The following is a 144,179-nucleotide window of genomic DNA, read 5'->3' as shown; positions in this document are numbered from 1 at the left end:
GGGGATGGCCAACACATGGCGACTCACTGTTGCCAGCATTCTCATCCAGAAGAGAACAGCTGTCAGTATGCCAGGGGACAGTGATGTGTGGATCCAGAGTGGTGATTCCACCCAAGTTAAGGGAGAGAGTGCTAAAGGAGCTACATGAAGGTCATCTGGGGGGAGTGAAAATGAAAAGCCTTGCTAAGGCTTATGTGTGGTGGCCGGGAATCGATCAACAAATCGAAGACCTAACTAAGAGCTGCTTAGGATGCCAGAAGGTCCAAAATGCACCACCACATGCCCCTCTACACCCATGGGAGTGGCCCTCCTCTCCATGGCAACGGGTGCATATTGATTTTGCTGGTCTATTCATGGACTCAATGTTCTTAATAGCAGTGGATGCTCATTCAAAGTGGCCTGAGGTGATAAAGATGTCTTCAACCACTACAGAGAAAATGATTGCAGTCCTACGGACCATAATTGCCAGAAACAGTTTGCCAGAGCAGATCTGCTCTGATAATGGACCACAGTTTGTGTCCGACGAGTTCCAAAAATTCATGAAAAGGAATGGGGTAAGGCATTACACATCCGCCCCGTATCATCCAGCCACCAATGGATTGGCTGAGAGGTTCGTACAAACCTTTAAGAAGGCGATAAAGGCCATGTGCGACGAGGAAATTTCACTACAGCATAAGATGGACAATTTCTTATTAGCCTACCGAAACGCGACACATGCAGTTACCAACCAGACCCCGGCCATGATGTTCTTTAACCAAAGGTTCAGATCTCGTCTGGACTTGCTCAGACCAAATGTGCGAAGAAATGTTGAGGACAAACAATTCCAGCACATCAACGAGAAGCCGACAAGGAGCTTCAATGTAGGGCAACCAGTCTTGGCCCGTGACTATCGAACAGAGAAGTGGCAACCCGGAACGATATGTACAAGGCAGGGGCCATTAATGTACACAGTGGATGTCGGGGAGAACATTGTGAGACGCCACGTCGATCAGATCTTAGCGTCACAGGAAGGCGTCAACCCCATGTCTCGAGTACCTGGGGATGAACCCGACATACCGGTAGCATCTACTTCAGACCCAATAGCAGTGGAACCCGATGAACTGCCCGATGAAAAGGGGTCAGAATCGCCTCTGCACCAAGAACAAGAACCTCCGAAAAGGCGCTATCCCGAAAGGGTCAGGAAGCCGCCCCAAAGACTGAATCTATAAATGGACTTTTGTTATTGAATGTGCATGTAAAAATGTCATTGTTATTTGAATATTAAGGGGGTATTATTAATCTAAAAAGGGAGGAATTGTAGTGTATGTGCTTTACGTCAGAAATACTTTTTACAGCTCCTGTATACTGTAGTACCGGCAGTAACCACACCGGTATATAAGCTGTGCGCATGCCTCTGTACCCCAGTCTAGAAATTACCCTCCTCCAGTAAAGACCTGTTATTTGTTTATGTACAGCATCCGTGTAATTATTTATCCACAACCACGGATCTAACAACTAACAGCTGCAGCTCCACCATTAAAAAAGAGTTTTGAGCAATCTTCATTTGCAGGTAGCAGAACTTTGTTGTCTCAGGTCTGGAGGAACTTTTAACAGGCCTACTCATTGTTCTGGAAGTTTGGAGCCTGACACCCATCTCCAGTGTGACCTCCTGGGAAACCCCTCTCCCCACCTTGACTGAGCGCTTCCTCAACTGAGGCATATACCAGAAGCATGGGAACCATTTATTTCCTTTCCTCCTGGACATCAGATTCAGACGAAGACCAGCCGTGGCAGCAGCAGAACCATGAACAACAGCACCACCAACAGTAGCAGCATCAACAGGAGCGCCAAGCTGCTGCTCACCCACCTGAAGCTGCACAGGCCAGAAGGCACCAGCGCGCGACCGCATTGCTGCCTGGGATGCAAGGGAGGCACTTGGCCAGATTTGCTTAGCCTGCACAAGCAAACACTTTTGCCTCGCAGCTTCTTATCAGATAGTTAACAGGCAGTTAAGAGGATTATCCCCATTTTTCCACCAGAGGCGCGGGCTTCCCGATGCCGGGAAACCCCGCCAGGGTCACCGAGGAAGCAGTGGGCCTGTGGGGGTTGGAGGGGTCCAAAAGTGCACTGCAGAGGTAAGTGATAGGTGCAAGTGTGGAAAGGTAAGTTTGTGAGGTGAGTGAAAAGTGATAGAAAATGTTTACTAACCTTTGTTTCTTCCTGCAGGCTTCAACAGTTGGGGAACCGGAGACTCTCGCATCTCACCAGCAGAGATGACTGATTTCTGCTCACAAAAGAAGTTTGATGAGTCTTGAATGCAAGAACTCATCAAACAACATAGAATGTCAGTGTTTGGCAGCTTCACAGAGCTGTCAAACGATGACAATTCATCTGTCAAAAATTTTTGACAGATGAAACGTCATACGCTGACGTTCTCTGTAATTGACTTCCCCTTAATTGGCCTGCTAAGCCCGCTGGGTGGGCTTAACAAGGTCAATCAAGGGAAAATAGCCTGGGTTGGCCACAAGTCGATGGAGGCGGGACTAAAACCCGACACGCAGCAGTCCCGCCTCCAACGCGCCCCCATTGAAAAAATCACCCCCACAGATACCAGTGGGGGTGGTGGAACAGAAAACCATGGCATGTTTTAAAAAGGACTCGGTTAAATCCTATTAGGAAAAGGGATATACGGCTCATGATTCTAGAAACAGGGTAAGGAAACTGATGGAAGGTTTGGAAGGGTAGGTTCGTTGCACCAATGGTCTTCTCGTGCCTAAAACATTACTTTGTTACTATGCAACAAAAGCTGGTGTTGTGTTTCTAATATCTGGGGAATATACATGCAGACTGGTGAGAACAAACTCACTTCAGTGACTTCAATGGGTTGGTTGAGTGGGATGACAACATGGCCAGCTCTGCCTGCAGTGCCAAGCCTGGATTCTGTTTTAGTTGCTCTTGGAAGTGGCCCTGCCTCGGGAAGAGCAAGCGGAAACCACCTCCTTTTCTGGAGATTTACGTGTGAGCAGCAAGCAGAACAAACCTATTTACTGCCAATTAACTGGAAACAATCTTCAGAGGTAGCAGCTCCAACTTGTTTACTTGACTATGCTGCCATCAATGTTGAAGCAACCATCGTCATATGGGGAAACAGCAGGTGTGTAGGATTAATTGGATAACTTTCAAAGAGCCAGTATAGGCACGATGAGCCGAATGGCCTCCTTCTGCGCTGTATCATTTTATGATTCTATGCTCACTATTGAGGTTGGTGGGCAAGGTAAAGTAAGCACACCATCATTAGCACTCAATCCATCTTCTGCTCCACTTGAACCATACCACAAAAAATGTACCATTAAACCCAACTTTTTAAATTGATTCAGCAAATGAAAGAAAGAAGGGGAGATTTGGTAAAGCTGCTCAAAACGATGAGGGGTTTTGATAGAGCAGATAGAGGAAAAACTGTTCCACTGGCTGGAGGGTTGGTAACCAGAGGACACAGATTTAGGAGAAATGGCAAAGAAAAGCCAGTTCTGTTTTTGTTTTTGTTCTGGTTCTTGGGATGTAACTGATGTTGACGAAGTCTCATTTATTGCCTGTCCCTAGTTGAACTGCTGTAGTCCTTGTGCTGATGGTTCCCCCACAATGGGTAGGATTTTGAGCTGGCGGCGATGCCGAAATGTTATGTGTGTGAATCAGGACGGCTGTCATTTGGAAATGATGAATACAACAATACTGTTTTGACCTGCGACAACAGAGTAGATTCTCTCAACATTTCTTTAAGATTAAGTTATGATGAAGGAGATTGTGCAGAATACTAATGAGGAGGCTGTCTGAAACCTTGGCTCATTTAACACTCAGTTTGAACAGACTGCGGATTTTCAGAATTAGCCATTCGCAGCAATATAAACTGGAAGATCGGAGTTCTGTAACTCAAATCATTTCTGAGCTAATGGGTTCGATTTTGCCAGGCCCGAGGAGGCGGGATTGGAGGCGTGTGAGGTGTTAAAATCGCAAAAACAGGCGGGCGGGCCTGATCCCGCCTCCATCCCGCCTCCAAGAGGCGGGATAGACCCTTAAGGCCCTTAACAACTAGTTAAGTGCCTCTATAATCCCATTTTGAGAGGTCTTTCTGATTTTAACACTTTTCCCACGCGCTTCACGCCTACTCTGAAACACGCCAGTGAAACCTGGTGGCAGCGCAAGTGGACTGCTTACTAACAGCTGCAGCTCCTCCATTAAAAAGGAGTTTTCAGCAATCTTCATTTGCAGGTGGCAGAACTTTGTTGCCTCAGGTCTGGGGGACCTTTTAACAGGCCTACTCATTGTTCTGGAAGTTTGGAGCCTGACACCCATCTCCAGTGTGACCTCCTGGGAAACCCCTCTCCCCACCTTGACTGAGCGCTTCCTCAACTGAGGCATATGCCAGAAGCATGGGAACCATTTATTTCCTTTCCTCCTGGACATCAGATTCAGACGAAGACCAGCCGTGGCAGCAGCAGAACCATGAACAACAGCACCACCAATAGCAGCAGCATCAACAGGAGTGCCAAGCTGCTGCTCATCTACCTGAAGCTGCACAGGCCAGGAGGCACCAGCACACGACCACATTGCTGCCCGGGATGCAAGGGAGGCACTTGGCCAGATTTGCTTAGCCTGCACAAGCAAACACTTTTGCCTCGCAGCTTCTTATCAGACCATCAAGAGCTGCGGATTCCTATCACTCTGACCACCATACTGACAATTGCAAGTCACCCTAAGCCCTCAATGAATGTGGAAGTCCTATTTGCGAAATAACAGACGCCACAACTGCAACAGTTTCCCATCAGTATCTTTTATGACAATATGCAACTGATGGCATGTTAAAAATAAACACAAAATTACATCCAAGTGACTACCCTTGTGATTACTTGTGCATTATCTTCCTCTTACGCATGCTCCTATGTGGTGCTTCCCCTGTGGCTTCAGCAGATGTGGAGGCCCCTTGCTCACTTTGTTGCTGCTCCTGCCTCAACACCTTTGGTGGGCGTCCTCTGGGGTTGCAAGCCTGTGAGGGCTTGTCAACAGTCTGCTGCTCCAGCAGCTGTGCAGGGGTTGAGACGCCGATCTCAGTTGGGTGGGGACTCTGGTGGGGCTCTGACCGAGGGCTCTGCAGTGGCATGGAAGTGCGAGTGCTTGGAGAGGAGCCCCCACTTCCTTGATGTCTGCCACCATCTTCCCTCTCATGGGTCAGGTCCCCCTCAGCGCTTGCAAGTGGCTTGAGAGCACCTTGCTGCACATCAGGGGGGCCATGGGGACCCATATCTGCACTGGCAGTCCTACTCAGAAGGACTTCCATGAAGCTCTGGTTTCACTGTTCAATAGCTGACCATCGCTCCTCCAGAGATGTCAGTCTATTCGGAACACTCACCATGTTTTCCTCGCTCCGGCGACTTACTGCCTCTATGGCCGTAGCCAGCCTTTTCACGGAGGTTGCCATCCTTTCCGTGGTACTGCCTTCATGCGCCAACGCCTCTACAAAAGCTCTGCTCATGTTAGCGATGGACTCCTCCATTCGCTCCGCACTCGCAGTGACCCTGGAGACAAAACCTGCCAGAGACCCCTGCACCTCTTCCTGGAGTTCCAGCACCACTGTCCTTCTGGATGGACCCAGAGGCAGAGGGTCGACATACAGCTGAGCTGAGCTGGGAGCATCCTGCGCCCTCCAACGAGGACTCTCCACTGCTGTCCCTGTCTCCACCATCTGCTGATGCTCACTTGTGAGCTGTGATACACCAGGTGACAACCCTACTCTATGTCCCGAAGGTCCCACCGTGTCTGCGCTGGTGCAGGGTGTGCTTAATTCTGCTGATGGAGCGCCCTCAGAGGTTGCAGCTTCCTCTGAGGAGCCTGGAAGCTCAGGCTCTTTCTCCTGGACAGTAGGGACGGGGGCTCTCGATGGTCCTGTGGGGGATTAAAGGAAAGAGTCAGAGATGTGAGGCCAAGGTTACATGCACATTGAATATTGCAGATGATCAAAAGTCAATCTGTTAGAGCATCAGAATCATTATCAGTGACTTATGCAATGTCAATGAGAGAGATGATAAACTATTCTGTCACCAGCTTGGTCTGATGCACCCATCTGTCCGTCTCCCACTTGCGCATCCTCCTCCACTCCCACGATCTCCAGGGTTGCCTCCTCCCAGGGGGAGAGCTGGGCTACTGAGGGTGGCCCTCCTCCTGTCCTCGCTCTTTCCCTCTTATTGTGAGCTCTCTTTTCCTGCAATGAGGGAGACAAGTGGAGTTTGAGTGAGAATGAAGGAGTGAGTGTAGAGAATCCATATCATTGGTGGTTAGAAGGAGACAAAGATGGAGTGAGGTGGCAAGACCAAGGGCCCTCCCTGTGTGTTGTAAGTTGTTTTCATAGCATCAGAATGATAGGGAGTGTGAGGGCTGCATAGTTGAATAGTTAGGTGAATGTGACCATAGAGAGAGAGGGAATGGGTAAGGGTGCAGGGATGTCAGTGTCAAGTGGGATGTGGAGGAAGAGGTTGTCAAAGCTGAGTGCTGGTGAGGAGAGGCAATGGGGATCAGATTGAGGGTGATGGGAAAGTCATACTCACTTTTCCAGTGCACAGAAGGCCATGAAACCTCTTCCTGCACTGCAGCCAGGTTCTGCGGCATATAAACATTGAATTGACCTCTTGGGCCACTTGCATCCACACAGCTTTAGTCTGCTGAGGAGGCTTTTTCCTCCCCAAGGAAGGGAAGAGCACCTCCTTATTGGATCTGGCTCCCTCCACCAGAGCTTGCAGGGCGGCTTCATCAAAGCGTGGAGCAGACTTTGGCCTGCTGCTGGACATCGTGGCTGAAATAAGGGCTTACAGCAATGGTCATGAAGTTTGTAGTCTCCAGAAGAAGCAAGGCTGCTTGCAGGCCTTAAATCCAGCAACATTGATGATGTCATCGGAGGCGACTTTCTGGATGGAAAGACTATTGGGCCAGGGCTTCCCACACGCTGGGAATCAATTGGCCAATTAGGTGAAAATCGCATTTTTCCCCCACATCAAAGTGGAGTCAGGTGGATAACACGAAAAGCAGCTGACACGCCCCCAGCCCACCCCAATGACAAAATCGAGCCCAATGTGTTAAATTTAACACAGCTTTCAAGCATACTAACAAACACAACAATGAACTACTTAAACTACTTTGATATGACAGGCCTTAGGATAGAGATATTTGAAACATTCCCTGTGTTGCCTGTACACCAGTGGACACAAGCCTGCCCATAGAGGTATCCATCTTGGAACGTAAAGCTACAATTGGGAGTTGCTTGACTGGCATCGGGTTGCTTTTGTCTATCTCATGGAAAAATTGCCACACATAGCCAGGCTTGGTTGGCAGTAGCTCTGCAGCCTGCTGTTTCTGACCTGCTAAACTGTTGACTTAGAGCAGTTCCTTCCAGAGACAAATTTGCTTTGCTCTCCACCAACAAATCAGCAATGTTGCCCTGCTGAACAGTCATATTTAGGGGCCGATTTTCCGAATTTGCACTCCCCGTGTGGCGCCTCCCCCACTGGGACGTAAATCAGGAGGTTATGGGTGTGTGCCCCGGGATTTTCCATCCAGTCCTTTTACTGGGGCAACAAATTCTGGGGAGAGTGCCCTTAATCTCATGATATGTGCTGCTGGAAGATGAGGCTCAGTGGCACCAGTGTGCGTTTGGAAAATCGTCCCTTTGAAGCTACCGCCACATAGCTGGTACAGTTTTGACATGGTAACGTGTTACTTTGGATGCCCTTGTCAAGTCAGTAATCTGTTCTTGTAAAAGAATGGGCTCGGACTGCACTTCAAGGTGAATGTTCCCCACCTGACTTTGCACAGACTCGAGGTTTTGCTGTTTCCCAGGTTTCCCTGGCCCCACTTATGAACTTGATAGGAACTGGCTTGGAGTCATCTTGTATAAGATTGCATGATATGGAGGACTTAAAAAGGGAAGAGAGTGTTAAAACTGGGGACAAGGAATTCACACCAGTTTTAGAGGGTCCAAAGCGTGGACCGTTTAAGGTCAAATGTGAACCTAAATCCAAATTTACCCAAAAGCCAGTCACTTGAACATGTTGTATGTTTTACACTACAGTAATTGGTTTAAGTTGTGTGGATATGGTGATAGGGTGAGATGAACTAGGGTGGGAGGAGGATCGTGTGGAGCATAAGCAATGGTGTTTTTTTAATTCATTCCTGGGATGTGGGCGTCGCTGGCAAGGCCAGCATTTATTGCCCATCCCAAGTTGCCCTTGAGAAGGTGATGGTGAGTCACCTTCTTGAACCATTGTAGTCCGTGTGGTGAAGGTACTCCCACAGGTATGGACCAGTTAGGCTGAATGACGTGTTTCTGTGCTGTACATTCTATGTATTCAGCTCTGCCCTGCCTCCATGTAACTGCACAGACTGCCTCTATGCTAGTATTCAAGCCATTTCCTAATAATGCACTGATATTAATTCACCTCCCGCATCACACAAGCCTTCCACTTGCTGCTCAATATTGACGATTGGTAACCATACTGTGGTGTACTTTGTGGTGTCAGTATTACTGCACAGTTTCTGACATCTGAGATCAGACAGTGGCAATAGTAGAACAAGTTGGCATTCCAACGTTCTAACCGCTTCCCCCAAGCTCCTGAGTCTGTTCAGTCCCCATTTAAACCTCAATTCCATTCACCTCAATTATTTGAAAGGCTCAAATAAAGGTTTCAACTGTAAGTCAGGTACCTGTGGTGCAAATGTCGAGTACCTTCCCCAACACCAGCCCTTTCCCACCAAGTACTGAGCCCTATGTAGAGTTATATAAGGGATGAAGAAAGTAAATGCAAAGTAAACATTCTGATCCACCAGTACAAGTGGGCACAGCTTGTGAAGGATAAATGTCAACAGCAACAATAGCTTCCATATATAATGCCTTTACCCTTCGGTGTTTGGTCAGAAGGAGATAAACAGCTGAATCAAGTTGTAGGAAGACTGGTTGAGGCCAAGGCGCTGTCACATTTAAGAAATGCCTTGGTACTGTAACGGGAAGAAGGTATTCAGGTAGGCTGAAGGGCTTCTTCATCCAAACCTATCTTGTAACCTAAGATAACAGTGTTGCCTCACAGCGCCAGAGACCCGGGTTCGAATTCGGCCTCGGGCGACTGTCTGTGTGGAGTTTGCACATTCTCCCTGTGTTTGCGTGGGTTTTCTCCGGGTGCTCCGGTTTCCTCCCACAGTCCAAAGATGTGCGAGTTAGGTTGATTGGCTATGATAAAAATTGACCCTTAGTGTTAGGGGGATTAAATACGTGGGGTTATGGGGATAGGGTGGGATATGTGTTGGTGCAGGGGTTACGGGGATCGGGTGGGATATGTATCGGTGCAGGCTCGATGGGCCGAAATGGCCTCTATCTGCACTGTGAGGTTTCTGTGATTCTGTGATAACACATAACCCATTTAGCATGCAGGGTCCATAGTCTAGTTTCTCATCCTGTCAGCAGTCTATTCCCAGTCCCCTGAGTCGCAACTTGCCAACAGTTACATTTCTCTGTTTGTCTTCAACGCCTGCTGTGCATCCAAGTACGGTGCGTAAATCGAGGAATAAATACGATTCAACTGTGTGAGCTTGCCAACTAATTGTACTTTGTGCCAGGTTCTACCTTCTGGCTACATTACATTAGCTCTGCAATTACTGTAGAACTTAAATTAAAATTACAGTTTGAATGTTGATCTCATAGAAGATTTTTGGCATTTCAAAGCTAAATTCTCGCTGCCTTTGTAAATTCTTTTGTAAAGTTATATATTATTTTCAAAACTAGTCTAGGTAGTTGGGATACGATAGTATAGTGGTTATGTTACTGGACTAATAGTTCAGAGACCCTGGATTAATGATCCGGGGAATATGAATTCAAATCCCACCATGGTAGTTGGGGAATTTAAATTCAGTTAATTAAATAAATCTGGAATTAAAAAGCTAGTATCAGTAATGCTGAAACTTCCAGATTGTCATAATTAACCCCATCTGGTTCACTAATGTCCTTTAGGGAAGGAAATATGCTGTCCTTACCTGGTCTGGTCTATATGTGACTCCAGACCCACAGCAATGTGGTTGACTCTTAACTGCCCTCTGTGGTTCAAGAAAGTGGCCCACCACCTTCTCAAGGGCAAATAAATGCTGGCCTTGCCACATCCCATGAACAAATTTTTAAAAAGCCATTGTACTGCAGTTGTATGTAAATCCCCAAAACCAGTATAAAAGAATTGGAAAAATAAATCTTCCGGTTCGGTGATGCTAGGATGTATTGAAGTACCTTGTTTCCACCGGTCTGATTAATTTCAGGTCAGTTTCATGACCAGTTCAGTCTTGCCATGACTTTGGGGGTCTCTGTGCTACAATGTCCACATGTTGGGAAGATTAGCACTCGAACTTTTGAGGCTGGCGATAGCAATTGTAGCGTGAAAATAATCATGTTAAAAAGCTGCACTTTATCAGTTTATTTGAAGAAAGATTAAAAATAAATAAACTGAATGTAATTTTTTCAAATTGTACTAGTTATTAATCATTACCAATAATTCTTCTTCATTCATACAAATAGGAATGACCTCACCCCACAGGGGAGTAAAATCACCTAGGGACTGATTATAGTTGCCAACTACCCATCAGTTTTGGACTGGATGGTTCAGTGTTTCAGTGGGCTTCTGGAAGTTTCCAAATTGAAAATTAACTTCCACCAGCAGCGCAAACACTGGAAGCCAGCCCATGATCTTACCGCTCCCTGCTGGCTGGTTGCAGTCCTTGGCAAATGGTTCCTTTAAGAAATCTGTGCCTTACTCTGCCATCTTGGTCAGGTGATCTTCTCTCACCATATCATACGGCCTTATTCTGAGTCACACCTTTAATTCTTCTCCTATTACATCACATTAGAACTGACTGATTCGAACTCAGCAGAATTTTTTTAATTGCTGTTTATCCATATTGTCTTCATTGTAAACCTGTGGAGAGTTCTAATTTTTTCACAATTTACTTTTTGAAAAGTTTATTTAATTATCAGGACGTTTTACTGATTTGATATTTTGTGCAGCATTTTAAGCCCTCCAATGCCTACATTGGTCAGTTTGCTTCTGATGGGCTCATTTTTTTTGGTTAATGTCAGTTCTTATTTTCAGAATTAGCATCAAACAAAGATGTTCCACAGCGACTGAAACCCAGAACATCTGTTAACAATATTGTCTTTTGATGTTGCAAGACTTTCAGAATTGTGATTCTTGTTTAAATTCATCAAAAAGACTCAACACTTATATTTGTTGGAAGCCCATCATAGTGTCAAGGAAACCCATGTTTTATTCCTCCAAATGTGGAGACCTGAGCTTCTGATCTTGCTGAAAAACATACCTCCAGCTCCAGGTTAGACAGGGAATCAGGTTTAAGCAGGAAAGCTCCCAGGAACATTCATTACTGACGCATATAGTCAATGGAAAAACACTGGAATCCTCCAAGGCTCACACAATGTCCTACAAAATTAGTTACAGCAGCAGATCCATTGCCACCTGAGATTGGTTCTAATTGAGTGACTGGAGCCTCACAGTCTTCAATTGGCACCACCGATTGCAATTAAAGAAAGTAAAACCTTGGATTTATATCATGCCTTTCATGACCTCAGGACATCTCAAAACACTTCAAGCCAATGAAGTACTTTTGAAATGTAGTCACTGTTGTAATGTAGGGAATAGCGGCAGCAAATTTGCACGCAGCAAGGCCCACAAATAGCAATGTGATATATGATCGGATAATCTGTTTTAGTTGTGTCGGTTGAGGGATAAATATTGTCCAGGACACCGCGAGACACCCCTGCTCTTCTCCAAATAGTGCCACAGGATATTCTACATCCACCTGAGATGGCAGACGGGGCCTTGGTTTAGCATTTCATCTGAAAGACAGCACTTCTGACAGTGCAGCATTCCTTAGCACTGCACTCAGTGTCACCTAGATTAAGTGCTTAAGTCACTTGACTTGAACCCACAACTTTCTGACTCAGAGGTGAGGGTGCTACCACTGAGCAAAGACTGACACCCTTGGGATTGGCACTGATTGTGATTCCAGTTGACAGCAGTGTTGCACCAGGGGTTCAGCTGCTAATCCATTCAATTGGCATCTATATCACAAAGTAAAAGAGCAAGACAGCTGTCTGAGCAACTTTATGGAATATCCTTCAGCACAATATCAGCTCTCATAAGGAGTCTTAAGGGATATGCCTGGTTTTATTAAAATGATGGCCTTTGCATTACTCAAATTGTGCTGCTGATCTTTAAGCCACTGGTCCCAACATCAGCTCTAGTTGACATCAGGATCACTTTGGCATGGAATAAAGAGGCTGGCTCTGTGTACGTGACCAACTTGCATGGACCTGCCTGCTCTGCCTCAACACCAGGCAAAAATGACACATATGCCGTTAGAACCTCACAGACATCTCTACTCACCACTTGCATGTAGGCAAGGGCTATTCAAGCTTTATTCCTTCATTGGTTTCTTAGGTGTGTATTGCAGTGCTTCCCTGACCACATACAAAGGTTAAATCACTGTTTCCATTCATTTGCATATTTCTTAAGCTTTGGATGCCAATAGTTCCTGATGATTTAGGAACTATCATCAATGAGGTAACAGCACCAAGAACAACTCTTCCCAAACTACCAGCCACATGAAATTCAAGCAGGACAAACAAGCCAGCAATAAATAGAAGGGCAAATACAAACTGAGTAACCTGATGGATGGATTATCAGGGCTTGCAGGCCACATGTAGCCCATGACCATAGTTTGGTCACCCTGGGAGTAGACTAATGTAATGGACACAATCAACAGAGGAAGGATTCAGTTTCTTGAGTAGAAACTTGAGGGCTAATTTTCTGGAGGGCGCTCCTGGATGAAAATTGTGTGCCTGCGATTTCCCAATAGGCGCTCCCAGTGGGCAAGTTCCTCACCTGGAGCACACGTCGGAAAATAGACACTTTAATGCCATATCACTACAATGAGGTAGGCCTCATGGCAATCTTTCAGAACAAGTGATAACTGTGAGCTTTTGCTGCAAAAGCCAGGACAACAGGTCTATTGATCGTAATAGCCCTTCAATCTCCTGAAAGACAGAAAGAAAGACCTGCATTTATATAGCGCCTTTCACCACCTCAGGACCTCTCAAAGCATTTTGCATAAGAACATAAGACGTAGGAGCAGGAGTAGGTCTTTCGGCCCCTCAAGCCTGCTCCGCCATTCAATAAGATCATGGCTGATCTGATCTTGGCCTCAACTCCACTTCCCTGCCCGCTCCCCATAACCCTTGACTCCCTTATCGTTCAAAAATCTGTCTATCTCCACCTTAAATATATTCAGTGGCCCAGCCTCCACAGCTCTCTGGGGAAGAGAATTCCAAAGATTCACGACCCTCTGAGAGAAGAAATTCCTCCTCATTTCCGATTTAAAAGGGTGCCCCCTTATTCTGAAATTATGCCCCCTAGTTCTAGATTCCCCCACGAGGGGAAACATCCTCTCTGCATCGACCCTGTCAAGCCCCTTCAGAATCTTATATGTTTCAATAAGATCCCCTCTCATTCTTCTAAACTCCAATGAGTATAGGCCCAACCCACTCAACCTTTCTTCATAAGATAACCCCCTCATCTCCGGAATCAACCTTGTGAACCTTCTCTGAACTGCCTCCAATGTAAGTATATCCTTCCTTAAATAAGGAGAACAAAACTGTATGCAATACTCCAGATGTGGTCTCACCAATACCTTGTACAGTTGTAACAGGACTTCCCTACTTTTATACTCCATTCCCTTTGCAATAAAGGCCAACACTCCATTTGCCTTCCTAATTACTTGCTGTACCTGCATGCTAACTTTTTGTGATTCATGCAGCAAATGAAGTACTTTCGAAGTGTAGTCACTGTTATAATGTAGGAAACACAGCAGTTAATTTGTGCACAGCAAGGTCCCACAAAGAGCAAAGCGATAATGACCAGATAATCTGTTTTTAAGTGTTTGTTGAGGGATAAGTAATGGCCAGGGCACCAGGGAGAACTCCCCTGCTCCTCGGATAGTGCAATGGGATGTTTCACGTCCACCTGAGAGGGCAAACGGGGCTTCAGTTTAACGTCTCATCTGAAAGACAGCACCTCCAACAATGACGCACTCCTTCAGTACTGCACTGGAGTGTCTGCCTAGATTATGTTGTCAAAGTCCTTGGAGTGGGACTTGAACTCACATCCTTCTGACTCAGAGGTGAGAGCGCTACCCACTGATGCAAACATGAACAGGAACCGGAAGATTCTGTGAGCATTCCTACACCCTGCCCTACACCCTCCCACTTCCCCAAGGACCCCTGGTCTGGTGACCAGAATATAAAATCATAAATTGAAACTCTCCAAAGAGTAGTGTATCCATGTTTGCTACCCAGGCTGTGGTACCTGCCCCACAGTGTAAACGAGGCAGATTCCACAGCCCCAAGAATCCAGGGTGTGACAGCACCACTTTGTGATAGAAATACAAGTCAGATGATTTCTGTTGATGGCAAATTAGAGTTTCTGCTGAAGGCTGCAAAGAGAGATTCAGTTCTCTGTGGATTCCAGAAGATTTCTCTCTCTATTAATAAGAGGTGATGGAGGCCGGGGGATTTCCTCAGAACTGCCCCCCGCTCCGCTGCCTTAATTTCGACAGAATATGGAGCGGGAGCAGCTCCGAGGAAATTCCCGGCCTATGCTTTTATGTTGCTTGAATTGGAATCTCACAGCTGGTTTCAGCAGGTCTGGTCTGTGCTTGTCTGTCTCTCCCCTATTGTTATTCAGTGCACGCTCCTGCCTCGCTGGATTGAGACTAATTTCCATAACCTAGATACCTCGAGATCGCAACAAGACATGAAAAGGCACGCAAAACCTCATCATCCTTCTGCTTATTGTTTTTTTTAATCATTCTGGCAACTAAAGGAATTCATTACGTTACAGAATGTAATTTATAGATGCACAAAGGCTCATAAATGTCAGAGACGATGAAAGACATTGGCTGTTCTTTTCCTCTCGTGGGGCTGCCTTGTGTTTCGTGGGGAAGTTGGGAAGTGACTGTTTTCACAGAAATTGTTTCTAAATTGTTTCTGCCGCAGGATGGGTTTGTCCTCTTCGGATCCTGTTTGCTTCATTCCTTGACAAATTGCGCTTCTCATGTACTGACTCCTGCTATGTTCTGCCATTGACCTGCAACAAGAAATTCTGACAAAGGACGAGGAATGAGATTGTGAGGCACACACTCCATTTTAAGAACTTTAATTTTCTGCATTAATTAGTGGAGCTGAAGAATGAACAAGAGTTATCCGAATTCAGCTTTTTATATAAAAGGCTGTAGGGTAGAGTTTCTGCTACGGGCGCAATTGTAAAACCTTTCATGAACCAGGACAATCGGGCAGCGTAATAGAACGTAATCTTTTCTGTTTCTTCTTTCCATTAAAAAGTATTTCTTGCTGTATTTAAGAGTGGTAACCTGCTGCAGTTTTATTAATACAGCTTTAATAAGGGTGTCCTATCCTCTGCCTGTGAGTCACCTGATTTAAAATCACTGAAAAACCATACTGAATCATTTAATAGTTTCATTGATGTAGATAGATGAAGAACAGATGGTGGGTGGAGAAAGCATAGGAGATCCAGCAGATAGTCGACAACCACGACATGCGTGGATTCTTTAGCGCAGTCAAGAGCACCTACAGCCCAAGCACCCAAGGTCCTACCCCACTGCGGGTATGGAGAGGTACTCATTAAGGACAGGGAGGCAGTCAGTGCCCGCTGGAAGGAGCACATCGAAGATCTCCTTAACCGAGACTCTGTCTTCAACACGGGTGTCCTCAACTCCATCCCACAGCATGCTACCCGCCACCATCTCAGCACAACCCCAGCCCGGCATGAGGTTGAAAAGGCCATCCGACAACTGAAGAACAACAAGGCCTCAGGAGCAAATGGAATCCCTGCCGAGGCACTAAAGCAGGGCGGAGAAGCACTGTTGGCGTGAATTCATGAACTCATTTCTCTTATCTGGAAGGAGGAGGGCATGCCAGCGGATCTCAGAGATGCCGTAATTGTGACCATCTTCAATAAGGGTGACAAGTCCAATTGTAGTAATTACAGAGGAGTTTCCCTGCTGTCTGCCACAGGGAAAGTCATCGCAAGAATCCTCCTCAATCGCCTTCTCCCAGTAGCTGAAGAGCTCCTCCCAGAGTCGCAATGCGGATTCCACCCACTAAGGGGCACAATGGACATGATCTTCACTGCGTGTCAATTACAAGGGAACTGCAGGGAACAGCACCAATCGCTGTACATGGCCTTCTTTGACCTCACAAAGGCCTTCAACACTGTCAACCATGAGGGATTATGCAGTGTCCTCTTCAAATTCGGCTGCCCTCAAAAGTTTGTCATCATCCTCCGCCTGCTTCACGACAACATGCAAGCTGTGATCCTGACCAACGGTTCCACCGCAGACTCAATTCACGTACGAACTGGGGTCAAGCAAGGCTGTGTCATCGCACCAACGATCTTCTCGATCTTCCTTGTGCAATGCTCCATCTCACCCTCAGTGAGCTCCCCACTGGAGTGGAGCTAATTTACTGAACAAACGGGAAACTGTTCAACCTCCGTCGCCTCCAGTCCAGATCCAAGATCGTCCCATCCTCTGTCATCGAATTACAGTATGCAGACAACGCTTGTGCCTGCGCACATTCGGAGGTTGAACTCCAAACCATTGTCAGCACCTTCACCGAAGCGCACGAGAGCATGGGCCTTACACTAAACATTTGTAAGACAAAGGTCCTCTACCAACCTGCCCCCGCCACACAGTACTGCTCCCCGATTATCAAAATCCATGACGAGGCCTTGGACAACGTGGACTACTTTCCATACCTTGGGAGCCTATTGTCAACAAGGGCAGACGTCAACGATGAAGTCCAACACCGCCTTCAGTGTGCCAGTGCAGCCTTCGGTCACCTGAGGAAGAGAGTGTTTGAAGACCAGGACCTCAAACCCGGCACCAAGCTCATGGTCTGCAGAGCAGTAGTGATACCCGCCCTCCTGTATGCCTCAGAGACATGGACCATGTACAGCAGGCACCTCAGTACACCGGAGAGGTACCAGCAACGCTGCCTCCGCAAGATCCTGCAAATCCATTGGCAGGATAGGTGCACCAATGTCAGTGTTCTCACTCAGGCCAACATCCTCAGCATCGAAGCTTTGACCACGCTCGATCAGCTCCGACGAACGGGCCACATCGTCCGCATGCCCGATACAAGACTCCTAAAACAAGCGCTCTACTCAGAGCTCCGACATGGCAAGAGAGCCCCAGGTGGGCAGAGGAACCACTTCAAGGACACCCTCATCGCCTCCCTGAAAAAGTGCAACATCCCCACCGACACCTGGGAATGCCTAGCCCAAGACTGCACAAAGTGGAGGAGAAGCATCCGGGAAGGCGCCGAACACCTCGAGTCTCATCGCCGGGAGCAAGCGGAAGCCAAGCGCAAGCAGTGCAAGAAGTGCACGTCAACCCAAGCACCCCACCCACCCGCCCCTTCAACCACCGTCTGGGCCACCTGTGACATAGGCCATGCATTGGACTCATCAGTCACCTGAGAACTCGTTTTTAATATGGAAGCAAGTCATCCTCGGTTCCAAGGGACTGCCTAAGAAGAAGAAGTGTTTCATTGATGTACACTAATCAGTTTCTCAATAAATTAAATATTTTTTGATATGAAAAATCTTTTAACGTGTGCCTACTGGTGCCAGTTCGCCTAAGAAAATGAACACAATGTGAAGAGCCTTCCCAAACCAGTACAATTGGCAGAATTTCGCAGTTTTGACCTGGGGGCATGGCCAGTTTTGTGGGTGGGGCCTCATTCAGGTGAATTGAATCTTGAACCAGTGTAAAAGATCGTGGAAAAGACGAGTGTAAGTGGCTGTGGATGTAAGTCACCTATGTTTTAAATTCCCCAGTCTAGAATGGACTGGAATCTGGACGCTAAACTAGCATAAAAAAGCGGAAATATCCCCCCTATAAATATTTTTCCTCCCTTCCTCTCTTACGTGGAGCATTTGAGGTATAGACGTACATTGAAGATAATGGGCTGTAATTTGCGGCCCCTACCGGTGCATATGAAGTGCGCACGCGTCCATAGGGGCCTCGCAATTTTTGTTTTAGGCATGCGAAGCGCATGTGCTAAAACCTGGAACTTGCGATCTGTCAAGAATCTGCTTGATAGATGATCCGCATCCCGGGAAAAGGGCATCCGCCTGCGGAGAGTTGGGCTACTTTTACCCAGCGAATGCCCGTGAAATTCTTATGCCTGGTAAAAGGAGGCGTAAGGCCTGCTTTTACCAGCATGAGACTTTTAAAGAACAGAAAAATAATTTTTTTTCAATAATTTATATATTAAACAACCTGTGAAATAAGGTATGTTTATTTTTGGCCCCTTTAAAATAGGTAAATTTATTTTTCAAAAAATTACATTTTTGTTTTAAATATTTAATTAAATGCCATTTTGATTAATTTTAAATATGTGATTTTTAAAAATTTATTTGAAGTGTATGTGTATTTTTGGGGGTATTCCCATTCATACTTATGGAGGTTCCATACATACGGAATCTCCATAAGTATGAATGGGGATTCCCTTCTTTGATTGGTTGGGCTGGCCCACATGATCCCAGGGGCACTCGCGAACCGCCTGCGCCCCCGGGATACGTGGGCCGCTACGCATGCCTACACGTAGAGGCCCAGGAGCGCAAGTGTCCGAACCTCTGGGACCATCAGGTAAGTTCGTAGATTTTTTGCTGGTCCACCCGTGGGAGGCCTCCGACTGCAAATTCAGGTCCAATATGTGCAGGTGCGTATGCTCAGGTGAAAACTGCCTGTCTGTGCATATGCTCCATGACCCACCACCTGTAGGGGCAAAATGGCAACGCACACAGACACCCATTTCCTCTCTACAAATCAGAGCAATTAATTATTTTTAAAAATAATTGACTTTTCCTTGCCACTGCAGGAATTCAGCTTAAACCCATCAGAATGGATAAGTAATTGGTTGATGTGCAGAAAACTATGGGCACTCATTGGAGGAATTATGTCAGGGGTGGGAGAAAGTAGTGAGTGGGGTACCTTATAATCAATGACTCTGATTCGGAAAGGCGTTGCAAATTAGTCAAGTTTGCAGATGATACTGAGCCAGGAAGGATGGTGAAATCAAAGGAGACAGCTCAGAAATTGTAGAATGAGTTGGACAAAATATATATATGCGGTAGAACAATGGCAGATTAAATCTAATACAGACGGTACAGTACTGCACAGAGGAAGGAAAAATAGGCAATCAATGGTGTTAACGTTACTATGGATGAAGTTGAAAGAGATCCAGGAATCTTAGTAGACTCGACACTCAACATGTCCAACCAATTCAGAGCAGCAAACAACAGAGCCAATAGAGTGTTGAACTACATAGAGAAAACAGTAGAATGCAGGTGAAAAATGATCACACTGTACAATGCCCTGGTCAAACTACACCTCAAGTATTGTGGCCAGTTCTGGTCACTGAGAAACAATTGCTGAAGGCAGTGCAGATCCCGGGTGGTAGAGGTCCGAGTTATGAGCAAAGACTGGTGAAACCTATCTTTTCAGCCTGGAAAGGAGGCACCTGAGAGATGATCCTACAGAGGTATACAAGATAGTTAAAGGTACAGATATTGTGGGAATAGACGTAAAGGGCACATATTCGAACTGGCAAAAGGTAAATTTAAGACTGATATCAGGAAGTAAAGAGTGATCAACACATGGAATAGACAATTAGATAGAGTACTGCGGGTGAAAACTTGGAACCATTCAAGAAACAAGAAGGTTCTACAATGAGGGGATTACAAGATCTTTCTAGATGGATGAATTAAGATGGGCTGAATGGTCTTCCTCATCCGTAAGTATCTTGTGGTCATACATTTTCAGGTTAATTGACTGTTATCAATGTAAATGAGATGAATTGAAAGGAAGAAGCATTAGTTAAGAAAGTAATAAAAACAGAAAATGCTGGAGATACTCAGCAGGTCAGGCAGCATCTGTGAAGAGAGAAACAGAGTTAACGTTTCAGGTCGATGACCTTTCGTCAGAACTGGAAAAAAGCAGGAAATGGAACAGATTTTTAAGCAAGTGTAGGAGCTGGGGAAGGGGGGAGGGGATGAAAGAGCAAAAGGGAAGGTCTGTGATAGGATAGAAGGCAGGAGAGGTTAAGGGACTTTGGGCCAGAAATTGGTGAACGGGGCTTGCCGCGCGTGCAAGCCCCGTATATGCACTTACCCCGCGCTACTGCCGATCAGCTCCAGGGACGCCTGGACTTGGTGTTTGAAAAAGAAGAATCCCGGGCAGCGTATGACGTCACGCCGCCCAGGAGTGCAGCCAGCGCGAAGCCAGGAGCGTGCAGTGTAAGTGAGACACGCCCCTTGAGGTCTCAGTTTCACTGGACACGCCCCCAATGTTTCTGTCAAGCTGCTAAGCATTTTTACATGCAAAGCAGCAGTTTAAATAGGTTTTTGGAAGTTTTTTGAAGATTTTGGTAACTTTTATAAACTTTTTAAAATGTTTACATTATTTTGAGTAATCTGAAGTAGTTTTAAAGAGAATTAAAGCAATTTAAAGACTTTTAAAAGCCCTAAAAGAATTTTTTTAATTCCATTTATTTATTTAGCAATGTCGTCGTCATACGTGTCTTCACACTGTTCCCTTTGGGGAACTGTATGAAGTGGTGGAAGGATTTATGGCCATGATTAACGCTCATTCCGTGACCGTAACCATCTTTGAACCAGCCATTAGGGCGGTTAGTCCTATGGCGGGAGGGTTTTACGGGCTCCCACAAGCTATACAAGGAGGGGGGGCCACCCACACCCACGGACGCAAATATTCCACTGGATGTCAACCCAGAATTTAGAGCCGGAGCTCCGACTCCACTTGCCGGGACTGTCTGGAGCGGGGTTCGAAACCCTACCCTGATCTGGCCCAGCGGCGGGGATCCTACCGCTATGACAAAGGCCCAATCTGATTAGCAACGTGAAATGGCAGCATAGGGCTCCAGTCACGGGGAGGGAAAAGGCGCAGGAAACGTATGGGTGTCACCTTTTGTGCGGAGTGGGCCTTTTGCGTAGCAGTAAGCATCCCCGCCGCTGGGCCAGAAGGAGTAGGGTTTTGAACCCCACTCCAGACAGTCCCGGCAAGTGGAGTCAGAGCTCCAACTTTAAATTCTGGGTGGACATCCAGCGGGATACTTGCGTCCGTGGGTGTTGGTGGCCCCCCCCCCCCTCAGATGGGTTGTGGGAGCCCGTAAAACCCTCCCGCCATAGGACTAACCACCCTAATGGCTGGTTCAAAGATGGTTACGGTCACGGAATGAGCGTTAATCACGGCCATAAATCCTTCCACCACTTCATACAGTTCCCCAAAGGGAACAGTGTGAGGATACGTACGATGATGACCTCTTGCGCAATGCACCTCCTTGGATCCTCAGTCGCAGATGCGAGGGGGCAAGTCGTGCAATTGTTAAATTTTTCATTTTATTGACATGTAAAATGTTGGCCCAGTAATTCCCTTCCAAATGCGCGAGTACGGTCGGGGTACTTACGCATCTGGCCGGATGAAATGCCGGTTTTCAGCATGCACAGTGCATGTGGGGAAAACAGGCATTTCCTGTCCTCTGAATGAAGGGGTTCAGAGGCAGAACGCGTGCGACTGCACAGGCAGCGCGTGCGCAGTATAATTCGCCGCTTTCATTAATGCTTTCAGTGAGGTCCAGTCATTACAACTTACACATGAAAAAAGCATGGGTACAGTTGCTCCAGAGGCTGCGGATGAAGATATTTATTATCGTGGAGCTTCTGAAAGTATGTATGTCTGTATATATTCCTTTGCGTGTTATGTATATATTCCTTTACTTATGTGTATGAATGTATTATTTAATTATGACTTTCAGAGAAAGTAACTTATTGGAAAATCATAATTAAAAACATACATTCATACACATTAGTAAAGGAATATAAAACATACATACATATACGTAAAGGAATATATGTGGACATACATACATAACTCATTCTCACATTCCATTCACACAGCCACAATTGCTCCTTCTACCTACCGTTCTGAAAACACTTAAAAAAAAAAATTTAAACTTTAAAACTTACTTAAAATTTCTTAAAATAACTTCCCTCCCTTTCCCAAACAAAAATATTGCATTTCAGAAGCTCCACGATAAAATATATCTTCCTCCGCAGCCAATGAACAACTTTACACTTGCTTTTTTCAAGTGTAACTTCTAAGGACTTACCCTCACTGAATCCATCATTGAAATCCACAAAGTTCACTGCGCAAGCGCTGCCTGTGCAGTCGCACGCGCTGTGAATAGACCTCGGGTCTGGAAATGCCGGCGTTTCCCGCATGCGCTGTTCCTGCTGAACGCCGGCATTTCCAACGGCCAGATGCGTGAGTACCCCGACCGTACTCATGCTTCTGGCCGCGAATTTCTGGCCCATTAAGAGATATTCAAGGCAAAAGGAGATGGTAATGAGACAGGTTAAGAAAAAAAGGATGGCTCTAGATGAAGTGTAAATTGCGCTGGCAGAATGAAAGACAGCTGCCACGGGATTGGGGTAATATACTGGCATGGGTGGAAGATTGGCTATCTAACAGAAAACAGAGAGTGGGGATTAATGGTTCATTCTCGGGTTGGCAATCAGTAACTAGTGGTGTTCCGCAGGGGTCAGTGCTGGGACCCCAACTCTTTATAATCTATATTAACGATTTGGAGGAGGGGACCAAGTGCAACGTATCCAAGTTTGCCGATGATACAAAGATGGGAGGGAAAGCAGTGAGTGAGGAGGACATAAAAAACCTGCAAAAGGACATAGACATGCTAAGTGAGTGGGCAGAAATTTGGCAGATGGAATATAATGTTGGAAAGTGTGAGGTTATGCACTTTGGCAGAAAAAATCAAAGAGCAGGTTATTATCTAAATGGAAAGAAACTGCAAAGTGCTACAGTACAAAGGGATCTGGGGGTCCTGGTGCATGAAACACAGAAGGTTAGTATGCATGTACAGCAGGTGATCAGGAAGGCCAATGGAATCTTGGCTTTTATTGCAAGGGGGATGGAGTATAAAAGCAGGGATGTCTTGCTTCAGTTACACAGGGTACTGGTGAGGCCACACCTGGAATACTGCGTACAGTTTTGGTTTCCATATTTAAGAAAAGATATACTTGCTCTCGAGGCAGTTCAGAGAAGGTTCACTCGGTTGATTCCGGAGGTGAGGGGGTTGACTTATGAGGAAAGGTTGAGTAGGTTGGGCCTCTACTCATTGGAATGCAGAAGAATGAGAAGCGATCTTATCGAAACATATAAGATTGTGAGGGGGCTTGATCTGGTGGATGCGGGGAGTATGTTTCCACTGATGGGTGAGACTAGAACTAGGGCGCATAATCTTAGAATAAGGGGCTGCCATTTCAAAACTGAGATGAGGAGAAACTTCTTCACTCAGAGGGTAGTAAATCTATGGAATTTGCTACCTCAGAGAGCTGTGGAAGCTGCGACATTAAATAAATTTAAAACGGAGATAGACAGTTTCCTAGCTGATAAGGGAATTAGGGGTTACGGGGAGCGGGCAGGGAAGTGGACGTGAGTCTAGGTTTGGATCAGCCATGATCCTATTGAATGGCGGAGCAGGCCCGAGGGGCCGTATGGCCTACTCCTGCTCCTACTTCTTATGTTCTTATGTTCTTATGCCAGCGCAATTTACACTTCATCTAGAGCCATCCTTTGTTTCTTAACTTGTCCCATTAGCATCTCCTTTTTCCTTGAATATCTCTTAATATCTCTTAACCTCTCCTGCCTTCTATCCTATCACAGACCTTTCCTTTTTTTCTTTCATCCCCTCCCCCTTTACCAGCCCCTGCACTTGCTTAAAGATCTGTTCCATTTCCTGCTTTTTTCCAGTTCTGACGAAAGGTCATCGACCTGAAACGTTAACTCTGTTTCTCTCTTCACAGATGCTGCCTGACCTGCTGAGTATCTCCAGCATTTTCTGTTTTTATTTCAGATTTCCAGCATCTGCAGTATTTTCTTTTTGTATTAGTTAAGAAAGTAACTGCGGTCAGTAATTTGGTCAAATGTCCATCAACTCTGATGGTCTGAGTTTAATTGAATTGCGAGGACTGTCATGTCTCATTCATTTGGAATGAGACTTACTCAACTGGGTATAAATATATCACAGAATCACAGAAACCCCACAGTGCAGATAGAGGCCATTTCGGCCCATCGAGCCTGCACCGACACATAGCCCACCCGATCCCCGTAACCCCTACACCAACACATATCCCACCCTATCCCCGTAACCCCACGTATTTAATCCCCCTAACACTAAGGGTCAATTTATCATAGCCAAGCAACCTAACCCGCACATCTTTGGACTGTGGGAGGAAACCGGAGCACCCGGAGGAAACCCACGCAAACACGGGGAGAATGTGCAAACTCCACACAGACAGTCACCCGAGGCCGGATTCGAACCCGGGTCCCTGGCGCTGTGAGGCAACAGTGCTAACCACTCTTAAAATAAACACTGTTCTATTCATTAAAATAGAATAAAATCTGTCTCACTCCTTTTAATCACAAATCTCAGTCCCAACATTTTCCCAATGTTAACTTTGTGGATTTGATGAATTTGCACTCTCGGTGCAGAGTTTCAGCCCTCTGGAAGTTTATATGGGGAATTAATTAAAATTAATCAATGGAAAATCCTGCAGGGCATGTTGACCTCCACATCCAAATTCCCAATATGTGTTCCAGTCATGGAAAATATGTTGATAGGGTGAGATGAAGTAAGATGGGAGGAGGTTTGTATGGAGCATAAACACCAGCACAGACCTGTTGGGCCGAATGGCCTGTTCCTGTGCTGTAAAATGCCACATTGGGAGTGGATTTGTAAAATCGACTCTTGTAGCTCTGTTGATCCATGACTGTGCAATCAATTCAGTGCTGCCTGTTAATGATTAAGGAGTGATTGAAGTTCAACCATCTCAATCTACTTTCATTTTGCAGACTCCAGCTTTGAAAATCTCAAGTTGACGAAGTGGAAAATATAAATCCCATGTGTAATGGCAGTTAGCGCTTCAACCATTACATAAAGGCTGCATTCTTAGGGAATGATGGGGTGGCCTAAAGTTACATTGGTTCATCTGATTTGAGGTTCATAATATTGTACCTGGAATTAAACAAATGGTCCACTTTCAGTCCATGAATAGAAGTTCATGTACTGAGGCCACTTTTAAACATTCACATTAGTTCTACTTTTAAGCCCAGACAATGATAGGCGTTTGGTGCGAATAATTCACTGGGCTGGATTTTGATTCTGGAGGTGTGTAGGAGGCGGGACTATAACTTTCGGGGTTGCAGTCCCGCCTCCATCGAGTTGTGGCCAACCCACGCGACTTTCACTTGACTGACCTTGTTGAGCCCTCCCAGCGGTCTCAGCAGGCCAATTAAGGGCCACCCGGCAACAGGTGACATCACAGATTGACATTTCATCTGTCAAGAACTTTTGACAGATGAAATATCAGCGTATGACAGCTCTTTGAAGCTGTCAAACACTGACAATCTGTACACTAAGTTAGTACACTAAGCTCCTCTCAGGCTGATTTAGAGATCTCTCCAGGCCCACAGCCCCGAGACCGGAGAAGCAGCGGACCTGCGCGGGAGCAGCCTGAGGCGGGAGAGCTTAAAGGCTTGAGAGGGAGCAGTCAGAGGCACCGAGGCCCACAGCCCCGAGACCGGAGAAGCAGCGGACCTGCGCGGGAGCAGCCCGAGGCGGGAGAGCTTAAAGGCTTGAGAGGGAGCAGTCAGAGGCACCGACGCCCACAGCCCCGAGACCGGAGAAGCAGCGGACCTGCGCAGGAGCAGCCCGAGGCGGGAGAGCTTAAAGGCTTGAGAGGGAGCAGTCAGAGGCACCGAGGCCCACAGCCCCGAGACCGGAGAAGCAGCGGACCTGCGCGGGAGCAGCCCGAGGCGGGAGAGCTTAAAGGCTTGAGAGGGAGCAGTCAGAGGCACCGAGGCCCACAGCCCCGAGACCGGAGAAGCAGCGGACCTGTGCGGGAGCAGCCCGAGGCGGGAGAGCTTAAAGGCTTGAGAGGGAGCAGTCAGAGGCACCGACGCCCACAACCCCGAGACCGGAGAAGCAGCGGACCTGCGCGGGAGCAGCCTGAGGCGGGAGAGCTTAAAGGCTTGAGAGGGAGCAGTCAGAGGCACCGAGGCCCACAGCCCCGAGACCGGAGAAGCAGCGGACCTGCGCGGGAGCAGCCCGAGGCGGGAGAGCTTAAAGGCTTGAGAGGGAGCAGTCAGAGGCATACCAATCCAGGTTCCAGGAGAGAGGTAAAAAGTAATCCAAGTGTGACGTCACCAGGGAGCAGGTAAGTGATTGGTTGGTGAGTATTTCTCTCTTTTCAATACAAGCTTGAATTCTGTGGTGTTACATTTCTGTGGTGTAGTGGGGATAGTTGGGAAATAAAGCGCCCTAGAGTATACCTGTAACTGGGGTATTGAATAAATTTTTTAATTAATTAAAGGAGTAAGTCATGGCAGGAGAGCTCAGACCCGTGTTCTGCTCCTCTTGCTCCATGTGGGAAGTCAGGGATGCTGCCAGTGTCCCTGACGACCATGTGTGCGGGAAATGCATCCAGCTGCAGCTACTTGTAGACCGCATTGCGGCGCTCGAGCTGCGGGTGGATGAATTTTGGAGCATGTGCGATGCTGAGAGGGTCGTGGATAGCACGTTTAGCGAGTTGTTCACGCCTCAGGGTAGGGCAGCACAGGGGGTGACCATCAGGCGGAGCAACAAAGGCAGGCAGGTAGTGCAGGGAACCCCTGCGGACATCCCCCTTTCAAACAAGTATACCGCTTTGGATACTGTTGAGGGGGATGACTCACCAGGGGAAGGCAGCAGCAGCCAACTTCCTGGCACTGGGGGTGCTCCTGCTGCCCAGGAAGGGGGGAAAAAGAGTGGGAGAGCAATAGTGGTAGGGGATTCTATAGTAAGGGGAACAGATAGGCGTTTCTGTGGCCGTAGACGTGAATCCAGGATAGTTTGTTGCCTCCCTGGTGCCAGGGTCAAGGATGTCACTGAGCGGCTGCAGGGCATTCTGGAGGGGGAGGGTGAACAGACAGTGGTCGTGGTCCACATTGGTACCAACGACATAGGTAAAAAGAGGGATGAGGTCCTGCAGCAAGAATTTAGGGAGCTAGGTGAAGGATTAAAGAACAGGACCTCAAGGGTTGTAATCTCTGGATTACTCCCGGTGCCACGTGCTAGTGAGTATAGGAATAGGAAGATAGAACAGATGAATGTGTGGCTAAAGGGATGGTGCAGGGGGGAGGGCTTTAGTTTCCTGGATCACTGGGTCTGCTTCTGGGAAAGGTGGGACTTGTACAAGTCGGACGGTTTACACCTGAACCAGAGGGGAACCAATATCCTTGCGGGGAGATTTGCTAGCACTGCTGGGGGGGGTTTAAACTAACTTGGCAGGGGGATGGGGTACAGAGTGGAGCTATAGTAGGGGGTGATTTACAGCCAAATACAGAGGGAAAAACAAGTCAGCTGGGAAGGCAGAGCAAATATGTGAAGGCAAAAGAGAATATGGCAGGGCTGGAAGGTATTTATTTTAATGCAAGGAGCCTTGCAAGTAAGGTGGATGAACTGAAGTTGTTGTTGAACACATGGGAGTACGATATTGTTGCTATCACGGAGACATGGTTGAGGGAGGGTCAGGACTGGCAGCTCAATATTCCGGGGTATAGAATCTTCAGGCGAGACAGAGGGGGGTGTAAAAGGGGAGGGGGTGTTGCAATATTAATTAAGGAGTCAATTACTGCTGTAAGGAGGGATGATATATTAGCGGGTTCCTCTAATGAGGCCATATGGGTAGAACTTAAAAACAAAAGGGGGGCAAGCACTTTGCTGGGAGTGTACTATAGGCCCCCAAACAGTCAGGGGGAGATAGAGGAACAGATATGTCGGCAAATCTCAGAAAAGTGCGAAAATAATAGGGTAATAATAGTGGGGGATTTCAACTTCCCCAATATAAATTGGGATAGTCAGAGTGTGAAAGGCTTAGAGGGTGCAGAATTCTTAAAGTGCATCCAGGAGAGCTTTTTGAGCCAACATGTAGAAAGTCCTAGAAGAGAGGGGGCGGTACTGGACCTAATTCTGGGGAATGTAGCCGGGCAAGTGGTGGAAGTGTCAGTAGGAGAGCATTTTGGCGACAGTGACCATAATTCGGTGAGATTTAAGGTGGTCATGGAAAAAGACAAAGACGGCCCGGAAATAAGGGTTCTAAATTGGGGGAGGGCCGATTTTAATATGATAAGGCAGGATCTGGCCAAAGTGGACTGGGAGCAGCTACTTATAGGAAAATCCGCATCAAAACAGTGGGAGACTTTCAGAAGGGAAATAGAGAGAGTACACCGCCAACATGTTCCTGTAAAGGTCAAGGGTGGGACCAACAAGCAAAGGGAACCTTGGATGACAAGGGATATACAAAAATGCATTAGAAATAAAAGGGGGGCTTTTGGCAGTTACAAAAGACTAAAGACGGAAGAAGCCCTAGAGGAGTATAAAAAATGCAGGGGCATACTTAAAAAAGAAATTAGGAGGGCGAGGAGGGGCCATGAAATAACACTGGCGAGCAAAATAAAGGAAAATCCTAAGATGTTTTATAAGTATATTAAGGGCAAGAGGATAACCAGGGAAAGGGTAGGGCCCATTAGGGACCAAAGTGGCAATCTGTGTGTAGAGCCAGATGATGTAGGCGGGGTTTTAAATGAATTTTTTGCATCTGTGTTCACTATGGAGAAAGACGATGCAGACATAGAAATCGGGCAAGGGGGCTGTGACATACTTGAACATATTAGCATCGAGAGGGAGGAGGTGCTAGCGGTTTTAGCAGGCCAAAAAGTGGATAAATCCCCAGGCCCAGACGAGATGTATCCCAGGCTGCTGTGGGAGGCAAAGGAGGAGATTGCAGGGGCTCTGACACAAATTTTCAGAACCTCTCTGGCCACAGGGGATGTACCAGAGGACTGGAGAACAGCTAACGTAGTACCATTATTCAAGAAGGGTAGCAGGGATAAACCAGGGAATTACAGGCCAGTGAGCCTAACATCTGTGGTAGGGAAATTATTGGAAAAAATTCTGAGGGACAAAATTAGTCTCCACTTGGAGAGGCAAGGATTAATCGGGGATAGTCAGCATGGCTTTGTCAAGGGTAAATCATGTCTGACAAATCTGATTGAATTTTTCGAGGGGGTGACTAGGGGGGTGGATGAGGGAAATGCTGTGGATGTGGTTTACATGGACTTCAGTAAAGCTTTTGACAAAGTCCCGCATAGGAGACTGGTCAAGAAGGTAAGAGCCCATGGGATCCAGGGTGCCTTGGCGCGTTGGATCCTAAACTGGCTGAGTGGCAGGAGGCAGAGGGTGATGGTCGAAGGTTGCTTTTGTGACTGGAAGCCTGTGTCCAGTGGGGTACCTCAGGGATCGGTGCTGGGTCCCTTGTTGTTTGTGATCTACATAAATGACTTGGATGAGAATGTAAAAGGTATGATCAGTAAGTTCGCAGATGACACGAAAATTGGTGGGGTGGTAAATTGCGAGGAGGAAAGCCTCAGGCTACAGGACGATATAAACGGGCTGGTCAGATGGGCGGAAAAGTGGCAAATGGAATTTAACCCTGAAAAGTGCGAGGTGATGCATTTTGGACGGACAAATAAGGCAAGGGAATACACAATGAGTGGTAGGACCCTAGGAAGTACAGAGGGTCAGAGGGACCTTGGTGTACATGTACATAGATCCCTGAAGGCAGCGGAACAGGTAGATAGGGTGGTTAAAAAGGCATATGGGATACTTGCCTTCATTAGCCGAGGCATGGAATATAAGAGCAGGGAGGTTATGATGGAGCTGTACAAAACGCTGGTGAGGCCACAGCTGGAGTACTGTGTGCAGTTCTGGTCGCCTCACTATAGGAAGGATGTGATTGCTTTGGAGAGGGTGCAGAGAAGATTCACCAGGATGTTACCTGGGATGGAGCGCCTCAGCTATGAAGACAGGCTGGACAGGCTGGGGTTGTTTTCCTTGGAGCAAAGAAGGCTGAGGGGGGACCTGATTGAGGTGTACAAAATGATGAGGGGCATAGATAGGGTAGATAAAGAGGAACTTTTCCCCTTAGTAGGGGGGTCAATAACAAGGGGGCATAGATTCAGGGTAAGGGGCAGGAGATTTAGAGGGGATTTGAGGAGGAACTTTTTCACCCAGAGGGTGGTTGGTATGTGGAACTCAATGCCTGAAAGGGTGGTAGAGGCAGGAACCCTCACAACATTCAAGAAGCATTTGGATGAGCACTTGAAATGCCATTGCATACAAGGCTATGGACCAAATGCTGGAAAATGGGATTAGACTGGACAGGGATGGATGGGCGGCGCGGACACGATGGGCCGAAGGGCCTCTTTCTGTGCTGTAAAACTCTATGGGCTAGATTTTCAGTTGCTTGCGCCAGCAGTTAGCGCCTTAAGAGAAGTGATTTTCGGGCGCTATGCGTGTAGCGCCTGGGCGCAGCGCAGTTTGCGCCCCGCCCCAAATTAAGTTGCCCGTTAGCGCCGGCGCAAAGTTTAGCGGCCGCCCGGATGCGCGCGCAGAAAATGACGTCACATCCTCGTGTAACGCCCTTTGGCCGCCCCGAATCCAAACTTCAGTCGGACCGCCCCATTGTGCGCCTGGCGTCCAGAGCGTTTGTAAAATGGAACGCAACACACCCTGGGGAGCGCAAATTAAAGGGCACTCGTACAAAAGGCACTCTGCATGTGTTGTGTGGAAGTAAGCTGTGTGTTGTTCTGAACGGACTATTTATGTTTCCGGGCACCAATAATTCCTCCTCCTCCTCCTCCTCCTCCTCCTCCTCCTCCTCCTCCTCCTCCTCCTCCTCCTCCTCCTCCTCCCCCTCATCCTCATCCCAGACTTTGCATTTGAAAAAAATACATGCACCCTTCCCCTTTAAGAGCTCACTGGCACCAGAGTGTCTGCCGTGCGCTGCGCCCGAGCTCGGGTGTTGCGCTCTCCACCGCCGGCTTAGCGCCTAAAGATACTAGTGGAACGCCTCTTTTAGCGCTCCACCAACCTCTTAGGGCGAAGCCACTGAATTTCCGGCAACGGGGCGCTACTTTGGGGCGGGCGATAACTTCGGGCGGGCACTAAGCTTAGCGCCCCAAAACTGTCTATACTGAAAATCTAGCCCTATGACTCTATGACTAACAGAAAGCTGAATGCTGCAACTTTTGACAGCTCGCGGCCATTCTGCTTTCTGTGCCAGTGAGATGAGGGACTCCCAAGACCTGAAGGAAGGAAGGCTGTAAAGGTAAGTAAAACTTCTTTAAACACTTTACACACACCAAACACACTTACCTCTTCACTCATGCACCCATCACTCACCTGAACACCGGACATCTCAAACCCTCCAAGTCCGACAGCCCGCCTCGCTAACTTGGCATGGTTTGGAGCCGTCGGGAATCCCACACTTCAGGGATAAAAATAGGGATTGGGCTAAAAACTGCCTGTTAACTACCTGTTAACAGGCAGTTAATTGGCACTAATCCCCTTCCCACCTCGGAGAGGCGGATCCCAGCACAGGTCGGGTATCCGCCTCCTTTGAAACTGGCATGGAGGCGGGTTGGGGGTGGGATGGGTTCGTGTCCCCTGATTTCGAGATTTTAACCCCCCACACGCCTCCAATCCCGCCTCCACGGCCCAGTGAAAATCCTGCCCACTATGTCTATCGAGACCAGCCTGAGCAGTTCTGCATGATTCCAGTAACTACATGCACCTCTGAAATGGTTCAAAGGGTGAAACAGAGGCTGTGACATTTTGAGAGTAGGGTGCTCCTATTGAAGTTTCAGTATGGCTGCCTGTATTGCTGTCATCGTGATGTGTCTTACAAAATATATTGCCATATTTGGATACAGAAAAGGATCGAAAGAGATAATTAATCCTTCCAACAACATCAGTAATCATATCTGATTCCCCAACTTTTATTTTTGGCATAGTTTTAATGAAAGCTAAGATTAAAAATTCAAAAACTGAATTGTACAAGTTGCAGCAAAAAATGATTGGAAGGTGCAGATTTTTCATATAAATACATAGAAGTGAAAACACTGAATCATAGAATCATAGAAATTTACAGCACAGGAGAAGGCCATTCGGCCCATCGTGTCTGCGCTGGTCAAAAAAGAGCTATCCACCCTAATCCCACTTTCCATCTCTTGGTCCATAGCCTTGCAGGTTACGGCACTTCAAGTGCATATCCAAGTACTGTTTAAATGTGGTGAGTGTTTGTGCCTCGACCACCCTTTCAGGCAGCGAGTTCCAGAACCCCACCACCCTCTCGGTGAAAAAAGTTCTCCCCAACTCCCTGCTAATCCTTCTACCAATTACTTTAAAGCTATGCCCCTGTTAAGTGACCTCTCTGCTAAGGGAAATAGGTGCTTCCTATCCACTCTATCTAGGCTCCTCATAATTTTATACACTTCAATTAAGTCTCCCCTCAGCCTCCTCTGTTCCAAGGAAAACAAACCCAGCCTATCCAATCTTTCTTCATTGCTAAAATTCTCCAGTCCTGGCAACATCCTCATAAATCTTCCCTGCAGTGCAATCATATCTTTTCTGTAATGTGGTGATGAGAATTATACACAGTATTCTAGCTGTGGCCTAACTAATGTTTTTTACAGTTCTAGCATAACCTCTCTGCTCTTATATTCTATGCCTCGACTAATAATAGAAAGTATCCCATATGCCTTCTTAACCACCTTATCTACCTGTCCTGCTACCTTCAGGGATCTACGGACCTGCACTCCAAGGATCCTCTGTTCCTCTACATTTCTCAATATCCTACCATTTATTGTGTATTCCCTTGTCTTGTTAACCCTCCCCAAATGCATTACCTCACACTTCTCCAGGTTGAATTCCATTTGCCACTTTTCTGCCCACCTGACCAGTCCATTGATATCTTCCTGCAGTCTACAGCTTTCTTCCTCACTATCAACCACACGGCCAATGTTTGTATCATCTACAAACTTCTTAATCGTGCCCCCTACATTGAATTCTAAATCATTGATGTATACCACAAAAAGCAAGGGACCTAGTACTGAGCCCTGTGGAACCCCACTGGAAACAGACTTCCAGTCACAAAATCACCCATCGACCATTTCCCTTTGCTTCCTGCCACTGAGCCAATTTTGGATCCAACTTGCCACTTTCCCTTGGATCCCATGGGCTATACTTTTCTTCACCAGTCTGCCATGTGGGACCTTGTTAAAGGCCTTGCTAAAATCCATGTAGACCACATCAAATGCACTACCCCCATCGACCCCCCTCATTACCTCCTCAAAAAATTCAATCAAGTTAATCAGACATGAGTTTACCTTCACAAATCCATGCTGACTGTCCTTGATTAATCTGTGACTTTCTAAATAATGGTTTATACTGTCCCTCAGAATTTTTTCCAATAATTTTCCCACCATCGAGGTTAGACTGACTGGCCTATAATTTCTTGGTCTATCCCTTTCTCACTTTTTAAACAATGGCACAACGTTAACAGTCCTCCAGTCCTCTGGCACCATGCCTGTAGCCAGAGAGGGTTAGAAAATGATGGTCAGAGCCTCTGTTATTTCCTCCCTTGCCTCTCTTAACAGTCGGGGATACATTTCATCCAGGCCTAGCAACTTATCAACTTTCAAAGATGCTAAACCTCTTAATACTTCCTCTCTCTCTATGTTTATCCCATCTAATAATTCACACTCCTCCTTCTTAACTACAATGTCTGTAGAGTCCCTCTCTTTTGTGAAGGCAGACACAAAGTATTCATTAAGAACCATACCCACATCTTCCGCCTCCACACATAGGTTACCTTTTTGGTCTCTAATAGGCCCTACTCTTTCATTAGTTATTCTCTTACTCTTTATGTATTTATGAAACATCTTTAGGTTTTCCTTGATTTTACTTGCCAATATTTTTTCATGCCCTCTCTTTGCTTTCCTAATTTCATTTCTAATTTCAACCTTGCACTTTCTATACTCCTCTAGACTTTCTGTAGCATTGAGCTCCCGGTATCTGACATAGAAACATAGAAACATAGAAGATAGGAGCAGGAGTAGGCCATTCGGCCCCTCGAGCCTGCTCCACCAGTCAATGAGATCATGGCTGATCATTCAAGTTCAGTACCCTGTCGCTGCCGTCTTCCCATATCCCTTGATCCTTTTAGCCCGAAGAAATATATCTAACTCCTTCTTGAATATATTTAATGAATTGGCCTCAACTGCCTTCAGTGGTAGAGAATGCCACAGGTTCACCACTGTCTGTGTGATGAAATTCCTCCTCATCTCTGTCCTAAATGGCTTACCCCTTATCCTTAGACTGTGACCCCTGGTTCTGGACTCCCCGGCCATTGGGAACATCCTTCCTGCATCTAGTCTGTCTAGTCCTGCCAGAATTTTATAAGTTTCAATGAGATCCCCTCTCATTCTTCTAAACTCCAGCGAGTACAAGCCCAATCGACCCAATCTCTCCTCATACATCATTCCTGCCATCCCAGGTATCAGTCTGGTGAATCTTCGCTGCACTCCCTCCATGGCAAGAACATCCTTCCTCAGATAAGGTGACCAAAATTGTACACAATACTCAAGATGTGGTCTCACCAAGGCCCTGTACAACTGCAGCAAGACATCCTTGTTCCTGTACTCGAACCCTCTCCCTACGAAGGCCAACATACTATTTGCCTTCTTAACCACCTGCTGCACCTGCATGCTTACCTTCAGCGACTGGTGCACAAGGACACCCAGGTCTCGTTGCACTTCCCCTTCTCCCAATCTATTGCCATTCAGATAATAATCTGCCTTCCTGTTTTTGCCACCAAAGTGGATAACCTCGCATTTATCCACATTATACTGCATCTGCCCTGCATCTGCCCAATTACCCAACCTGTCCAAATCATACTGGAGTTTCTCAGCGTCCTCCTCACAGCACACACGCCCACCCAGCTTTGTGTCGTCTGCAAACTTGGAGATATTAGAAACATAGAAACATAGAAGATACGAGCAGGAGTAGGCCATTCGGCCCCTCGAGCCTGCTCAGCCATTCAATGCGATCATGGCTGATCATCCAAGTTCAGTACCCGGTCCCTGCTTTCTCCCCATACCACTTGATCCCTTTAGCCTTAAGAAATATATCGAACTCCTTCTTGAATATATTTAATGAATTGGCCTCTACTGCCTTCTGTGGTAGAGAATTCCACAGGTTCACCACTCTCTGGGTGAAGAAATTCCTCCTAATTTCTCTCCTAAATGGCTTACCCCTTATCCTTAGACTGTGACCCCTGGTTCTGGACTCCCCGGCCATTGGGAACATCCTTCCTGCATCTAGTCTGTCTAGTCCTGCCAGAATTTTATAAGTTTCAATGAGATCCCCTCTCATTCTTCTAAACTCCAGCGAGTATAAGCCCAATCGACCCAATCTCTCCTCATACATCATTCTTGCCATCCCAGGTATCAGTCTGGTGAATCTTCGCTGCACTCCCTCCATGGCAAGAACATCCTTCCTCAGATAAGGTGACCAAAACTGCACACAATACTCAAGATGTGGTCTCACCAAGGCCCTGTACAACTGCAGCAAGACATCCTTGTTCCTGTACTCGAACCCTCTCCCTACGAAGGCCAACATACCATTTGCCTTCTTATCCGCCTGCTGCACCTGCATGCTTACCTTCAGCGACTGGTGCACAAGGACACCCAGGTCTCGTTGCACTTCCCCTTCTCCCAATCTATTGCCATTCAGATAATAATAATAATCTGTCTTCCTGTTTTTGCCACTAAAGTGGATAACCTCGCATTTATCCACATTATACTGCATCTGCCCAATTACCCAACCTGTCCAAATCATACTGGAGTTTCTCAGCGTCCTCCTCACAGCACACACGCCCACCCAGCTTTGTGTCGTCTGCAAACTTGGAGATATTAGAAACATAGAAACATAGAAGATACGAGCAGGAGTAGGCCATTCGGCCCCTCGAGCCTGCTCAGCCATTCAATGCGATCATGGCTGATCATCCAAGTTCAGTACCCGGTCCCTGCTTTCTCCCCATACCACTTGATCCCTTTAGCCTTAAGAAATATATCGAACTCCTTCTTGAATATATTTAATGAATTGGCCTCTACTGCCTTCTGTGGTAGAGAATTCCACAGCTTCACCAATCTCTGGGTGAAGAAATTCCTCCTCATTTCAGTCATAAAAGGCCTATCCCTTATGCTTAGACTGTGACCCCTGGTTCTGGATTCCCCGACCATCGGGAACATCCTCCCTGCATCTAGTCTGTCCAGTCCTGCCAGAATTTTATAAGTTTCAATGAGATCCCCTCTCATTCATCTAAACTCCAGCGAGTACAAGCCCAATCGACCCAATCTCTCCTCATATGTCATTCCTGCCATCCCAGGTATCAGCCTGGTGAATCTTCGCTGAACTCCTTCCATGGCAAGAATACCCTTCCTCAGATAAGGCGACCAAAACTGCACACAATACTCAAGCTGTGGTCTCACCAAGGCCCTGTACAACTGCAGCAAGACATCCTTGTTCCTGTACTCAAACCCTCTCGCTATGAAGGCCAACATACCATTTGCCTTCTTAACCGGCTGTTGCACCTGCATGCTTACCTTCAGCGACTGGTGCACAAGGACACCCAGGTCTCGTTGCACTTCCCCTTCTCCCAATCTATTGCCATTCAGATAATAATCTGCCTTCCTGTTTTTGACACCAAAGTGGATAGCCTCACATTTATCCATGTTATATTGCATCTGCCATGCTTCTGCCCAATCACCCAACATGTCCAAATCATCCTGTACTTTCTCGGCATCCTCCTCACAGCACACACACCCACCCAGCTTTGTGTCGTCTGCAAATTTGGAGATATTACATCTAGTTCGCTTGTCTAGATCATTAATATATATTGTGAATAGCTGGGGTCCAAGAACCGATCCCTGCGGTACCCCACTAGTCACTGCCTGCCACTCAGAAAAAGACCCGTTTATTCCAACACTTTGCTTTCTATCTGCCAACCAGTTCTCTATCCAAGTCAATACCTTGCCCCCCAATCCCATGTGCCTTAACTTTAAATGCTAATCTCTTATGTGGGACCTTATCGAAAGCCTTCTGAAAGTCCAAATACACCACAACCACTGGTTCTCCCTTATCTATTTTACCAGTTACATCCTCAAAAAATTCCAGTAGATTAGTCAAGCATGATTTACCTTTTGTAAATCCATGTTGACATTGTATGATCCTCTCATTGTTTTCCAAGTGCTCTGCTATTACATCTTTTATAATGGACTCTAGCATTTTCCCCACTACCGATGTCAGGCTTACCAGTCTATAATTCCCCATTTTCTCTCTACCGCCTTTTTTGAATAGTGGGGTAACATTAGCTACCCTCCAATCCATGGGAACTGTTCCAGAGTCTATAGAATTTTGGAAGATGACCAGCAATGTATCTACTATTTCTAGGGCCACTTCCTTAAGTACCCTAGGATGTAGATTATCAGGCCCTGGGGATTTATCGGCCTTCAATCTCGTCAATTTCCCTAACACCATTTCCCTACAAATACTGATTTCTTTCAGTTCCACCCTCTCATTAGACCCTATGTTCCCCGACATCTCTGGGAGGTTATTTGTGTCCTTCTTTGTGAAGACAAAACCAAAGTATGTATTTAATTGGTCTGCCATTTCTTTGTTCCCCATTATACATTTTCCTGATTCTGACTGCAAGGGACCTACACTTGACTTCACCAATCTTTTCCTCTTCACATATCTATAGAAGCTTTTACAGTCAGTTTTTATGTTCCCTGAAAGCTTACTCTCACACTCTGTTTTCCCCTTCTTAATTAATCCCTTTGTCCTCCTTTGTTGAATCCTAAAATGCTCCCAATCCTCAGGTTTGCTGCTTTTTCTGGCCAATTTATATGTCCTCTCCTTGGATCTTATGCTATCCCTAATTTCCCTAGTTAGCCACGGTTGATTCACCTTTTTTGTTTTATTTTTATGCCAAACAGGGATGAACAAATTTTTTAGTTCATCCATGTGATCTTTAAATGTTTGCCATTGCCTATCCACCGTCAACCCTTTAAGTAACATTCCCCAATCCATCCTACCCAACCCGCGCCTCATACCATCGTAGTTTCCTTTATTTAATTCAGGACCCTAGTCTCTGAGGCAAATACTTCAGTCTCCATCTTAATGAAGAATTCTATCATATTATAATCGCCCTGCCCCAAGGGGCCTCGCACAACAAGATTGCTCATTATTCCTTTCTCATTACATAATACCCAGTCTAAGATGGCCTGATCTCTAGTAGGTTCCTCAATATATTGGTCCAGGAAACCATCCCGTATACACTCCAGGAATTCCTCCTCCACAGTATTGTTACTAATTTGGTTAGCCCAATCTATATGTAGATAAAAGTCACCCAAGATATCTGCTGTGCCCTTATTGCAGGCGTCTCTAAGGTCCCATTTAATGCCATCCCCAACCTTCGCATTATTGTTTGGGGGTCTGTATACAACTCCCACTAATGTTTTCTGTCCCTTGGTATTTCTCAGCTCTACCCATACAGATTCTACATCATCAGAGCTAATACCCTTCCTTACAATTGTGTTAGTCTCCTCTTTAACCAGCAATGCTACCCCACCTCCTTTTCCTTTTTGCCTGTCTTTCCTGAATATTGAATACCCCTGGATGTTGAGCTCCCAGCCCTGGTCACCCTGGAGCCATGTTTCCGTAATCCCAATCATATCATATCCGATTACATCTATTTCCACAGCTAATTCATCCACCTTATTCCGAGTGCTCCTCGTATTAAGACACAAAGGCCTAGAAATTCGGTGGGGTTAGCGCCCAATTAGAGGCGTTAGAGGGCCTTGCGCCGGAATTATAGCCGCGATCGAAATTGCGTTGGGCCCTACCATCGGCGTTAGCCAGTAGCGCTGCGCCGGCACCGATGACGTCATCGGTGTGCGCAGCATCCCGGTTGCCGTGGTAACGCGGCCGGACGCCCAAATTCAGTTGCGGCCGCCTCGCCCATGGCAGTCGCAACCAACGATTGTTCAACGGGATGTTGCAGCACGTAGCGCCGGCGCATTAAGGTGGAGCGGCGGCCGGCCGCTTTCCCGGTGGCCGCCTGCCCGCACCTCCCTCCCCGGACTCCTCCACCACCCCCCCGCGGCACTGATGTGTGTGGCCCGCGAGCCCAGCACTTCTCCGAGGTGCCGGGCTCATTTGTCGGGCGAATTGACCGGTCAGCGGTCGACTGCAGGCAGCTCCTCCTTAACAGAAGGAGGAGGCCTGCAGTACCCCAGCCTGCCGCACCGCATCGGGTGCCGCAGCGGGGGATTAGCGCCGCAAACCTGCATTCAGCGCCCATAGCGAGGCGCTGAAACCCTTCATTAGCACCCGCAGCCATCTGGGCGCGGGGCAGCTGAATTTTTGGCGGGCGCAGCGGCAATTATCGCGGGCGCAAAATTTCGGGCGCAAAAGCCCTGGCGGAGGCAAACCTAATTTCTAGGCCAAAGCCTTCAGGCTTGTTTTTTTAACACTCTTAGACATTTTAGAATTATTATTTACTGTGGCCATGTTTGATTTAAACCCTTGATTACTCTGACTGCCACTTTTGCTTTTCTCCTTCCTGTCTTTTGCTTCTATCCTTGTTTCCCATTCTCTGTCTCCCACCACAGGTTCCCAACCCCCTGCCATTTCAGTTTAAACCCTCCCCCACAGCACTAGCAAACATTCCCCCGAGGATATCAGTCCCAGTCTTGCCCAGATGCAAACTGTCCATTTTGTACTGGTCCCACCTCCCCCAGAACGGGTTCCAATGTCCCAGGAATTTGAATCCCTCCCCCTTGCACTATTCCTCTAGCCACATATTCATCTGAAATATCCTTCTATTTCTACACTGACTAACACGTGGCACTGGTAGCAATCCTGAGATTACTACCTTTGAGGTCCTATTTTTTAATTTACCTCCTAACTCCCTATATTCAGCTTTTAGGACCTCATCCCATTTTTTACCTATATCGTTGGTACCTATATGCACCACGACAACTGGCTGTTCACCCTCCCCTTCCAAAATGCTCTGTAGCCGCACCGAGACATCCTTGACCCTTGCACCAGGGAGGCAACATACCACCCTGGAGTCTCGTTTGTGGCCACAGAAACGCCTATCTATTCCCCTTACAATAGAATCCCCTATTACTATAACTCTCCCACTCTTTTTCCTTCCGTCCTGTGCAGCAGAACAACCCATGGTGCCAGGAAGTTGGCTGCTGCTGCCTTCCTCTGATAAGCCATCTCCCTCAGCAATATCCAAAGCGGTATATCTGTTTGTAGGGGGATGGCCACAGGGGACCCCTGCACTCCCTGCCTGCGCCTACTACTCTGCCTGGTGATCACCCATTCTCTTCCTGCCTGTGCAGCCTTTACCTGCGGTGTGACCAACACCCTAAACTTGCTTTCCATGATGTCCTCAGCATCGTGAATGCTCCAGTATGTATCCATTTGCAGCTCCAGCGCCGCAATGCTGTCTGCCAGTAGCTGCAGCTGGATACACTTCCCACACACATGGTCGCCAGGGACACAGGAATTGTCCCTGATTTCCCACATAGTGCAGGAGGAGCATATCACGGCACCGAGCTGTGCTGCCATGACTTACTCTTTAATTAATTCAAATTAAATTAAATCAAACCAATCCCACCAATTACACTACAATTAAATGATATACTCAAGGGCCCTTGTTTAACAGCAGTCCCCGCTGCACAACAGAGACCCTAGAAACTATAAACCACGAAATTTAAGTTTGGAAAAAACGAGAAAGAGAGAAATGACAAATGCTTCCCTTTTTTCCCTTATCCTACTCTGTAGGCCCCTTGACTTCCAGGAGTCTCTAGATTTGGGAGTCCCACCCTTTTCCTTTGTGGGAACATATTTGCTCTGGACCCTCGCTATCTCCTCCTTGAATGCCTCCCTCTGCTCTAACACTGATTTACCTTCAAGTAGCTGTTTCCAGTCCATTTTTGCTAAATCACAAGTAAAATTGGCCTTTCCCCAATCAAGAACTTTTATACCTGGTCTATCTTTATCCTTTCCCACAACTAAGCTAAGTCTAACTGAATTGTGATCACTACCACCAAAATGGTCTCCTACTGATACCCCTTCCACCTGCCCAGCTTCATTCCCTAAAATAAATCCAGAACTGCCCCCTCTCTTGTTGGGCTTGTTACGTACTGGCTGAAACAGTTCTCCTGAATGCATTTTAAGAATTCTGTGCCCTCTATTCCTTTTACACTAATTCCATCCCAGTTAATATTAGGGTTGTTGGAATCCCCTACTATTACTGCCCTATTGTTTTTGCACTTCTCAGATATTTGCCTACTTATTTGCTCTTCTATCTCTCTCTGACTGTTTGGGGGTCTATAGTACACTCCCAGCATTGTGATTGCCCCTTTTTTGTTCTTCAGTTCAAACAGGCCATTCGGCCCAACCACTCGTTGTCAGTGTTTACCCGACAAGCAAGGAAATAGTCCTAATCACATTTATCGACCCTGTTTCCATATCTTTTTATCCATTTTCTCCTTCATCCACCTATCCAATCTAATTTTGAATGTTGATATAGTTTCGGCCTTAACCAATAACTCTGGAAACTAATTTCATAGCCTCACAATGCTGAATGTAAAAATAAAATCTCCTGCCCTATGCTCTAAAACTCAGCCGTGGTTCAATTGGTAGCCCTCTTATAATTTGAGTCAGAAGGTTGTGGGTTCAATTCCGACTCCAGCGTCTTGAGCGCATAATCTAAGCTGAGACTTCAGTGCAGTACTGAGGGAATTCTGCATTGTCGGAGGTGCCGTCTTTCAGATAAGACGTTAAACTAAGGCAGGTGGATGTAAAAGATCACACAGCACTATTATGAAGAAGAGCAGGAAAGTTCACCTTGGTGTTCTGGCCAATATTTATTCCTCAACCAACACCACTAAAACAGATTATCTGGTCATTATCACATTGCTGTTTGTGGGACCTTGCTGTGTGCAAATTGTCTGCCATGTTTCCTACATTACAGCAGTGACTAAGCTTCAAAAGTACTTCATTGGCTGTAAAGCATATTGGATGTCCTGAAGTCATGAAAGGTGCTATATAAATGCAAGTTTTTCTTTTTATTTTCTCTCATATCTATGACTCCACATTCTTGACCCCTCAACTACTGAAAAAAGTCTGCTTCTACCTACCCTGTTCCATTCTTTCATAATTTTACAAAACTTCAATTATATCTGCATTGTTCAAAAGAAAAAAAGACGCAACTTTTCAAGTCTTTCTGCCTATTGTATTTCTTCACACCAGGCAGCAGTCTCGTGAATCTGTGTTGTACCCGCTCTAAAGCTTCAATGCCCTTCCAATACTGAGGTCTTATTAAGGTAACTTGTTTTACAAATTGTAGCTCCCCAAAATGGCAAATCTATCCCCATGATATTTGATTGTCTATCAGTGCCTGGTCACTCTTTCTTTTTTTGCGGTGTTTTAATTGTTGGCTTGTAGATCTTTATGCAGGAATTTCCATTTCCTGCATCATCAAGCACTTCCAGGTCCTATGTGATGCAGAGTAACGCTCCCTCTGCACTGCTCCAGCAATCTCCCACAGAGATGATAGTTCTTATTTCACTTAGCACTCTGTGGCATCTCTCAGTAAAATGGTCATTTTAATTCCGAATTCAAATAATGCCCATTAGGATGACATTGGATATATGGCACAGAAACAGGCCATTCAGTCCAACCAGTCCATGCCGGCGTTTATGCTCCACACAAGCCTCCTCCCATCTGTCCTCATCTAAATCTATCAGCATAACCCTCTATTCACTTCTCCCTCATATACTTATCTAGCCGCCCCTTAAATGCATGTTAAATACTATTGCTTCAACCATTCCCTGGGGTAGTGAGTTCCACATTCTCACCACTCTTTGGGTAAAGAAGTTTTTTAATTAATTTCCTATTGGATTTCTTGGTGACTATCTTATATTGATGGCCTCTAGTTATGCTCTTCCCCACAAGTAGAAACATTCTCTTTTTATGCATTCTATCAAAACCTTTCATAATTTTAAAGACCTCTATTAGGTCACCCCTCAGCCTTCTTTTTTCAAGAGAAAAGAGACTCAGCCTGTTCATCCTTTCCGAATATATATACCATCACATTTCTGGTATCATCCTCATAAATCTTCTCTGCACCCTCTCCAGTGCCTCTATATAAGAACATAAGAAATAGTAGCAGGAGTAGGCCAATCGGCCCCTCGAGCCTGCTCCGCCATTCAATAAGATCATGGCTGATCTGATCCTAACCGCCAATCTACTATCACAGAACCATCTCCTGAATCTAACAGAATTAGACACACGAAATAGGAGCAGGATCAGGTTACACGGCCCCTGGGCCCGCTCCGCTACCCACAGGGCCATGCCCGATCCGAACCTAGACTCATGTCCAAATTCCTGCCCGCTCCCCGTAACCCTTAATTCCCTTTACTTCTAGGAAACTGTCTATTTCTGTTTTAAATTTATGTAATGATGTAGCTTCTACAGCTTTTTGGGGCAGCATATTCCATGGACCTACCACCCTCTGAGTGAAGTAGTTCCTCCTCATCTCAGTTTTGAAAGAGCAGCCCCTTATTCTAAGACTATGCCCCCTAGTTCTAGTTTCACCCATCATCGGGAACATCCTCCCCGCATCCACCCGATCCAACCCCTTCACAATCTTATATGTTTCAATAAGATCGCCTCTCATTCTTCTGAACTCCAATGAGTAGAGTCCCAATCTACTCAACCTCTCTTCATATGTCCATCCCCTCATCACCGGGATTAACCGAGTGAACCTTCTTTGTACTGACTCGAGAGCAAGTATGTCTTTTCTTAAGTATGGACACCAAAACTGTATGCAGTATTCCAGGTGCGGTCTCACCAATACCTTGTACAACTGAAGCAATACCTCCCTATTTTTATATTCTATCCCCCTAGCAATGAAAGCCAACATTCCATTGGCCTTCTTAATCACTTGCTGCACCTGCATACTAACCTTTTGAGTTTCGTGCACCAGGACCCCCAGATCCCTTTGTACTTCAGTACTTTCCAGTTTCTTGCCATTAAGATAATAACTTGCTCTACGATTTTTCCTGCCAAAGTGCATAACCTCACACTTTCCAGTATTGTATTCCATCTGCCAAATCTCTGCCCACTTACTTAGCCTGTCTATGTCCCCTTGCAGGTTTTTTATGTCCTCCTCACTCACTACTTTCCCTCCCATCTTAGTATCATCTGCAAACTTTGATATGTTACACTCGGTCCCCTCCTCCAAATCGTTAATATAGATTGTAAAGAGTTGGGGACCCAGCACTGACCCCTGTGGAACACCACCAGTTACTGATTGCCAGTCTGAGAATGAACCATTTATCCCAACTCTCTGCCTTCTGTTAGATAGCCAATCCTCTATCCATGCCAGAATATTAACCCCAATCCCGTGATTTTTTATCTTAAGCAATAATCTTTTGTGTGGCACCTTGTCAAATGCCTTTTGGAAGTCTAAATACACTACGTCCACTGGTTCCCCTTTATCCACCCTATATGTTACTTCCTCAAAGAATAACCTTTTTATAACATGATGACCAGAACAGTATGCAGTACTCTAGGTGTTAGCTGTGGCTCAGTTGGTAGCACTCTCGCCTCTGTTTCAGAGGCATGTGGGTACATAGTCCCACTCAAGAGACATGAGCACAAAAATCTAGGCTGATATTTCAGTGCAGCACTGAGAGAATACTGCACTGTCGAAGATGCTGGCCTAGAATTTCGGTGGGCTGTGCCGCCAGTTAGTGCCTAAAGAGGGCACTCAGTGGCTTTAGCACCACTGGCCACGCCTCCCGCGATATTTAGCGGGGCGCTAATGGCGGCGTTAGCCTGTAGCACTGCGCCACCACCGATGACGTAATCGGTGTGCGCAGCGCCCCGCTACCGCCCCGATCACGATATTTGGTCGCGCCCGCCTCTGTAACACCGGTCGCAAATCATGCCCAGTTCACGGGGCCTACCTGTGGCGGTAGTGGCGCAAATTAAGGTGGAGGTGTGGAGCGGCCATTTTTTTTGGTGGCCGCCTGCCAGCACCTCCGTCCCCGGCCTCCTGATCCCCCCCCCCCCCGGGCAGTGACGGCTGTGTCCCGAGAGCCCGGCACTTCTCCTCAGTGCCGGGCTCTTTTGCCGGCACTCGCGATCGGTCATCGCGCTGGTGCAGGCCCCTCCCCCTTAAGAAGGGGAGGAAGGCCTGCAGTACCGCAGCGAGCTGTGCCGCAGCGTGTGGTGCTGCGGCACGTTGCGCTGCGATATTCAGTTTGAGCGCCCCAAGAGGGACGTGGGGCGCCTCGAGCAGCGCCCTGCGTCCCTGTTGGGGCGCTCAAACTGAATTTATGGCGGGCGCAACGGCTCCGTTCGCAGCGGTAATTCCGGCGCCCAGGGAAGCTTGGCACCCCATTTGGGGCTCCACCGAATTTCTAGGCCGCTGTCTTTTGGATGAGACGTTAAACCAAGGACCCGTCTGCTCCCTCCGGTGGATGTAAAAGGTCCAATGGCACTATTTTGAAGAAGAGCAGGGGAGTTGTACCCTGGCCAATATTTATCCCTCAACCAACATTAAAAAAAACATATTGTCTGGTCATTATCACATTGCTGTTTGTGGGAGCTTGCTGAGCGCAAATTCGCTGCCACATTTCCTACATTACAACAGTGACTACACTTCAAAAGTACTTCATTGGCTTTAAAGCGCTTTGGTATGTCCAGTGGATGTGAAAGGCGCTATATAAATGCAAGTCTTTCTTTTTCTAAGTGTGGTCTAACCAAGGTTTAGCATAACGTCCCTACTTTTCAATTCTAGCCCTCTAGAAGTAAACCCTAGTGCTTGGTTTGCTTTTTTATGGCCTTGCTAACCTGTGTCGTAACTTTTAGTGATTTGTGTATTTGTACTCCAAGATCCCTTTGTTGCTCTACCCCACCTAGACTGGCACCCTCCAAGTAAAAAGTGACCTCCATATTCTTCCTACCAAAATGTAATGCCTCACATTTATCTGTGTTGAACTTCATTTGCCAATTATATACCCATTCTGCAAGATTATTAATGTCCTCCTGTAATTGGTTGCAGTCCTCCTCAGTATTGACTATCCCCCCCAATTTGGTGTCATCCGCAAATTTAGAAATTGTATTTTTGATTCCAAAGTCTAAATCGTTAATGTAAATTGTGAACAACAATGGCCCCAGCACTGATCCTTTTGGAACACCACTACCCACCTTCTGCCATTGTGAATAGCTACCCTTTACCCCCTACTCTCTGCTTTCTGCCTTGAAACCAGCTAGCTATCCATTCTGCTACTTGTCCCCTGACTCCACATTCTCTGATCTTGTTCATCAGCCTATTATGGGGTACCTTATTGAAGGCCTTTGGAAAATCTAGATAAATTGCATCTACTGCATTACCATTGTCCACTTTCTCTGTTACCTCTTCAAAAATTTCAATGATGTTGGTCAAGCACGACTTTCTCTTTTGAAATCCATGGCGACTATTCCTTATTATATTTTGGGTTCTAAATGTTCTTCTATTTTCTCCTTTAGTAGGAATTCCATTATTTTTCTGACCACCAATGTTAAGCTGACTGGTCTGTAATTCCCTGGACATGTTCCAGCCCCCTTCTTGAATATCAGTATTATGTTAGCTATCTGCCAGTCCTCTGGCACTACACCTTTTTTCTAACAAATTATTAAATATGTTTAGAAATGCCTCTGCTATCTCTTCCCTAGATTCTTTTAAAATGCATGGATGCAATCCGTCTGGACCAGGGGTTTTATCCTCTTTGAGTCTGATTAGTTTATTTAATATATCCCCTCTTTTTATTTTAAATGCACTTATCTCATTACTAATCTCATCATCCAATGTCATGTCCACCTGTTGTATTTCCCTTGTAAATACTGAAGCAAAATAATTATTTAATATTTCTGTCATCTCTCCTCGTTACCTATGGTATTATCCTGTCTATCCCTTAATGGCCCTATTCCCATCCAAACCTTCCTTTTTTTATTGATGTGCCTGTAAAATATTTTACTACTTTATTTTATTTTCCTTGATAATTTAATTTCATAGTTGCTCTTTGCCTTCCTAATTGTTTTTTGACTTCTCTCCTAATCTCTTCATATTCTCCCTTATCATGCACTCTGCTGCTGTCCATGTACTTAATGTATACCTTTTTCCTTACTCTCAATTGTTCCCTTATGGCTTTATTCATCCATGGAGTCTCATTAGTGTTTAGTTTGTTCTTTCCTTTTAGCGGAATATATTGTTCCTGCACTCTGTTGAGCACTGATTTAAATGTTTCCCATTGCTGTTCTACATCGTTCTTTGCCAATATTGTTGCCCATTTTTTCCCCCAAGTTCTATTCTCAGCCCCTCAAAATCAGCTTTTCTCCAATCTATTAATCTGCTTTTCGTCATACTTATGTCCTTCTCAATTATCATCTTAAAGGGTATTATATTATGGTCACTATTGCCTAGATGCTCCCCTACTCTTACTTCTTTTATCTGCTCTAGTTCATTCCCCAGATCCTAGATCCAATAGTGAATCCTCTCTGGTTGGGCTTTTTACATACTGGGTTAGAAAGGAGTCCCTTATCCCCTTTACCTACCTCTTCTGTCCGATTAATATTGGAGAAGTTAAAATCCCCCATGATTATTATTCTGTGTTTTTTAGTCATTTCCCTAATTTGTCTACGTATTTCTTCCTCCACCTCCCTTCTAGTATTAGGTGGTTTGTAGACTACGCCTATTAGTGTGAATGATCATTTATTATCTTTTATCTCTATCCATATGGATTCTATTTTTGTCTTGCTGATAGCTGCGTCACTTTTTTCTACTGCCATTTTATTATCCCTAATAAGTACAACTACTCCACCTCTCCTTTTTCCCTCTCTATCTTTTCTAAATATTTTATACCCTGCAATATTTAATTCCCAGTCCTGATTTTTCTGTAGCCATGTCTCAGTAATCCCTACTATGTCTGGTTCCTTGTAACGCATGATTGCCTCCAGCTCCCCTGTTTTATTACGGACACTGTGTGCTGTACAGACAGTTTAACTAATTTTTAATAGGATTTCCTCTCACGTTATGCTTCAACATCTTTTTAGACTCCTGTTCTATAACTCTATTTATTCCCTTGCCATTAATGTCCTCCCTTTATTCTTTCCTATGCTCTCTTTTCCTGTTTTGTTTATATTTAGGCTGGTTACATTTCTTGTAGATCCCTCCCCCCATCTTACTAGTTTAAGCCTTTGCCACCTCCCTATTTACCCTTTCCACTTGGACATGGGTCCCATCCTAGTTCAGGTGGAGCCCATTCTACTGGTACAGCTCCTTCCTGTCCCAGAACTAGTGCCAGTGTCCCATGAAAAGGAACCCCTCTTTCCCACACCAGCCCATTAGCCACGTGTTAATTCCCCTGATCTGTCTGCTTCTAAACCAATTTGCATGTGGCTCGGGCAATAATCCAGAGATTATTACCCTCGAGGTCATGCTTTTTAATTTAGAGCCTAGCTCCTGATACTCTTTCAGCAGGACCTCCTCCCTGTTCCCACCTATATCATTTGTTCCAACATGGACCATGACAACTGGATTTACCCCCTCCCTTTCCAAGTTCCTCTCCAGCTGCCGTGAGATATCGCTTACCCTGGCACCGGATAGGCAACACACCCTTTGGGATTCTCGTTCTTGGCTGCAGAGGACGCTATCTATCCCCCTAATTATAGTCCTCTATCACTACTACATTTCTATTCTGCTCTTCCTCACCTTGGACAGCCTTCTGAGCCACGGTGCCTTGGTCTGTATTAGCCTACAGTCCCAGAAACTGCATTAAACTAAATTCACATAATGCCATTATAGTCAACAGGGGAGAATTTTATCCCATCAATCTGGCGTGGATTTGAACCTATTAACCCGCTGTCTAACCCACTGCATCACTGAATACACTACTAGTCTCTTTGCTAAAATTAGATATTACCTAAAGATTAGCCTTGCGTCAGCTGAAAAATAAACTGTGGGTAACACCTATAATAAAACCAGTAGAGTACTTCCCATTCCTTAATCGCTTAATCATGAGCATAAGGTCCTCATGGCCCTGAAATTGTGGTCGGTGTCGTAGCTAAGGAGTACACCACCGACCTCCAAAAGAAATCCGTACTTACCTGGTGCGAGATCCCCTTCGAAAACTTGCGTTGTTTCGTTGCAGATTTGTGCGCAGTGTTGTGGCCCACGGATCCCAGGGCGCACCATGTGCATAAGCATACCTGGGATCACATGGGGCAGTGCACCAATCTGGAAACAGTAATCTCCGATGCCTATTCATGATTTTTTAGTCTCACTCACCCCAATTATATTAATTAATAAATCAGTCCCTCAGTCACCCCAATTATTATATTAATAAATAAATCAGTCCCTCACTCACCCCAATTATATTAATAAATAAATCAGTCCCTCACTCACCCGAGTTTAATGCTTAATTTTAGCGGAGGCGATGCAAATACCCTGCTTATGTGTCTCGGTTTCTTGTGTGCAAAAGTTTCACCGCAGGGAAATTGCATTTCATTAATAGTTTGTTAAATTGGTTTGAATCATGAAAGCCTCAGGGAAGAGTCAACTATGTCATTGGCATTTCAAACAGTTAGCTGAAAACATTAGACACTTGCAAGGGGGAGAAATTCAGTATCGCCCTATTTGGGGCGCAATTGTCGGCTGGGCACAAAGTTTAGCGCCTGGTACTAATTATCGCCTCCGACTGCAAACTTGGCTTCTATCGTCCCTGGAGGTGATTGGAGCGTTAAATCAAGCTCTACACACCTCATTTAAGGCGCTAATGCCGAGGAGCGAGGCGCTACCTCAGAGCGCTGGTGAAGCTCATGTGAGGTCAGTCAGCAATGGAACACAGACACAATGGCGCCGGCCAGTTCTTAAAGGGGAGGGCCGATCTTGCTCTCCATCCACATCCTGCTCATTGCAACCTTGAATCTTGGCCTGGAGAGACCTGTACATCAAATCTGCTGGAAAGAACAATGGAGAGGACCAGGGAAAGAGCTCAGAGTACTGCTCCCAAATTCTCTTCTAAATTGATGCAGGGTAGGTCAAATCAAAATAAACCTGCAAAGTGCTGCTCAGTACCCAAAACTACTTCACACAGCGTTGAATCTCTCCAGAAGTCTCTCTCTCTCTCTCTCTCTCAGAATGCGTGGTGCAAAAATGTCACCGACAAAAAAAGGCAGGAAGCGGTCATCTTTAAATAGCACTCCCAAAGTCCCTTCCCAACTGCAAAACGCTTCCCTCAACCTGTCATTGCTAGCGGCAGGCAGTAAGGCGGGGGGCGCCACTCAATATCCAGTCCAGGGCGTTGCACGCTCGACTGATGTCATGATCTGCAGGCACAGGAGATCGTGGTGGCAGTGTTTAGTGCCGCCGCAGAATGCCTGGTCAATTTTGCGAGCGGTGCAAACATTGCTGTGCCCGGGCGCTAGTTGCTTTGCGCCCCATTCGGAAGGCGCAAAGCAACTGAATTTCTGCCCTACATTCTTTTCCTTTTGTTTCTGTGGGTGAAAGGGGCATCTTTTAGTTAGGTGGATATAGATATTTATTTTGAAGATTTTTTTTATCAATAACTGGTGTATATTTCAAGCTTCTGCATATCTTCCCCCCCCCCCTTACACTGTGCAAACAGGCTCTTGCACCCGTTTGCACCAGCCGTAAAATTTTCCTGCGTAATTGCTGGGCAGTTTGTGGGCAATTAGCCCAAATCTGCACCAGCAATAAGGATTTGACACTCGCAGTGGATGATCTGTCAAGTTGGAACCTGACAGATCGCATTTCGGGATTTAGCACATGCACAATCACGAACTTGTGGTCAATTTCAAAGACGGCATGACGGCGTACTGTGAGAATACACTGTCATACCAACTGCAAACTCTGCTCCAATATATTTTCCTGATTTCTAATGCAAAAATGACCAAATTAATTGTCTCTTCCTACGTATAAATTGTTTAAAGTGTTGGCATTCTTTTCTGCTTCTTCACATATTTCAGCATATTTCATTTTCCTGATCAAACGGTCACCAGTTAAAATCTCCACCTTACTCACCCACCTGAGGCAGAATAGTAGCATTTTATACAAACAAGAATCCCAAAAAGTGCAGTCTCAAATTAAGTGAAGAACAAAAGTGCTTCATTATTTCAACATTTTGGTTCTAGATTTCCTTTGCAAATGGTAGCCCATTACTGAACCGTGAACGTGCATGCTGATATCAGACTGTGGCAGCTTATTAATCATTGTCCAAAAGTATCCTGGTCTAACATTAAGCAATTAAACAGCTGGTACTTTAATAAAATAAAATATAGCACTGGCTAGAAAAGTCTTATTAAAACAGAGAAGTGAATGCCAAGAAATTGAAAGTAGCATAAGATTGGTGCCACAGGTTGGCGAATCAGTAACAAGGGGGCTCAGACTGAGGATTCCTAGATGAAAAAAGGGGAAAGTATGAAGAGTTTTTTTTTAACACAGAGGGTTATTAGAATATGGAATGCTATGATGGCAGAAGTTATAATTACATTGAAAGGGAAATTGGATAAGTATTTACACAGAAGAATATGGCCCCCATGGATATTCACCCTCGGTGTGTTTAAGTCATAGCCCCAGGCGAAGGAGCAGGGAAATGGGTCGAGAGTAGGTAGCTCCAGCTAAAGAGCTGGCACTGGCGCAATGGGTCAAATCTCCTTCTGTGGTATGGTTTTAATGAGAGGTGCAAGAGTGTAAAACAACAAAAGTGAGGCAGAGAATGCAGCTTGGTAAAATAAAGAAAAAAAGCAAAAGAACTAGCAAGGTGAGAAAAGGATACAGGTAGAATTTTTAAATTTACCTCAGAACAATGTGGAGAAAGTAGAACTAAAAGGGATTTAGTGCAGGGGTATGTTCTCCCAACTCTGGTAAATTGATTGCACTGGTCTAATCGTAATGCCTGTGGTTTTACACCAACCTATCATAGCTGATAGGTGGGTGTAAAATAAAAGAAAGAAACAAAGACTTGCATTTATATAGCGCCTTTCACGACCATCGGACGTCTCAAAGCGCTTTACAGCCAATTAAGCACTTTTGAAGTGTAGTCACTGTTGTAATGTAGGAAACACAGCAGCCAATTTGCACACAGCAAGCTCCCACAAACAGCAATGTGATAATGACCAGATAATCTGCTTTTGTTATGTTGATTGAGGGATAAATGCTGGCCAGGACCCCTCCCCTGCTCTTCTTCGAAATAGTGCCATGGGATCTTTTATGTCCAGCTGAGAGAGCAGACGGGGCCTCAGTTTAACGTCTCATCCAAAAGACAGCACCTCCAACAGTGCAGCACTCCCTCAGCACTTCACTGGAGTGTCAGCCTAGCTTTATGTGCTCAAGTCCCTGGAGTGGGACTTGAACCCACAACCTTCTGACTCAGAGGTGAGTGTGCCACACACTGAACCACAGAAATACTGGACCACCTCTTGCAAAGGAAATCTAGAACCAAACAATCATAGCAGATAGGTGGGAATTTCCATGGGGTTTTTCCTGTTCAACACCAGTGCAGCAGAAACCCCGAAAAAGTGCATGAATGCCATTTACACAGTGTTTCTGGGGCATCCACAACTCTTCTGCCGAAGTTATGGCGGCCGAACGGGCTGTTTAAGTCATATACCCAGGCAAACAGTGGCCGCCTGCGAATGGGTTCGGGACGCTACGTGATTGGCCGTGAAACAGCTGCATCCTCAAAATAATTTTATGATGGAGACTTTTTGAAGAACTGCATTCTAAAAGCTACAGAAACTGGGGTAGAATTTTACCTGGGGCTTGTTTTCGGGCCCAGACTCAGTGCAGCGAAGACAGTGCATGCCTGAACCAAGAGGCCTGAGGCTGAATCAAAATTGGGCCTTGGGCCTTCTTAGCATTTTTTGTGCGAGCTGCCGGCACCTGTGCCGAAGTTTGTGCCTTGTTGGTCATGAATGCCTCGCGGACATAGGCCCAAAGGTGAGACCAGGGTGGGGGGATGGAGTGAGCTTCAGTGGGGGGATCGATTGTGCCAAATGTGGAGTCGGGGAGTACTCCTGCTCCTCCTGGCTCCACAGGAGCACTTTTTTAAAGGTTGGCAGCCGCGAGGGCTTCGGAAGAATCCTGCCCCCTCATCAGAAACAGATTTTGCAGAGGAATCCTTCAAAAGGTGTTAGGCCTCTAATTAACACCTGCAAGGGGCCTACTGCCTGTTTAAAGTGGCCGCCTAGTGACGAATTTAGCAGTGCGCCCAATGTCTGCAGATTCGTCGCAGGCTGTCCCGCTTGAATAGGACAGCATTGCACCCATTTTATGCCCGAAAATTGGGCACAACGCATACCAATTTTTACCCCTTAGTGTGCCCAGTTAACCTGCTGAATGTGACCCATGCCAAGTCTCAGAATATTGGATCAGACCCACCATATAAAGAGTTTGATAACCTTGAACTAGCAATTTATTGCAAAGAATACACTTCTAACTAGGAATTCATTGTATGGAATACAGTTCAAACTAGAAATTCATTGTACAGAATACAGTTTAAACTATGGATTCATTGAACAGGAGTCACTTCAAACTAGGGATTCATTGCACAGAACAAAGTTCAAACTAGGAATTAATTGAACAGAATTTGCTTTACTGATTTAACAGGAGGGTGGGAATGGTGTGAGCAGCCATTTAAGTTTTATCTTGGCGTCGTATTGCTGATTTATACAGTATCCCAGATTAAAATCAGCAGTGGGAGTTTGGATTGAAATTGAGAGACGTCAGACCAGTCTCAGTGTCAGCTGCCCACATCCAAAAGCATCAGTACCAGGACTGTGTCTGGTCTAGTACTAATTTCTAAGTTCTAAAGGGATTTTATAAGTGAAGGATAATAATCAAGGACAATATATTGTACATTCCCTATAAAATATATTTTTGAAGCTGACAAATGATTGCATCAATACCGGGCACTAATGAAAAGTGCTTTTTTTTCAAATGTAACCCTACTAGGCTGTTTGTACTAGGAGTATTCAAGGTGGAGATGATCTACTGTATTCATAAGTATTCATAGACCAAATCAGATGGTGCACTGTGTTCAGTGTGCATGGCTTTTTTAGCATAGTTAAATAATGAATCTGTCATACCACCTTTAATGGGGTCCTCCCCTCTTCCCATCCCTTACGTTTTGTGAATTATTTATTTCCAGTCTCTGGATGGGTCACTAACGAAAGCTGAAAAAAAGCTTTTTCTAAATTGAGTGCATGGGTGGGAGGCTCTGAATCCACCAACACTGTTGTTTTGTGTTTAACGTTGCAGAAACTTCTGTAATTTTGTTGCTCCAGTTATACCCAATGGACCATTTTATATTGTACTTTCCGAGTGCATCATGGGACTCTTACCAAGTTGGACACCGAATCCTGGAACAGTAACTATCAGAGAACTCCTATCTCATTAACTGTGTTTCAACTTTTAACAGTTTAAGTTGCCCTACATAGCATTCAAAGCACTGAAGCGCAGCCAAAAGGCTGGAATTCATTTGAAAGAGAAAGCTGTACTATCTCAAGCTCTTGTACATATTTCAAGGCAAAGTAGGAAAGTAAATGGATGTTGCTTATTCACTTATTGAGGTTGCTGGCAAAAGTGCTCTGTGTTACTACTGAAATCCATTCCGGTTTGCTTTATTTCTAGTGTCTCTGAATTGTGCTTGTTGACTAGCAAAGTAATAAAAGAAAGAAAAACTTGCCTTTACATAGCACTTTTCACAACCTCAGGATGTCCCAAAGCGCTTCACAACCAATGAAGTACTTTTTGAAGTGTAGGCTCTTTTGTAATGTGACAGCCAATTTGCGCACAGCAAGGGCCCACAAACAGCAATGAGATAATGACCAGATCATCTGTTTTCGTGATGTTGGTTGAGGGATAAATATTGGCCAGGACACCAGGGAGAACTCCCCTGCTCTTCTTCAAATAGTGCCATGGGATCGTTTACATCCACTTGAGAGAGCAGATGGGGCCTCGGTTTAGCATTTCATCTGAAAGTACTGAGATGCAGTGTTTGCTAAAATTCCCAAGCATTTTGGACTACTTTAATGGTATTAAAGACTGTACAGGATATATTTACAATTGGCAAAATTTGAGTACAAACACTTTTTAAAAATTCTTTTTATGGGATGTGGGCATCGCTGACAAGACCAGCATTTATTGCCCATTCCTAGTTGCCCTTGAGCAGGTGGTGGTGAGCCGCCTTCTTGAACCGCTGCAGTCTGTGTGGTGAAGGTACTCCCACAGTGCTGTTAGGTAGGGAGTTCCAGGATTTTGGCCCAGCGACGATGAAGGATCGGCAATATACTTCTAAGTCAGGATGGTGTGTGACTTGGAGGGTGGTGGTGTTCCCATGCGCCTGCTGCCCTTGTCCTTCTAGGTGGAAGAGGTCATGGGTTTGGGAGGTGCTGCCGAAGAAGCCTTGGCGAGTTGCTGCAGTGCATATTGTAGGTGGTACACACTGCAGCCACAGTACGCCGGTGGTGGAGGGAGTGAATGTTTAAGGTGGTGGATGGGGTGCCATTCAAACAGGCTGCTTTGTCCTGGATGGTGTCGAGCTTCTTGAGTGTTGTTGGAGCTGCACTCATCCAGGCAAGTGGAGAGTATTCCATCACACTCCTTATTTGTGCCTTGTAGATGGTGGAAAGGCTTTGGGGAGTCAGGAGGTGAGACACTTGCCGCAGAATACCCAGCCTCTGACCTGCTCTTGTTGTCACAGTATTTATGTGGCTGCTCCAGTTAAGTTTCTGGTCAATGGTGACCCCCAGGATGTTGATGGTGGGGGATTCGGTGATGATAATACCGTTGAATGTCAAGGGGGGGTGGTTAGACTCTCGCTTGTTGGAGATAGTTATTGCCTGGCACTTGTGTGGCAAGAATGTTACCTGCCACTTATCAGTCCAAGCCTGAACGTCATCCAGGTCTTGTTGCATGCGGGAATGGACTGCTTCATTATCTGAGGAGTTGTGAATGGCGCTGAACATTGTGCAGTCATCAGCAAACATTCCCATTTCTGACCTTATGTTGGAGGGAAGGTCATTGGGCCTAGGACACTGCCCTGAGGAGCTCCTGCAGCGATGTCCTGGGGTTGTGATGATTGACCTTCAACCACCAAAACCATCTTCCTTTGTGCTAGGTATGACTCCAGCCAGTGGAGTGTTTTCCCCGCAATTCCCATTGACTTCAGTTTTACTAGGGCTCCTTGATGCCACACTCGGTCGAATGCTGCCTTGATGTCTCGGACAGTCACTCTCACCTCACCTCTGGAATTCAGCTCCTTTATCCATGTTTGGATCAAGGCTGTAATGAGGTCAGGAGCCGAGGGGTATTGGCGGAACCCAAACTGGGCATCGGTGAGCAGGTTATCGGTGAGTAAGTGCCGCTTGATAGCACAGTTGATGACACCTTCCATCACTTTGCTGATGATTGAGAGTAGACTGATGGAGCGGTAATTGGCCGGGTTGGATTTGTCCTGCTTTTTGTGGACAGGACATACCTGGACAGTTTTCCACATTGTCAGATAGATGCCAGTGTTGTAGCTGTACTGGAACAGCTTGGCTAGAGGCGCGGCTAGTTCTGGAGCACAAGTCTTCAGCACAATAGTCGGGATGCTGCCGGGGCCCACAGCCTTTGTAGTATCCAGTGCGCTCAGCCGTTTCTTGATATCATGTGGAGTGAATAGAATTGGCTGAAGACTGGCTTCTGGTGGGGACCTCAGGGGTCAGCCGATATGGATCATCCACTCGACACTTCTGGCTGAAGATGTTTGCAAATGCTTCAGCCTTGTCTTTTGCACTCACGAGCTGGGCTTCACCATCATTGAGGATGGGGATATTCATGGAGCCTCCTTCTCCCATTAGTTGTTTAATGGTCCACCACCATTCACAACTGGACGTGACAGGACTGCAGAGCTTTGTTCTGATCAGTTTATTGTGGGATCACTTAGCTCTGTCTATAGCATGCTGCTTCCACTTTTTAGCATGCATGTAGTCCTGTGTTGCCACTTCCCCAGGTTGGCACCTCATTTTTAGGTATGTCTGGTACTGCTCCTGGCATGCTCTTCTACACTCCTTATTGAACCAGGGTTGATCCCCTGGCTTGATGGTAATGGTAGAGTGAGGGATATGCCGGGCCATGAGGTTACAGATTGTGGTGGAGTACAATTCTGCTGCTGCTGATGGCCCACAGCGCCTCATGGATGCCCAATTTTGAGCTGCTAGATCTGTTCTGAATCAATCCCATTTAGTACGGTGGTAGTGCCAGACAACACAATAGAGGGTGTCCTCAGTGTGAAGATGGGACTTCGTCTCCACCATGATTGTGCGGTGGTCACTACTACCAATGGACAGATGCATCTGCGACAGGTAGATTGGTGAGCATGAAGTCAAGTAGGTTTTTCCCTCATGTTGGTTCTCTCAACACCTGCACAAGCCCAGACTGGCAGCTATGTCCTTCAGGACTCAGCCAGTAGTGGTGTTACCGAGCCACTCTTGGTGATGGACATTGAAGTCCCCTTGCTACTCTCAGTGCTTCTTCCAAGTGGTGTTCAACATAGAGGAGTACTGATTCATCAGCTGAGGGAGGGTGGTAGGTCGTAATCAGCAGGAGGTTTCCTTGCCCATGCTTGACCTGAAGCCATGAGACTGCATGGGGTCCGGAGTCAATATCGAGGACTCCCCGGGCCACTCCTTCCTGACAGTATACCACTGTGCCGGTGTTGGAGACATTGACTGAAAGGTATGATTCTGTGAATATGACTATGTCAGGCTGTTGCTTGATGAGTCTGTGGGACAACTCTCCCACTTTTGGCACAAGTTCCCAGATGTTGGTGAGGAGGACTTTGGAGGGTCGACTGGGCTGGGTGTGCTGTTGCTATGTCCGTAGTCAATGCCAGCTGGTCCGACCGGTTTCATTCTTTTTGTTAGCGGTTTGTTACAACTGTAGTGGCTTGGTAGGTCATTTCAGAGGGCAGTTAAGAGTCAACCACATTGCTGTGGGTCTGGAGTTTCATATAGGCCAGACCAGGTAAGGACGGCAGATTTCCTTCCCGAAAGGACCAGATGGGTTTTTATGACAATCCAATACTTTCATGGTTGCCATTACTGATACTAGCAATTATTCCAGATTTATTTAATTAACTGAATTTAAATTCCCCAGCTGCCATGGTGGGTATTTGAACTCACATCTCTGGATTATTAGTCCAGGCTTCAGGATTACTAGCCCAGTAACATTACCACTATGCTACCTGTGTGTGTTTAAAGTAGTTAATGGTTTAAGCCTGTCTAAAACTCGTGCAGAGCAGTATTTTGCAAGTGCAGTAAGCAGTCATACCTGAAGCTTGCCAACTGGACCCATTTGTCCAATAAGATATATGGTGAAAGACTAAACCCTCTGTGCTGATACAGCAGCAAATTTAATTCTGTGAAAAGACATTGAAGAAGAAAAAAGCCTTTGGTCAATCAAACCTGTTCTCTCGCCACAGATGGTATTAGCGTAGGGCGGACTGTTAGTGAACAAATCGGAGGCTGACGGTGCATTTTGAGTTGTTTGCTGAGAAGCGGTTTGGCTTCTTTTCTCCATTACCAACCACCTCCTTAAACCTCTCCACCCTACCCCTTCCTCTCACCTCCAAGCGCGAGGAGCTCATGGCCGGCTTTGTCACCAAAATTGAGACCATCCGTTCAGCTGCCTGTGCCACACCCCTCCCTTCCACCTGCCCATCAGCCCAAGCTTACCTGCCTGCCCTAGCACTGAACTCACATATTTCTCTTGTTTCTCTGTAAGAATTGCAAAATTTCTACATTTCCCCAAAGGTGATTATTAACAAAAGGGACCCTGCGTGGACATTTTAATCAAAAAGGGTACTCAAGATGGCATCCGCACCTCGTGGCAGAAAGCCTGTGAGATTTTAAAAACTTGGACTCTACGGCACAGGCAGCTTGTGGAGAAATCGAAACCAAAGCTGCAGTTTCTGTGAAGAGAGACTTTGCATTTTGAAAACCAGACAGGACTTTGAATGATGCATTAGGCCAAATCGGAGACAGATCAAAACCCAGTTAGTCCTCTAGTTAAGGCCATCAAGCAGTTTGCATAAATAATCGGGAACAGCTTAAGGAAGCCATCGAGGCTGGACAGGCCCATTAAGATGTATTAATAACAAAACAAGTCAATTATCAGGCCAGTAGATGCGATTACCGGCCATCTAAAAACAGTTAGTGTAGATTGCTACCATTATTTAAAATAGCCCGCCAAGATTAAGACAAAGAACTAACCTGATTTGGCGAGCAGATAAAGGCCATCCGAAGGAGTATAACTGACGGCCCCGGGTAGCAATCACTCTCTCTGGCCTCTCTTCTTCTTCTTGCTCCTCGCCCTTGTGGCTGCTGCTCTTCCCCCGTCCCTCGCTTACCCCCTGGCCTCTGCCCGTGCTTTTCCCCATTCCATCAGGAACGCCCGGCATTGCACCGGGCGGACACGGACAAACCAGGCCAGGCGAGGCGGGACGCGATGAGGCGAGGAGGCGAGACGAATTGGGCGCGACGAATTGGGAAGACGAGTTGGGAAGACAATTGAAGACAAGCTTCGAATAATCGGGCCTTCCACCCAGCTAACCTGTGATTATCTTCATGCAAACTCCAACTGCCGACCGAGGAAGAGGAACCATCATCCCTGCGAGGTAAAGTGCCCAAGCAGAGACTTTAACTTTGGGGTACTCATACCTGGACAATGCCCTTGCAGCACCCAGAGACCACGTGACAACGGCAGGCTCCAGAGAGCACAAAGAGTGAACCCCAAGCCCCACTGCTGTTTTGAATTCAGCAGATCTTTGATTGGTGAGCATAAATTCTGGCCCCTCATAGCTTAATCTAGTTAGGTATAGGGGGTGGGATAAGGATAAGGGGATTGTTAAGATAGTTGTTTTCCCTCGATGTGCTGTGTGTTCCCCATTCCCTGTATAAGTATAGTTTGATTTGTATTTGCCTGTAATTTTATACTAGTAACTTCTCGTAAGACTGTGTTATTTTTCTGTTTAATAAAATCTTGAGTTTGCTTACTTCCAAACCATCTGTCTACTTGAGTCTTTTCTGTATCGCCGCCTGTACCTAAGTCCGGTGTCCAGAACCCAGGGGCGTGGGAGCGATTCAAACCGCTCATAAACAGTCTGAGGCATAACTGACTGGGCGTATGCGCCAACAACTACCACACGCCACCCCCTACAGAAATGGCGACCACGGCAGGACACCGGCAACAGGGTTGCGATACAGTAGACAATGGTTCGGATGAGCAAAACATGATGGAAGAAAGGATTTCTGATTATGTGCTTAGCAAGGTGAATATCACTAAGAAGTGGATCACCACTCTGTTAAAGGCTGGGCATCCGGTAGATGCAGCAGCTAAGTCGACAGAGGGAAAGGAACACAAGAAGTCCTTAGAGAAGGCAGTTTGGCTGATGTGTTTTAAAAAGCAGGTCCAGCTGTTGGACAGGCTCATTGCAGCACAGGCAGTCGAGTTAAGGGAGTCAGCCCTGGAGATCCAGGATAAGGCTCGTGCAGGGGAAAAGTTATTAGTAGCTTTGCAGGCTTTGAATCAGGAGAGAGTGAATTTAGTGGGAGAACGCAAGGCCCAGTTGGAATACCTATGGTGCCAAGTCACCGAGGCCAAGGGAAATGAGTTAAGGTTGCGGGAGAAAAATGCCTGCTTGGCAAGGCAGATTAGGGAACAGGAAGAGAAAGTGCAGGAGGTAAAAGCCGCTAACAAGCTAGCGAGTGAACAGGGGTTTGAGGAGGCAGACCACGGCCCCTGAAAAAGGGAGGATAGAAAATCTGAGCCGGGCCCTCCGGAAGGCAAAAGGCATGGTATGCCTCGTAAGCCCAAAGGCAGACCAGGCAGATATTATGGGGAACGAGGGGAGGACAGTTCCAACGTCACCGGTAGTGCCTAGGGACGACCCGGTTGAGAGAGAGGAGACCTCACGACCACCACCCGTAGCGCCAAGTTTCAGCGAAGTTTGGCAGCAAGAGGGGGTGGAACCGGGAGTGGAGCCAGAGGTGGAGGCGGAGGTAGAGCAAACCACGCCTGAGAGGTCGGAGCCGGGACCGATGTGCCCAGCACGGCATCGGAGGTTCGGCCCACCCGCCAATGGCGACAATGAGGGACCCCTCCAAAACCAGTTCATATTACCCTTTAACACCCAACAGCTTAGGGTTATGGTCAACCATATCCCGAGGCTCTCCGAAAAGGGAGACCCCTCGATCCACTTCAGGGAGATAGAGCAGACAGCCAGCGTCAACGACTGCGATGATGCTGAGAAGGCCAAGATGCTGCTATTCTCCCTGGAGAGTAGTCTCCTCCAATCCCTCTCTGACGAGTGTAAAAGGGGGCAGAGCGGGTACGAGGAGCTTAGAGATGCGGTTCTGGAGGCCATGGGGATGGATGAGGGAAGTCCTTCCTCCCGCGTGGAGAAGATGATCCAGCTCCCAGGGGAAACCCTGCAGGCTTTTGCGGACCGGCTGTGGCCGGTATACCGGAAGGCGTGTCCGGGGACACCGGACTGAGCGTTCCTGAACAGGGATTCCCTGGACCACTGCTCCATTGCCTGGTGGCAAACAGCTTGCCACAGGTCCGGGCCAAGGCAGAAGCCTGGTTAGACCCCAAAGATCCCCAGTCCACAGAACTCATGGTAATTAGGCAGCTCACTCTGGCCTATAAAAATGGTAGGGGAGCCGATGCACACCCACCCAAGGGAAAGGTGTGTAGAAATAGGGGGGTTAGTTACTGGGGTTATTATCTCTGGCCAGTCAGAAGTATCTGAGCTGCTCCAGAGCCCCGTGCGGTTTCAAATCGCTCCCCTTTTCTGGTTCTGACCACCGGACTTATTTCAGTAGCGATGTAGACAAAACGAGACTCGTGGCCGGGTGCAAAGAAGACCAGTATTTATTGAAATAAAGAATAAATTGAAAATAATGAAAATACAGCACTCTTTTATTTAATACAGCACACCTTTGCTTAATACAGCACACCTTTGCTTAATACAGCACTTTTACTTAATACAGCACACCTTTGCTTAATGCAGCACACCTTTGCTTAATACAGGACACCTTTACTTAATGCAGCACACCTTTGCTTAATACAGCACACCTTTGCTTAACACAGCACTTTTGCTTAATACAGGACACCTTTGCTTAATACAGCACACCTTTGCTCAATATAGCACACCTTTGCTTAATACAGCACACTTTTGCTTAATACAGCACACCTTTGCTTAATACAGCACACCTTTGCTTAATACAGCGCACCTTTGCTTAATAGGGGAGGAGAAACGGACACATCGAGGGAAAATTGACTAAAATTACAATTTAACAAAATCCCCCTTTAATTCCCACCCCTAATACCTATCTAGGTTGCCTTGTAAAGGGCCAGAAAGTTTTATGCTCACCAGTAAATGCCTGCTCCATGCCCCTGCGGTCTGTCATGGATTCTTCACTGCCCCAAAGTAGAGATACCCCAGTAATTCAAAAGTAACTGCTGGTATTCCACTTCTTTGGGCGGGCTGTTGAGCTGTTCCTCTGCAGGCAGGGCATGGAGGCAAGGCAGCAGAGAGAGAGAGAATGGCTTCCTGAGAAGCTATCTTTATACCCCAGTGGGAGCCGTTGTCTTCGCGCCCAAATCTGCATGTATCTGGACTATACAAAAGGGATCGATCTGTCCCCATTGACTGTAATGGGTTTGAATGTGTTACCCATTCATTTTAACTGGTTTGTGCTTAATACAAAATGTCTCAGGCATCCTTAAGTGTTCAGTCGCAGTCCAACCACAATTGATTGACAGCTTTAAGTACTTAAGCCTTTGAGTCAACATTGTAGAGAGTTCTGTAAACAAACATCCTTTGTCCTGTGGGTGAAACTTCCTAAACTGCAGTTGATTGACAGTTTCAAGTACTTCATGCATTCACACAGGCTGGTGTTTTCAAATCCTTTGTCAACCCGTGATTGAAGGTATACAGCCAGGCTGTCTTTTGTCTTCTGCCATGAGGTCTGACAGCCATTTTTGATGCCCTGGGTTTTTAAGGTATATTCCACCCAGGTTTTCTTTAATCAAAAATAATCTTCGGGAGCTGTAGAAATTTTCCGAAATTCTTGCGAACCTTACAGGTGCATGAGGTAAAACCCGGACCGGGTAGGAAAGAGTGGCACTAGGAAGGGAGTAACCCCCCCCCAACACAAAGACCAATTGTTACGGGTGTGGGAAGGATGGTCACTGGCGGAAGGAGTGCAAAAACCCTTGGAAAGATAACAAGGGAAAGCATCCCACAGCCCCAGCCCAAAAGGCGGGGGCAGAGACCCCTTCCGCAGAGGTCGAGTCACTTTTGGACGCCATGAGGTCCTTACTGACTGGCCAGGGGAGAGTAGCAGCCGCCAACGGTGCTCTCACCCCGTCTGCCCCATCCAACTCAAAGCCGTGACTCGAGCCAGCGCAACCTGTTTATCTGTGTTCTCTCCGGTATGTTGAGTGGAAAAGACCCCTTTTGGAGATGGAGATGGAAAAGGTGATGAGGACCTATCTGTTAGACACGGGGGCATCATGCACCATGGTCTACTCAGCTAACCCCACCAACTCGCCTCTCTCCAGCGGGGTCCCAGACAGTCTATCAGGGTTCATGGGTAGGGAACAGGCTGGCTCATTTTCCATCCCACTCGCCATTCGGTTAGGACCGCTCCGCTCCAAGTGGACCTGTGTCCTGATGAAATGGGACATGGAGCGTGGAAGAGGGGTCCTGGGAGCCGACTTTATCGTAGGCCACGGGATCCTAGTGGATTTGAGGAATCACTGCCTTTGGGGGGCAGGTAGAGTAAAGAACGGAGAGGTCGTCGTAATCCCGAGAAAGGAAGGGAAGGGGACCCTCTGCACCATGAAGCTCAAAGAGTATCATTACCTCGGGCTCATGGTCAGCAACACCCCACCAGAGTTCCAGGCATTTGTGCAGACCCACCTGGCCACATTTGCCACTCACAAACACGACTGCGGGAGGGTCACAGGGTTTGAGGTCAGCGTAGACTGGGACCCCATGGCCCGACCACAGAAACAGTATAACTTCCCCAGGGAAGCAGAACCAGACATGGAAGCAGCCATATCCTCGTTAGTGCAGCAGGGAGTTCTGAGACCGATAGCTATCCACGTGAATTCACTGTTATGGCTGGTCAGAAAGCCGGACAATTCCTGGAGGGCCACGGTGGACTATCGAGTGCTCAATAGTAACATCCCAGCCTGTGCACCCACAGTAGCAGCAGTTACCGATCTCATAGGGAGTATTCCAGCGTCCGCGACCACTTTCACGGTGCTGGATATTTCCAATGGGTTTTGGTCCATCCCTGTAAGGAGGGAGGATCAGTACAAGTTTGCCTTTACATTTAAGGGGCAACAGTACACGTGGAACTGTTTGCCGCAGGGCTTCCACAACAGCCCCAGCATTTTCCATCAGTGCATGGCCAACAGTTTGAAGGATTTCAGCCAGCCCAGACAGTTGGTTCAATATGTGGATGACCTGCTCCTGTTCACTGATTCGAAAGAGGAGCACGGCCCACTATTGGCCGAACTGCTGGAGCTGCTAGGGCGGAAGGGTTTCAAAGTGAATCCCAACAAAGTGCAGATCGGCCAGCAGGAGGTGAAATTCCTCGGCCTGACCGTGCGCGCTGGAGAAAGGGCCATAGATAAGGCTAGGAGGGAGGCAGTACAAGAACTACCGGTCCCTAACACAGTAACGGGTGTGAGGTCGTTTCTAGGGCTAACCGGGTACTGTAGAGACTTTATTGAGGACTATGCAGCCACCGCAGCCCCTCTGCTCTGACTCCTACACAAGGGAGTGGAGTGGCTTTGGGATGAGGGTTGCCAGGCAGCATTTGTCAGGCTCAAGAAAGACTTGCAGACCGCGCCAGCTTTAGGGGCCATAGATGGGGGGAAAGAGTTTTTCCTGGAGGTAGCGGCCAGCGGGGACAGCCTGAGTGCAGTGCTGCTCCAAGAGCGGCACGGCCGGCTGCAGCCGGTGGTCTACTCCTCCAGGATACTCACAGATGTGGAAAGGAGCTATTCCAACTGTGAGCGGCATCTTTTGGCCGCACATTGGGCTGTGAAAAGATCACTGATCTTCACAGGCACCTCTCCCATCACCCTCCTCACCCATCACACACCCACCTAGATGCTTCTGGATGGGAGGATCAAGGCTGGAACAGTGAGCATTGCCCGCTGGACCTTGCTCCTCTCACAGATGGATCTGAAGGTGAAGGGTCTCGGTGAGCTAAAGCTCGCAGCCAACCTTGTATATCCTGGAAGAGCCCACCGGTGTTCCATTGAAGGGGTTTGGGAAGTAAACATAGGTTTACAGGCCGGGATACATCCCACAGGCCATGAGATCTATGTAGACGGTATCAGCACGGTATCTGCTGGCGAGCTTCTCACGGGATGTGGAGTTTATGACCCAGCGGCAAACATTGCCCTGGCGATTAAGCTCCCCAGCACCATGAGTGCCCAGCAGGCTGAACTCTCCGCGGTGGTGTACGTTGTTACACACCCCGAAATCTTCCCCACCCCTTACACGATTTGCTCAGACAGCATGTTCACGTGCAATTCGTGTACGGAGTACCTGGCCATCTGTTCCCACCGCGGATACACCTCCGCCGACGGGAGACACCTCACAGTGAAACCCCTGCTGCAAAAGATCCTGGCAGCAGTGGGGGAAGAAGGGGAGGTTTTCATTCACAAGGTGAAGGCCTATTCCTCCACAGAATCCCGCTGCCAAGGCAACCAGCAGGCTGACTTGCTCCCCAAGGAGGGTGCCCGCACAGGCACTTTCTGGGACCCATTTGGGTCCTGACCCATGGCGGCGGTCAGAGGTAGGGACGGGACCCAAGGGAGTGTAGGGGTAGCGTTAGCCCCGGACCTTAAGACGGTCCAAGCCCAAGACCCCGTCCTAAAAGCAGTCGTCAATGCAGTTGCTGAGGGAAAGGGAATAGAGGGTCCGTACGGCACAGCGACCCTCTCCGTACACCCCGATCCCAGTCAATGCCACTGAGCTTGTGCCCCGCCCACAGCGCAGGCTGCGAGGTTATCCAGGGAAGGTTGCCCCACCACCACCAAAGGACCAGGGAATGGGTTGGTACTAGTCCCCACTGATCAGATGCTGTACCAGGGGGTACACTATGCGGTAGCCTCCGTGATTTTAAATCTCACCGAGGTACATTTACCGGAATGGTGCCCCAAAGAAACAAAGCAGCTATACCAGGCCCTATTAAAGGACATGTTCAAGAAGTTTTACGAGTTCGATTTTGCCCACGTGGACAAGACCGAACTGTACACCGCACACCGAGAATTTTTGGGTAATGCAGGGAGACAAAGAAGGGGAGTATGGAATGATGTTTTTACTGCGTTTAATACTGGGTCCTCTGTCATCAACAGTTTAGATGATATAGAGCTGCAGACCCAAATAAACGGTTTAAAAACACAGTTAAAGAAAATATTACTGGATGAGAACAAGGTAGTGGGCTCGGAGTTGCATGAGGACCAGGCCATGATGGTCCATTTAAAGGAGATCATAGCAGAGTTGGAAAAGCACGCAAAGACGGTAAATGCTCTCATAAGGGAGGACAGAAATGCTTCTGACCAAGCTGCGCAGAATGAGGTGTGCGTGTTATACGGGGTGTGGTTACTGGGCGAGGGCCGCAGTAATCTGGGGGATTTAAAACAGAGTTTAGTCCCCTCCTGAATTAGCAACAAGCACCTCGCAGCCCTCCACCCTTTTGAGAATGCATTGAGCCCGTGCCAACTCCAGCTAGCCTCCGAAGCCTATCCAGTCCCCGTGGATTGTGTGCGGTCCAACCACACAATCATGGGAGTAGTAGTTAGAATGCCGGTCATGGGTAGGACAGCCCAACCCGCACTGGTATACAGGGTGGAGAACATTGGAGTCATTCAAGGGGGTGCACACATTCGTTTCACAGCGGTCCCGCCTTATGTCATAAAGTGGGAGCACGCTATGACAGGTACTGACCTCTCAGGGTGCTGGAGCCGGGGAGTACACATAATCCTGTGTCCCCAGCACTTGAATGCCTATTCAAAACCGCAGTGTGGGTTCAGAGCTGCTGGCACGAAACCTATAAATTGTACCATAGAGGCAATGGCACAAGGCCATGTTCCCCCGCAGGTAGCATATATAGGAGCTGGGACATATTGTGTCACCACCGGCGTGTCCCACTACCAGCATGGACAGCATAGCTGGTGTCCGGTTAGTGACAGCAGCTTCTGTTTTAAACCCGAGGCAGAAGTTCAAGTGGTCCAGGAGCGAATTGTCCCCATTCCTGAACCCTCCACTGTTCACCTCACTGTGAAGGAGAATTTTACGAATTTGCAGAAGTACGTAGCGCACTTTGGCTACGAAATTCCCCCTCTCCATGAACACCTTACCAAAATACTCAAAGCCGTTATAGTTTTGCAGAAACATTTTTACACTCTAGAGCAGAAAACAGTAGAGATAGGGACTAAGATATTGGATATTGTGATTCCACCCTGGTTGGACATTTTCAATAACATAGAGGTCCCTTTGTGGATTAGACTGGCTTCCCATATTCTCGTGGTTTGTCAGTTAGGGATAGTGTTGTATTTAGTTTACATTCAATGTAAGGGAAAAGGTCAGTGGTCAGAATTCCGAAACCAGAGGATCTGGAAGGAACATTATTTAAAGGTGGAGGGAGGTGCACCTGTTTAAGTCTTTTTCCCTGTATTTTTGATGAAAGGATTGTTGTTTTTTTTGTGTTTGTTATTTTTAATAAAGGTTTTTCTGTTGTTGTTTTTTGCGGTGCGTTTAATAAAGATGTGTGTGTACCAAGTGGTGCAGGGGTGTTGGACCCCCTCCATGCTTGGAAGTGTGTAAAGTCGGTAATTTTTTCTGAGGTATGCTTATGTACACTACATTTTCATGGAATGGGAAGTGCATGTGTAGTGGGTATATTAGATAGGTAATTACAGCGGAAGGTTGACTATGGAGGGTCAGAAAAAATTTTGCTCACCTTGTAAGAATGATACTTCAAGGAACTTTTAGTATCACAGGGGGGAGTGTAAGATTTGCAAAATTTCTACATTTCCTGAAAGGTTATTATTAACAAAAGGGACCCTGCGTGGACATTTTAATCAAAAAGGGTACCCAAGATGGCGTCTGCGCCTCATGGCAGAAAGCCTGTGAGATTTTAAAAACTTGGACTCTGCGGCACAGGTAGCTTGTGGAGAAATCGAAACCAAAGCTACAGTTTCTGTGAAGAGAGACTTTGCATTTTGAAAACCAGACAGGACTTTGAATGATGTAATAGGCCAAATCGGAGACAGATCAAAACCCAGTTAGGCCTATAGTTAAGGCCATCAAGCAGTTTACATAAATAATCGGGAACAGCTTAAGGAAGCCATCGAGGCTGGACAGGCCCATTAAGATGTATTAATAACAAAACAAGTCAATTATCAGGCCAGTAGATGCGATTACCAGCCATCTAAAAACAGTTAGTGTAGATTGCTACCATTATTTAAAATATTCCGCCAAGATTAAGACAAAGAACTAACCTGATTTGGCACGCAGATAAGGGCCATCCGAAGGAGTATAACTGAAGGCCCCAGGTAGCAATCACTCTCTCTGGCCTCTCTTCTTCTTCTTGCTCCTCGCCCTTGTGGCTGCTGCTCTTCCCCCGTCCCGCGCTTACCCCCTGGCCTCTGCCCGTGCTTTTCCCCGTTCCATCAGGAACGCCCGGCATTGCACCGGGCGGACACGGACAAACCAGGCCAGGCGAGGCGGGATGCAACGAGGCGAGGAGACGAGGCGAATTGGGTGAGATGAATTGGGCGAGACAAATTGGGAAGACGAATTGGGAAGACGATTGAAGACAAGCTTCAAATAATCGGGCCTTCAACGCAGCTAACCTGTGACTATCTTCATGCAAACTCCAACTGCCGACCGAGGAAGAGGAACCATCATCCCTGCGAGGTAAATTACGCAAGCAGAGACTTTAACTTTGGGGTACTTGTATCTGGACAACCCCCCTGCAGCACCCGGAGACCATGTGACGACGGCAGGCTCCAGAGAGCACAAAGAGCGAACCCCAAGCCCCACCGCTGTTTTGAATTCAGCAGATCTTTGATTGGTGAGCATAAATTCTGGCCCCTCATAGCTTAATCTAGTTAGGTATAGGGGGTGGGATAAGGATAAGGGGATTGTTAAGATAGTTGTTTTCCCTCGATGTGCCGTGTGTTCCTCATTCCCTGTATAATTATAGTTTAATTTGTATTTGCCTGTAATTTTATACTAGTAACTTCTTGTAAGACTGTGTTATTTTTCTGTTTAATAAAATCTTGAGTTTGCTTACTTCCAAACCACCTGTCTACTCGAGTCTTTTCTGTATCGCCGCCTGTACCTATGTCCAGTGTCTAGAACCCAGGGGCGTGGGAGCGATTTGAACCGCTCATAAACAGTCAGAGGCGTAACTGACTGGGCTTACGTGCCAACAACCACCACACGCCACCCCCTACATCTCTCCTCTCTCCCCATGCCCTCTCTGAGCTCATCTTGTTCATGAGATCCACCTTGTGATCTCTCAACCTTATTTCCACTAAAGTGCTGATCACCCAACTTCCCTTCCTGGCCCCATGCTAGCTGATACTGTAAATGGTTCCCTCTCCTCAGGCGCCGTCCCCGTCCCTTTCAAGTCTAAGACCATCCAGTAACTTCCACACAATGGACATTAGGCTAATGGGTCTGCAGATGCCTGGTTTCTCTCTCCCTCCCTTCTTAAATATTGGAGTGACATTTGCAAATTTCCAATCCAACAGCACTATTCCCGAATCAGGAGAGCTTTAGAAAATTATGACTACTGGATTTGCAGTTTCCTCACCCATTTCTTTTAATACACTGGGATGGAAACCATCAGGTCCTGGAGATTTGTCCGCTTTGAGTCCCATTATTTTCTTCATTAACATTTGTTTTACTTATATTAAGTCAAATATTTACTTATTTTTAGTTTCCCTTGTAGCACTGGTAATTTATCTTCTTCGTATACTGTGAAGCTGGATACAAAGTACTTATTTAACAAGTCTGCCATTTCCTTATTTTCGAGTACAGTATCACCTGTGTCTGTCTTTAATGGGCCCACATTCCCATTTACCACTTTCTCGGGTAGATTTTGACTTTGTGCAACAGTGTAACATGGGTGATGACGAATCGGTAACTGTTTTACATCTCTCCCCATTTTTATTTAGCTTGAAGTCAATGAGGATAAAAATGGGTAGAAACATAGAAACATAGAAACATAGAGATAGGAACAGGAGTAGGCCATTCGGCCCTTCGAGCCTGCTCCGCCATTCAATGAGATCATGGCTGATCTTCGTCTGAGATCATAGCTGATCTTACCAGTTCAGTACCCCGTCCCCGCCTTTTCTCCGTAACCCTTAATCCCCTTAGCCTTCAGAAATATATCCAATTCTCTCTTGAAAATATTTATTGAATTAGCCTTCACAGCCTTCTGTGGCAGGGAATTCCACAGGCTCACCACTCTTTGAGTGAAGAAATTCTTCCTCATCTCTGTTTTAAATGATTTGCCCGCTATTTTTAGACTGTGGCCCCTGGTTCTGTGCTCCCCGGCCATTGGAAACATTCTCTCTGAATTCAGCCTGTCCAGGCCTGCCATAATTTTATATGTTTCGATGAGATCCCCTCTCAATCTTCTAAACTCCAGTGAGTACAAGCCCAAACTATTCAATCTCTCCTCGTAGGTCATTCCCGCCATTCCAGGTATCAGCCTGGTGAATCGCCGCTGCACTCTTTCCATGGCAAGAACATCCTTCCGCAGATGGGGCGACCAAAACTGTACACAATACTCCAGATGCGGTCTCACCAGCACCTTGTACAGCTGTAGTAAGGTATCCCTATTCCTATACTCGAACCCCCTTGATATGAAGGCCAACATACCATTTGCCTTCTTAATCGCCTGTTGCACCTGCATGCTCTCCTTCAGTGACTGGTGCACAAGAACACCCAGGTCCCTCTGCACTTCCCCATCTCCCAATCTATTGCCATTTAGATAATAATCCACCCTCCTGTTTTTACCCCCAAAGTGGATAACCTCGCATTTATCCACATTATAGTGCATCTGCCACGTATCCGCCCATTCCCCCAACCTGTCCAAATCGCACTGTAGCCTCCTGACATCCTCATCAGAGCCCACCCCTCCTCCTAGTTTAGTGTCGTCAGCGAATTTGGAAATATTGCATCCAATTCCCTGATCCAGATCATTTACATATATTGTGAACAGCTGGGGTCCCAGGACAGATCCTTGCGGCACCCCGCTGGTCACTGCCTGCCACTCCGAAAACGAGCCGTTTATTCCAACTCTCTGTTTTCTATCCGCCAGCCAGTTCTCTATCCACGTTAATACTTTGCCCCCAATCCCATGAGCCTTAATTTTGCATGATAATCTTTTGTGTGGAACCTTATCGAAGGCTTTCTGGAAGTCAAGGTACACCACATCCACTGGCTCTCCCCCATCTATTTTACCAGTTACTTCCTCAAAAAATTCCAGCAGATTAGTCAAACACGATTTACCCTTTGTAAATCCATGTTGACTCTGTCCGATCCTTTCCCCATTTGTCAAGTGCTCCGCTATTTTATCCTTAATAATGGACTCTAGCATTTTGCCCACAACCGATGTAAGGCTTACTGGTCTATAATTCCCTGCTTTCTCTCTACCCCACTTTTTAAATATTGGGGTAACATTAGCTACCCTCCAATCCACGGGTACTGTTCCTGAGTCAATGGAGTTCCGGAAGATGATCCTTAGAGCATCTGCTATCTCCAGGGCCACCTCCTTAAGTACCCTAGGATGTAGTTTATCAGGCCCCGGGGATTTGTCGGCCTTCAGTCCCCTCAACTTACCCAACACCATATCCCTAGAGATACTAATTTCTGTCAGCTCCTCCCTCTCATTAGTCCCTATGTTTGTCGATATTCCTGGGAGGTTATTTGTGTCCTCCTTTGTGAATACAGAACCAAAGTATGAGTTTAATTGGTCTGCCATTTCCTTATTCTCCATTATATATTCTCCCGAATCGGACTGCAAGGGACCGACTTGGGATTTTACCAGTCTTTTCCTCCTGATATACCGATAAAAGCTTTTGCAGTCTGTCTTTATGTTTGCTGCAAGTTTACTTTCGTATTCTATTTTCCCCTTCCTGATTAATCCCTTTGTCCTCTTTTGCTGTATCCTGTACTGCCCCCAATCTTCCGGTCTGGTGCTTTTTTTTGCCAGTTGATATGCCCTTTTTTTTGATTTTATGCTGTCCCTAATTTCCCTCGTTATCCACGGTTGAGTCACCTTTTTAGGTTTATTTTTATGCCAAACCGGTATAAACATGTTCTGGAATTCTTCCATTCTATCTTTGAATGCTTGCCATTGTCTATCCACTGTCAATCCCCCCAGAAACACCACCCAATCAATCTTACCCAATTCCCGTCTCATACCCTCGTAATTCCCTTTATTTAAGTTCTGGACCTTAGTCTCTGATTCAATTTCCTCACTCTCCATCTCGACTGAGAGCTCGATCATATTATGATCGCTCTGACCCAAGGGGCCTCGTACAAGAAGATTGCTGATAAGTCCCTTCTCATTGCACAATACCCAGTCTAAAATGGCCTGATCTCGAGTCGGCTCCTCGACATATTGGTCCAGATAACCGTCCCGAAAACATTCCAGGAATTCCTCCTCCTCAGAATTTTTACTAATTTGGGTAGTCCAATCAATATGTAAATTAAAGTCACCCATGATGACAGCTGTGCTCTTATCGCACGCTTCTCTAATTTCCCTTTTTATGCCTTCCCTCACCTCCATATTACTATTTGGAGGCCTATATATCACACCCACTAACGTTTTCCTCCCCTTGCTATTTCTCATTTCTACCCATACAGATTCCGTTTCATCCGAGTTAATATCCTTCCTTTCCATTGCATTAATCCCCTCCTTTACCAGCAATGCTACCCCACCTCCCCTACCTTTTTGCCGATCCTTCCTAAATATTGTATATCCCTGGATGTTAAGTTCCCAGCCTTGCCCACCCTGCAGCCACGTTTCTGTAATCCCAATCAAATCATACTTGTTTACCTCTATTTCCACAACTAATTCATCCACCTTGTTCCTAATGCTTCTAGCATTAAGATACAAAGCCTTCAGGCTTGCTTTTTTCACACTCTCATTATGAATTAGTTTGGCCCTTTGTGTTTCTCTCCTTTGCTTATTGCTTCTCACCTTTCTACCATCTATTTCTGACTTCATATGACTTCCCTCTTTTCCACTACCTAGGTTCCCATCCCCCTGCCAAATTAGTTTAAATCCTCCCGAACCGCCCTAGAAAATATTACCCCGAGGACATTGGCTCCCTCACAGTTCAGGTGTAGACCGTCCCCTTGGTACAGGTCACTCCTCCCCAAGAACTGGTTCCAATGCCTCAAGAATTTAAATCCCTCTCCCTTGCACCACTGCTCAAGCCACGTATTTAGCTTATCTATCTTACTCTCTCTAAACTTATTAGCTCGTGGCACTGGTAGCAATCCAGAGATTACTACCTTTGAGGTCCTACTTTTCAATTTAGCTCCTAACTCCCTAAATTCAGCTTGTAGGACCTCCTCCCTCTTTTTACCTACATCGTTGGTACCTACATGTACCACGACAACTGGCTGATCCCCCTCCCCCTTCAGAATGCTCTGCACCCGCTCCGAGACATCCTTGACCCTTGCACCAGGGAGGCAACATACCATCTTGGAGTCTCGGTCTCGGCCACAGAAACTCCTATCTATCCCCCTTACAATTGAATCCCCTATCACTATAGCCCTATCCCTCTTTTTCCCGCCCTTCTGTGCAGCAGAGCCAGTCATGGTGCCCTGAACCTGGCTGCTGGTGCCTTCCCCTGATAAGTCATCTCCCCCAACAGTACCCAAAAAGGTAAACCTGTTTTGGAGGGAGATGACCGCAGGTGACTCCTGCACTACCTTCCTGCCTTTACCCTGCCTTTTGGTCACCCATTTACTGTCTGAGCTAGCCTTTACCTGCGGTGTGACCAACTCACTGAATGTGCTATCCACAACATCCTCAGCATCGCGTATGCTCCAGAGTGAGTCCATTCGCAGCTCCAGCGCCGCCATGCGGTCCGCTAGGAGCTGCAGCTGGACACACTTCCTGCACACATAGTTGTCAGGGACAGTGTCCCTGATTTCCCACATGGCACAGGAGAAGCATGACACGGGTCCGAGCTGCCCTTCCATGACTTAACCCTTACAATACCCTTTTATTTACGATGATTTAGCTTAATTATTGAATTCTACTTAGAATAAGTTTGTGAAAGTACTCACCAACCAGTCACCTACCTGTTTTCTGGTGTTGTATTTTCACTGCCGCCTCCTGTCCTGGAACCTTTTCCACCTAGGTTAGGCTCCTGAAATAAAATAAATTGAACCTACCTTTTCAACTTCCCCTAACCTCTAAAAGGTTAGAGGAGGTGGAAGGGTGGGAGACACTACACTGTAGTGTTTTGGGTTTAGCAACAGCTCCACCTATATAAGAGTTACTGGCCTCCTGCTCTCCCGACTGCACCAGCTGTGAAAGAAAAAGCCCGCGAAAGGTGAGCTTTTAAACTCACCAGTTACTGGCCTCCTGCTCTCCCGACTGCCCCAGCAGTTACTGGCCTCCTGCTCTCCCGACTGCCCCAGCTGTGGTCTCGGGCCTCGCCTCTCTCCGGGTTTTCTCCCGAGCTCCTCCTCGCTGCTCCCGCTGGTCCCGACTCCGCCTCCACCCGCTGCCGATGCCGCACTGGGGCCTACCTGAGCCTCTGGGGCCTCTTGTAGTCGCTCTGCCGCTCAGCTCCGCCTCCACCCGCTGCCGATGCCGCACTGGGGCCTACCTGAGCCTCTGGGGCCTCTTGTAGTCGCTCTGCCGCTCAGCTCCGCCTCCACCCGCTGCCGATGCCGCACTGGGGCCTACCTGAGCCTCTGGGGCCACTTGTAGTCGCTCTGCCGCTCAGCTCCGCCTCCACCCGCTGCCGATGCCGCACTGGGGCCTACCTGAGCCTCTGGGGCCTCTTGTAGTCGCTCTGCCGCTCAGCTCCGCCTCCACCCGCTGCCGATGCCGCACTGGGGCCTACCTGAGCCTCTGGGGCCTCTTGTAGTCGCTCTGCCGCTCAGCTCCGCCTCCACCCGCTGCCGATGCCGCACTGGGGCCTACCTGAGCCTCTGGGGCCTCTTGTAGTCGCTCTGCCGCTCAGCTCCGCCTCCACCCGCTGCCGATGCCACACTGGGGCCTACCTGAGCCTCTGGGGCCTCTTGTAGTCGCTCTGCCGCTCAGCTCCGCCTCCACCCGCTGCCGATGCCGCACTGGGGCCTACCTGAGCCTCTGGGGCCTCTTGTAGTCGCTCTGCCGCTCAGCTCCGCCTCCACCCGCTGCCGATGCCGCACTGGGGCCTACCTGAGCCTCTGGGGCCTCTTGTAGTCGCTCTGCCGCTCAGCTCCGCCTCCACCCGCTGCCGATGCCGCGGTAGAGATGTAAACCAGCTGCCGATTCACTACCACCCACTTTACACTGTTGCACAAAGTCAAAATCTACCCCTCTTCCTCTTAATATATTTATAAAAACTTTTCCTGGTGGCTTCTTCCCATGGCCAAGCCAATTCAAAGAACCTAAACTGGAGATACCGTAAGGGCCCTGCAGCAGAGCGCAGGTCCTAAACTCAGCAGAGCCCTCACTAGCACAGGTCCCAAACTCAGCAGAGCCCTCACTGGCACAGGTGCTGAACTCAACAGAGCCCTCACTGGCGCAGGTGCTAAACTCAACAGAGCCCTCACTGGCACAGGTGCTGAACTCAACAGAGCCCTCTCTGGCACAGGTGCTAAACTCAACAGAGCCCTCACTGGCACAGGTCCTAAACTCAGCACAGCCCTCACTGGCACAGGTGCTAAACTCAGCAGAGCCCTCACTGGCACAGGTCCTAAACTCAGCAGAGCCCTCACTGGCACAGGTGCTAAACTCAACAGAGCCCTCACTGGCACAGGTCCTAAACTCAGCAGAGCCCTCACTGGCACAGGTCCTAAACTCAACAGAGCTCTCACTGGCACAGGTCCTAAACTCAACAGAGCCCTCACTGGCACAGGTCCTAAACTCAGCAGAGCCCTCACTGGCACAGGTCCTAAACTCAACAGAGCCCTCACTGGCACAGGTCCTAAACTCAACAGAGCCCTCACTGGCACAGGTCCTAAACTCAACAGAGCCCTCACTGGCACAGGTGCTAAACTCAACAGAGCCCTCACTGGCACAGGTCCTAAACTCAACAGAGCCCTCACTGGCACAGGTCCTAAACTCAACAGAGCCCTCACTGGCACAGGTCCTAAACTCAACAGAGCCCTCACTGGCACAGGTCCTAAACTCAGCAGAGCCCTCACTGGCACAGGTCCTAAACTCAACAGAGCCCTCACTGGCACAGGTCCTAAACTCAACAGAGCCCTCACTGGCACAGGTCCTAAACTCAACAGAGCCCTCACTGGCACAGGTCCTAAACTCAACAGAGCCCTCACTGGCACAGGTGCTAAACTCAGCAGAGCCCTCACTGGCACAGGTCCTAAACTCAACAGAGCCCTCACTGGCACAGGTCCTAAACTCAACAGAGCCCTCACTGGCACAGGTGCTAAACTCAGCAGAGCCCTCACTGGCACAGGTCCTAAACTCAACAGAGCCCTCACTGGCACAGGTCCTAAACTCAACAGAGCCCTCACTGGCACAGGTCCTAAACTCAACAGAGCCCTCACTGGCACAGGTCCTAAACTCAACAGAGCCCTCACTGGCACAGGTCCTAAACTCAGCAGAGCCCTCACTGGCACAGGTCCTAAACTCAACAGAGCCCTCACTGGCACAGGTCCTAAACTCAACAGAGCCCTCACTGGCACAGGTCCCAAACTCAGCAGAGCCCTCACTGGCACAGGTCCTAAACTCAGCAGAGCCCACACTGGCACAGGTGCTAAACTCAACAGAGCCCTCACTGGCACAGGCCCTAAACTCAACAGAGCCCTCACTGGCACAGGTCCTAAACTCAACAGAGCCCTCACTGGCACAGGTCCTAAACTCAACAGAGCCCTCGCTGGCACAGGTGCTAAATTCAGCAGAGCCCTCACTGGCACAGGTCCTAAACTCAACAGAGCCCTCACTGGCACAGGTCCTAAACTCAACAGAGCCCTCACTGGCACAGGTCCTAAACTCAGCAGAGCCCTCACTGGCACAGGTCCTAAACTCAGCAAAGCCCTCGCTGGCACAGGTCCTAAACTCAGCAGAGCCTTCACTGGCACAGGTCCTAAACTCAACAGAGCCCTCACTGGCACAGGTCCTAAACTCAACAGAGCCCTCACTGGCACAGGTCCTAAACTCAGCAAAGCCCTCGCTGGCACAGGTCCTAAACTCAGCAGAGCCTTCACTGGCACAGGTCCTAAACTCAACAGAGCCCTCACTGGCACAGGTCCTAAACTCAACAGAGCCCTCACTGGCACAGGTCCTAAACTCAGCAGAGCCCTCACTGGCACAGGTCCTAAACTCAGCAGAGCCCTCGCTGGCACAGGTCCTAAACTCAGCAGAGCCCTCACTGGCACAGGTCCTAAATTCAGCAGAGCCCTCGCTGGCACAGGTCCTAAACTCAGCAGAGCCCTCACTGGCACAGGTCCTAAATTCAACAGAGCCCTCACTGGCACAGGTCCTAAACTCAACAGAGCCCTCACTGGCACAGGTCCTAAACTCAGCAAAGCCCTCGCTGGCACAGGTCCTAAACTCAGCAGAGCCTTCACTGGCACAGGTCCTAAACTCAACAGAGCCCTCACTGGCACAGGTCCTAAACTCAACAGAGCCCTCACTGGCACAGGTCCTAAACTCAACAGAGCCCTCACTGGCACAGGTCCTAAACTCAGCAGAGCCCTCACTGGCACAGGTCCTAAATTCAGCAGAGCCCTCGCTGGCACAGGTCCTAAATTCAGCAGAGCCCTCACTGGCACAGGTCCTAAGCTCAGCAGAGCCTTCACTGGCACAGGTCCTAAACTCAACAGAGCCCTCACTGGCACAGGTCCTAAACTCAACAGAGCCCTCACTGGCACAGGTCCTAAACTCAACAGAGCCCTCACTGGCACAGGTCCTAAACTCAGCAGAGCCCTCACTGGCAGAGGTCCTAAACTCAACAGAGCCCTCACTGGCACAGGTCCCAAACTCAGCAGAGCCCTCACTGGCACAGGTCCTAAACTCAGCAGAGCCCTCACTGGCACAGGTCCTGAACTCAGCAGAGCCCTCACTGGCACAGGTCCTAAACTCAGCAGAGCCCTCACTGGCACAGGTGCTAAACTCAGCAGAGCCCTCACTGGCACAGGTCCTAAACTCAGCAGAGCCCTCGCTGGCACAGGTGCTAAACTCAGCAGAGCCCTCACTGGCACAGGTGCTAAACTCAGCAGAGCCCTCACTGGCACAGGTGCTAAACTCAGCAGAGCCCTCACTGGCACAGGTCCTAAACTCAGCAGAGCCCTCACTGGCACAGGTCCTAAACTCAGCAGAGCCCTCGCTGGCACAGGTGCTAAACTCAGCAGAGCCCTCACTGGCACAGGTGCTAAACTCAGCAGAGCCCTCACTGGCACAGGTGCTAAACTCAGCAGAGCCCTCACTGGCACAGGTCCTAAACTCAGCAGAGCCCTCACTGGCACAGGTGCTAAACTCAGCAGAGCCCTCACTGGCACAGGTCCTAAACTCAGCAGAGCCCTCACTGGCACAGGTCCTAAACTCAACAGAGTCAATGGCTTGTTTGAAATCAGTGGCTTTTTTGAAGTCTACACTAAAACTGACATCATACTGAATATTGTTTTACTTGTTTATCTTTATGCGTTAGTGTTAAAGAATCCAATAACCTGTATGCAAACAGCTCATTGAAACTAAAGCAAATAATGAAGATTCTCCATTGAAAGGGATATATCCAATTTGTTCTGCAGAGGCAACTTCATGTTAGTTATAATAATGCTGGACAGATTACCACAAAATCTGGTGCTTAATCCTTTCCTCCACTGGCTGTTGAATTAATTGAAAATACTAGAGGGAAAAAGGAATTAAAAACTTTATTGCTGGAGCAAAAGCAAAATACTGCGGATACTGTAAATCTGAAATAAAAACAGAAAATGCTGGAAATACTCAGCAGGTCAGGCAGCATCTGTGGAGAGAGAAACAGAGTTAATGTTTCAGGTTGATGATCCTTCATCAGAACTGGAAAAAGCTGGAGATGGAACAGGTTTTTAAGCAAGTGCAGGGACAGGGAAAGGGGGGAGAGGAGGAAAAAACAAAAGGGAAGGTCTGTGATAGGATGGAAGGCAGGAGAGATTAAGAGACAAAAGGAATGATGGTGCAAGGCAAGAGGAGATGGTAATGGGACAAGTTAAGAAACAAAAGATGGCTCTAGATGAAGTGTAAATGGCACTGGCAGAAAAAAAGACAGCTGCCATGTGAGAGAGAAAAAAAATAAATGGAAAAAAAAATAGGGGCAGAGTTTATGGTCTGAAATTGTTGAACTCTATGTTGAGTCCCGAAGGCTGTAAAGTGCCTAATCGAGCTCACGTTGAGCTTCATTAGAACAATGTAAGAGGCCGAGGACAGTGAGGTATGAGCGGGAGTGGAGCGGAGAATTAAAGTGACAGATGGCCGGAAGCTCGGGGTCACCCTTACGGACGAATGGAACGAAGAAGAGCAAAGGGACCTAGGGATACAGGTGAACAAATCATTAAAAGTAGCATCGCAGGTTAGCAAAGCAATTAAAAATGTGAATAAAGCATTGAGATTTATTTCTAGGGTATAGAATTCAAAAGTAGTGGAGTTATGTTAAAACTTGTATAGGACCCTGGTCAGGCCACAGTTCTGGTCTCCATACTATAAAAAGGACATAGAAGCGCTGAAGACAGCGCAAAAAAGATTTACAAAGATGGTACAAGAACTGAGAGATTACAGCTATCGGGAAAGATTGAATAGGTTGGGGTTTTAAGTATTTAGAAATGAGGGGGGGAAATTCAGTTGGTTTGCGCCTCCCGTTAGCACCTTAAGAGGGCACTAATGGGGCGCAAAGCAACTAGCGCCCGTGCGCGGCGATGTTTGCACCGCTCACGAAATTAACTAGACATTTTGCGGTGGAACTAAACACTACCGCCACGATCTCCTGTGCCGGCAGATCGTGACGTCAGTCGAGTGTGCAATGCTCCAGTAGCGCCCCAGACCAGATATTGATTGGCGCCCCCTGCCTTACCGCCCGCCGCTAGCAACGACAGGTTGAGGGGAGCGTTTTGCAGTCAGGAAGGGACTGGGGGAGCGCTATTTAAAGGCGACCGCTTCCTGCCTTTTTTTGTTGGTGACATTTTTGCACCACACATTCTGAGAGAGAGAGAGACTTCTGGAGAGATTCAACGCTGTGTGAAGGAGTTTTGGGTACTGAGCAGCACTTTGCAGGTTCATTTTGATTTGCCCTTGTATCGATTTAGAAGAGACTGTGGGGGCTGCACTCTGAGCTCTTTCCCTGGGACTCTCCATTGTTCTTTCCAGCAGATTTGATGTACAGGCCTCTCCAGGCCAAGATTCAAGGCTGCAATGAGCAGGATGTGGATGGAGAGCAAGATGAACCCTCCCCTTTAAGAACTGGCTGGCGCCATTGTGTCTGTGTTCCATTGCTGACTGACATCACATGAGCTCCGCCAGCGCTCTGAGGTAGCGCCTCACTCCTCGGCCTTTGCGCCTTAAGATAGGTGTGAAGTGCCTGATTTAGCGCTCCAATCACCTCCAGGGGTGATAAAAGCCAAGTTTGCAGTCGGAGGCGATAATTAGCACCAGGCGCTAATCTTTGCGCCCGGCCGATAATCGTGCTCCAAACAGGGCAATACTGAATTATTCCCCCGAGAAGACTTAGAGGTGACCTGATAGAAGTCTTTAAAATTATGAATAGGTTGGAAGAGGTAGATGTAGAGAGAATCTTTCCACTTGTGGGAGAATCCAAAACGAGGGGCCATAAATACAAGATAGTTACTAATAAATCCAACAGGGAAATAAGGAGAAATGTCTTTACTCAGAGAGTGGTTAGAATGTAGAACTCGCTACCACAGGAAGTGGTTGAGGCAAATAGCTTACCAAGTATAATGTATCCAAGTTTGCTGATGATACAAAGCTAGGTGGGAAAGTAAGTTGTGAGGAGGATGCAAAGAGGCTGCAAAGGGATATAGACAGGCTAAGTGAGTGGGCAAGAACATGTCAGATGGAATATAATGTGGAGAAATGTGAAGATATCCACTTTGGTAAGAAAATAGAAAAGCAGAATATTTTTTAAATGGTGAGAGATTGGGAAATGTTGGTATTCAGAGGGACCTGGGTGTCCTTTTACACAAATCACTGAAAGGTACGGTGTAGGCACAGCAAGCAATTAGGAAAGCAAATGGTATGTTAGCCTTTATTACAAAAGGATTGGAGTATAAGAGTAAAGAAGTCTTACTGCAATCATATAGGGCCTTGGTGAGAGCACACCTGGAGTATTATGTACAGTCTTGGTCTCCTTAGCTAAGGAAGGATATACTTGGCTTAGAGGGAGTGCAACAAAGGTTCACCAGACTGATTCCTGGACTGGGGGGGATTTTCCTATGAGGAGAGACTGAGTAGACTAGGCCTATATTCCCTAGAGTTTAGAAGAATGAGAGGTAATTTCATTGAAACATCAATTTCTTACAGGGCTTGACAGGGTAGATACTGCGAGGATGTTTCCCCTGGCTGGGGAGTCTAGAACTAGGGGTCACAGTCTCAGAATAAGGGGTCGGCCATTTAGGACTGAGACGAGGAGAAATTTCTTCACCCAGAGAGTGGTGAATCTTTGGAATTCTCTACCCCAGAGGGTTGTCAATGGTTAGTTGTTGAGTATATTCAAGACAGAGTTTTTTGAATATTAAAGGAATCAAATGATATGGAGATAGTGCAAGAAGGTGGAGCTGAGGTAGAAGATCAGCCATGATCTTATTGAATAGCGGAGCAGGCTCGAAGGGCCAAATGGTCTACTCCTGCTCCTATTTCTTACGTTCTTACGTGCTTTCAAAAGGAAACTAGATGAGTACATAAGAGAAAAGGGATTAGAAAGATATGCTGAAAGGCTTTATGAGGTAGATGGAATGGAAGGAGACTCGTGTGGATTATAAACACCAGCACAAACTAGTTGGGCCGAATGGCCTTTTTCTGTGCTGCAAATTCTATGCCATTCTATGTAACCCAGCCATTGGCATCCTTCCTGTATAATTCAATCACCCCTATCCTCACTGACCTACAATGGCTCCTTGTTCCTCAATGCATTGAATTCCTCTGCAGTCTCACCCCCTCCTACCTCTGCATCTGTCTCTAGCCATACATCTTCTCCTGTGCTCTCAGTGTTGTGTATGTAATATGTATGTTACTTTAAACCTATGGCCAGGGCAGCACTACTTTGTAGGGCGTAGTGATACCGTAGTACCACTCCTGGCCATAGGGGTATAAATAGTACCTCAGTTCCCGCCTGTTGGTATGAAGTAAAGACCCAAGTTGAACCTTCCAAGCTGTCTCCTCATTATTGTATTAAGTATAGTCACATACTTTACACTGGCGACGAGTTACGTTCGAACTCACCAGTACACGGTGCAACAAAGGATCGGTAGCAGTACGGGGAGAGAAGGAGAGAAGCTTCTTACCAGCCAGCCTGCGGAGTCCAGCGTCGACCGAAGGAGGCCGCCCAGTTCGGGAGGAGCGGCAGCAACGGAGCGAGAGAGAGAGGTTTCCAGCGGAGGCTGCAGCAGCTGAGAGAAGAGGCTGAACGGGCGCTCCAGACACGGGGCAAAAGTCCACCCAGGGCCAGGTAAACTGCAATCCTTCCCGGGGAACGCAAGCTGCAAGGGCCAGAACGGGCAGGCGATCTGGGGAACAAACGGAGCCACGAGGACTAGCGGGCCACGAGAGGGGAAGGTCGTTGTAATAGCGACGGTGGCAATAACGGGAGCTGCAAGAAAAAAAAAATAACGACGCTGGAGAGAGGTCGTTGACAGCAGAGGGAGAAAAGGCGGGAAAAGCGCCATCTAGTGGACAAAAGGGGAAAAGTTTTTCTCTTCAGCAGTTTAAAATAAAAACAAACGCCATCTAGTGGAAAAAGGCGGGAAAACCTCTTCAGCAGTTTTAAAATGTCCAGAGAAGCTTGGTTGTCAGAATTTGTTGCGGACACAGAAGAATGGGACGCATATGTCGAAAGGCATGAACTTTATTGCGTAGTAAACAAGGTGAAAGATGACGAAAAGGCAGCAACCTTATTAAATTCTATGGGGGCAAAAACATACGGTCTGCTGAGGAATCTTCTTACTCCAGAAAAGCCAGCAGACAAAACGTATGCCCAAATTGTTGATACGTTAAGGGAACATTTAAACCCTAAGCCACCATTTATAGTGGAAAGGTACCGCTTTTACAGACGCGACCAAAGGAATGATGAGTCACAGGCAGCCTATTTGGCTGAGCTCAGACGGTTGTCCAAACATTGCCAGTTTGGAGCCTTTTTGGCGGAAGCGATCAGAGACAGATTTGTCTGTGGCATGTTAAATGAGAGTACACGAAAACGGTTGCTGGCCAAGAAACAGCTCAGCCTAGATCAGGCGATGGAAATAGCATCGCCACATGAAGCAGCAGCACAGGGTGCTGCCCAAATACGACAAAACACAACCGGCTATGACACCCATGAGGTGACATTTCACAAAGGTAAATGCTACCGTTGTGGCAAAACCACCCACGACCAAAGTAATTGTTGGTTTCGTGATAAAATATGCCGGCAGTGTGGGAAAAAGGGGCATATAGCGAAAGTTTGTCGGTCGGGTACGAAACCCAATAGTGGGGGCAATCCAAGCAGTACCAAGGCAAGGACAAAAATACATAAGATATCTGACAGTAGCTCAGACGAGTCACAGGAAGGCACAAAAGCAGAGCCTAAAGGTCTGGGATGTCTCAAGTTATATGGTGTAGACAAAACGGAGGACCACAGCACAATGTGGGTTAAAATGAAGGTAGCAGGCGTCGAAGTTAATATGGAGCTGGACACGGGTTCAGCCCTATCAGTAATTAATGAACAAGATTATAACAGGCTGTTCAAATGCATTCCCTTAAAGGATACCGAAATCAAATTAAAAACATATACGGGACAAAAAGTTTACCCGAAGGGAAAAATGCAAGTAACAGTTAAATACAACGGCAGAAAAGTGCCAGGACTTTATTTATACGTCCTACCAAACGGTGGACCACCACTTTTGGGTAGGGAATGGATAAGAAAAATCCATTTCGACTGGAAGTCGATACACGAGATAAAAGTAGAAACCACCAAGGATGATACAACCATTACAAGCAGGCTGTCGAAAATATTGGCAAAAACGCCAGAGGTGTTCCAACAAGGGCTGGGGACCTTAAAGGACATTAGAGCAAAAATAACTATTGCTCAAGACGCAAACCCCAAGTTTTGTAAGGCCAGACCGGTGCCTTACGCCATTCGGCCAGCTGTGGAAGCAGAACTGGATGCCTTAGAGAGTGCAGGTGTCCTTACAAAGATTGAGTGGAGTGAGTGGGCCACGCCCATCGTCCCAGTTATAAAGAAATCTGCAAATAACACTCCGGGGGAACCAAAGAAGGTTCGCATTTGCGGGGATTTTAAGATAACTATTAACCCAGTCCTGCACACGGTACAGTATCCGCTGCCACGGATAGAGGACATATTCGCATCGTTAGCTGGGGGTAGACACTTTACGAAGATTGACCTTTGTCAAGCTTATTTACAGATGGAGGTGGAGCAGGACTCGAAAAAGCTCCTAACGATTAACACACACAAGGGATTGTACCAGTACAATCGCCTGGTATTTGGTGTGGCGTCCGCCCCAGCAATATGGCAGAGGACCATGGAACAGGTCCTACAGGGCATTCCAGGAATGCAGTGCTACCTGGATGACATCCTGGTGACAGGACAAACGGATAACGACCACCTCGCTAACCTGGAGCGAGTACTTCTGCGGTTGCAACAATACGGACTCAGGGCGAACAAGCAGAAATGTGAGTTTTTCCAGGAACGTATCTCATACTGTGGTCACATTATAGATAAGGAAGGCCTGCATAAGTCCCCGGAAAAGATCGAGGCAGTAGTGAAGGCCCCGCCCCCTGAGAATGTATCTCAGTTACGATCATTCTTAGGCCTTATAAACTATTACCATAAGTTCCTCCCGAACTTATCGTCCATTTTACATCCACTAAATTCATTGCTGCAAAAGGGAGTCTCCTGGAATTGGGACGAAGCGTGTGAGGCTGCTTTTAAAAAGGGTAAACAACTCATTACATCAAAGGAAGTGCTCGCACACTTTGACCCAAAAATGCCAATGAGGTTGGCATGTGACGCCTCCCCGTATGGTATAGGGGCAGTGTTGTCACACAAATTTCCCAATGGGACGGAGAGGCCAATAGCATTTGCCTCAAGGTCATTAACTACAGCCGAAAGAAACTACGCGCAAATCGACAGGGAGGCCCTCAGTCTGGTGTGGGGTGTAAAAAAATTCCACCACTATCTACATGGGCAACGTTTCACACTACTGACGGATCATCAACCGTTGGTGTCCATATTTAATCCAACAAAAGGGGTGCCCCTGATGACGGCCCAAAGGCTACAGAGATGGTCACTGTTCTTAGGAGCACACCAGTACCTTATCGAATATAAGGGTACCAAACAGCATGGCAATGCGGATGGCCTGTCGCGGCTACCATTGCCTGCCGAGATCGAAGAGATAGTACAGGACCCCGTGGAAATATATCATACGGCTGTTATGGAACACTTGCCCATCACCAGCCAATGTATCGAGCGGGAAACACAGAACAACCCGACACTGGCAAGGGTTTACGAATTGACCGTGAAAGGCTGGCCAGCGCAGGGTGACGCATCATTGCCGGTGTTTTCGGCAAGGAAAGACCAGTTGTCCGTCTGCCGGGGCACATTGATGTGCGGAGCCAGGGTGGTGGTCCCTCAAAAATTATAACATAAAGTGTTGCGGGACTTACACGAAGGTCATCTGGGGGGTGTCAAAATGAAAAGCCTCGCCAGAGCCTACGTCTGGTGGCCCGGCATTGACAGGGACATCGAGGAAGTAGCAAAAGCATGCCAAGGGTGCCAGATGGTACAGAACGTACCACCCCAAGCCCCACTACATCCGTGGGAGTGGCCCTCAACGCCGTGGCAAAGGATCCACGTGGACTTCGCTGGGCCCTTCCTGGATGCGATGTTCCTTATTGTAGTGGACGCCCACTCAAAATGGCTGGAGGTCATAAAGATGTCATCAACGACAGCCGAAAAGACGGTCGCAGCCTTAAGGACCATTTTTGCCCGAAACGGGGTGCCCGAGCAAGTCTGTTCGGACAATGGGCCACAATTTGTGGCAGAAGAATTTCAAACATTCCTAAAAAGGAATGGAGTGCGACATTATACGTCCACACCATATCATCCGGCTACAAATGGGCTGGCAGAGCGACTTGTACAGACTTTTAAAAAGGCCATCAAGGCAATGGGGGAGGAAAGGTTGCCACTACAACACAAGGTGGACAATTTCCTATTCGCGTACCGTAATGCTGCACATACGGTGACCAACCAGGCCCCCGCCGTCATGTTCTTTAATAGAAGGTTAAGGTCGTGCCTCGAATTGCTCAGACCAAACATCCGGAGAGATGTGGAAAACCGAGTATTTCGTAGGGCTCCTGACAGACAGACACGGAGCTTCGAGGTGGGGCAGCAAGTGTTGGCCCGTGATTATAGAAATGAAAAGTGGCGGTCTGGTATGATAAAGGCCCGCCAGGGACCCTTGATGTACACAGTGGATACAGGGGACGGCATAATCAGACGACATGCTGATCAACTTGTGGAGTCCAGAAACCCAACTGATTCACTACCTCAAACGTCTCAGCACATTGTTACAGCGGAATCACGGCCCAGCTCGTCGTTACAGAGGTCTCAGGATTGCAAGGAGTTCATCACTCCAGTGAGCTCCACGGCACAGGATGTGCCATCAGACACTGACGACTCCAGCGATGAAGTGGTGACGGAAGTACCGCCGCCTACACCGAGACCGACTAGAGAAAGACGTTATCCTAGTCGAGACAGGAGGCCTCCTCAGAGACTGAATCTATAACATGTTTCTTTTTATATATATATATAGGTAGACAACTCTGCTGTAAATATGTTATGTATGTTGTGTTACCAAATGTTATTAGCCCTAGTTATGGTGCATCTGTTGATTTAATTGCACGGGTACGTTTTAATTAAAAGGGGAGGAATGTTGTGTATGTAATATGTATGTTACTTTAAACCTATGGCTAGGGCAGCACTACTTTGTAGGGCGTAGTGATACCGTAGTACCACTCCTGGCCATCGGGGTATAAATAGTACTGTGGGTACTGATCTCCCCTCAGTTCCCACCTGTTGGTATGAAGTAAAGACCCAAGTTGAACCTTCCAAGCTGTCTCCTCATTATTGTATTAAGTATAGTCACATACTTTACACTCAGGTCCTCTGCTCTGGTCTTCTACACGTCCCTCCCCTATGCCACCAATGGTGGCCGAGCCTCCAACTGCCTCTGCCCCACCCTCTGCTACACCCTCCCTCTGCTGCTCCTTCCCTAAACACTCCGGCACCCTCTCTTCACCTTTAAAAGCCCTCAGAACACCCTTCTCAACCAAACCTTTCCTAACTCTCCCACTACATCATTCTTACCTTGGGACTGTTTCTATATTGAAGGTGCTATGTTAACATAAGATGTTGTTGAAAAAAGAAAGCTTGGTTAGTGTTTTGGTCTGATGCTTCACTAATGGGGTCAGTTCTAATGAAGGGTCCCATTTGTCCTCCTCTTTAAGATATTGAAGACCTGAACATTTTCAGCATTCTCTGTGCTGTAAAAAGGTATTAATTTTGAAATAATGGCAGACTCAATCAGTCTACCCTTGTCTTAAGCTACTAAACATGCTGTTAGATTCACACCACAGGCCTTGACCCACAGTCGCATTACCATTGTTTATTCTCCTTTTCACATATTTGAAATTAAACTGCAGTAAGGCTTCTGTGCTGTAAGGAATTCCATTAGATAGCAAACAAGATATTTACAATAACTGCCTGAAGGTGAGTTACGCACTGTAAAACTTGCATTTATATAACGCCTTTCACAACCTCAGCTCGTCCCGAAGCACTTTACAGCCAATTAAGTTCTTTTGAAGTGTAGACACTGTTGCAAGGTAGGAAACATGGCAGCCAATTTGTGCACAGCAAGCTCCCACAAACAGCACTGTGGTAATGAGCAGATAACCTGCTATTTGTTCAGTGATGTTGGTTGTGCAATAAATGTTGTTCAAGACCAACACTGGTTCGGCATCAGCTGGAGTATTGTGTTTAGCTCTGGGCACCACACTTTAGGAAGGATGTCAAGGCCTTGGAGAGGGTGCAGAAGAGATTTACTAGAATGGTACCAGGGATGAGGAACTCCAGTTATGTGGATAGACTGGAAAAGCTGGGGTTGTTCTCCTTAGAGCAGAAAAGGTTAAGAGAAGATTTGATAGGAGTGTTCGAAATCATGAATGGTTTAGATAGAGTAAATAAGGAGAAACTGTTTCCAGTGGTAGAATGGACGGTAACTAGAGGACAGAGATTTAAGGTGATTGGCAAAAGAACCAGAGGCAACATGAGGAAACATTTTTTTACACAGTGAGTTGTTGTGATCTGGAATGCACTGCCTGAAAGGGTGGTGGAGGCAGATTCAATAATAACATTCAAAAGAGAATTGGATACTTGAAGGGAAAAATTGTACAGGGCTATGGGGAAAGAACAAGGGTTGGGATTAATTGGATAGCTCTACCAAAGAGCTAGCACAGGCATGATGGACCGAGTGGTCTCCTTCTGTGCTGTATCATTCTATGATTCTAGGACACCAGGGAGAACTTCCCTGCTCTTCTTCGAAATGGTGCCATGGGATCTTTTGCACCACCTGAGAGGGTAGATGGGACATCGGTTTAACATCTCATCTGTAAGGATGACACCTCCGACAGTGCAGCACTTGCTTAGTACTGCACTGAGAGTGTCAGCATAGATTTTATGCTCAAGTCTCTCGAGTGGAACTTGAACCCACAACCTTTTGACTCAGAGGTGAGAGTGCGACCACTGAGCCACAGTTGACATACATGTTGAAGTCGGTTTCAAGGTAACAATTTGTCAAGGGTTTCAGGTAATGTCACTAACTGTCATTAAAGCCTAATATTGCCTTGTGGGCTGGTGACATGCTTTAATGAACATTCACAGTTGCACCGTTGGATACAGTGGGGCTAAACATTATGTGGTGGTTCTGCTAATCTCGCCTGGGCAGACCCCCCAGGGGAAACAGTGGTGGCTTCCATATGCCCCTTGCAAGACTAATGATGGACAAGGCCAGAGGTGCAGACTCCCTAAGCCAAGTGTTCCCACTCCTGCGGCACAGTTGGGACCCGGTGTTTGCATGGTAGCTGGTATATCGAGTGCGTGGAGGTGTAATGGCCTCCATATATGAGCATGCATGCAGCCTGGACTCCTGAAGATTATATCCAGAATTACTAAGGGGGTCGATAGGGTCGTCGGCAGAGAAAAGGGGAGGAGCTTGTGCAATCCTTCCCCAACCAACCAACCAAGGGTGGAAGGCTGTGGGAGCTTCCGTGGGCATAGGGCAGGTGAATCTCACAGAGGTGCCCAAAGTGGCACTTGTGCCCTGGGCCTCATTTCTGGAGCAGCATGTGAGTTTCTAACTCACACCTCCAGTCACCTGCTGAAAATTGGCCCAAAGTTAAAATCGGGCCGCTGGAGTTAGTGAGATTAACGAAGGGGAAGATTTTAAAGATTAGCAGTGAAAGAAGTGAATAGTGTGGGAGGGTTTTCTACCAGAGAGCATGAGTATAGCAGCCATTGGTGACTACATCACTGTGAAGCAAGAAGAGAAAATGGCAGCCCAGAAGTGCAGGAGGCACGTGACTGTCAGCTGAAACTGTAATGATCAATAACATGTCATTCTATAGTGGACACTAGGTGGAGCCGTAGAGCTGTGTAGAGCTGTATATAAGACGACACTACCCAGCTGTATGTATATTAAGACTACATTAACCATGAGGCACTAGGCTACCCACAAGGTAGCAGTCAAGATGGATGCCTCTACAGATACTGTACCTAGTCCACATGTGCTCAATAAAAGTGTCTAGCAAAAGCTAGCTGTGTTCATAATAAGAATGTCTATTTATTAATGAACATAACATGGTACCAGGATGGTGAAGATCTGCTGAAAATTGTGAAAAGCGACATGGAGAATTTGAAGCCACCAGAGCATTTGTAACTCACAGGAAATATCGACTACAATTGGCAGACTCTTAAACAACAATTCGAACTCCACATTGCAGCCATCGGATTCGGTACGAAGCCAGACGCAAGGAAGATAGCGTTGCTGCTTATGGTTGCAGGCCCACAGGCGATAGAGGTATTTAATACATTTGTATTTAATCCAGAGGAGAACAGAGAAAAATTAGAAGATGTGCTAAAAAAATTTGATGCACATTGCTTTCCCAAAAAGAATGAGACCTATGAAAGATACATGTTCTGTTCAAGGACACAGCAGCAAAATGAGACTTTTGATAGCTTTATAACTGATCTGAAACTGAAAGCACAGACATGTAATTTCTCTGAGCTGAAATCATCCATGATTCGTGACCAAATTGTGTTTGGTATTCATGATAAAAAAGTCAGGGAACGTCTGTTGAGAGAAACCGAACTAAATTTGGAAAATGCAGGGAAAATATGCCAAGCCAGCGAGCTAGCTCGAAAGCACGCGAAGACTTTCAGTGAAATCAATAATGATGCGATTGTAATGAGTGATAATGCTGTTGTCAGTGCTGTGTCCTACAAGGGGAAGAAACGTGGGCAGAACAGAAATGAAAAGCAATCGGAGGATGAAATTTTTAATTGTAAACGCTGTGGTTACAAACACCAGTTAAGACAATGCCCAGCGTTTGGAAAAATGTGCACAAAGTGTAATGGAAAGAATCACTTTGCCAAACAATGCTTTTCAAAAGTACAAACTAAGAAAGGGCAACGAGTTAATGTGATTGAGGACACTGATTTAAGTGAGACATTTTTTGTAGGAATGGTGTCATGTGACAATATCAAAAAGGATACAGGAAATGTGCAGCCCTCAGAAATGGACAATGCTGAACATAAAGTTAATGCAGTAAAAGAGGACAAATGGATGATCCCACTGCAGGTAAATGGAGCATTAGTTACCTTGAAACTAGACACTGGGGCAAAAGCAAACTTAATCAGTATGAGTGACATTAACAATATGAAAGAAAAGCCCAAAATACAGAAAAAGTCAGTACTACTGAAGGACTATAATGGACAGAAAATAGATAGCTTAGGTGTATGCAGAATTAAAGTGACAGTCAAAGACAAAGTGCATCATCTCATGTTTTCTGTTGTGGCTGAAAAACTTGATTCACTACTGGGTGACAAAGCTTGTGAGGACTTAGAACTGGTCAAGAGAGTCTGCCGTATAAACTGTGCCATAAGCAGACCAGATGACTCGGTGGATTCTGTAGTGAATAATTTCCAGGGTGTGTTCAAAGGATTTGGAGTTCTACCATTCACTTACAAGATCCAGCTAAAGGAGGATGCTCAGCCAGTGGTACATGCTCCACGAAGAGTTCCAGCACCCCTGCGTGACCGGCTCAAGAATGAACTGGACAGAATGACCACACTAGGAGTCATCAGGAAAGTCGAAGAGCCAACAGACTGGGTTAACTCCATGGTATGTGTAAAGAAAAAGAACAATGATCTAAGAATATGCATGGATCCAAAGGACTTAAATGCAAACATAAAACGTGAACACTACCAGATTCCCAAGCGAGAAGAAATCACCAGTGAAATGTCAAGTGCCAGATACTTTACAAAGCTCGATGCCTCACAAGGATTTTGGCAACTAAAACTGGATGAAGAGAGCACCAAATACTGTACCTTCAACACACCATTTGGCAGGTATTGTTTCCTCAGAATGCCTTTCGGGATAATATCTGCATCTGAAATCGTTCATAGAGCGATGGAACACATAATTGAAGGTCTGGAAGGAGTTCGGGTCTATGTTGATGTCATCATCATCTGGGGCTCCACACTGAAAGAACACAATGAGAGACTGACTAAAGTGCTACAGAGCATACGCCGGAATGGACTGAAGCTCAACAAAGCCAAGTGTCAGTTTGGCGTCCAGGAAGTCACTTTCCTAGGAGATAATCTATCTGGTAAAGGAATAGAGCCAGATATGGAAAAAGTAAACGCCGTATTCAAAATGCCCCGACCCACTGACAAAAAAGGAGTGCTACGCATCATGGGGATGATAAACTTCATTGGAAAGTTCGGCCTAGAAATTGAGTGGGGTTAGCGCCCAATTAGAGGCGCTAGAGGGCCTTGCGCCGGAATTATAGCCGCTTCGGAAATTGATTTGGGCCCTACCATCGGCGTTAGCTGGTAGCGCTGCGCCCGCACCGATGACGTCATCGGTGTGCGCAGCGTCCCGGTTGCCGTGGTAACGCGGCCGGACGCCGAAATTCAGTTGCGGCCGCCTCGCCCGTGGCAGCCGCAACCAACGATTTTTCAAAAGTTTCTTGCTGGACTTAGCGCCGGCGCATTAAGGTGGCGCGGCGGCCGGCCGCTTTCCCGGCGGCCGCCTGCCCGCACCTCCCTCCCCGGACTCCTCCACCACCCCCCCGCGGCACAGATGTGTGTGGGCCTCGAGCCCGGCACTTCTCCAAGGTGCCGGGCTCATTTTTCATGCGATTCCACCGGCCAGCGGTCGGCTGCAGGCAGCTCCTCCTTAACAGAAGGAGGAGGCCTGCAGTACCCCAGCCTGCCGCACCGCATCGGGTGCCGCAGCGGGGGATTAGCGCCGCAATCCTGCATTCAGCGCCCATTGCGAGGCGCTGACACCCTCCATTAGCGCCCGCAGCCGTCTGGGCGCGGCGCAGCTGAATTTTTGGCGGGCGCAGCGGCAATTAACGCTGGCGCTAAATTTCGGGCGCTACAGCCCTGGCGGAGGCAAACTCAATTTCTAGGCCTTCATTCCTAACTTGTCAGCCAAGACAGCCTGTCTGCGAGACCTGCTACATAAAACAAATGAGTTCGCATGGACAGAAAGACATGAACAAGAGTGGATAAACCTCAAAACAGTGCTGACAACCACACCTGTACTCACCTTCTTTGACCCAACAAAAAGAATCAAAGTGTCAACAGATGCATCAAAAGATGGCCTAGGTGCGGTCTTGCTACAAGCAGAGGGTGAAGATTGGAAGCCTGTTGCCTATGCCTCCAGGTCTATGACTGATACTGAGTGTCGATACGCCCAGATTGAAAAGGAATGTCTAGGCTTGTTAGTTGGACTAGAAAAGTTTCATGGCTACATATATGGACTTCCCACCTTCACAGTTGAGACAGACCACAGCCCTCTGGTTGCCATCATAACAAAAAACCTGAATGAGATGTCTCCAAGGATTCAACGACTCATGATGAAGCTGCAAAGATATGACTTTGAACTGATCTACACACCAGGCAAATACTATCGGCTGAAAATTCAGTAGCCTTAGCGCCTCATTTGAGGCGCTAGAGGGCCTTGCGCCGGAGTTATGGCCAGTAGTGAAATTCCCTGGGGTCCTAAATCGGCGTTGCTCCGGTAGCGCTGCGCCGGCACCGATGACGTCATTGGTGTGCGCAGCGTCCCGGTTGCCGTGGTAACCCGCCCGAACTCCGAAATTGAGTTGCGGCCGCCTCGCCCGTGGCAGCCGCAACCAGCGTTTTGTCAGAGGTGCCTTACTGCAGTTAGTGCCGGCGCATTAAAGGCCCCGCGGCGGCCGGCCGCTTTCCCGCCGGCCGCCTGCCCGCAGCTCCCTCCCCGGACTACTCTCCCCCCCCCCCGGAACAGATGCAAGCCCGGCACTTGTCCGAGGTGCCGGGCTCATTTTTAAGCAGATTTGCGCGGGCCGTGGCCGGGTGCAGGCAGCTCCTCCTTAACGGAAGGAGGAGGCCTGCACTTCCCCAGCCTGCCGCACCGCATCGGGTGCCGCAGCACCGGAATTGCGGCGCGAAACGGCAGTTAGCGCCCTTTTCCAGACGCTAAGACCCTTCAGTAGCGCCGGCAGCCGTTTGGGCGCGGCGCCACTGAATTTTTGGCGCGCGCAGGGGACTTAGCGCCGGCACTAATTTCCGGCGCTAAAGCCCTGGCTAAGCCAAAACCCAATTTCTAGGCCATAGTGTTAGCAGATGCACTATCCCAAGCACCCACAATGAGTCATGTGAGCTCTACTGAAGAAGACGTGGATGTTCATGTGAGTATGTTCACTGCTGCGCTGCCTGTGTCAGACACAAAATCAAAGCAAATAGCAGAAGAAACAGTAAAAGATACAGTATTACAAACAGTAATAGAGAACATTCATCATGGTTGGCCAAAAGGTTCCTGTCCAAAATATTTTCACATAAGGTCAGAATTGAGTGTCGCAAGTGGACTATTACTAAAACAGAACAGAATAGTCATTCCACAGGCTCTACGTCAAGACATGCTCAAAAGGATTCATGAGGGACACCTCGGAATTGAAAAATGCAAGAGGGCAAGAGACACTGTTTATTGGCCTGGCATAAATAAGGACATTGAGAACATGTTAGGCAAATGTGAGACATGTCAGAAATACCAAAACAAACAAGCAAAGGAACCAATGATAGTAGCTGACATACCAACAGCACCATGGCAAAAGGTTGGTATGGACCTTTTTCATTTAAATGGTAAAGACTATCTAATAGTGATTGACTACTATTCTAACTATCCTGAGATGGCGCTGCTCTCAAGCACCACAGCAAGCAGTGTCATAATGCATGTGAAATCCATCTTCGCCAGACATGGAATTCCCAGGATTGCCGTTAGCGACAATGGTCCGTGCTTCAACTGTAAGGAGTGGCAACAGTTTGCAGCACATTATGACTTTCAGCACATCACCTCCAGTCCTTTGTATACTCAGTCAAATGGTAAGGCAGAGAAAGGTGTTCAAGTTCTCAAACAGCTACTGAAGAAAGCGACAGAAAGCAAGTCTGATCCTTATCTCACCCTGCTGAGCTACTGAGCCTCACCTTTAGACTATGGTTCTTCACCTGCTGAACTACTAATGGGTCGCAAGTTGCGCACCACGCTACCCTGCTGTGCAAAAGAACAGCAAAGTGAGGAACTGAGACAGAGACTTCAACTGTTAAAGCTGAAACAGAAATCATACTATGACAAGTCATCCAAAACTCTAAAACCATTGACAAGGGATGATGTTGTCAGGATTGAGGATCCAGATGCATGGAACAGGAAAGCTACAGTTCTTGAGGAAGTAGGACCAAGGTCATACACTGTTAGAACTGAGGAAGGACAGATTCTCAGGAGGAACCGCCGTTCCCTCCTAAAAACACAAGAGACTATTCAAGAGCAGATTGATGACAATGCCGCAACTGAATCTTGTCATTCACCGCCAGAACAATCTCATGAAGACACATCAGACTTACCTGTGTTGAGAAGATCCACACGTGAAGTAAAAGAGCCTGATAGACTTAATCTTTGAGTACAATGTAAAGCTTTGAAAATGTGTTGACTGTTTTGAAAATGTTTATGTTTATAGAGCACTAACAAAAGTGTTACTGATATTATCTTTATTGTTTTCTTGAAAGTTGATTGATATTGATTTTGTTAAACCTCAAAGAAAGGGGGATGTAATGATCAATAACATGTCATTCTATAGTGGACACTAGTTGGAGCCGTAGAGCTGTATATAAGACTACACTACCCAGCTGTATGTATATTAAGACTACATTACCCATGAGGCACTAGACTACCCACAAGGCAGCAGTCAAGATGGATGCCTCTACAGACACTGCACCTAGTCCACATGTGCTCAATAAAAGTGTCTAGCAAAAGCTAGGTGTGTTCATAATAAGAATGTCTATTTATTAATGAACATAAGAGAAACTACATCAGGAAACAGGATTACTGCAACATTGGCATCTATCTGGGCATGACAGAGGTGCAGTGCATGAGGGGTTCCATCTAAGTAAGGAGCCTGTGACTGAAGTATGCCACCCAGGTCATGAATATCCACAGGAGACAGTAAACCCTCTGCCAGATACAGCCAGTGGCAATTAAGGTCACCTTTTATACTACAGGACCTTCTGTTCGTCAGAGGGGACATCTCATGAGCCACTTTGTTTGGCTGTTGGACCTGTATGAGTATAGGACAGTGGAATTTAAGAGGCCTCAGAATCCCTCTCTAACTGTCTCTCAAAAGTTGGCAACAATCAGAACATTTACAATAATTGCTTTCTGATATTTCATTCAGTTTTTTGCATAACTTTAAATAGGTCACTTAGAAAACTAATATTGGTCATGAAAACCATTCTTTTTTTAAGAGAACTAATCATTTTAACCTTGCAAATGCTTTTCAAAGAACAGAGCATCTGGAGATCCTAATATCTTGGCCTTTTTTCACTAATGAGCAGAATGTGTTGATATACACTTACATCAGGCTATCAGTGGCTTGAAGCAGTTTGTCTTTGATAATTAATGAATGGAGTGTAAATCTAATAGACGGTTGGTGTCTATACAAAAACATAGTTGTGATGTGTGGTATGAACACTCCATTTTGCTTGGATATTCTTGTACGGTGAAGATGGGTTTTAGTTTTTCTTTCTAGGTTTCTGCTTTGGTGGGCAAAATGATAGTTTTTGAAATGAAGTTACTTGATAAAATGCTTATCAAAAGCTGGTGGGTGAGCCTCCGAGAGGTAGGCAGGGAATGTGGACGCATCCTGCTTCATTGAAATGCTAGGACATATGGACTCGCTAAGCAGCACAAAATGAGCTGAGGATATGGATTCCTACCCAGTACTAGACTAACAGACATTACAGGTTACTGATAAGATATAGATTCCCGTCTAGTGATAGACTGACAAGGAATCCAGACTCCCACTCATTCTGGACTGGCAAGGAATACAGACTTATACTTGGCACTAGATTGGCAGAGAATACAGATTCCTAACCATCACCAGACTGGTAGGGAGTACAGATTCCTATCTAGCGCTAGACTGACAAGGAATACAGACTTCTACCAGCTCTAGTGTGGCAGGAAGTACAGACCTCCTTGGCACTAAGTTGCCAGGTTATATATCATTATAACAGCATTGGATTAGTAGGAAATTAAATGCAAACGTTGCTTGCCAGACTATCTAGACAGAGAGCCAGGATAAATACTTATTGCCAGACCCTCAAAGAACATATAGGTCAATAAATCACTAAGAATGATTAAAAGAGATCTAAGAAAAAAAAAGACAGACCGATTCAAAAGAGAAGATTCTGAATGGAGTAAGACTCAACATATTCATCAAAATGTTTCAATTCAGGTCACTTAGATTCACAGATCTTTTCAGCAGCCATCCTCAGTGCCAAGTTGCAGTAAGGATTGATCATGATTATACGTAGATACTAAAGGTTTCTGGTCTTCTGAAAGGACTTGGTTATCTGTTATGCAGGAGGAAGGATGGGCATGTTAACCTGACGGATGAGACCACTGGTGGAGTCTTTTAATTGGCTTGATATCTCATATTCTTGGGTAAGTTAAGGTGGAGTCAGTTAGTTCTGTTCAGTTTTGATACACCACATTGCTTTTCTAGTTCTTTGTCATTGTCTTGGCCTCACACAGCAGAAAAAATCTGCTGAAGTTCTAAATATGTTGAAGCTCCAATTGGGGTGTTGGGCTGACAACTCATCACATGTTACGTCACCTGACCACAGCATTCAGCATTGGGCATTCTCAACTAGATCTGATTGTCATCAGTGATACCTGAAGACACAATGCTCATTCAGTTAGAATGAATAACAACAACTTGCAGTCATAGAGTGCCTTTAACATAAACGTCCCGAAGACTTTCACAAATAGGGGTAAGGAAAACAGACACTAAGCCATAAGGGAGAGATTAGGAGTCGATAGAAAGGAGTGATTAAATTTACATAAACTTTTCATTTCCATTGAGTTGTTTGTAAACCTTTTTTAGTGGCTCCTGCTTTGCCACAGTTGGCAAATACACTGCCCAATTTGGCACTGAGTCACACAAATCTGGAAAGGGCAAGGTTCTAATCCTAGTATGTGCTGATCATAGATGCTGTCAGCCAGAATGGTGGTTGCGATGCTACAATTGGCCTCAATGTCCCTGGCCCAGCTCCTGCTGGTAAGTGTGAGCATCGGTTTTGGCTGCACATTAGGCTGAGGACAGACTTGAACTTAGATGTGATGCCATCCATGGTGGAATGACGACTTTCTCAAGTTATCAGATATCAGGCAGCACCCATAAGCTGGCATTCAAGGTTGAAGCAGTGTCGCTAGCAAAGAAAACAAGAGTAAATAATAATTTTTTAAAAATTAATATGTATGATATTAAATATATCAGGTATTGAAGGGCTTCATATATAGAAGTAATATAAACAGCAGCAGGAATGTTTCTGATGGTCCTTATAGCTTCACAAAATAACTGATACTGGTTTCTAAATTTCTAGCTGCCTCTCATCCTTCACTAATAAATGACACAATAAACTGGCCTGATCTGATTTCAGCTCTCCAGAATGTATCTTTTGTCATAGCCTGTCCTTCATTTCCTCTAATCCTGTTAAGTTTTCCAGCCAAGGAGCATCCTCATAACTTGGGTCCCTTATCTCCAAAGCTTGCTTTGTGGATTAGCTGCAACTGACTCGATGAGCTGGATGCTAAAAGTAAAATGCCAAGCCCGGCCAACATATTCCATGCAAAGTATAGTCGCTGTTCCGTAAAAGAATAATAAATCTTCAATACTGAGCCAGCTCTGTACAGTACTGAGATAATGCAAGCCCTGTTTACATAATCTATGCAGGCATCTCATTCAAGCCATTAGACACTGCAATGCAGTGAAGAAATTTTTGGAGTCGAGACACTTACAGCCTGCATACTTACCAAGTGGAAGAATTAGGATTGGTGAGATTTTTTCTCCCTTTAAATGCAGATTTGATTACTTTCATCTCCATGGGATTGATCAGTATCCTGTTGGCTTCCGATCAGACACCCAGTACATTAAGGTTGTCATAAAGAGCTGTCTAAAAAATGTCTGCAACTCTTAAATGATGAAACATCATCTGCATATTTCCATCTGATCTCGGGTTATAATGATGAATCAAAATGAGTTGGCCTAATGTTGTTCCCTGAGGTACATCTAGTCAGTTAGAATCTGTTGCACCTGTTTTAGCCCTGTGGATCATATCTAGCTCACAATATCAGGCTGAATGAACCAACCCCACAAGCTTATTTAAAAGGTTTGTAGTAGTCAAAAAATAAAGCACGCAATATATATTTTTCCCCTTTTCAGTAAGCGACATTGTACTTCTAGGAGATTCATCATCCATTGCGAATCATTTTTTGTAGCTCTACAATTTTCTGTTTAAAGCCATTCACAAGTGTAACATTCATTAAGCTTGCTCATAACAGCTGCTGGAGGCTCTGAATCATTGCCGGATTTACCTTGAGTAGAATTGTAACAATGGCAGTTTTCCTAATGTCTGGAATCAATCTGAAAATCACTGGTGCATTAAAGAAAGCACAGAGAGAAGCATTTAGCACAGCCTTGAAAACCCACTAGATTTCCTCACATAAATTCCAGTTAAAGTGCTCTGTACCACAGGGACATGCAGTGATTCTCTGATACCATGTCAGGTGAGTTACCAGGAGAAGCCCTTTGATGTAACATGGAGAAGGTGGTTTATGAATCCATTGTTAATCACTGCTTACTGTCCTCAGTTGCAGCTGAAGATGTGGTTTATCAGTTTGCAGTTTTCAAATAAGGTTCAATATTCCTTTATCGGACTTTCTTTCTCTATCATCTTGGCGGGTTATGATAGACAGGCGTGAACAGTGTGGGCAGTGCACTCCCGATATTACAGCTCTATAACCCTTGATAGGGCAGCTAATCCCCAACAGTCAGTTCCATAATCAAATTGTTGATGACAGCAGAAATGTACTGTGCTTCTGACACTTGCCAGCACAATCACCCATACAGGCTAAGTCTTTCCTTAAGCAGAAACCCCAATGTTTCGAACTTTCTTTGTAACTATAACCTCTCATTCCTGATGGTATGCAATACTGAATTAACAGTAGAGACATTTTCTCAAGTACTGCCCTTTAAATAAAAGAAGAGAAAACCAAATTGGTGTTAAAATGTACCTAAAAAGGTGATTGTGTAATTGAAACAGTTGAGGAGTATTAGCACTGACTTAATAATGGGGCCATTTTGCAATTTTCTCTTTTTAACACTTGTAATTCTGAGCTAGTATTTTTGTAACACTTCATTAAATATGACAGCATTAGCATTTTTCAGTTGTTACAAACTATTAGTTCCATATCTTAGATACCAATGAACCATATATATTACCATAGAGGCAGAAATTTCTTAAACAATTAAAATCAAATTGTATTAAGTATGCAACGTTACTTATTGCAAAAAAATGGAGTACATTAATATGCTGCATATCTGATACGGTAAGTTATACTTCTAGCTTAATACGTAAAGCTGTTTATTCAGGGGCGAATTGATTTTTGCTTTCCTGCAATTTTCGCAGTTGGATTATAAATTGTAAAACCACCAAACAAGCAGTGTAATGTGCCCAATTTGAACAATAGATTCTGGACTTGGGGTAGGGTCCATTAAATATGGGCTAAAACTGGTACCCAGTAACAATGCTGGAAGTCAGTTGAAAGGTTTTGATGTCACTATTACCTGTAAACGAAAACAGATTGGTTAATAGATGGCAACAGAAGCAGCAAGACTGAATTCAAGTTTCAAAGCTCATTTGTTGTTAGATAACCTTTTCAGTTTATCTATCCATCTGTAATGTATGCTCAGCAGATTTCCCATGACTGCTTATGAAAGATTGGAGAAGATGCTGTTTGCAAACAGGAGGGGTGCTATCAACAAAGTGTGATAGAGGAAGTGTTACAGGAAGTAACTGTGGCACTCATAGGAAATGTGTGCTATGTGCAAGACTTTGAAAATATATTTAATTTAGAATATATTAAAAGGTTTGCATATGGCTCATACTTTCTGTACGCATTACCCTTGCTTCCTGTATCATAATTATTGATTAACACTTTGTACATCAACATTTACAATGGGAAAATCTGTCATTGATATTTTGCCATCATTTTCAAAAGGGAATGGAATATATATTTGAAAAGGAAACATTTTCAGGGCTGGGGTAAAGAGCGGGGGAGTGGGACTAACTGGATAGTGCTTTCAAAGAGCTGGCACAGGCATCATGGGCTGAATGGCCTCCTTCTATGCTGTAACATTCTATGATTCTGTCACAATTTTGCTATGTATGAACAGTTAAACTACATAATGTTAATAAACAATAGGGGTTAAAGTATATAAATATATATATATATCTATATATATAAAACAGTATGTCTCTCTGTCTGTCTGTCTGTCTTTCTGTCTCTGTCTTTCTGTCTCTCTGTCTCTCTGTCCAGCTATACAATCAAAAGTTATAGAGCGTAGCTACACATATGTTGTATCAAAAGAAAGCTTATCATTAGGGGACTCTCATAGGCATATTTACTTTTTGGTTGGACAAAAATTCTGCCGACGGTATCTAAAAAACGTTCAAAATTCCGCTCATTATCCGCTCATTAGCATCGAGTGGGGGTGGGTTCATTGCGTGTGCGGGCGGGCCATCCTACAGTTGAGTGACGTGACGATTGACCAATCCTACAGTTCAGTGACCTGACGGTTGACCAATCAGTGCATGTGTGGGCGGGCCTTATCATTCTGAGCTGAGGTGAGTGTCAGCCATCTTGATTCGTAAGTTTATTTTTTTTCCCACTTTCTGCGTGTTTCTTTTCAAATCTAGATTTCCAGCAAAAAAAAAAGTTGCTTTTAAAACACAAAGGCCTAGAAATTGGGTTGAGGTGCCAAACTGGCGCCAAGTTCGCCTGAGCGCAGGATTTAGCGCAGCGTTCGAGTCTTCAGCGATCGTCTGATATTCAGTTTCATTGCCCCTAGAGGGAGATGGGGCGAGGCTCGAGGCGCTCCGCGTCCCTCTTAGGGCGCTGAAACTGAATATCGCAGCACAACGTGCCACAGCGCCACACGCTGCGGCACGGCACGCTGTGGTACTGCAGGCCTTCCTCGCATTGTTAAGGGGGAGGGGCCTGCAACAGCGTAATCCCCGCTCGCGAGTGCCGGCAAAAGAGCCCGGCACCGAGGAGAAGTGCCGGGTTCTCGGGAAACAGCCGGCAATGCCGCGGGGGGGGGGGTCAGGAGGCCGGGGCGGGAGGTGCTGGCAGGCGGCCGCCGAAAAAGGCGGCCGCCCCGCACCTCCACCTTAACTTGCGCCGCTGCCAGCACAGTAAGGCCCCATGAACCGGCGCAACTGTGGCGTTCGCAACCAAATATCGTGAACGGGGCACGAATGGGGCGCTGCGCACACCGATGATGTCATCGGTGGCAGCGCAGCGCAAAAGGCTAACACCACCATTATCGCCCCAACTCAATATCGCGGGAGGCGCAGCCAGTGGCACTACAGCCACTGCCTGCCTCTTTAGGCGCTAACAAGTGGCGCTACTCACCCAATTTCTCCCCCAAATTGTTTTTAAAAAAAGTTAATTAATTTGTAAATCTTTTCTCTAACCTCTATAATTTTCCTACCTTTCACCGTTTTTGCAGGCCTGGAAGCCTGGGCCTCTGTTGCCCAGCCACGCCCGAGCTAGGCACCGCCCCTCCCGCTGGGCCCGCCCCGTGATCGCCACCATCTTTGTAAAGGCTGGCGGCGTGGGACTGGACCGAGCGTAGCCATCGCCGCCATTTTGGTAAAGGCTAGCGGGGCGGGAGGGAGCCTAGCGGGAGGTGAGTTGCGGTCATCGCGGGGCTCGGGCTCAGCTGATCGGGTGCTCATCAGGGGTCGGCCCACAACACATCGACCGTAGGAGCGGCGGCTCTCTCTCTCCTTCCCCCCCACGGCTCAGGTGGGGGCCGGTGCTCGGGAGGGCGGGGCTCGGGAGGCCGGTGCTCGGGAGGCCGGTGCTCGGGAGAGTGGGAAGGGGGGGTAAGGGTTACCCCGGCAACTGCGCCCGGCCCTCTCTCACAGCCTCAAGCCGGCTCACGCCCATTCCCGCGGCTTGGCTCCTGCGCAGGCCCAGCCGCAATCAGCGGTCTTGAGGCCGGGGCTCGGGAGGGCGGGGGGCGGGGCTCGGGCTGACCGGGGCGCTGCGCTCGGCTGGGCCATGTCAGTGCGTGGGGCGGCACGGAGCTCCGCGGAGCCATCGCCGGCAGAGGGAAGAGGGTCTGCTGGCTCCCCCCCTCCCTTTCTCCCTTCCCCCCTCACCCCTCCTTCCCCCACCCTTCCCCCCCCACACCCTTCCCACCCCCCCTTTCCCCCCCACACACTACCCCACCCCTTTCCCCCCCACACACTACCCCACCCCTTCCCCCTCCACCCCCCCTCCCCCTTCCCCCCCCCCTTCCCCTCACCCCCTTCCCCTCCTCCCCTCCCCCCTCCCTCCCCCTCCCCTCCCTCCCCTCCACCCCTTCCCCTCCTACTCCCGGTCCCCCCCTCCCCTAGCCCCCCTCCCCCTACCCCCTTCCCCCAGTCGCTCTCACTCTTCCCCCCCAGTTGCTCTCTCTCTTCCCCCCAGTCGCTCTCTCTCTTCCCCCCAGTCGCTCTCTCTCTTCCCCCCAGTCGCTCTCTCTCTTCCCCCCAGTCACTCTCTCTCTCTCTTCCAACAACAACATGCCCTCAAAAAAGCCTCGGCACCACCGGGCACTCCAGCTAGTAAATATATATAAATATCCTACTTCGCCTACCTGGTTTCAGTTTTCCTACTCACTCTTCATCAGGGAGGCCTGACTTTGTTTATCTGCAATTTTATCCCCTTTTCTTCTGGAGGCATTGAGATATACAAGCATGCAGTTGCATGGGTGCCAGCAGATATCCAGATATCCCTGCCGAAATGCTTAGAACATGGCCTTGTCATAACCAACATCTTGTTCCGTCAGAGAGACAAGTACAAGGCTTCATGGCAGCACCCTCGCTCCAAGCACTGGCATCTGCTGGACTACGTCATCATCCGAGTGAGGGACCGCAAGGAGATCCGCATCACCCGCACCATGACAAGAGCTGATAACTGCTGGACAGACCACCGCCTAATCCACTCTGTCATCTCCATCAAAGTAGCCCCAAAACAATGGCGGCAACAGAAACAATGCCACAGGAAAATCAACACTGGAGCACTCAAAGACCCCGCTAAGAAGGCTCTATTCAGCCTGTGCCTCACAAACAACCTGACGACTCCCAGTGATGCAGAGACACAGAGTGCCCACAGCGCCTGGTCTGCACTCAAGGCCTCCATAATCAGCACCTGTGAAGAGACACTCAGTCGCTCGACCAGGAAACGCCAAAACTGATTCAACGAGAATGACCAGGAGATCCAGGAGCTAATAAGCCGCAAGTGCAAGGCATTCCTGATCTGGAAACAGCAACAGAACTCGAGAACAAGAAAGCAGCTCTACAGACGCCTGAAGGTCGAGGTCCAACAAAAAACTCGTGACCTAAAGAACAGATGGTGGGTGGAGAAAGCGCAGGAGATCCAGCAGCTAGCTGATACCACAACATGCATGGATTCTTTAGCGCAGTCAAGACCATCTACGGCCCAAGCACCCAAGGCCCTACCCCACTGCGGGCCAAGAACGGAGAGGTACTCATCAAGGACAGAGAGGCAGTCAGTGCCCACTGGAAGGAGCACTTCGAAGATCTCCTTAATTGAGACTCTGTCTTCGATGTGAGTGTCCTCAACTCCATCCTGCAGCATGCTACCCGCCACCATCTCAGCACAACCCCAGCCCGGCATGAGGTTGAAAAGGCCATCCGACAACTGAAGAACAACAAGGCCTCAGGAACAGATGGAATGTCCGCCGAGGCACTAAAGCATGGTGGAGAAGCACTACTGGCGCGAATTCATGAACTAATTTCTCTTATCTGGAAGGAGAAGAGCATGTCAGGGGATCTCAGAGATGCCGTAATTGTGACCATCTTCAAGAATGGTGACAAGTCTGATTGTGGTAATTACAGAGGAGTTTCCCTGCTGTCTGCCACAGGGAAAGTCATCTCAAGAATCCTCCTCAATCGCCTTCTCCCAGTAGCTGAAGAGCTCCTCTCAGAGTCACAATACAGATTACGCCCACTAAGAGGCACAATGGACATGATCTTCACCACACGTCAATTACAAGGGAAATGCAGGGAACAGCACCAACCTTCTTTGATCTCACAAAGGCCTTCGATACTGTCAATCGTGAGGGATTATGGAGTGTCCTCCTCAAATTTGGCTGCCCGCAAAAGTTTGTCACCATTTCTGCCTGCTTCACAACGACATGCAAACCGTGATCCTGACCAACAGTTCCACCACAGATCCAATTCACGTAAGATCCAGGGTCAAGCAAGGCTCTGTCATCGCACCAACGCTCTTCTCGATCTTCCTTGCTGCAATGCTCCATCTCACCCTTGGTAAGCTCCCCACTGGAGTGGAGCTAATTTACAGAACAAACAGGAAACTGTTCAGCCTCTGTCACCTCCAGTCCAGGTCCAAGGTCGTCCCATCCTCTGTCATTGAATTACAGTATGCAGTTGATGCTTGTGTCTGCGCTTACTCGGAGGTCGACCTCCAAGCCATCGTCAACACCTTCACTGAAGCATACAAGAGCATGGGCCTTACACTAAACATCTGTAAGACAAAGGACCTGTACCAACCTGCCCCCGCCACACAGTACTGCCCCCCAATGATCAAAATCCACGACAAGGCCTTGGACAACGTGGACCACTTTCCATACCTCGGGAGCCTACTGTCAACAAGGGCAGATGTCGATGACGATGTCCAACACTGCCTTCAGTGTGCCAGTGCAGCCTTTGGTCGCCTGAGGAAGAAAGTGTTTGAAGACCAGAACTTCAAACCCGGCACTAAGCTCATGGTCTACAGAGCAGCAGTGATACCCGCCCTGCTGTATGCCTCAGAGACATGGACCATGTACAGCAGGCACCTCAAAGGACTGGAGAGGTACCACCAATGCTGCCTCCACAAGATCCTGCAAATCCATTGGCAGGAGAGGCGCACCAATGTCAGTGTTCTTGCTGAGGCCATCATCCCCAGCATCGAAGCTTTGATCACACTCGATCAGCACCGATGGATGGGTCACATTGTCCGCATGCCCGATATGAGACTCCCGAAACAAGCGCTCTACTTTGAGCTCCGGCACGGCAAGAGAGCCCCAGGTGGGCAGAGGAAATGCTTCAAGGACACCCTCAAAGCCTCCTTGAAAAAGTGTAACATCCCCACCGACACCTGGGAATCCCTGGCCCAAGACCGCACAAAGTAGAGGAGAAGCATCCGGAAAGGCGCTGAACACCTCGAGTCTCTTTGCCGGGAGCAAGCGGAAGCCAAGTGCAGGCAGTGCAAGGAGCACACGTCAACCCAAGCACCCCACCCACCCGCCCCTTCAACCACCGTCTGTAAAGGAAAAGCCATATTTCAGAAAGATACACCATCCTATGAACAGAATTCTGACCTTATTAAAAATCTAAAAAGCCTCAATGACACAAGCTGTGAATACAGGCTTCTGAGTTAAGATGAAGTGTTAACACAAAAGTTGTAAACACCACACAAGCTTTTGAAATGGGAATTGATTGTTAATACTGAGACAAAGGCCCTATTGAGGAAGCAAAGGCTTGCTTCCAAGGCGTCTGCAGTTTGGAACCAACATAATAGCTATACCCAGTTTAAAGTGTTAAAAACTAACACTCCGAACAGAAACACAGAATATTAAAGAACCATGTGCCTTTGATAAATAAGGCATCAAATGACAGACAGGAAATTTAAGTTTGTAATACAACCAATTGAAGTAGCTAAGAAATGTTGTAAAAGATACCTACAGAAAACTTTGTAGATATGACTTCAATAGATGACACCAAGCAATCACATGGTTTTTGTATTGAAAATGAAAGTTAGGAGACACGTCTGATTATAACCAGTTAAGCCAATATTAAGAATTGAATTGAAGGCCTTCGTAAGAATGGCATCAAAGAGATAAATCTGTAATAACCATTTTATATGATAAATTTTGAAACACCTATACAGCTGACAGGATTCTGAACGTTAACAGCTGAATTGACAATAGAGTAGAAAGAAGTCAGCAGAGAATGACTAGAGATAATTAGCTTACATCAGTAGAAAACTTCAAACGATAAACCACGAAAAAGGGATATAAAATATGGAGCTTTCAGATAGAAAGTCAGAAGTCGCTGGAAGGGGCAAGCAATCCTCAACTTCAGAGGCAGGCTCTGTAACTTTTAACTCTTTGAGTCTCGGGGATCAAGAGGTACTCTTATTTGATTTTGGTGGATATCCTGGATTATAAATAATAAGAAATGTATAAATATAACGAAGCTAAGATTTAAGAATAAGGATCTCTGAGAATAAGAAATGTAAGCTATTTGTATTTTGAACTGTTAAAGTCACAATTGACTCACCAGCTGTTAACTGCAAGTCGGTTCTTTAATAAATCTATATATTTTTAGAATTGTCTCAAATAGTATTTCTGTATCGAACTCACAAACTCAATCTCTGTACACTCTTTTGTGAGGAGTTGCAGAGTTCTGGGGGGGGGTTTCCGGACCCTCATAATATCCGGAAGGTTACAGTCTAGTTAAACTTATTAAAAGTGCTATATGGAAGACGGTAACATCTTCAAGTCATTCCTTTCCTTTAGAGAGAGATAGCCTGAACCTTTAGACCCAATTAAGCGTCTTATATAATTCAGCTATCTCTAACTTTAGTTCACAGAAATCACAGAAACCCCACAGTGCAGATAGAGGCCATTTTCGGCCCATCGAGCCTGCACCGACACATATCCCACCCGATCCCCGTAACCCCTACACCAACACATATCCCACCCTATCCCCGTAACCCCACATATTTAATCCCCCCTAACACTAAGGGTCAATTTATCATAGCCAATCAACCTAACCCGCACATCTTTGGACTGTGGGAGGAAACCGGAGCGCCCGGACAAAACCCACGCAAACACGGGGAGAATGTGCAAACTCCACACAGACAGTCACCCGAGGCCGGATTCGAACCCGGGTCCCTGGCGCTGTGAGGCAACAGTGCTAACCACTATGCCACGGTGCTGAAGGTGAATGGCTGGGGAATACACCTAATCTGGGGTAGCCCGAAAAGGGCTAGGACTAGTAATTATCCCTTCCGACCCACCTGTGACAGAGACTGTAGGTCCCACATTGGACTCATCAGTCACCTGCAAACTCATTTTTAATGTGGAAGCAAGTCATCCTCGGTTCTGAGGGACTGCCTAAGAGAGAGAGTACCTTGCCCAAATAGCTATTCTTCCTATTATTTTTCACAAAACTGCATTCAACTAACAGGAATTACCAGTTGGAGGTAAAATCACAGCAGGTGCAGCGCTAGGCCATACAAACCTCCTTCAGGAGTTTTCAGATTTGATCCCTGATCTCTGCTGATTTAGGTGATCACAGCCGAGGTAGCAGCAGGGGCTTATAAAATGAGTGGCTATGCTACTGACCGGCAAACCAGAGGTGACAAGTTTAAATCCCACCACTGTAAATTGTGAAATTGAATTCAATAAATCTGCTCATTTGTGGGTCAGCACCACAAAAATAACTACACAATGCTGCCAAATGATCTTAAAGCTAACTGGTTTACTAATATCCTTCAGGGAAGAGAACCTGCTGCCCCTACCGGGTCTACATGTGACTCCAGTGGTTGACTCTTAATGACATCTGAAGGGGCTCAGTAACCACCCAATTGGAACTAGGAATGGACAATAAACGTGGCCTTGCCCACAACCCAAGAACATATATTGTCATTAGAGCCTGTGGGCCAGGGAGGGATAAATTGGTCATGGTTCCTGCTCCTGGCACCAGAATTTATGCTGGTTAATTTGGCAAAACCTCTGGGGAGGGGGGAAAATGTGCCTTTACCCAGACAGGATGAACTTGTCCTTTCATTGTTTTCAATCAAAAAATAAATTACCAGCATAAGCCAGCTCTCTATAATAGCACATTTACTATATGTAAAGCAATGTTTGAAAAACTAAATTGATCCAAGATGCTTAGTAAAGTAAGAAACATTATTATTAATGAGTGATGTACAATTTCAGGACTGTTATCAGATCTCAGAAGCACCTTGTTACATTCAGTCCTTTTATCTGCAATCCAACCTAAGCCTTGAAACTTCACCTGCTCTCTTTTCCACTTCTAATAAAATCTCTTCTAACTAATTAATGCTCATGTCATTGATGAGTTATGGCTCTTGCAGACTTGTTAATGAGCAGTAGCAGTGCACTGTCACTATAGCCGATGACGCTACACTCAGGCTCAGCCTCCAATGTATTGCTCGCACTGGTGGATCCTCTGTTTGCAGCACAGGACACTTGAAATGTATTAACGTTAGACGGGCATTATCTTTTCACTTTGTAGATAATAAGACTAATGCCAGTAGGGCATAATAAACATATTTTTGCTGAACATACTTACACTATCCTGGATATTAATATTGAAATATAAATGCAGTGGGTTTGTCAATTGTATGCTGATTTACTTGATGGTGAAAGAAACACTGGGAAGTAATGTTAGCTGAAAATGATGCATATCATCTGAGTAAATTGACTTGTGTTTTATATTATGTAAAAAGCATACTAAATAGCACAGATTAAAGTGTTAGTTAGGTTGGGAAAGCTATATACTAATTTCCTGTAGAAAGAATTTGATTCTAATGGCCCGGTAATTCCTCTCCCAACGCGTGAGTACGGACGGGGTACTCACGCGTGTGCCCGGAGGAATTGCCGGTTTTCAGCATGCACAGCGCATGCGGGGAAAACCGGCAATTCCTCTCCTCTGACCCAAGGGGTTAAGAGGCTGAACGCGTGCGACTTAGATTTCCTTTATTTTTAGAGAGTTGCGCATGTGTAAAGGCCTCCGGTTTTTACGCATTGAAAAACCACACGTAAGTACTTAGTTTTACAGGTAAATGGTCTATTAATACAATTTATAAAAAAATTTTCCACAGGTTTATTATTTTTAAAGAATTTACAGTAAGGTAAGTTTAGTTTTAGCCCCGACTTTTTATATAATAATTTTTTCAAATTTTAAAATTGTTTAAAATAGTTTTTTTACAGTTATTTATGGTTCATTTAAGTAGTGCAATGTTTTTTTTAATTTTCTTTCAAGTTTAAGTAGTGTTTTGGGGCCAGGAGTTTTCATGAGTTTGACAGCTCTCACTATCAAACTCATGAATGAACTTTTGCAACCTCCCATTGGTTGCCCTGTGCTCATGTGATCCCAGCCGGCTCATCGCACTAAGTACGCCGCTGGGTCACGCACGCACAGCGCGGCAGGACCTCAAGCGGGCCAGTGAGAGGAAATGCAATGCGGGCCAGGATTGAAATGTCAGCGCGCCGGGTAAGTGCACATCGGGGGCTTGCACGCGCGGCAAGCTCCCGATCCTAATTTCAGGGCCAATGTATAGCTTTTTGGCTGTCCTATCTTTATAATCCATGGGGGCAAAATCTGCCAGAGTTTTGTCTCCTGATCACTATCCAGCCTATGAGTGAAACTGTGCTCTGTGACATAAGTAATGTTTTCATATAAAATTGCCTCATCTCCTCCTGTAATTAAGGCATTACCTGCGAGTTAATACCTTGTTATTAATTTTGCATGTTGCAGTTTCAAACCATGGGTAAGAATAGGATTGCACTGAGCTGTGATGCTCTCTATGTCAAATAGCCTGCCAAGACACACTGGGCGAGGAATGAGTGAGTTATTGGCAGGAAGGTTCCAGCGAGGAAAACCTCAAAAGATAAAGGCCTAGAAATTCAGGTGGCTGCACCACCCATTAGCACCTTAAGAGGGCGCTAAGTTGGTCGCAAGCCACTGGCCACGCCTCCCGCTAAATTCTGCGGGACGCTAATGGTGGCGTTAGCCGTTAGCGCTGCGCCGCTACCGATGACGTCATCGGTGTGCGCAGCGCCCCGCTAACACCCCGGCCGCGATATTAGGAAGCGCCCCCTGATTTATCACCGGACGCTATATGCGACCAGTCCAGGGGGGCCTACCTGCGGCGGTAGAGGCGCTAATTAAAGGAGGTGCGGGCCGGCCATTTTTGTTGTTGGCCGCCTGCCAGCACCTCTCTGCGCTCCTGTCCCCGGCCTCCTGACCCCCCCCCCCCACCCCCGCAGAGTGCCGGCTGCGTTCCAAGAGCCCGGCACTTCTCCTTGGTGACAGGCTCTTTTGCCAGCACTCGTGATCCTCGGGGGGCCCAGCTGGGCCCCAGATCGCGCAGAACAAGGCCCCTCCCCTTTAAGAAGGGGAGGAAGGTCTGCAGTACCGCAGCGCGACATGCCGCAGCGTGTGGCGCTGCAGCACGTTGCGCAGCGATATTCAGTTGCAGCGCCCCAAGAGGGATGTGGGGCACCTCTAGTAGCACCGCGCTTCCCTTTGGGGCGCTCCAACTGAATTTCCGGCGGGTAGCCGTGACTGCTTCCGGGGCGCTACTTTTAGCACCCTGGCGAGGCTGGCGCCCCAAACGGGGTTATAGTCAATTTCTAGGCCAAAGACTGTCAAGGTAAAAGAATGTAGAATTGATAACTGGAGGCTATTGTGGATTTCATGTATAAAACTTTCTTGTTGAAGAGACTGGTACCTGATGAAAGTCTTTCTTGTAGAAAGTAGAGCAACATATTGAATGAAATATAAAATCTTACATGTTAAAAATGGAACATCTGTTACTTTTTGGTTCGATGCTTCATACACTATTTAAACTTTAAAGGTCAAATTTACTGTTGGGGCAAAATATTCATTTTGCTCATGGATCCATTCTAAGCTTCTTGGGTCTAAGCTTTCCTTTCTCTTGGCTGATGTTTCTGACTGATCTGATAGATTTATCTGTTGAAAGTAAAGAACTGCATTGTGGTTGAGGTGCACCAATGAAGGACGTGGTTAGAAATCTATACTTGGAACAGACACTTGCCTGTAGATGGCTTTACCTTGCCATCATCTAGTGTCAGCTGTGGCTCAGTTGGTAGCACCCTTGCCTCTGAGTCAGAAGGTTGTGGATTCAAGTCGCACTCCAAGGACTTGAGCACATAAACGCTAGGCTGACACTCCAGTGCAGTACTGAGGGAGTGCTGCATTGTTGAAGGTGCCGTCTTTCCGATGAGACATTAAACCGAGGCCCCGTCTGCTCTCTCAGGTGGATATAAAAGATCCCATGGCACTAATTCGAAGACGAGCAGGGTAATTATCCCTGGTGTCCTGGCCAATATTTATCCCTCAATCAAAATAACAAAAACAGATTATCTGGTCATTATCACATTGCTGTTTGTGGGAGCTTGCTGTGTGCAAATTGGCTGCAACGTTTCCTATATTACAACAGTGACTACACTCCAAAAATACTTCATTGGCTGTAAAGTGCTTTGAGATGTCCGGTGGTCGTGAAAGGCGCTATATAAATGCAAGTCTTTTTTTCCACATTTAAGGACAGGTCCACTGGACATTGAAGAGCAGAATCATTCTCTTAGCTACCTCCTGCCTAGTATTTCAGATGAGTCTTCTCAGGTAAGGGTGCCCTCAAGCCCCAACCAGGTCAACCAATTCATCGCCCATCCCCCTGCGTGCAGCAACACTGTGGAGGCACCTTCTGTGCAGAGCTCTCCATTGTACGGGAATGCTGCAATGTTTTAATCCCCTTCCTTTCTGTTTATCTCAATTGAGTGTCCTGTAAATGAGTGCCTTTTAAATAACTACATCAGCATTCCCGCTCAGTGTGTGCCGATGGGAACAAGTCATGAATGGGTAAGTAGGTTTAAACCCAGTTTGGCCAGCAGAGCACCATTCCCACTGGCAATGCACACAAGCAGAATGTTTTTATCCTCTGGGGACAGAACAGATTGAGGGTTAAGGCAGGAAGCTCAGTCGATAAGAATGAAATTAATCAAAAAGGGACAGACTTGTTAGGCTTAATGGCCCAGAAATTTGGGTCGGAGGCTTCCCGCGGGTGCAAACCTCTGACCTGCACTTACCTAGCGCGCCGGCCGTTGAGCTGTGGGCCCGCATGGGATTCCGATCCTGGGCCTGCTCCAACTGCCGGCATGCAGTACTTGCGTATCCCAGGGGTGCAGTTAGTTCGAAGCGTCCCCTGGGATCACGTGGGCCATGGAGAGCCAATCGTAGCAGGGAATCTCTATTCATAGATTTGACAGGAAGACCTGTCAAATCTATGATTAGAGTTCAGCCCCAAAACATAACTAAAACTTCAAATAATTTTTTTTTTAAATCCCATTTTTAAAATAACTATAAATTACATAAAATAACTATTTTAAGCAATAATTTAAATTTTTGAAAGAATTAATTACAGTTTTTAGCGGGGCTAAAAATAAACTTACCTTTCTTTAAAGTATTTAAAAATAATAAACCTGTGGAAAAAATGTTTTAATTTTACTTACTTCACCACTTACCTTGTTAAAAGTAGGCCTTGCGACTGCTTTTTAAAAGCATAGCTCCTGGAGACTTACCCTCCTGGAGAAATCTGGAAAAAAAACAGAAGTTCCAGGCGTATGCGCTGCCTATCCTGCGCACGCATTCGACCTGTGAACCCCTTCCTTTAATGATTTCTTCCTGTTACTGCAGGGAGGGGCAATTATTTGGGCTGGAGGACCACTTAACAAGTTTTGGTGAGCTGTTGAGGTCCGCACACCAATGCTCCCCTGAAGGTGCGCAGCCACACGTTCGTGCACCATCGTGAGGTCGTGCGCAGGTCGCTTACCAGCTCCTGCCGCTGGAAGAGATACTTTGCATGTGCAAACATTGTATCAACATAAATTCAGATAGTGGTCAGACACTACCTTTACTACACAAAATGCAGTGTAAAATAATAAAATCTTCCGTTACTAAACGAATGAAATGATTGCTCGATCGACAACATGTTATACCGAAAGTCTACATGGTTCAAGTCTGTGGGGCCTCCAACGTGAGAGCTGTTCTCTTTTCAGTGTGCTGAGTATGGGAGCCCGAGGCTTCGCAAGGCCTGAACTACAATGTGTTACCTGGAGTCCTTGTGCTCCGCGATCCACTCCCGTGTCTAAGACGGCGATCAGAACTCCCCTGCCGTCGTACTCTGGGTACCAGGAGAGGAGAGACGCCACGCCAGTCTTTTTCTTCAATAAAAGAGCCATGGCGATGAGCAGCCATGACTCGACTCTGAAATGGATAGGGCATATTCGAGTACGCGGTGCATTCTGTGTACGGGCGTCCACCATTGGGGCCCAGAATCACGGAATGTATCCTTTTAAGATTGGGCCAGGGAGAATTGCTTTTGCAAATTGATAAATTGGATCAAGTATTACTGTGTTCCCTGGCAGTAGTTCGATCTGTCTCTGACCCACGAGAAGTGAAAGTGAAGTGCAGATCGAGCGGCAGCTCCCATTCTATTTCTGCCCCGTCCAATGAGCCGGATACGGCCCACAGGCCATATTTTGTCCACCACTGTGTTACTGGAATACCCTGAGATCGTCACAACAACAACAACTTTCATTTATATAGCGCCTTTAACGTAGCAAAATCTCCCAAGGTGCTGCACAGGAGCGTAAATGAGACAAAAATTGACACCGAACCAAAGAAGGAGACATTAGGACAGATGACCAAAAGCTTTGTCAAAGAGGTAGGTTATAAGGAGGGTCTTAATGGAGGAGAGAGAGCTGGGGAGGCGAAGAGATTTGGGGAGGGAATTCCAGAACTTTGGGCCTAGACGGCTGAAGGCACGGCCATCATGCTATGAATGTGCTTGTGAGTAAACTGTAAAATATAAAAAACAATTTTTAAATAGGATCAATTCCCCTTTAAAGATTCAGGCCTGCTTACAATACACTGCTAGTCATCTTTAAATTTAAGACCTATTTGTTCTATTTTTACAATTTCAAGCATGATGTTGGCTCAACTCTGTAAAGCTTGGCAGATTCAATCCTTTCAGACATAATTTGGATAGCAATAAAGGCAGTGAAAGCATCTAATAATCCGCTTTTATTAATCTCAGCACCAATGCTAATATTCCTTAAAGAACATTAAATGTAGGACTCTGAAAGTCCCTACCTATTAAAGATTTCTCTAACCTTAGGATGGGCACTAGTAATGTATGGAACAGGACTGTGACCATTGCCCAGAATTTGTCAGTATGGAGACCTGAGATGCCAATAGAATACAACAACAAAAGATCACACTAGGAATGGGACTGGGATGCAAATGCATAGTTGCAGTAGAGATCCAAAGATAACAACGGCAACTTATATTTATATAGTGTCTTCAACATAGAAAAACATCGCAAGGTGCTTCAGAAGTGTAAGGGCAAAGATGAACCAAAGAAGGACATATTAGAAGCTTGGTCAAACAGATAGATGTTAAGGGGACGTCTTAAAGGAGGAGAGGTGGAGTGGTGAAAAGGTTTAGGAAAGGAATTCCAGATCGTGGGGCCAAGGTGGCTGATGGCACTGTCACTGCTGGTGGAGCGAAGGTGCTGGGGGACGGGGGGGTGGGGGTGGTGGGGGGACAACTGATTAAGCACGTGCTAAGGGATTCTAGATCCCAAACTAGATTGACCAGGATTCCACAGTCCTTAATCAGATCAGTGAGAGTTGTATTATTTGGAGGGAATGTGCAATAACAATAAGTTAATCAGAAAGACATGGAAAAGAGCTGGAAAAGCAATTGATAGATTTACATGGAAGATGCATGCAGTGCACAGCCACAAGATGCCAGTGACTGAAAAAAATACAGTCCAAAGTCCTCAGAGAATAACTAGCTCCAATAAGAATTGATACAGCACTAGCATGGCCATGTGATGGGACAGGACTACACTTATGGTTTGCGGGAATACAATAGGCCCATCACCACCCCTACCTCAGCCCATTTTCTGCTGAAACTCTCATTGATGCCAGTGTCACCTCCAGACTTGACTACTCTAGTACTTTCCTGATTGGCCTTCTATCCTCCACCTTCATCTCATTAAAAACTCTGCTGCCCATATTCAATACCACACCAGGTTCCTCTCACCTTTCACCCTTGTCCTTGCATCCTTGTGTTTAAATCCCTTCAGGACTTTGCCCCTCCCTATCTTTTAAGCCTCCTCCAGTGCAACAACACCCCTAGAACTCTCAGTTCCTCTGACTCTGGCCTCTTCTGCAATCCTCCTTCCCTTTGCCCCACAATTGGCAGTCATGCCTTCAGCTGCCTAGGCCCCATGCTCTGTAGTTCGCTCCCTAAACACTTCCATCTCCCTCTCCTCCTTTAAGTCTCCTCTTTTACTAAGCTTTTGGTTACCCCTCGTAATACCTCCCACTTTGGCTCGGCATTGATTTTTGTGTGATTACGGCTCTGTGTAGCACCTTTGAGCATTGTTCTACTTTAAAGGTGCTATATAAATGCATGTTGTTCTTTTTCCCCTTGTCCTACTTGTAATGTATGTACCTTTAAGGGGGGAACTACTTTTTACAGCTCATGTATACTGTAGTACCGGCAGTGACCACACCTGTATATAGCCCTGAGAAGTAATCTGTACAGATCAGTTGCAGCCTGAGCCACGTTGAGTAAACACCTATTGTACCGTTCTCCGCAGTCTGTGTCTCATTATTACACGGACATAACATTGGCGACGAGGCAGGTTCGAACCTACCTGCAACTCTGCATCACCTCCCGGGGATTCGTTCCTGGAGATCAGTGGATTCGAGGTCAAGGCCAGAGACTCGGGTGTCGACCACGGGCAACCGCCCAGTCATCCAGCAGAGACTCGAGAATTGCGGGGGAGGCTGTCGAGAGCCAGGCTGGGCTTTCCAGTCGAGGTGGTCCAATGAAACGGGTTGGCAACAGGTAATGCACAGACCCTTCCCGGACAGCGGCGGGCTAGAGCCTGACCAAGCAGCACAGCAAAGGGCCGAGCAGCATCGACGGGGGAGAGAGAGAGGGGGCAGAGTGCACAGGGCGCAGCCGGTGTTCAGGGGACGAGCAGCGGCGGAGAGAGGGAGAGAGAGACGTGCAGAAACCCGTGAGGCGCCGCCATTGCCACGAGGACCGCCAAGAGCGGCGTTGGCAAAAGCGCAGGAGAATCGTGCGAAACCTACAGGGCGCCGCCATTGCCACGAGAACCGCCGGGAGCGGCATCGGCAGGAGCGGGGGAGGAAGGAAAGTGCAGGAGACGCCATTTTAAGCCATTGGGAGACGCCATTTTAAACCACACCCAAAATGCCGAAGAGTGGCAGTATCACCGCATTTGACAATGAAGTCGAAGATTGGACTACATATGTCGAACGAATAGAGGTGTACTGCGAGGCAAATGAGGTGTCAGATGACAAGAAAGCATCGGTAATGTTAAATTTAATGGGTGCAAAGACGTATGGTTTATTACAAAATCTAGTAACCCCAACAAAGCCAATGGAAAAGAGTTTTGAAGATATAGTAACGATACTAAAGGAACATTTAAACCCCACACCGCTGCTGATAGCAGAAAGATTCAAGTTTCACAAACGGAACCAGCATAATGATGAAAGCAATGCTGATTATTTAACAGAACTGCGCAAACTATCGAAACACTGCCAGTTTGGAGCGGGACTGGCAGATACCTTAAGGGACAAGTTTGTGTGTGGGCTTCAAAGTGAAGGAACCCAGAAACAGCTTTTACCTGAAAAGGACCTTATGCTGGAAAAGGCTTTCAGCATTGCGGTATCATATGAAGCAGCAGCACGGGGCGCTGCAGAGATACAACAGAGACCGCAAGAATATGGCACAAACGAAATGTCATATGGAACAGAGAAGTGCTATTGCTGCGGCAGAACAACACACGACCAGAATGATTGCTGGTTCAAAGACAAAGTGTGCAGACAGTGTGGAAAAGTAGAACACATAGCACGAGTCTGCAGGTCGGGAAAGAAAACCAGCAATAAGAAACCGACCAAAGGAAAGTATAAGAAGGTACATAAGATGACGGAGAATAGTTCAGACGAACAAAAGAGTGATAACGACTCCGAAAGCAGGGAACTGAGTTGTCTGAAACGACATAATGTGATCACAACGGAGGATCACCGAATCATTTGGGTCACTCTCAAGATAGCAGGAGTCCAGGTAAAGATGGAATTGGACACAGGATCAGCCCTAACAGTCATAAACCGACGGGACTACAAGCGGCTATTCTCACACATACCCTTGAGAGACACAAAAATTATTTTGAAGACGTACACGGGGCAAAAAGTCTACCCCAAAGGAAAAATAAGGGTGACCGTTATATATAACGGTAAGGAAACACCAAAACTAGACCTGTATGTATTGCAAGATGGAGGACCACCATTACTGGGACGTGAATGGATCCAGAAAATACAACTGGATTGGTATTCCATACAGGCACTGACTGTGGCTGACAAAAAGGATGACGACGTCACACCTGGGCGACTGTCAAAGATCCTAACTGACGCGAAAGAAGTGTTCCAGCAAGGACTCGGAACACTAAAAGGCATGACAGCGATGATTAAAATTGAAGGAAACGCAAGCCCAAAATTTTTTGAGGCCAGACCGGTACCTTATGCGATCCGCCCAGCCATCGAAGCAGAGCTGGAGAGTCTGGAACGTTCAGGTGTACTGTCCAAGGTAGACTGGAGCGAGTGGGCTACACCCATCGTCCCTGTGATGAAAAAGTCGTTGAGCAGCACGCCTGGGGAACCAAAGAAGGTTCGCATCTGTGGGGACTTTAAGCTAACAGTGAACCCGGTCCTTCACACCGTACAATATCCACTTCCGTGGATTGAAGATATTTTCGCCTCGCTATCTGGAGGGAAACGCTTCACTAAGATTGATCTGGCCCAGGCGTATCTGCAAATGGAGGTAGAAGAAGCATCAAAGAAATACCTCACAATCAACACCCATAAAGGTCTCTACCAATACAACCGGCTGGTATTCGGGGTAGCATCAGCTCCGGCTATTTGGCAGAGGGCAATGGAACAAGTCCTGCAAGGAATCCCAGGGATCCAGTGTTATTTGGACGACACCCTGGTCACGGGCGAAAATGACAGTGATCACCTTGCCAACCTGGAGCAGGTGCTCACTAGATTGCAGGAATATGGGCTCCGAGCTAACCGCCCCAAATGCGAGTTTTTTAGAAAAGAAATCTCGTATTGTGGCCACGTTATCGATAAAGAGGGGTTACATAAGTCCCCAGAGAAGATTGAGGCAGTAGTCAAGGCTCCAGCACCGGAAAATGTGTCACAACTGAGGTCGTTCCTCGGGCTGGTAAACTACTACCATAAGTTCTTGCCAAATTTGTCTACAATACTACACCCACTGAACACTCTACTGCAAACTGGGGTGCCATGGAGGTGGAGTGACGAGCTTTCCAGAAGAGCAAAACACTAATCACATCGAAAGAGGTATTGGCCCATTACAACCCAGCATTACCAATTCAGTTGGCATGTGATGCGTCACCCTACGGCATTGGAGCGGTGCTCTCGCACAAATTCTTGGACGGTGCAGAGGCCAATAGCCTTTGCGTCACGATCACTAACCTCAGCCAAGCGTAACTACGCCCAGATTGACAGGGAGGCCCTCAGCCTAGTGTGGGGAGTGAAAAAGTTCAATCACTATCTGCACGGGCAGAAATTCACCTTGCTGACTGATCACCAGCCTCTTGTCTCCATTTTTAATCCGAAGAAGGGCGTTCCGGTGATGACTGCGCAACGACTACAAAGATGGTCACTTTTTCTAGGGGCGCACCACTATGAGATTGAATATAAGGGCACGAAACAGCATGGAAATGCTGATGGGCTATCACGCCTGCCACTGCTTATTGTGGAGGAAGCACCAGCAGTGGATCCTGTCGAAATATTCCATTCGACTATAGTTGAATACCTACCGGTAACTAACGCTTGTATCGAAAAGGAAACCCAAAATGACCCGACACTGTCTCGGGTATATGATTTGACGGTGAAGGGATAGCCAGCACATGGCGACTCACTGTTGCCAGCATTCTCGACAAGGAGAGAACAGCTGTCAGTGTGCCGGGGGACCTTGATGTGTGGATCCCGAGTGGTAATTCCACCCAAGTTAAGGGATAGAGTGCTCAATGAGCTTCATGAGGGTCATCTGGGAGGGGTAAAAATGAAAAGCCTAGCCAGGGCTTATTTGTGGTGGCCGGGAATCGATAAACAAATCGAGGACCTGACCAAGAGCTGCTCAGGATGCCAGAAAGTCCAAAATGCACCACCACAGGCCCCTCTACACCCATGAGAGTGGCCCTCATCTCCATGGCAACGGGTGCATATTCATTTTGCTGGTCCATTCATGGACTCAATGTTTTTAATAGCCGTGGATGCGCACTCGAAATGGCCTGAGGTCATCAAAATGTCCTCCACCACCACAGAGAAAACTATTGCAGTCCTACGGACCATTTTTGCCAGGAATGGCTTGCCAGAACAGATTTGCTCCGACAACGGACCACAGTTTGTGTCCGAAGAGTTCCGGAGGTTCTTGAAAAAGAATGGGGTAAGGCATTACACATCCGCCCCGTATCATCCAGCCACAAATGGATTGGCTGAGAGGTTCGTACAAACCTTTAAGAAGGCAATAAAGGCTATGTACAATGACAACATTCCGCTGCAGCACAAGGTGGACAATTTCCTGTTCGCCTACCGGAATGCGACACATGCAGTCACCAACCAGGCCCCAGCCATGATCTTCTTTAACCAAAGGTTAAGATCTCGCCTGGATTTGCTCAGACCAAACGTATGAAGAGATGTTGAGAGTAAGCAATTCCAGCACATCCATGAGAAGCCAAGAAGGAGCTTCAATGTAGGGCAACCAGTCTTGGCCCGCGACTACCGAACAGTAAAATGGCAGCCAGGAACGATATGCACACGGCAGGGCCCATTAATGTACACAGTGGACGTTGGGGAGAGCATCGTGAGACGCCATGCTGACCAGATCCTAGAGTCACAGGAACAAGTCAACCCCATGCCTCGCCCATACGTACCTGGTGATGAACCCGACGTACAGGTCGCATCTACCCCAGAAACAGTAGCATCGGAAGCTGATGAACCAACCGACGACAGGGGGCCAGAATCGCCTCCGCACCAAGAACAAGACACCCGGGAAAGGCGCTATCCAGAAAGGATCAGGAAGCCTCCCCAAAGACTGAATTTATAAATAGACTATTTTCAGCTAATGTTGCATGTTAAAAGTGTTAATTGTAATTAGTTTGATATTTAATTGTTAAATGAGTGTTATGGTACTGTTAATCTAAAAGGGGAGGAATTGTAATGTATGTACCTTTAAGGGGGGAGCTACTTTTTACAGCTCATGTATACTGTAGTACCGGCAGTGACCACACCTGTATATAGCCCTGAGTAGTAATCTGTACAGATCAGTTGCAGTCTGAGCCACGTTGAGTAAACACCTATTTTACCGTTCTCCGCAGTCTGTGTCTTCTTATACACGGATGTAACACTACTCCTCCTCATCTTCCTCCTCCTCCTTGCCCTGATCTTCATGTTCCTCCTCCTCTTCAATTATTACTGTTCCTTCTCCTACTATCTTTTCCTGGTTCCATTTCCATATGTTCCAGTGCAGCCAATACATCTTCTGCAATAGTTTTTCTTTCAATGTCCATAAGTCACCTGTGGCATGCCCCAACATTCCATTTTTGTCGCCTTTCTATATGTCGCCCCTCGGCAACATCATCTGTCAGCACGAGTCAGCTTCCATACATTTGACAATGACACTGAACTTCACCTCGCTACCACCAGCTCACTTCCATAACTATCACCATGCTGCACAACTACCTCTCTAATGTCAAGTGCTGGATGAGCCCAAACGTCAGCAAAACTGAAGCTATCCTGTTGGGCTCCTACCTTTAATGTTGTGCCTCACGCCTTCATCGCCCTCTCTCTCTGGCTGCTCACTCAGATTGAGCCTGCAGACGCATAACCTTGTTGTCCTGTTTGATCCTCAGCTCAGATTTAAAGCTCACATCCAATTTGTTGACCTGATTCCACCTGTGGCACCATTACCTGAAGACTGAATTTCTCCAACACTCTGCTCGTCAGCCTCCCCAGCTCCAGTTACACACATTCCAACTCATCCAGAGCTCTGTGGCCCATATCCTATCCCACACCAAGTCAGGCACAGCCATTGGTCCTGTGATCAATCACTTCCACTGGTTTTCTGACCGTCAGCCCATTGAGTCCCTCCATAGCTTCACTTCACCCAACCTAGTTACCTTCTCCAGCTCTATGCCCCTCCATGTACATGTCACTTTTCTGACACAAGTCTGCTGTATATCATCCCATCTCGCTCTGCTCCACTACTGGTGGCACAGCTTTCATCCACTCTGCTCCTGCACTTCACTTTAGAAATTCCCTTCATAAACTTCCTTGCCTTACTGCCCCTCTCCTTACTTTTGGAAGCCTTCTCAAAAGTTACCCCATTTACATGCAGTCCACTCCCCAGCTTCTTTCCTACCTCCATCTTGGTGACCACTTTGGGACATTTGGTTACATGAAAGATGCTGCACGTAAATATAGCGGAGGTTAATTTCCGTGGTGGGGGTTCTCCTGCTCTGCTTGCCTGTCGAAACAGCAGCGCAAGATCAGCGGAAACCCTGGGGACATTGCAGCAGAAAACCTACCAATACTGCAGCAGAAACCCTGGGGAAACTGCAGCGGAAACCCTGGGGAAACTGCAGCGGAAACCCTGCCAATACTGCAGCGGAAACCCTGGGGAAACTGCAGCGGAAACCCTGGATAAACTGCAGCAGAAACCTTGGGGAAACTGCAGCGGTACCCTGCCAATACTGCAGCAGAAACCCTGGGGAAACTGCAGCAGAAACCCTGGGGAAACTGCAGCAGAAAACCTGGAGAAACTGCAGTGGAAACCCTGGGGAAACTGCAGCAGATACCCTGGGGAAACTGCAGCAGAAACCCTGGGGAAACTGCAGCGGAAACCCTGCCAATACTGCAGCAGAAACCCTGCCAATACTGCAGCAGGAACCCTGGAGAAACTGCATTGGAAACCCTGGGGAAACTGCAGCAGAAACCCTGGGGAAACTGTAGCAGAAACCCTGGGGAAACTGTAGCGGAAACCCTGGGGAAACTACAGCGGAAACCCTGGGGAAACTGCAGCGGAAACCCTGGGGAAACTGCAGCAGAAACCCTGGGGAAACTACAGCAGAAACCCTGGAGAAACTGCAGCAGAAACCCTGGAGAAACTACAGCAGAGACCCTGGAGAAACTGCAGCAGAAACCCTGGAGAAACTGCAGCGGAAACCCTGCCAATACTGCAGCAGAAACCCTGCCAATACTGCAGCAGGAACCCTGGAGAAACTGCAGAGGAAACCCTGGGGAAACTGCAGCAGAAACCCTGGGGAAACTGTAGCAGAAACCCTGGGGAAACTGTAGCGGAAACCCTGGGGAAACTACAGCGGAAACCCTGGGGAAACTGCAGCGGAAACCCTGGGGAAACTGCAGCAGAAACCCTGGGGAAACTACAGCAGAAACCCTGGAGAAACTGCAGCGGAAACCCTGGAGAAACTGCAGCGGAAACCCTGGAGAAACTGTAGCGGAAACCCTGGGGAAACTGCAGTGGAAACCCTGGGGAAACTACAGCAGAAACCCTGGAGAAACTACAGCAGAAACCCTGGAGAAACTGCAGCAGAAACCCTGGAGAAACTACAGCAGAAACCCTGGAGAAACTGCAGCAGAAACCCTGGAGAAACTGCAGCGGAAACCCTGGAGAAACTGCAACGGAAACCCTGGAGAAACTGCAGCAGAAACCCTGGGGAAACTGCAGCGGAAACCCTGGGGAAACTACAGCAGAAACCCTGGAGAAACTGCAGCAGAAACCCTGGAGAAATTGCAGCAGAAACCCTGGAGAAACTGCAGCAGAAACCCTGGAGAAACTGCAGCAGAAACCCTGGAGAAACTGCAGCGGAAACCCTGGAGAAACTACAGCAGAAACCCTGGAGGAACTACAGCAGAAACCCTGGAGAAATTGCAGCAGAAACCCTGGAGAAACTGCAGCAGAAACCCTGGAGAAACTGCAGCAGAAGCCCTGGAGGAACTGCAGCAGAAACCCAGGAGAAACTGCAGCGGAAAACCTGGAGAAACTACAGTTAGAATTACTGATTAATAATGTCTCGAAAATGAAACCGCTGCTTTATATTGGTATAAAAATTAATAAAGGTTTGCGTGAAACAGATCAGTGCATGTATATTGCCTGAGTAATAAAATTTAGTCAAAACTATGTAAATAATTGTAACAAATTTAAGTCCTTTTCCCCTGAGTGTTTTCACCATTGTGTGCTTTGCCCCTGTACAGATTTGATTCCTGATATGTTCACCAGAGAGTCTAATCCCTAAATCTGTCACAGGCCATTCCTAGATTGACATAAACACTAGTTATTACCTTCGAGTGATGGAGTTAATTCCATCAGTCTTTTTTAAAGGGATCCTGCCCAGCTGGTGATGTCTGTCAGTTTGTTACAGTATATGTGCCTCTCCATTTTCTCCTCTGGTTTCCTACTCTGGTGGCCACTGTAAAGTCTGTGGGTATATGGTGAATTAATACACAGACTACAAGAGTAACTTTAACAGGACTTTACTATTCGAAGGTCAGGGCGAATCTGCCCAATAAATCCTTACACAGCACTTATATACCGGTGTGGTCACCACCGGTATTACAGTATACAGTAGCCAAGATAAAGTAGTGCAACCCTTAAAATAGTTCTCTTAAAGGTGGAACGTTACATACACTACAATCCTCCCTTTTTAGGTTAACAATATATACATATTCCCATTAATATAACATCTTAACATATATACAACTTTATGTGAAACAGTTCACAGATTCAGTCTCTCTGGAGGCTTCCGGACTCTGTCCGGATAATGCCTCGGTGGTGTAGTCGTTTTCGGTGGTGTAGTAGGTTCGTCTGGCAAGGTCGATTCGGCTTGAAGGACCGTTTCAGGTTCATCGGATTCCAGTATTACCGGATCGGAGGTAGATGCTCTGGGTATCTCTGCTTCAACATTAGATGTATAGAGTTGTGGAGTAGGTTGGGCCTTTGTGGATGATTCTATGATCTGGTCAACATGGCGCCTTATTATGCTTTCACCAATGTCCACGGTATACATCAACGGTCCTAGCCTTTTTCCAATAGTTCCCGGCTGCCATTTCTCGGTACGGTAGTCCCGGGCCAAAACTTGTTGACCTATCTGAAAGGATCTAGTTGGCCTTTCATTCATGCCTTGAAATTGCCGGTTCTCTACGTCCCTTCTGACGTTTGGCTTAATCAAATCCAGCTGGCATCTTATTCTTCTATTGAAAAACATCATGGCGGGAGTTTGGTTTGTGACCGCATGTGTTGCATTCCTGTACGCCAACAAGAAGTTATCTACCTTATGTTGTAGATTTATGTCTTCATTACCCATGGCCTTTATGGCCTTCTTGAAGGTCTGGACAAACCTTTCAGCTAATCCATTGGTGGCGGGATGGTATGGGGCGGACGTATAGTGCTTAACCCCATTGCTTTTTAAGAACTTCCTGAATTCTTCGGACACAAATTGCGGTCCATTATCAGAACAGATCTGTTCCGGCAGCCCATTCCTGGCAAATATGGTCCTTAATACTGTGATGGTTTTTTCCGTGGTGGTGGAGGACATTTTTATTATCTCCAGCCACTTGGAGTGTGCATCCACCGCGATTAAAAACATTGAGTCCATAAATGGACCAGCAAAGTCGATATGTACCCTTTGCCATGGAGATGAGGGCCACTCCCATGGATGCAGAGGAGCTTGTGGTGGCGCGTTTTGGACCTTCTGGCATCCTAGACAGCTCTTGGTTATTTCTTCGATGTCTCCATCAATACCTGGCCACCACACAAACGCTCTGGCTAGGTTCTTCATTTTCACTCCACCCAGATGCCCCTCGTGAAGCTCCTTTAGTACTTTCTGCTGGAGTTTGGGTGGAATCACCACTCTAGATCCACACATCAAGGTTCCTTGGCACACTGACAGCTGTTCTTTTCTGTGCGAAAATGCTGGCAGCATTGGTTCGCCATGTACTGGCCATCCCTCCACCGTTAAATCGTAGACTCGTGAGAGAGTCGGGTCATTTCTTGTTTCCTTTTCGATCATGGAATTTGTTACTGGTAGACATTCCATTATGGTTGAGTGGAACATCTCCACTGGGTCCACTGTAGTCGCCTCTTCTTCCACTGGCAACGGTAGGCGCGATAACCCATCAGCATTTCCATGCTGTTTGGACCTTTTGTATTCGATGTCATATTGGTGTGCCCCTAGTAGAACGGACCACCTCTGTAGTCTTTGTGCTGTCATAGTGGAAACGGCCTTGTTAGGGTTGAATATGGACACCAACGGCTGGTGGTCTGTCAGCAATGTAAACTTCTTGCCCTGCAGGTAATGATTGAATTTCTTTACTCCCCACACAAGGCTGAGAGCCTCCCTATCTACCTGAGCATAATTTCGCTCAGCGGAGGTCAATGATCGGGACGCAAATGCGACTGGCCTTTCCGAGCCATTTGGTAACTTGTGTGAGAGTACAGCTCCAATACCATAAGGGGAAGCATCACAAGCTAGACGAAGAGGTAGCGTTGGGTTGAAGTGAGCCAACACTTACTCAGAGGTAATCAACGCCTTGCTTCTGCAAAAGGCCTTCTTACAGTCCTTGCTCCACTTCCATGGTACTTCTTTCCGCAACAGAGCATTCAGCGGATGCAGCACCGTGGATAGATTTGGCAGAAACTTATGGTAATAATTAATCAACCCCAGAAACGACCTCAACTGTGATACATTTTCCGGAGCGGGGGCCTTCACGACCGCTTCGATCTTGTCAGGTGACTTGTGCAGCCCCTCTTGGTCAATGACATGACCGCAGTACGAGATCCGTTTCTGGAAGAACTCACATTTCTGGCGATTAACTCGAAGGCCATATTCCTTCAACCTGGTGAGCACCAGTTTCAAATTTGTGAGGTGTTCCTCCTCGTCTTCTCCCGTAATCAGGATATCGTCCAAGTAACACTGAGTGCTTGGAATACCCTGTAAGACCTGCTCCATGGCCCTCTGCCAAATTGCTGGAGCTGAAGCTACTCCAAAAACCAGTCTATTATATCGATACAAGCCTCTGTGCGTGTTGATTGTGAGATACTGGCGTGACTCTTCCTCGACCTCCATCTGTAAATATGCTTGTGCCAGGTCTATCTTGGTGAAGTGTTTCCCGCCAGACAATGAAGCAAAGATATCCTCAATCCGCGGAAGCGGGTATTGTACCGTGTGAAGCACCGGATTAACTGTGATCTTGAAGTCTCCGCAGATGCGGACCTTCCCTGGTCCCCCTGACTTGTTACTTGATGAAGACTTCATGACGGGAACAATGGGCGTGGCCCACTCACTCCAGTCCACCTTCGACAGTACCCCTGCACGTTCAAGCTCTTCCAGTTCTGCCTCCACAGCAGGTCGTATCGCGTAAGGTACCGATCTGGCTTTGAAAAATTTTGGGCTTGCATGTTCTGCAATCTTGATTTTTGCATTAATTCCTCTCAGTGTTCCCAGTCCCTGCTGGAATACCTCTTTAGCCTCGTCCAATATTCTGGACAACCATTCAGGTTTGACATCTTTCTTTCCGAAATCTACCGTCATTGTGTTTAGTGAGTGCCAGTCTATCTTTATTTTCCTGATCCACTCCCGTCCCAGAAGTGGTGGACCTCCCTTGGGTAGTACATATAAGTCCATTCCTTGGTGATCTTTGCCCTTGTGTCTCACCTTGACTATTATCTTTCCGATGGGGTATACTTTATGCCCCGTGTATGTCTGCAATACTATCTCCGTATCCCGTAGGGGAATATGTTTGAATAACTTTTTGTAATCTTGTTTATTCATGACCGTCAACGCCGATCCGGTGTCCACTTCCATCTTCACTTGGACTTTTGCAATCTGCAGTGTGACCCAGATAGTTTGTCGGTCAGCTTCTTTACTCACATTGTGAATCCTCAGACTACCCAATTCCTTGCTGTTGGGGTCTGAATCCGAATTCAGTTCATCTGGACTCTTCACAGTCACCTTATGTACCTTTCTGTACTTCTTCTGCGGTGACTTATTGTTGCTGGTCTTCTTTCCTGACCGGCATACTTTAGCTATGTGACCAAGTTTGCCACATTTTCTACATTCCTGGTTTTTAAACCAGCATTGGTTCTGGTCGTGTGTTGTCTTCCCACAACGGTAACATTTCGTTGTACCCGAAGTCATTTGATCCACACTGAGTACCGTTGTCTTCAGCTGCATTTCCGCCGTGCCTCTCGCTGCGGCTTCGTGCGATGCTGCAATAAGGACAGCCTTATCAAGTGTAAGATCGTTCTCTTCGAGCAGTCGTTTTTGTGTTCCTTCCTTCGACATCCCGCACATGAACTTGTCTCTCAGTGCCTCTGTCAGATTTACCCCAAACTGACAGTATTTTGCTAGCCTACGCAGTTCAACCAGGTACTCCGCGTTGCTTTCCTCCTTTAGTTGCGTTCTCCCGTAAAATGTAGCTCGTTCCGCTAACATCAGCGGTGTGGGGTTCACATGATCCTTCAGGACAGCAACAATATTAGTGAAAGACTGATCCGCCGGTTTAGCTGGTGATAGAAGATGCTTCAATAACCCGTATGTCTTCGCACCCATTGAGTTTAGTAAGGTTAGAGCTTTATCATAATTTGCTATCTTATTGACCTTACAATATATCTCGATGCGTTCTACATACGTGGTCCAATCTTTCACATCAGAATCGAATTCGTTGATGTTGCCACGCTTAGGCATCTTCACAATCTTCCTGAGAAACAACAACGAAATTTTTCTTTAACTTTTTTTTTCCAAAAATGGTGGTTTCCCGCGCTTGTCTTCTTCCCCGCCCACTTTCAAAATGGCGGTTTCCCGCTCCTGTCTTCTTCTCCGCCTACTGGCGGGAGGGGTAAGCTTTTCCCTCGGGCGACGACCGCTGGCTTTCGGGGTTCACAGCCTGCGCGCCGGCTTCAGTGCGTTCTTTGTTCCCTTTTCTCGGCAGGGCAACCGGCGCTGGGGACAACCCGTTGACGGCGAACAGTTCCAGCCGCTGGCTGAATCTCCTCGGTCTCCCTCGCTCGGCTCTGTCTCTCCCGCTCGCTCGGGCTCTGTCTCTCCCTCAGCGGCTTCCAATCGCGCCTCCCAGCCCTCTCGCAGTCCGATCCTTTCCTCCCCCAGCTGCGGCTGAGTTCTCCGCGGTTTCTTATTTTTATTTCTTCCCGCGCCTTACGATGCCGGTCGCAGCGCCTCGCGGCCTCGGTAGCTGCCCGGCCTTTCGCCGGTCGCGGTCAAGCTGTCTCACGACGCTGTTGCGTCTCCCAGCCCGCTTGTAGCCCGGTCTCTCACACCGGCTGCGTTCCCGCTGGTAGCCCGGTCTCTCACACCGGCTGCGTTCCTGCTTGCACCGCGGCTTCCGTGCCCCACGCTGCCCCAGTCTCAGCGCCTCTGGGCCCGACTTCTGTCCGGCTCCTTTCCCCCCGACCGTGGTCGAGTTCACCGCCCTTCCTCCGTTCTTTTTTTTTTTATTTTCCCCCTACTCACAGTCAACGTGGCCGACTTGCTTCTCGTGGCTGATCGGCTCACTCACCACCATGGCAGAAGGGACGATCACTGCCTGTTGCTGATGGAAGGCTTCGTGTCTGAATTCTTCCTTCTTCCTTGCTCTGCAGACTCGAGTCTTCTCTCAGCAGAATGACGAGGGCGGGTGCCTCCTCTCGACGCTCGTTAACTGCTTCGGATGTATCGCTGCCGCAGGGTAAGATCGAACTCGTCGCCACTGTAAAGTCTGTGGGTATATGGTGAATTAATACACAGACTACAAGAGTAACTTTAACAGGACTTTACTATTCGAAGGTCAGGGCGAATCTGCCCAATAAATCCTTACACAGCACTTATATACCGGTGTGGTCACCACCGGTATTACAGTATACAGTAGCCAAGATAAAGTAGTGCAACCCTTAAAATAGTTCTCTTAAAGGTGGAACGTTACATACATTCTTTTGCTTGGTGTCGATTTTTGGCTAATTACACTCCTGTGAAGCACCTTGGGACATTTGACTATGATAAAGGCACTATATAAATGCAAGTTGTTATAATGGCCTAGAAATTCCTTTCCCTACGGGTGTGTACGCGCTGTGTACTCACCCATAGGGCCAACAGAAGTTATGGTTTTACGCATGCACTGCGCATGCGCTGGAAACTGGAACTTCCGTTCTTTGAAGAAAGGTCTTCACAGGTCAAATGCCTGCGCCAGATAGGCAGCGCGTACGGCTGAAACTTCCATTTTTTTCAACAGTTGCTTCAGTCCAGGTAAGTCTGTAACAGCTGCACCTGGAAAAGCAGGCGCAAGGCTTACTTTTACCAGGCTAAGAGGTGAAGAAAGTTAAAAAAATGTTTTTCCACAGATTTATTATTTTAAAATACTTTAAAGAAAGGTAAGTTTATTTTTAGCCCCATTAAAAACTTTAATTTTTTTTTCAAAAATTTAAATTTTTGTTTAAAATAGTTAATTTATGTAATTGTAGTCATTTTTAAAATGTGACTTTTTAAAAACAATTTATTTGAAGTTTTACTTATGTTTTGGGGCTGATCTCTGTAGATTTGACAGGTTTTCCTGTCAAATCTATGAATGGAGATTCCCTGCTCTGATTGGCTCCCCATGGCCCACGTGATCCCAGCGACGCTGCGAACTAGCTGCGCCCCTGGGATATGCGTGCCCTGCACACCGGCAGCTGAAGGAGGCACAGCAACGGAATTCTGCGCCTCCCAGGAGCCCTCCGGTCCAGGCGCAGATTTTTCAGGGAGGGCTGCGAACCGAATTTCTGGGTCATTATCTATCAACTGTCCATATTCAACCATTCCCCAAATCGAGTGGAAGATGTAATCACACTATCGCGAGAGAAAAAGTACTAGGCAAACTAATGGGACTAAAGGCTGACAAGTCCCCTGGACCGAATGGCCTGCATCCTACAGTCTTAAAAGAAGTGGCTGCAGAGATAGTGGTTGCATTGGTTGTAATTTACCAAAATTCCCTGGATTCTGGAAAGATCCCAGCAGATTGGAAAACTGCTAACGTAACACCCCTATTCAAGAAAGGAGGGAGACAGAAAGCAGAAAACTATAGACCAGTTAGCCTAACATCTGTCATTGGGAAAATGCTGGAGTCCATTATTAAGGAAGTAGTAGCAGGACATTTAGCAAAATCATAATACAGCCAAGAAGAGTCAGCATGGTTTTATGAAAGGGAAATCATGTTTGACAAATTTGCTAGAGTTCTATGAGGATGTAACGAGCAGGGTGGATAAAGGGGAACCAGTAGATATAGTGTATTTGGATTTCCAGAAGGCATTCGATAAAGTGCCACATAAAAGGTTACTGTGCAAGATAAGAGCTCATGGGGTTGGGGGTAATATATTAGCATAGATAGAGGATTGGCTAACTAACAGGAAACAGAGAGTCAGGATAAATGGATCATTTTCAGGTTGGCAAACTGTAACTAGTTGGATGCCACAGGAATCAGTGCTGGGGCCTCAGCTGTTTACAATCTATATTAATGACTTAGATGAAGGGACCGAGTGTAATGTAGCCAAATTTGCTGATGATACAAAGATAGGTGGGAAAGCAAGTTGTGAAGAGGACACAAAGAATCTGCAAAGGGATATAGATAGGTTAAGTGAGTAGGCAGAAAATTGACAGATGGAGTATAATGTGGGACAATGTGAAGTTATCCACTTTGGTAGGAAGAATAAAATAAGCTAATTATTATTTAAATGGGGAGAGACTACAAAATGCTGCAGTACAGAGGGACCTGGGGGTCCTTGTACATGAAACACAAAAAGTTAGCATGCAGGTACAGCAAGTAATTAGGAAGACAAATGGAATGTTGGCCTTTATTGCAAGGGGGATGGAGCATAAAAGTAGGGAAGTCTTGCTACAACTGCAGGGCGTTGGTGAGACCACACCTGGAGTACTGCGTACAGTTTTGGTCTCCTTATTTAAGGAGGGATATACTTGCTTTGGAGGCAGTTCAGAGAAGGTTCACTAGGTTGATTCCTGAGATGAGGGGGTTGTCTTATGAAGAAAGGTTGAGCAGGTTGGGCCTGTACTCATTGGAGTTTAGAAGAATCAGAGATGATCTTATTGAAATGTATAAGATTCGGAGGGGGCTAGACAGGGTAGATGCAGAGAGGATGTTTCCCCTCATAGGGGAATCTAGAACTCGGGGGCATAGTTTCAGAATAAGGGGGCACCCATTTATAATGGAGATGAGGAGGAATTTCTTCTCTCAGAGGGTCGTGAATCTTTGGAATCCTCTACCCCAGAGAGCTGTGGAGGCGGAGTCATTAAATATATTTAAGTTGGAGATAGACAGCTTTTTGAATGATAAGGGAGTGAAGGGTTATGGGGAGTGGGCAAGAAAGTGGAGTTGAGGCCAAGACCAGATCACCCATGATCTTATTGAATGGCAGAGCAGGCTCGAGGGGCCAAATGACCTACTCCTGCTCCTGTTTCTTATGTTTTTAAATGAAACAGCTTATGATCACATGCCACATAGCACTTCACAAGCTAGTAAAAGTAGGCGCTGCTTTTTACAAAAAAATATTTGCCAAACCTGTTGCTGTTTGTGGGGAAGATGAGCTGGACAACATTTCATCAGGAATCCCAGCAGCCCCAACTGACGATGGCAGTCTGAGGAATGGAGGAGAGGCACAGAGTGCAAGTTGGACTAGAGACGCCATGCTCATCTGTATTCACATTAAAATGAAAGCTCTGATAGTCACCATGCCTTAATGGTGAAGTTATTAGTATTTATATTCCTTCAACTCTCTGCAGGCTTTGTGTAAGCCTGAAGCTCATTTCTCTGTAGTAATCATGATCCAAGTGTCACCAGGCTGGCGGCCCCATTTCCTGATCATTTCACAATTATCCTGTTCCATTGGTTAATGTTACAGTGCCAGAAAGTTTTGTGAAGACCTTTCTGGGCCAAATGTATAGTCATGGGTCACTAGAGATATATAATAGGGACTAACATACATCAAGGAGTTCCATCACCACTTACAGAAATAGACATTAGTAGTGACTATTGTTCTCCCTTAATGACAATTGTTTGGAGACGACAGCAAAAACAGCGGTTACATGTAGACATCTTAACTGTGAAAAGCAGACCTGCTCAATTATCACATTCACATGGACGTTAGAAAGTTATCGGTGATTTTGTCTCCCATTGTTGCTTGAAAAGCATAGCACCCCATATTTACATCAGAGGGAGTTCTACACAGGTAGCCTCTAACTAATCTGAAGGAGGCGAATGGAAAGAGACCTCCTCTAACTAGCAACTTTAAAGTATAAAACAAGGGCGATCAAAGAGCTGAGCCATGGACAAGGGTACAGAAATGTCACATCATGACAATATTGTAGAAAGTGTTGCAAGTAGATAACACCTTACTTCTGTTATATTCTATTTGACTGGTTTGGTTTTATGGCAGCACGGTGGCATAGTGGTTAGCACTGTTGCCTCACAGCGCCAGGGACCCGGGTTCGAATCCGGCCTCGGGCGACTGTCTGTGTGGAGTTTGCACATTCTCCCCGTGTTTGCGTGGGTTTCCTCCGGGTGCTCCGGTTTCCTCCCACAGTCCAAAGATGTGCGGGTTAGGTTGATTGGCTATGATAAATTGACCCTTAGTGTTAGGGGGATTAAATACGTGGGGTTACGGGGATAGGGTGGGATATGTGTTGGTGTAGGGGTTACGGGGATCGGGTGGGATATGTGTCGGTGCAGGCTCGATGGGCCGAAATGGCCTCTATCTGCACTGTGGGGTTTCTGTGATTTCTGTGATGTAACTACAGACAACTAGGTTTAGTTACAAGTACTTCCTGTACTAGGGGCAGCCAATCAAACCGTGAAGGAGATCTCTGTAACAGAAGGTTTACTCCACCACTTTTACATCAAACAGATGTCTAAACAAATAGTCAACATTGCTTTGAACAGAAGCAACGTGCTACATTGGTTCTTTTTATTGAGAAACCTAGCTCAAGAGTCAAGGCAGGGCATCACCGGGATTGAAAAGAGTCGGACTTGATAAGTCAAGTAGTGATTAGCTGACACCCAGCTCGGGGTTTAAAAGCTCCATTTTGGAGAAGGAAGGCAAGACTGTGTGAGCTCCACAGTCTTGAGTTCCTGGAAAGAATGTGTTAAGCGTAAGGGACTGCGATCAGTCTTGTGTTCAGCAGTCTGCAGATGCAGAGTTGAGGAAGAGCATGTCGGATGGTATGTTGGAGGAACGAGAGGGGAAAGTTCAGGAGAGCAATGATTATAAGATAAGCGAGTATGTCATCTGCCATCACCAGAGTTGGCCTGTGAGAAACAAAACAAAGTTGATTGACTGTTCTTCTGGGCTGAAGGACATTGCCAATCCCAGCCAAGTTGCTCTACCATATTGGAATGTGTGCTGGTTTATATTGCTGCCATCATAACTCCAGACACCAATACAAATATTGATCTATTTGACAAGTTAATTCTTCAGGATTCTCCACCTTGTTCCCTATGTCACTGCTGACATTTTATGGAAATGAGTAGATTGTTTTAGAATTCCCACAAATTCTGTAACAGTAAGAGGTTTGCACAAGGGGTGTTAGTTAAATCTCCTCTCTGGCTCCACTGAAATCTGTGCAAGATTCATCAAAGAATTCACCTGCTGAATTAATAAAGTGAACGTGACATTTCCTTCACCATACACCCAAACATAAATGCCAAGCCAGGGGACTTTTCCCCTTCTGTTAAAACCTAGTATTGTTGAACCAACACAGTGAGAAACAACCATCAGGGTCACCCCAACAGGACAAGGTAAAATAATAAGTACACATGCGGTATACCTGAAGTCAAAGCTGAACGACTGGTCTCTTTCCCTACTCCCCCTTCGGTCCCAATCCACCAGATCTTGAAAAATTTGAATACGGTCCGATACACGGTAATTTGTTTTAATTTCACACCTTCCATTTATTTTTTGCACAAACTCAACTACAAGGAGAATGCTATGAATTGGTCCTGAAATATCCTTGCTTGTACTGATGAAATATGTTAATAGATGTTGGGGTGATAATGTTATAATGTAGGATGGCTGTGCAGCTCAGAAAGGTAGACTCCATTATGATGAGAAGGAATAAAATGAATTTATTGTGTTAAATAATATGATCTTAAAACATTTCTTCCCAAATTTTCTGTCTCCTTCCCCAGAACCATTACGTATTGAAGTCTATAACACACTAATACTTTATTTTCGCTTAATTGGGTGAATGAATAATGTATAATGTTGTTTGGTAACACACCTGCATTAGAGAGACACTGACTTCACATTTTAAAGAGGCACTCTCATCTGGTAATTTTGCATGACACATTAACATGTTTGTAAACCTGTGAGAAAGAAGGTACAGTACATGAAAATGTCCTCATCTTCACCCTACACGTTTTAAACTTAGGTTTCAGCCTTGGCTCAGCAGTAGCACTCTTGCTGCTGAGTGAGAAGGATATGGGTTCAAGCCTCACTCCACAGGCTTGAGCACATAATCTAGGCTGACACTTCAGTGCAGTACTGAGGGAGTGCTGCACTGTTGGAGGTGCCGTCTTTTGGATGAGACATTAAACCGGTGCCACATCTGCCCTCTCAAGAGGACCTAAAAGTATCTATGGCACTTTTGGACCTCTTTTTAAATGATATTTCTGCTTTAGATATATATGCACAATAGGAATAATTTACATTTCAGATTTTGCTATATGAATCTCTTTTGTTTTGGGTCCCTCCACTCTCCTGCACGTAAATGCTAATCTCCAATTTAGACTCTTCACACCGAGGCAATTTAATTGCAAATTGCATGCTTAAAATATAGACACATACAAGGAAAAAAGAAAAACCTATCAATTTTGTTCTTACAGCTAATGTAATTTGATAGCTTGGACTTGATGCTTCACATCTCTCCCTTCCTTTAAGTGGCAGAGCTCGCTCTACTGCTCCTCTCTCTCATGCTCCTTTAAGAATACCTTTAAGCTGACAGCCAGTGGTTTGGGGGACCGGTCAACATTTGCTGACAAAAATCACCCCAAATCAGGCCCAACTTCTCTCAGTGCCATTTCTACCCAAGTCTTGCTGCCAATGGAAGTGATTCTTGTGGGAACAGGAATTCCTGCCTCGGGTATGCAGCAGCCGAAATCTCTTCTATGAGCAACAGGATCCGGGTAGGAGTATTGCTGAGGGGACAGAAAAGGGGAGAAATGTATAGCAATGCGGGGGAGAAGTAAATGGTGTAAGGACCCCTTTAATGATGAGATTTATGTTCTTAATTCAATCAACATAAAAAAATCAGATTATTTGGTCATCGTCATGTTGCTGTTTGTGGGACCTTGCTGTGCACAAATTGGCTGCCGCATTTCCTACATTACAACAGTGGCTACACTTCAGAAGCACTTAATTGGCTGTAAAGTGCTTTGAGACGTCCGGTGGTCGTGAAAGGCGTTACATAAATATAAGTCTTTCTTCCTTTTTCCTGCAATGCCACTCAACCTTGGCGAGCCAGAAAGGGAACAATTGAATCTGCGGAGACTCATTCCTGCAGGTAGTAAATTGTTCCTAGAGGTTTTTATTTTTTTTCTTACTTTTCCTTTGTTTCTCTTTTCTTTCTCTCTTAATCAATCTTTTTTTCTCTCTCTTTATTTCTCTTTCTGTAAATAATTTGACCCTAATTCACCCTATTTCCTCTGTTGTGCCTTCAGCTGCCGAGGCTCTAAGCTCTGGAATTCCTTTCCTAAACCTCTTCACCTCTCTCCTCCTTTAAAATGCTCCTTAAAACCTATCTCTGACCAGGCTTTTGGTGACTTGTCCTAATAGCTCCTTGTGTGGCTCGGTGTCCAACTCACAGGGCACGCTGCGAGATGCCCTGCTCCAACAAATTCTGGCCCATTATGTTATGTCTTAAATTGTCCAACTGTCCAGGAATTTACTTCAGTTATGAGCCTTGGATGTTTCGCTAAAATGGATATTTATTTACAGTAACATTACAGGAGAGATACATTGCGACTTCTTGCAGTTTTGATGGGATTGGGATATTTCACTTTCTCTTGCTTCAACAGAGCAGCAATGGTGTCCAAATAATTAGTAAATAAGGTCTATATGGTAATTTCCCCACAATTAAGGTTAAGGGTGGTGGAAGCAGATACAATAATAACTTTCAAAAGGGAACTGGATATATATTTGAAACGGAAAAATTTGCAGAGCCATGGGGAAAGAGCAGGGGCAGCTCTTTCAAAAAGCGGGCACAGACACAATGGGCTGGATTTTGCCAATGAGGAACTTTTGGAGGCGGGACTCCCACTTGTCGGGTTTCAGTCCCGCCTCCATCAACTTCTGGCTAACCCACGCTATTTTCCCTTGATTGACCTTGTTAAGCCCACCCAGCGGGCTTAGCAGGCCAATTAAGGGGAAGCTGGTTTCAGAGAATGTCAACGTATGATGTTTCATCTGTCAAATTGTCATCGTTTGACAGCTCTGTGAAGCTGCCAAGCACTGACATTCTCTGTAGTTTGATGAGTTCTTGAATTCAAGACTCATCAAACCTCTTTCTTTAGCAGAAATTAGATGGTTGCTGCATTGGAGAATGCAGCGGCCATCTGTCATCTCTGCTGCGGAGGTGCGAGGCTCTCCACATACCCAACTCTTGAAGCCTGCAGGAAGAAACAAAGGTAAGTAAACTTTTACTAACACTTTCCACTTACCTCACATACTCACCTCTCCACACTTGCACTCATCACTTCCCTTCACAGCACACTTTTGCACCCCTCCGACCCCGCAGACCCACTGCTCGCCTCGGTGACACTGGCGGGGCTCAGAGCCTTCATGAAGCCCGCACTTGTGTGGGTAAAATGGGGATAATCCTCTTATCTGCCTGTTAACTACCTTTAACAGGCAGTTAGGTGGCTATAATCCCCTTCCCACATCCAAGGAGACGGGACCCGGGGTGGGTCGGCTACCCGCCTCCTGGCAAGATGGCATGGAGATGGGTTGGGGGCGGGTAGGGCCGCCCCCAGATTCTGCCATTTTCCCGACAGTCCCGCCTCCATACCCGCCTCCCCAGGGCTGGCAAGATTGCGCCCAAAGGGCCAAATGACCTCCTTCTGTGCTGTATGTTTTTATGACGTCCCCTTTAATAATGTACCTGTGAGAAATACTGCTCATGATTCATGTGTGATCACTTATGTTACTTATTGAAGCAGGAAGTGTTGATGGTAAATTCATCTTTCTATTTTTGCCATATTTGCTGAATCCTGCACTGTGACATGTCATTTACTGATAGCTGTGTGCCTGATTTATTGGTTTTGAGAGTCCAGGTGTTTCAGTGGCGACCTCATGTGCATCCAGCTGCAATCTCCCTTCAGGCTGATCAGGAGTTTAGCAACAGAAAAGTGAACTAATATAAGTAAAGTGCTTCCATGCCAGTCTTTATTCTATTACAGTGTGGGTTTCTCGACCTTTCAGTATTAAATTTCCATGACCTTTTACAGGATCGTAACACATTCAGGATATCACATGTTTTATTTAAGGTACTTCTGAATCAAGTAAACAATTAGTTCACAACAAAGGCTTGCATGAGTTCAAGTCTTGTATAAAAAGGATGAATGCATTTGTACTGTCGTGGTCTGAACTCAGGCCACATTTACATTGTCCCTGAATTTTCTGTCAAAATAATAGTGAGGCTAATGGCGCTCACCATTATTTATGTGCAAATTGGGCAGCAACTTCAGGAGCAGGCAGATGCGGGGTTAAACGCAAAAATCCAAAAGTTGCTGTCTGAGATGTGGCGCTCCTCCATTAGCTGCACGAAAATAGCATCTTGCTGTCTGACTCACTATTGAAATGCATTGTACGGCATGAAGTTCCTGTTCTTGCACTGTAGATGCAAACTAAACCTGCCACAGAAGGTTAGGGCTTGTCCATTTCAGTCTAAGTGTCCTTTTAACGGCATGATAAGTGTTAATTACTGTCAGTCAACCTCACTGGCACTGAAAATGAACTGTTACAAGTGTGGAGCCTCATTTCTTCAGGTTTTAATTTTGTTTTGAGTTTTTTTGTATTTAAAAAATTTTAAATGTGTTTTTACTTTTTCTTTGTCTCTTTTTTCTGTCTCTCGCAATCCAATCTTTCTTTTCCTCTTTATTTCTCTTTCTGTTGTAGGGGGTGGTGGTGTGTGTCAGCTTCACCTCTGACTTATGAGCAGTTCGAATCACTCCCACTCCCTTGGTTCTAGACCTTGGACTTATTTGGGGGTTGTGACAAAAGTGCAGCAGACAACTGGTTTTGGTGCAAGAAACTTTGATCTTCATTCAAGAGAGAAAATATAACACAACAATCTTAACACTCTAATAAAATGGGGAACACTCCAATACACACAAGGGAAATTACAGTAGAAAAATACCTCACCCCTCCCAATCCCACTTTACTAGCTAAGTTGGGCTCTAGAGGACCAGGGATAATGCTCACCAAACGAATCCTTGACAGTTGAGCTGGTTCGCGGTTTCGGGGTTCGCTGGATGTATTGGTTGGTGCCTGCCGTACCCCGGATGCGGTAGAGGACTTCGACTGCGTGTCTGGTCAGTCTTCGTGAGTCTGCTGATGTGGTAAGGGTGCGTATTGAATTTATCGGGTGAGTACCCACTTTTCTTCTGTTAGAGATAGGGTATGGAGTCTTTTTAAGTAAAAATCTTACCCAGGGGTAAGTCAGGAATAGATTGCAGAGTGGAAAACTTGTGAATCTTCGGTTTTCTCCCGAGTTGGTTTTCTTTGGTCACGGAGGCCCAATATTACCCGGTTGGTTGGTGGTAATATTCGGTTGGTTGTTTCGTAAGGCCCTTGTTGCTGCGAGGTGTCTGATGGTCACTGAAACTGTTGCTCTGGTTTCTTCTTGTGCGTTGACCTGCTTCCAGAACTGTGAACTCCTGAGAACTGCTGAGAACTTGTTGTACTGTGTAACTGCTGACTGTACTCCTGCTGAACTGTTCTGCCCTTCTTGAGAAAACAGGCCTTCAATTATACTAATTGGGGCCTCCTAATCTGCGCGCCAAATCAATCCCAGTTTATTGTAAGATTTTGGCGGGCTCGTTAATAGTAACTTGTTTATGAATGTGTGAAGTGGTTTCGGGATGGTTCCATGAGCTGTTGAGCTCTTACTTGATTGTAGTCATTGTGTTCCGGTTTCGTGTTTCCTGACTGGGCCTGCGATTTCTATGGAGTTGGGCGAGGTGATTTGTTTTATGCATGTTTTGGATGGGTCCTGTAATTTGGGTGGGGACTGCTCTTCCATGGGTCTATTGTTAGAATGTAAATTGTCTGATAGGGGCTGAGTGATGTTAGACTGTTCCCCAGACAGCTTGATTAACTGATTAACTCCAATACTCAAACTGTCTATTACAGAGGTTGATCCCATCTCCTGTTGCAGCCTTTCCTGTACAAGCCCAAACATGCTTTTTAAAATACCAAATCTTGGTTTTTGACCTTGAAATCTCCCTCTGTTAGGCCCAATATTTTATCACCCTGAAGTGGTTAGCAAAGTGTCCAAAGTCCTTTTCTTTAGGGTTTTTCTCTGAGTTTTGGGGGATCTGTGAATTTTGAGAATCTTTCACTGTGTCTGATTTGACATTGAATTTACCATTCTAACTTACACTTCCTTGCTCAGACCTTGTGCTGTTAATTTCACAATCCTTCAATCTGATTGGTTAAGGAGATACACAGTTACTTGCCCTGTTGCCACACAGATCCCAGATGCCCTGTAGAGGGCGCTGCACTGTTTCTTCGCACTTCCAGCAACTTGCAGGGCAAAATATCATGGAGATTAAACGAACAAGGACAAGTCTAACTAACGGCGGACACTGTTCATTTGCCTGCCACAACACTTTCTGGGCCATTATCTTTAGTTGTGATGCAATTTATCCTGTGTTAAATATCCGCTCAGTTGATATTGTCTGGTTTTTGGGAGGCAGTGTGTATCTTATGCATCAAGCTGAACAAGGTCTGTGCTGGGAATAGTACATTTTCCATTTTTAGAACTCAGTGTCTACATTATCCAGATCAAGTGCAGCATTTGGTTAGATCAGGGGTATCCATCCTTTCGGATTACTGGGCTGGATTGATATCTCACTACTAGTGAGTGAGATGTGCATAATTAAATCACTTTTGAGTCAGGCAGAATAATGATTAATCACCACAACCAACTACCAAACTAAGCTTCACAAAGTCGCTGGCTGACTTCACCTTCACCTCACATGCTTCTGTCTCTGATTCTTCTTTATGTCTGTCTTTTTCTTCTCTTTCCTTTACTTATTTCTCTGCCTCCCCTTTCACTTTTTTCCCTTCACCCTGCTTCTTCTTCTTTTCACTTCTGTCTCTCTCTTCTACTTTATATGTGTGTCTCTCTCTCTCCTCCTTCACTTCGCTTTCTTCTTCTCCTTTTGCACTTTTATCTCTCGCTCTCTCTCTCATACTGCACTTCAGTCAGTTTGGCTCAGTGGTAACACTTTCCCCTCTGAGATTAGAGGTTGTGGGTTCCAAGCCCCATCTAGGGCTTGAGCACACAATCTTACTGACACTTCAGTGCAGTACTGAAGGAGTGCTGCATTGTCAGAGGTGCTGTCTTTTAGATGAGATATTAAACCAAGACTGTTCATGTGGGCATAAGAAGAGCAGGGAATTCTGATGTCCTAGCTGACATTCATACCTCAGTTAAGACAACCAAAAGAGACTTACTGGTCATTTCTCTCACTTGCTGTTTGTGGGATCTTGTTGTACACAAATTGGCTGTCAAATTTGCTTATAAAACAACAGTAGCTACATTTTATAAGTTATTCATTGGCTGTGAAGCACTTTACGATATCTTGAGAATGTTAAAGGCAGTATAAAATGTAAGTTGCATCTTCATTTCTCTCTCTCACCTCCCTCTGCTAGTTTACTACCTTTCTCCCCCTCACTTCTTTTCACATTCCCTTTTTCTTCCCCTTTCCTTGTTTTAACTCCCTCTGTTTGTTTCTGACTCCATGGGTGGAGGGAAGCAATGGCAGCATTGGGACTCACTGAGTGCAGCAGCATTGGTGGCCACTGTGTCTGGAACTTGGTGTGAAGGATGCTGGAGATGCTGGTCTAATCTGGAGGTAGGAGTCTGAGTTCGGGGGAGAGCAGCAGCGGAGGAGGAGCCCGGCTTAAAAACCGGCGCGAAGGCAGAGGCCCGACCAGTTCGGGGGAGAGCAGCAGTGGAGGAGGAGCCCGGCTTAAAAACCGGCGCGAAGGCAGAGGCCCGACCAGTTCGGGGGAGAGCAGCAGCGGAGGAGGAGCCCGGCTTAAAAACCGGCGCGAAGGCAGAGGCCCGACCAGTTCGGGGGAGAGCAGCAGCGGAGGAGGAGCCCGGCTTAAAAACCGGCGCGAAGGCAGAGGCCCGACTAGTTCGGGGGAGAGCAGCAGCGGAGGAGGAGCCCGGCTTAAAAACCGGCGTGAAGGCAGAGGCCCGACCAGTTTGGGGGAGAGCAGCAGCGGAGGAGGAGCCCGGCTTAAAAACCGGCGCGAAGGCAGAGGCCCGACCAGTTCGGGGGAGAGCAGCAGCGGAGGAGGAGCCCGGCTTAAAAACCGGCGCGAAGGCAGAGGCCCGACTAGTTCGGGGGAGAGCAGCAGCGGAGGAGGAGCCTGGCTTAAAAACCGGCGCGAAGGCAGAGGCCCGACCAGTTCGGGGGAGAGCAGCAGCGGAGGAGGAGCCTGGCTTAAAAACCGGCGTGAAGGCAGAGGCCCGACCAGTTTGGGGGAGAGCAGCAGCGGAGGAGGAGCCCGGCTTAAAAACCGGCGCGAAGGCAGAGGCCCGACCAGTTTGGGGGAGAGCAGCAGCGGAGGAGGAGCCCGGCTTAAAAACCGGCGCGAAGGCAGAGGCCCGACCAGTTCGGGGGAGAGCAGCAGCGGAGGAGGAGCCCGGCTTAAAAACCGGCGCGAAGGCAGAGGCCCGACCAGTTCGGGGGAGAGCAGCAGCGGAGGAGGAGCCCGGCTTAAAAACCGGCGCGAAGGCAGAGGCCCGACCAGTTTGGGGGAGAGCAGCAGCGGAGGAGGAGCCCGGCTTAAAAACCGGCGCGAAGGCAGAGGCCCGACCAGTTCGGGGGAGAGCAGCAGCGGAGGAGGAGCCCGGCTTAAAAACCGGCGCGAAGGCAGAGGCCCGACCAGTTTGGGGGAGAGCAGCAGCGGAGGAGGAGCCCGGCTTAAAAACCGGCGCGAAGGCAGAGGCCCGACCAGTTCGGGGGAGAGCAGCAGCGGAGGAGGAGCCCGGCTTAAAAACCGGCGCGAAGGCAGAGGCCCGACCAAATCAACAGCAGAGGAGAGAGGTAAAAAGTAATCAGT

Source organism: Somniosus microcephalus, chromosome 13 (genome assembly GCF_052327205.1).
Source record: "Somniosus microcephalus isolate GS21.2 chromosome 13, FLI_Smic_1.0, whole genome shotgun sequence".
Taxonomy (NCBI): Eukaryota; Metazoa; Chordata; class Chondrichthyes; order Squaliformes; family Somniosidae; genus Somniosus; species Somniosus microcephalus.
Note: the sequence above shows the minus strand (reverse complement) of the source record.